The sequence below is a fragment of the Mixophyes fleayi genome, chromosome 6, assembly GCF_038048845.1.
Source record: "Mixophyes fleayi isolate aMixFle1 chromosome 6, aMixFle1.hap1, whole genome shotgun sequence".
NCBI classification, from domain to species: domain Eukaryota; kingdom Metazoa; phylum Chordata; class Amphibia; order Anura; family Limnodynastidae; genus Mixophyes; species Mixophyes fleayi.
Genome location: NC_134407.1, coordinates 156,236,510 through 156,380,688, shown reverse-complemented (window position 1 = coordinate 156,380,688; position 144,179 = coordinate 156,236,510). Strand labels below are relative to the sequence as shown.

At 41.3% G+C, this 144,179-nt stretch overlaps 1 long non-coding RNA gene across 1 annotated transcript; it reads right to left on the bottom strand.

Moving 5' to 3' along the window:
* Window positions 1-24,340: 24,340 nt before the first annotated feature.
* Window positions 24,341-68,729, bottom strand: LOC142160434 (uncharacterized). The gene is made up of 4 exons (XR_012693221.1): window positions 68,626-68,729; window positions 68,333-68,512; window positions 57,529-57,645; window positions 24,341-25,342 (listed from the first exon to the last, which is right to left on the bottom strand). It is a non-coding gene; the product is annotated as an uncharacterized LOC142160434 (long non-coding RNA).
* Window positions 68,730-144,179: the final 75,450 nt, after the last annotated feature.

Genomic DNA, 144,179 nt, shown 5'->3' with positions numbered 1-144,179 from the left:
ATTGATATATATTGGCGCTAGTAACCACAACGTAATAACAATGATATTAATATCAATTGAAGATGCAGTATCCAAATAAAAAGTTCCAGATATGTAGTTAGCTCAAGTATGAGCGGCAGCCACGATGACCTGTAGCCAGATGGTTAGTCCGTAAAGGGAAACACTACAACAGAAGACAGGCGGGGCGCCTCAATGTGTATTATCAATCGTATAATATAAATAGATGTAATATGTTGCGTACCGTGAGGTAATAATAGGTCGTCTAATCAGAGATGGGAGATCCTCCTCATGGGCTGTTCCTCCTAGTTGTTCGAAATATCGGACAATGCAGAAAAAAAGGCAACATAGAGTAGTGTTGTCAAGTAGAAACCATACCACTCGTGGATATATATACCACCTACTAATACTGGACTTCCTTAGCGTGAAGGAACACATAAGCCAGAGTGAAAATGAGTATAATATATGGGACACCAATGTGAAACAACCATCTATAAGATTATAAACTGCGTACCAGACGGTCTCAGGTAGCGGCATATAGTTGCTTCTTTATAGGTCAAATGTATAATGTTTCCATCCCAGCCTCGTTCATTGGCGGTGAAAATTACAAGAAAGGTATGGTATAAGAATACAATAGCACTTTATTAAAAAAAGGAGTAAACGATGCACTTACATCAATGATTGCAGATAAGCACTGACAAGGTAGGCTCGACGCGTTTCGTCCCGGTAAAAACGGGACTTCCTCAGGAGCAAAATGATCATAGATATGTATAGCGTGTGTTTCCAGCCTTATATAAAGCAAAGGTGCCATCTTGGCACATGCGCAGATGCCGCCCATCTTGGCGCATGCGTCAAAACAACTTTATTGATATTGACAAAGACATATATCAAAAAAACATGTACCCAGTTAGTACAAACAAGGAATCTACATGTACAGTATAACGGCGCCCAATCGGAGCTGGATAGATATCTAAGGTGATGGCAGACATTCATTACTTATGTAAGGTGGTGGCATCACCTTGGACTATTACCGCTAATCACAGCGAATGCGTTCAATTAACTTTAACCTTGACAGGTACATACATCTCAAAATGTGTACTATTTAGACACAATATACATAACCATTGCATTATATTTGCTACTAGATAGATATCACAAATTATGACACATGTATAAAAGTGACACAAAAACATAAACATTTTGAAAAATATATTTGTAAACCCAACTAGATCACATGGGTTTCACCAACATTAAAGTAAATACGATTTTAATAATTCGAAAACAAGGCTATAAAACTTATGTAATTACAAATGTAACCATGGTAAAATATACCCATATTCACTCACTAGTACATAGGAGTGAATTCCATGACCATTAAATATAGAAAAAACTACATGATAGACAATGTGCAAAAGTGCAAGTTGAAAATGTTGAAAGGATTGCAAACAGTCATGTAAGGCTTGGGAGAAAATACTGGGGCTGTCAATGAACCCCTGGGGGAGTCTGGTCCATGTGTATTGCACTCCCCGGTAGGAGAATGCAAAAAGGTATTGGCAGTCAGGGTGAAGAGGGACTGAGAAGAAGGCAGAACATAGATCAATGACAGTAAAATGACTAGCAGACGGTGGAATCTGCATGAGGATGACAGCTGGATTCGGCACTACGGGGAATTGGCTCTCAACAACTTTATTAATTCCCCTTAAGTCCTGGACTAATCTATAGCCCCTCCCCCCACTCTTCTTCACAGGGAAAATGGGACTATTTGCTGTACTGGCCGTAAGAATTAAAATCCCTTGTTGCAACAGCCTCTCAATAACAGGATATACCCCTAGTTCCACCTCCGGTTTTAATGGATACTGTGGGATTTTTGGAGCTATCCTACCACTTTTTAGATTGACCATGACAGAGGCTACGTTTGCCATCAGTCCAGTGTCCTGTCCATCTCTGGTCCATAGTGAACCTGGTATTTCCAGCAACATCCCCTTTACTTGAGATGGACTGTGTTCTATAACAGTAGAGTGTAACATTAACCTTTGAGGGGTGTCCAATATGTCCTGTACCTCATGAGCGACCTTCTCGGGTATATCTAGGAACACACCATCTGAAGTACAGTATATGACACATCCCATTTTACATAGCAAGTCTCTCCCTAGCAAGTTAGTAGGAGCCGCTGCAGCCAAGAGAAACGAATGCTTAGTATGCAGAGGCCCGATAGTAACTTCAGCAGGTTTAGTTAGAGGATAATGTAACACTTTTCCCGTTACCCCTGTAGCTGGAATAGTTTTACTGGTCACCTGTAGATTGAAAGGAGAGGTTATTACAGATTGGGCCACCCCTGTATCTACAAGAAAAGTTTGTTTCCTACCAGCTATGTCAACTATCATTGTTGGTTCTTCTCTCTGACTCTCAGTTAACCTCACTGGCTGTAGACTACAGGTATGACCTGACCCCTAGCACTGACTATTGCTTTCCCGCGCAGCATTTGCTGCTGTAATATGCGCGGGTAGATGTGAGTCTTCTAATCCATGTGAATTCCTCCTTGGAGGATATCTACGCGACCCACCCCTCTGTGCATTGAATCTTTCCTTTTTACAATCTCTCATGTAATGTCCTTCCTCATTACAGTTGAAACACCTGATCACTTTAGGTTTCTTGTTATATGGGTTGTATGCTGGTGGTCGTGTATGCATCCCCTCTAGAGCCTGTATACTAACCGTCATTAACCTATCACTTTTCTCTTCCTTTTTTCTAAAAAGGTTTTTGTCATGCTCCACAGCAGACTCCCTAAGAGAATCAACTGTGATGCCTCTCCAGTTAGGTAATGTGGTTTGTACTCTCGTCTTTAAATTTTCTCTAAGGCCATCCATTAATACTCCTACAGCTACCTCTCTGTGATGTGGGTCCTCACCTATGTTGGATATCCCAGTAAACCGTGTTATCGCTGCTATAGCTCTAGCAAAGTAATCTGAGGCTGTTTCACTATCCTTTTGTTTTATGATGAAAATCTTACTCCAATTTACTACTACTGGAAAATAGATGGCTAAGTGTTTTTCACAATTTGTTCTATATTTTCTTGGTTAATCTCATCAGTCAAGGTGTCATCTTCGTCCAACAAACAATCTCTAATTAATTTTTGTATGTCAGTATGGGGAGGAAGACACGCCCTCAACACTACATGCCAATCCTTATTGGTTGGTTCATGGGCATTTCCTAAGTCTTTAACAAATTTCTGACATTTAGCCAACTCCTTTCTAAGATCTGGGAATTCAGTCATAATGGAACGTAATTCTGATCTAGTCCAGGGACAATGCATTGTAACATTCTTTAAAGGGACTACACCATCCTTGAAAAAGAGGGATAGGCTGCGCTTCCTCCAAATATATGAAGCAGCCAAATGCGAACCTGAGAGTGTATGGGGGACCCCTAAACTCCCAACAATGTTAGATACTTTTAAAAATAGTCAGGTTCTGGGCGCTTGTAAAGGAAAGATATATCAATTTAATATGGATAGGTCCACAATACGCTCCGGCCGGAGTCCAGTACTTACCCCTCCCGCCACATAAGGTGGTGGGGGCGCGCTTGCGCTGAGTTCGCCACGCTTCTCAACGGCTACTTCCGCCCTGCGTGCACTTTTCGCCACGCCTACTTCCGCTGTGCATTCGCTGCTCTGCCACGTGTTACCTTCCATTTGCCACAATTTTAAACAATCATTATGTCTATTTCTCTTTTTCGTTGACTTAATCAACCATACTTTATATTTTACAGTATTTAGTACCTCTGCATTAAAACTCCCTATTGTTGGGAAAGGCCTATCACAATCTTTGGTCATCTTGACCCACGTGTCACAATACACAGTTGCGTATGCACCATATTTCTTACACATGAGAAATCTCGCTGAACCAATAGGCCCTTCCTTAGGCAGTACACTGGCCATCTCTAGCGTATGCTTAGCACCCATGTTGAACAACACCAATCTACACGGAACACAGACACACCGCAATGCTCTATTCCTTTAGTCCAACAATACTCTTTTATGTAGAACATAGACACACCACAATGCTCTGTTCTTTCCACCCAACAATTTCAACCCTGTTGCTACAATCACCGCTAGAGATCTCTAATGCCTGGTGGACGTATTTCCATTAGCCGCGTCCACTCGCTTTTGCTCGCACCCGGCGAGGACCCCTAACACAGAAATATCACTGTGGGCCCCAAGGGCTATCAGCTCCTCGATACCCTGGCTCACCACAAAATCTGCTGAGTTTATTATCGCTGGGAGCGCAAGTTGATACAATCAACCTACCTTTCCAGTATAATTTCTCCTAGCTGCTTCACCAATTCGCACTAACGGTGCGGTTAGATCGCACTGCCTACCTTTATTAATTATTAGCAAACCTTGCGATCAATTGGTAGCGCTTTGCGAAAACCCAGTTTTCGCATTCGGTATACCTGCCCTGTATACCGTCCTTCAGTTGGGCAACCCGCCTCGTCAGACAGCAACTGAGCACAATGAATAATAAACAGTGTATCTACGTTACAAAATCACACACTATACACCTTTTTTGCGCAGAAAATTAAAAGTTCCCAACAATAGTAATAATGTCTCAGAGGCTTTCACAAGTAATTATACTATACACATATAATAAAAATCAAAATGATTGTTTAACCACGTGGCAAATCTACCGGAAGTTTGCGTATGCACAGCAGGAAATACACATACGCTAAGCAATGCAATACAGTTAAAACGCACAATGACAGTAAAAAGAAACAGTTTTCTCTTTTGTCCCTAGGTTCTAGTTAGCGTGCCCTAGACAATGCAAAACGGACATTCGGTTTCACAGCACAGAGTAAAATTCAGGTTTTGAACACATTGCGTTCTTATCCGTTTATGACGCGTCTCCACCCTTTGTTGAGGAACCGAAATCCGTTGGTCTTGCGTATCATCGGCAATGAAACCTCCAAAGCTCACGAGCCCCCAAATTGTTATGTGCGTATTGTCGCTAACCAATAACGATTGTCGAACCTCGATTTGTGTTTCCAACACACAAAGATTTATTCGCAAAAAGTAGTATAATATATTCAAGCGAAGTGATAATAAGTACAGCCGTTACTTATCGCAGGTGCTCTGGATCCAGTGTGCAGTCATTCAATTCTGAAGTCTGGGGACAAGATGTCTGAACACTAGATGAGAAGCTGCTGCTTACATGCACACAGGAATACAGTAAAACAATGAAGTTGGTATAGCTTGCTTTTATTGGTCCAGGTTTCAGGAAGGTCCAAGGGGTTGTCAATCATTGGCTAGTTCATCCTAAAGAATCCAAAGCAGGGGGTCATCTCTCCAGGGGGTATGCTCTGCTCTTCCCACCAAGATTCCTTAGTCTTAAGTAGTTCATAATTCTCTATCATTCATAACTTGCGTATGCACTCTGCGATTCCTTCGTAGAGTGAACCAAACTGTAGCAAATGTTAAGAGGTTTATTATGATACCACACATGATATGATTCCTTCAACCTGTTCCATATATTTCACTAATATGCATATAACTTATAATATAAAACATATAAATACTACTATATTTCGACATAAATGACTATGTGTTGCAACTACCATTAATGTGTACTATTTTACAAGTGAGCGTGTTTGTGCGAATGTATGTAAAAGACTAAATACTGTTGTTGTCACGTGTTGTGGCTGCGTACGCCCTTTTACGCTGTAACGTGCCCTTTTACGCCGTAGCGTACCGTACGCATCTTTTCAGACAAAGACAACCAAGTTTGCTCGATTTTAATTGAAATGACTTTATCCAATTTGCTGACTTCGACACCACCCTGTCTGTTGTTGCTGGGAACCGCCTGGGCTTACTTTGCCACCGTTCCCTTTCGTTATCCCAAATGCGCCCTCTTGCCGCAGTAGGAGGGGCTTATAATGCTGCCATCACTGAGCTCCTTTATGGCGCTCAGAACCACGTTCCTTCTGGGTAACTGTCACTTATGGTGTACTCCTGTGCTGGTACACTTGTGCTGGTAACTCCGGACCTCTTACTATGGATCAGGGTTGCTGTGGATAGATGCTCCCTGGCCTATCACACTGAACAGAGCTGCAGGTAGCAGGCAGAGCAGAGGTACTGGATAGCTTGGGTCCAAACCTCAGACAGCCGGACACACAGATTAGGTTTTAGGGTCTAATCTGCAGGTCAGCAATATTGAAAAAGTTGTCAAGCAGGTCTTTGAAGCAGAGTGATGTTTATTTCTCAAGTGTCCTGACAAGGACAGTTCCACTGATTTAAGGTATCAGTGGTCAGGTCAGATGGAACATCAGAATGATACATTACATGCTCACACAGCTCATCTTTTATACAGTTCCGATATAGTCTATTTTTAGAATCAGGATGTACTCTATTTACACAAACATGGATTTACATGCATTGCAAAGCCACTAATATTTATACTTAGCTATGAAATTCTTAAAAACCTTGCTGTGATTTCCTGGATTTTATTTCAGAGGCAAGAGACTCACTAGCAAGTCAAAAGGTCTGACTGGCATGAATACTTCTGACAGTCGTCGAATACACATTTCCACAGAACAACAAAAATACCCAAAACAAGCCACTTCCCCACACGACAATACACCAAAGGCTTGGTAAACACAGGCTCATTGTATCAGATATATACATCAGAAATAGGCATATCCTACAGCAAGGTTAAACAGAAAAAAACAACTTTTCTACCATGGTCTCAGAGATGACGATTTCCAATATATATTCCTAATAAGTGCACGTGCAATTACATAAATAGGTGCCCTGCGCTATGTGCTTTAAATAATTTTTTACCAAAAGTTATTTAATAGTGATGCAGTCACAGCATGTTTTAGCAATAATAAACTAAATCCTAAAGGCTGGGAGTGCAGAGATATTACCCTCATACAGCAGTTGCATTAATGTGTATTTTTGTGTGAAAATATGTAATATATTTGTATATAAAACAGCTACAATAGCTATATTCTCAGCTAGTTGCCATAAATGTATCTATTTTGTGGGATTAAGCAAAATTCATGAGAGCTTAGCCATTCATTAGTAAGCACTGACATCAGTGCAAGCATAAAGTGCTTAAGTGGCAAAACATTTCAGTTCAGCACTTTAAAATGGTTGCATAGAGGGAGGCATGCACCTGTGGGACCCAGGGAAGAGAAAGAGACATAGTAGTAATAGCTGGTAATGTAGCTTTTTACCATTGAATTTTATTATTAAATCATTTGTTATGCATCACCAATAATGCTGTAGGACTTTGGAATACAGTATATACCATAGCTCACACAGCGAGTCATAAAGCATTCTCTGCACTGGGATATGGTTAGTTTCCGCTCTAGTTCAGAAGTGATTTTATGACTTATTTGTTAGCACTCTTCCTTCATGTCCTAAATATCTATTGTCTTGTTAATTCAATTTGTCAACTGAAAAACAAATATAACAGAATAAAGCATGAAATACAATAATGTCATGATGTAATTCGATGCATTTGAAGCAATGATGCATCATAAGCAAGACATAATACTCTTGCGCAACACACAATAATACTGTATAGAGTCTACCGCGATTGCTGTTTCTTGCCAGCACTTGTCTGTACAATAACACACACACACTTGTGATGTAGACCATCTGTAAAGTAGCACACTGCCCCTCTTACCCTTATCCCTCTGCTTACACTGCTGCCAATGTGCTGTCTGCATCCACGTATTTAATGTCCTCGCACACATGGAGGAAAGGGATGATAGGAACTCGCACTCTCTCTTCAGCTTGGACATTGACAAATGGCCCAGGTATCATCACCTTCTTCCCCACTCCCACCCATCTACAGCTTCCTTTTCCTTCTTCCTCACTATAGAGACATTATATGTAATAGGGGTAGCTATACTAAGGAGTTAACTGTCTGCAAGGGGTTAAATGGCTGCAGTGGGTGCTATTTGGCCGCATATGTGTTTATAAGTGAAGCAAAATGGAGGACAGTGTGTTTACACATGAGAATAATCTTGGAAACTGTGCAGTTTCTACATGGAGACTGTATATGCATCATATGGAGACAATTGTTTATATGAAATCTGCACTAGCTTATAATATTAAGATATCTCTATGCTATATGCGAGTGCTGAGCTAATGCTGCTAACATGGGAATGGTAATGGAATCTGTGATACACACACATACACGAGGAAGGTACTTATACATATTTATGAGACACAATAAGCAATCAGTCATTGAAGTTAATGTACATATACATAGAAATTGTGTAATCTATATTGAACGGTTATGTATTATGTGTAAGATTATTAATGAAGATATATTGTAACATTGTTGTAAAAGTAAAAGCTACTCTTTTATACATATATATCTGCATGTTGATCGTGGGCTTTATAACAGCCACGTTTACATGAACTATTGTACAGAGAATGCTGTGAAGCCTGTGTGTTATTTAATGTGGAGAAAGGACTAGAGAAGATGTGGCTTATAAGGAAAAGTATGTGGTTAATTAACAAGATTTTCTAGGATCTGTGAACGGAAATAGTGAACGTATAACATAGTTAAGATGCCCTATTCTCCTTTTACATCATCTAATTGTTATGGCTACCAGCTATTATCATAAGCTTACAGATCTATCGGCAGAGGTCTTCACCTATAGCAGCTGCCTTTACTGTAGAGCTGGATATGCTCACAGGTATTCAGATGCCCCAGGTCTTAAACTCAACGTAGTGCAAGGTTATGAGTAATACCGCGGCATGTGAATAGAAGGTGACGACAGCAGGCAGCGTGGTCAGGTTCAGGCAAAGTTCAAGGCCGGCAGCAAACGAAGGTATCCAAGTCACAAGCAAAAGGTCAGGGCCACAAGCAAACAATCAGAAGTGCAGAGAAGCAAGCCAAAGGTCAAACACAAAGGAATCCAGGTAGCAGCACAACAGGACAGGAGCAGGTCAGCAGCCAGGAGCCTGAACACTAAAACCGGATGGGAGCCTCAGTCCTCCCTGCCTTAAATACATAGAGCAGCCAATCACCAGTTAGGGGGCACAGCATAAGGTAATTAGCCCCAGGTGGCTGATAATTAATCTCCCCCTCACTACGCACATGCCCAGCTAATCCACCCGCTGGCACACGGCGATCTGACAGCTCGTGTCCCGGCCGTTGTCAGGGCAACAGCCGGGCCGGAAACCGCAAGTGGCGCCAGGGTTGTCAAGGTGATTGTCAGGACGCAGACATTCAGGGAGAGCAAGTCGTGGCGTGTAGGGGAACCGCTGCGGCTTAAAAACAGTACTCCCCCCCCCCTTAGGGAAAGGTCGAGGCACCCCGACATCCTGGTAAACTTTCTAAAGAATCATTTTAAAAGTTTGTCAGCGTGGAGGCGCCTCCATGGAACCCAAGATGGTTGAAACCATTTCAGTGTACTAAGAAATGAATCTGCACTTGAACTTTCTTGGAATCAAGAATCTTTTCCACAATGGCCTTCATTCACATTGACTGGCCGTGGTCTATAAGGTCTATGCCATTTTAACTTACTGGAGGCAACAACAGCTTTCAAGAGAGAACAATGGAATGTGTTTGGGATATTTAAAAATGAAGGAGTTTGAATCTGAAAGCCATGGGGTTGTTTTTTTTGATAACCGTAAATGGTCCAATGAATTTGGGTCCTAATTTCTTACAGGGCTGCTTGAGTTTGATGTTCTGGGTGGACAGCCAGACTTTATCACCAACCATTTAACGCAGAGTGCATTTTTTTCCAGATAGATCTAAGCCGTAAAGCAGTAGAAGGAATTACGGAACACTCAGGAGTAACAACAGAGGAGAGAGAGTTTGCTCTGGGATGGAAACCAAGATTGCAGAAAAATTGAGATATGCGGGGTGAGTAATGACAGGAATTATTATAGGCCTATTCTTTCTGTCTGACCGTTGGACTGCGGATGGTAAGCGGATGACAGGCTAACCTTAATTCCCAGTAAGCTGCAGAAGGCTCACCAGAAATGAACGACAAACAGGTCACAGAATAATTCCTCTGGGAGACCATGCAATCGGAAGATATGTTGAATGAACAACGCGGTCAAGGTTCGGGCATCAGGTAGTTTAGGTAATGGTACAAAATGGGCCATCTTGGTGAAGCGATCTACCAGCACCAAGATGATATTGTAGCCAGAGGACGATGGAAGATCCACAATGAAGTCCATTGAGAGGTGTGTCCATGGTTTAGCTGGAGTAGGCAAAGGAATTACCTGACCCGAATGGCGACTTGTGGACGATTTGTTCCTGGCACATTTTTGGCAACAGAGAATATAACTTCTAACATCTGAAGACAAGGTGGGCCACCACACCTAACATGACAGAGCTTCGATGGTCTTAGACATACTTAGATATACCTGGGTGCCCAGCAAGTCTGTTGTCATGACATTCAGCAAGTACCGCTTTCATGAGAAGGACAGGAACAAATAGCTTGCCTGTAGTAGTTTGGGAAGGTGCAGCATAACTCCAAGGTCTTAAGTCAAAGCGGCATGGACAGAGGTGGACAGAATGATGGGTTAAGGATGAGGAGGCAAGGCATGGCAAGATATGAAACTCCGAAACGATGCATCAGCTTTGATGTTTAGAACCTGGCCGAAAAGTGATTACAAACTTGAAAAGTAAAAAAAGAGAGCCCATCGGCATTGTCTAGGATTCAAGGTCTTGGCGGCCTGAATGTATTGAAGATTTTTACAATCCATGTAGATGGTAGCCAAATGATTTGCTCCTTTAAACCAGTGTATCCACTCTTCGAAGGCCCATTTGATGGCCAATAATTTACGGTTGCCTACATCATAATTGATCTCAGCAGGTGAACATTTCCCAGAGAGATACGCACACGGGTGCAGTCTTTGACTCCGCGGGTCCTTTTGAGAGAGAATCGCACCAGCCCCAACATCTGAGGTGTCCACTTCAACAGAAAATGGTAAATCCAGGTTTGGATGCCTGAGGAGTGGAGCAGAGGTAAAGGCGTTTTTGAGGACTGAAAAGCTTGCCAATGCTGCCGGAGACCAATTAGCAGTATCAGCTCCTTTACGGGTGGGAGCAGTAATAATTGCCGCTAACGTTGAAAATGACCGAGTAAATCTTCTATAATAATTGGAAAAACCTAGTGTCAGGCGCCGTCCTGTGTCTGCCTCTAAACGGACACCTGTCTCCTTGTTGAATCGGCGTCCCCTTGCTTAGAGATGCTTGCCGTTCTATTCGCATCTATACGCCGAGCTTGGCAACTGTTACTTAGCAACATGACGCTGTTTACGTTTGCCATCGGTATGCATGCGCAAAATTCCACGCTCCATCGCCCTGCGACTAGCCAGCAATTGGTTGCGATTTTCCCGCCGATTTCATGCACCTATCAGGGATCCCTCTCCTCTATTTAAGAAACTCACTGAGGCAATTTGCTTGCCAGAGTATTTGGTCTTCAGCCTTGCTCCAGCGTTTGTTCCTGTGTTACTGTTTATTGGATTCTGACCCCGGCTTGTTCCTGACTTCTCCTTTGGTTCCTGATTCTGGTTTAGAGTGATTATTTGGTATTCACCCGGCTTCCTGACCATTCTCCTGCTTCTGATTTGGCTATATCCGTTTCTCTGGTTCTGACCCAGCTTGCTGAATACTCTTCCATCCTGCATCCTGGTGGGCCGTCACCGCTGCCTCAATTGTTAACTCGCCAGCTGACTGATACTGAGGGCCGCGACCTGCACGTCCTTTGCAGCAAAATCCATACCTCCTTGCGGGGGTTCCTGGTAAAAACCAGGGGCATGTTAGACTCCGCGCCTCAGTACTCAGTAGCGCCAACTACTGGCAGGCATCACCAACTCCACCTAGTGATTCTGACACCTAGAAATCTTTGTATGGCCTTTAAGTTGGTGGGAAGTCTTGGACCGCCTTGACTTTGTCAGGATCCATATAGAACCCACTAGGAGAGATGACATAACCCAGGAAGGTCACATGGGTAACTTCAAACTCGCACTTTTAAAGCTTTGCGTATAGTTGATGCTGGTGAAGTTTCTGGAGAACCTCCCGGACATTCTGACGGTGCTGAGCCAAACATTGTGAATAAATCAAGATGTCATCTAAATAAATCAAGACAAATCTGAATTAAAATTTCCACAGTACATCATTGATAAGATCTTGAAAAACTGCAGTTTCATTGCAGAGTCCGAATAGCATGAACAGGTATTCATTATACCCTGAATGAGAATTAAAGGCTGTCTTCCACTCATCTCCCTCTCTTATCCGTATTGAATTATAGGCAACCCCGCAGATCAATTTGAGAAAACAGTGGCTGCTCTATGCTGATCAAACAGTACAGTGATAAGGGGGAACAGAAACGTGTTCTTGACCGTAATTTTGTTCAAATCGCGAAAGTCAAAGCAAGGTCTCAAACTGCCATCTTTCTTGGCCACAAAGAAGCATCCTCCCCTACCGGAGATTTAGAAGATCGAATGAACCCCTTCAGGAGATTTTCTTTCACATACTGCTCCATGGCTGGAGTTTCAGGAATAGAATGGGCATAAAGACGTCCTTGAGCCAGTTTAGCTCAAGGAATAAAGTCAATTGTGCAGTCATAGAAAATACATTATGAAGGTCCTGATATGGAGCAGGAAGATGTTCTGGAGTTGTTCGTAGAGCTCGGAGAGGCAAGGTCAAGCAGCAGGAGGAACACTCAGAACTCCAGTGAATGATCTCCCCTTTCTTCCAATCGATGAGAGGTTTATGACTTTGAAGCCATGGATGTTACAAAATCAAAGAAGAAGGGCACGGGATAAGATAGAATGAGAAGGCCTCATGATGGAGGATACCCACGAATAATGGTAGAGGTGGAGTCTTATCCAAAATCCTACCCCCCTCAAGGGATTGCCATCCAAACCATAAACTGTAACGCTGGATTCCAACTTAATGGATGGTATTCCAAATGTTTTAGCCAGATCAAGGTCAAGGAAATTCCCGGCTGCACCACTATCAAGTAAAATTAAAACATCAAAGGACTGAGAACCGTAAGTGAGCCAAGCTGGAATCAAAACAGAATTGTTTGAAGAGATAATCTGAAGACCTAGGCACACCTCTTATGCTTGGAGCAAGAGGCCCTTGTTGCCACAATGCATACAAAGACCCAGGGAGTGTCATCTGGAACATTCTTCTAAGGAGAGACAGTAGGCACCTAATTTCATGAGCTCTGGAACATCTAGCAGTGCAGAGTAAGAGGTCGGCGGAGAGCCAGAAGAGATGGACGTATATATGTCCATTTTTCTTTTCTTGATCCTACAATCAATCTTGATTAACAACTGCATCAGGTTTTCCAGGGAAGTTGTTATAAGGTTGTTATAAGGAAGTTGCACTAAAGAATCTTTGATTTGCTCAGAGAAACCTTGGCAAAATTGACTCCGGAGTGCCGGGTCATTCCACTCACTGTCAGTGGACCATCACCTAAACTCTGCGCAATATTCTTCAGTGATGCTTCGCCCTTGTTTCAAGGCCCTGAGATGAGCCTCTGCCAAGGCCACCCTGTCCGGATCATCATAGAGCAGACCCAAGTCCTTAAAGAAAGTGTCAACTGAGTGCAGAGAGAGGCTCGTAGGAGGAAGACTGAACGACCAGGATTGAGGGTCACCTTAGAGTACAGAGTTTATGATGCCAACACTTTGCTGTTCAGAACCTGAAGATCGTAGTCTTAGTCGAAAATAACTTTTATTAAAGTTGCGGAATAAGGCTCTATCACCAGAGAAATGATTGGGTAATTTTAATTTGGGCTCCACTATAGGGCCTGAAGAAGCTTGCTGGGCTTGCAAAGTTCCAGAGGTTTCTTCGATGCAGGCAACCTGTGTGAAACTCTTTGGACCATCCGTGAAAGAGTTTGGATCCTGCCAAGACTTGGGCTGGAGAAGGATTTGTTATGCTGTCATCCATGGATAATTCCCTTCAACTAACTTCACTGGCTGGTTATAATGTTATGGCTACCAGCTATTATCATAAGCTAACAGACCTATCGGCAGAGGCAGAGCCGGATTTAGACCTCATGGTGCCCTAGGCAAGTTATTGGTTTGGGCCCCCCCCCACAGCATGGGAATAGGAGGTGATGACAGCAGGCAGCGTGGTCAGGTTCAGCAAAGTTTAGGTGGGGGGGGGTGGACAGCTGGGAAGCAGGCAGCCAAGGAGAGCAAGTCGTGGCGGCTAGGGAAACTGCCGCGCCTCGTAACACTAATCAGTTTCTTAGACCAATTGAAAGGTGTTGTAAGAAGCATGATGGTGACCAACTTTAGTAAGACGCTCTCCTGATTTTGCCAAATACTTTGACAAATATGTAGCCTTGTAATTCAAATGTATCTACTACATTGAGAGGGGGGTGGGGGCTACAGAGTTACTACAAAAAAAATACAACAAAAATTAAATCTAATAGTGAAGATAAGTTCATGTATGAAAATGCCCTAAATATAGCTGTAACATACATACTCATTACATATATTAGATATGTCTCATTTATGATTATATTGCAATGCCAACTGATCCCTGGTTATGTTTTAATGTATTTATTAGTGTTTTCACACCATGAAAACTCCAGTTTTAAAATTTAATTTCATATAGCAATCCCACAATCTTAAATGCTTAGACAAAGTTGTTGGTACCCTTGCAGCTCATAGAAACAATGCTTAATTGGTAAATTATTGCTTATTCTATAAAGATATTCTAAAATGGACTGGCCATATTTGTTGGTACCCCTTAGTAAAGATTATAAATTATTAGATTATTGTGATATTTCAGACTAATTGCTTTCTTGAATTAGCATCACACATGTTTTTAATCTTCTAATCAGTCTTTCAGCCTATTTAAATGGATAAAAGTAGTCACTCTGCTGTTTGATATGCACCACAGTGAACACTGACCTGAGAAAGCAAAGGAAAAAGTTGTCTAACTTGATTAGAAAGAAAATTACAGAAAAGCATATTAAAGGTAATGGATATAAGACCATCTCCAAGCAGATTGATGGTCCTGTGACTCCAGTTTAAACTCCATTGGACTGTAGCTAACCTACCTGGATGCAGCCACAAGAGGAAAATTGACCCCAGGTTAAAAAAGATAATGAGAATGGTAGAAAAAAAGCCAAGGAAAACTTCCAAAGAGATACAAGCTGAAATCCAAGTCAAGGTACATCAGTGTCTGATCGCACATGTCGACACTTTATGAGCGACAGTGAGCTCTATGGAAGAAAACCCAGGAAGACTTCACTTTTGAAAGCCCAATATAAAAAATCAGACTGGAATTTGCTAAAATGCATATTGACAAGCTACAATGCTTCTGGGAGAATCTCCTTTGGAAAGATAAGTCCAAACTGGAGCTTTTTGGCGAGTCACATCAGCTCTATATCCACAGATGGAAAAATTAAGCTTTCAAAGAAAAACACCACCACACCTACAGTCATGGCCAAAAGTTTTGAGAATGACACAAATATTGGTTTTCACAAAGTTTGCTTCTTCAGTGGTTTTAGACCTTTTTGTCAGATGTTGCTATGGTATACTGAAGTAAAATTACAAGCATTTCATGAGTCTCAAAGGCTTTTATTGACAATTACATTAAGTTTATGCAAAGAGTCCATATTTGCAGGTGTTGACCCTTCTTTTTGAAGACCTCTGCAATTCGCCCTAGCATGCAGTCACTTAACTTCTGGGCCACAAACTGACTGATGGGCGCCCATGCTTGACTAATCAATGCTTAAAGTTAGTTAGAATTTGTGGGTTTTTGTTTGTCCACCCGCCTTTTGAGGATTAACCACAAGTTCTCCATGGGATTAAGGTCTGGGGAGTTTCCTGACCCAAAATTTCAATGCTTTGATCCCGGAGTCACTTAGTTATCACTTTTGGCTTATGGCAAGTTGCTCCATCGTGCTGGAAAAGGCAATTGTTCATCATAAAACTGTTCTTGGATGGTTGGAAGAAGTTGTTCTTGGATGATGTTTTGATACCATTCTTTATTCATGGCTGTGTTCAACAAAACATTAAGTTAAGAGTCACATCATTTTTGTCCATGCCATTTTCATTTGTTTTATTATTTCAAATATGCTGTTGAATCAAAATTCAAATGCAAAGTCTGATTTCTTTTAAATATGGACCAGTGTCAATTTTATTTTCAGTGTGTTTCCGTTTTGTTTGACACAGAGGCTAGGAAAGATTTTTCACTTTTGGCAACCAGATCTACACTCTCAGAATATATTGCATTGACAGGTTCTGATACAAACTCAGTCTCCACGTTTTTGACTGTTTGTGACTGCCTTTCCCTCAGTGTTTCACGTGGCGTGCTAGTTGTCATTGTGTATTTGGATCATTTATTATAGGTGCTACAGCGTTTATTAAAGGCTTGGCATTTTTTCCGCTCAGCTGGGTTGTGTCCACCACAACTTTAGCATTGCAAGTTTTGGGGTGTTCTGTACTGTATACTACATCGTTTTGCCTTCTTCCTTAATCAATTGTGTTTGTAATTGTACTCAGACTGTTCATTAAGCATGCAGATGTAAATGGCAAAAAGAAAAACACACACAGCGCTGATAATGGCAAACACTCCAAGGAAGAATTTGTGGAAAGATAATACTTGGATAAAAAATATTTTATTATATCATAATAAACATATATAAACCATACTCAAATGGTATTATGTATAATCAGTGCACTGATATAACAAATCACTCAATAAACATACATAATATTGCATAGATGATGATAATTACACAAATGGCATGACTAAAAAGCTCTAAAACATCAACATATGTTCATTTCTGAACCAGCTCGTAATCAGCCTATCGCCCCGCATCTTATGGGCGTTGCCGTATTTCCTCCGTGTGTCAATGTAATGGTACCAAATAGAAAACCTTAATGAGCAGATTCTAGTATACTCAATACAGGTAAGTATGGACACGTATCCTCTATAATAAAGGAGGAAAAGACATATACATAACATTGAAAAGTCTGCACATGAGACCCATAAATAATTCTGATGGTGAAATGAACACTTCTTAAGCGAATCCCGTAATGATATTTCAGGTTTCAAACCACATCACGTGGTCATATAATGGATCTCCAAAACTCATAGTATCATGTCATAGTCAAAATATAAACCTGTGAATAATATTGATGCCGACTGGGTTAAGCCTCCATTCCTTGTGGTAATGAACCTGTTCCTATTACGTCGGCTGAATATGACCATGAAACAATACAAAAGAGTTCAGTACAACAGGGTTCATAAGAATATTATCCTGTGGCGCTCATCATACAGGGCTGATTACGAATCCGTATGGAGTTGTCTCTGTGAGAAAAACGCTGTCTTAAGGGTAAGGGACCCACTTCTGTTTATGACGGCCGAATACCATGCAATCACTGTTTGCGTACCCAATATATAAATGTTGCCACATAAATGTCCCGAGTGAGTACTCACTGTAAGATCCAGATGAAAACGATGATAAGCAATGCTGGAGCATTGTGTGTGTTCCTTATGAGGAAGGAGCATTGCTTATCATCGTTTTCATCCGGATCTTACAATGAGTAGTACTGTGTATGTACAGTATCATTATGAACACTGCAAACAATTCTGTCTCTGATTAGCAGGGGCAGGATGGACAGGGGGGTAGGGGGGCATATGCCTCCCAGGCCTGTCCCATAGTGGGCTACTTTGTGCTGGATCACTGGGCCACCTGAATTTTTTGTTCTTCAAACTAGGCTGTTGAGTCAAGTCTTGCCCTCTGGGCTAAAATTTGCCAGCACTACCCTGCTGATTAGTTCATTGGTAATGGCGCCAAAATCAAATTATTTTGCTAGTAGCTTTAATGTTTACACATATGATTGCACATTTTCACCACGCTTTTGGTTTGTGGTATTAAATAAATGTCTGTCCTTTATTACGTGTTTTACGGGTAAACATATCTCCTCAAACTTTTTAGAAGCACTTTGAGGTCCTCATTAATCTCCCCTTCGCCATAGACAAATGTGCCTGCTTTATCTACTGCCTCTGCACCAGGCAGAGTTAGTAAAGAATATGCTTGTACGTTTTTTGACTTCTCAGATCGTCTTTGCATTCCTTCCTGAAACGGAGCCAGCTGTCAGCGGAGTTTTCATAAAATATGAGAGGGTTAATGCGGCAGAGACCTTGAGCCATGTCTGCCAACTTCTGACACCATGTATCTATTCTCCAGTTCAAAAACCAACAACCAAAATGTTCACATTTTTGGAGGCCCAAACAAAGCAAGCACTTCGGCCACAAACGTGGCAGTCCCTATAGCTGAAGTACTTGGTTTGTTACTATACATGTCTTTTTTAACATATGGGTGGGTGGGAGGACCCAAGGACAATAACATATTCCACCATTTTACATTATGGCCTTGGTCTCATCTCATGAAGAATATCTACTGATGCTGCTGTTGTCTGTCTAATAAGCTCTGACTACTGTCTCTTCAGTTTCCATAATGCATGCTGTTTATCATTAAAAATATTAGATCTGTGGTCTATCTTTCTTCTGGGTGCAGCCCACCTTCATCTATCAACTTGTCTAAATGTCTACTGATGCAACAGTTTAATTATTGCCTCTCCACTTTTCATAATCCATGCTGTTTAATGTTAAAAATGTACTGTGTGTGATCTTTCTCTCACCTTTTTTACTTTTGGGTGTAGCCCATCTTCATTGATCTAAATGTCTACTGATGCCACTGTCTTATGACATTTTATTACTGCCTCTTCACTTTCCATAATGCATGCTGTCTAATGTTAAAAATGTACTGTGTGTGATCTTTCTTTTACCATTTTTCTTTTGGGTGCAGCCCACCTTCATCTATCTACTGTCTAAAATGGCCATCCAGCCAGTGATCTGCCATTATGTTTCATAGGGATTGTAGCATGCTTTGCACAAAAAACTTGTTTGTTCAGAATTTCTTTAAAAAATATTAGAGATTGGCGTTGAAGCTGCTGTCTGTGTCACATAAATATTCAGGGCCTTTTCAGCATTCAGCGACCGCATGTTGATTATTGCAGCAGCATGAATACAATTACCATGCCACTAAAGTAAGAGATAGTAACATGGTGGAATTCCACACTTTATGTACACTGCTGTGCCACTATGTTTCAAAGGGATTGTATTGTTTATTAAAATACCATGTATTTGTGCAGCTGCTCCGTCACTAATTTTAGCCACCCAGCTTGCTGCAGCCTTTGGCCAAAATTGGGAAAATTTTGACAGTTGTGAATAGGTCATTAGAAAATAGACTGTAAATGAATGTTAATGTCATAAATAGAAATTTAGGAACGAAAAACAGCACAAAATCACGAGATTATACCTTTTTTAACAATTTTTAATTAAACCCACATTGACTACGTGAATACGCCCCATTCTGGATGTTTATAGCTTCCTAGTTATGTGGCTTATAGTGTCTAATATAGGTGGGTGGGTGTATGTAAAGTAATGCAGGCTGGATGCGGTGAGTGAGTTGGTTGGGAAGCGTGTGGTGACTAAAAGAGCGACTGTGCATTCCACCAAAAGAAGTTCAGCATTTGGAAAGGTGCATCCCAACACCGAAGAAGGAAGCCACTCGGGACATCGCTACACAGAAAACACTGCTGACCCTCACTGAAATGCAGGATAAGTATAACACACTAAAATGCTCTTGTCAGAGCAATTATGCAGATACATCTTTTTTTTTTTATCTCACCCACACCTACATTTAGTCATCACACGCTTCCCATCCAACTCACCCACTGCATTGAGCCTGCATTACTCTTCATATACCCACTCAATATTAGACACTCAGTCCACATATCCACAGAGCTATGAACATCCTATTATCCATTCTTATTTATTTATTTATTTGTTTTACATTTTATTTCGTTATATTTCCATTTTATTATCATTTATATTTTTGGAATATTTTATTTTATTTTACTCATATATACATCATTTAATTTAGTACATATTTTCTTTTTTATTTAGATTTTTATTATTATTTCTATTTTTAGATTGTTCATTTGTTTCTATTTATTGTTATTTTGATTTTAATATAATTGATAATTTATTTCTATTTTATTATTATTTAATATTCTGTTTTACTTATATTTTTCTGCTAAGTTACTATTTACTTATGAGCTTGTAACATTGAAGAGCTATATAAACATAAGCTTTTCTGTTTCACCGAAGTAGAAATATAGATTTCCCGAGCTCTATATATTAAAACCGTGTGCTATTAACATTCTGAGAGCTATTAACGCAAAAGATCTGATTTTTCCCAGGCATTGAGAGTTCCACATCTATACCTGCTCACTAAAGTTATTAACAGCAAAATGCCCAATACAAAAGCTCTGTAAACATTGTATTTTAAATAAAGAGCTAAAGACAGATCAACCGGTTATTTGCAAACCACCACAGTACCACGCAAGGTGAGCCTCCTTTCCGTCTCTCCCTTCTCCCTCCCCCCCCTCTTCACAGGTCTTTACTAACACCAGGATCTGAACCAAAGCAATAATTCTGAACTGAACCAACATCAGTCTCTACTCAAAAAACATTCCCAAGAAAAACAAGCCACGGAACTAACAAGAGCGACATTGAGGTAAGCAGGGCCGGTGCTAGGGTCCACGGCGCACTAGGCATTTTTAAAAAAGCGGCGCCCCCCCCCCCCATAAAAAAATCCAGTCTGTCCACTATGAGCCAGCAGCACTGCTGGTGAAAAAGAAAGAAAATTTTCTTTTTAAATTGAAAGCAGGGCTGGTGCTGGGTTTTTTGCTGCCCCACTGCAAACTACAAATTGGCGTCCTGCTCTTTTATAAATTAACGTTTGCTTACAGGGCAAAGTCCTGACTGAGCGACAGTTTCTCAAAATCAGGATTGACTCTCCAGAAAGGTACACATAGAGAATTGGAAACAGAGACAAAAACAAAGGAAATATAGCGGGATGAGAGACAAAGACAGACAGACACATGGGGGGAGAAGGGAGTAGCAGAGATGCAGACACAGAGGGCAAGACAGACAGACATGTAGGGAAGGAAGGAGTCGTCAGGGATGGGCTGGGAAGGAAAGGGTTCACTCAGATTGCAGCACTTGTGGGTGGACTGTGATTGCAGCAGGTGCGGACCATGGCCATTTTATCTGGCCAATAGAGAAAGTAGGCAGATGAGGAGTCACTTAAATCTGATGGCCAGTGCAAAAGACAGAAGATAGAGGTAAGGACCACACATGCGCACAACAAAAGAATGTACATATATAAACTAAATGGACACATGCTGCCTCTCCATGGCAACCAGCAGTGCAAAGCCCAAGGGACCCAGTTATTGAATTATTGGACTGGTGGACAAGCGGGCTAGCAGGGCACCTCTTGAGCTTGGCTCCCCCCCCTTCCCCCGTAGTGATAACCGCACTCCAGCAGGTCAGATTGGAAGGGAAAAAAAAATATCAGCAGGAAAAGTACCAGTGGGGTCTATGACCAGTCCGCCCCTTGTCTGAAGAAGCTATAAATAGAGTGCAATGTAAGAAATTTATGATGGATATTACCCAGAGTTGTCTACCTAAATTGTGGGAAGAAGTATGAAAATAAGGTGCTGCCTCTGCGGATTGAATGGTCTCCCTACCATTCAGATAAGCAGATAATGATAAAGTTTCCTGGCACTCCACCACTATAACAATGTAAGACAGAGTCTACTGTGATAAAGTGATCACAATACTTTATACAATGTAAAAAACATTAAATAAAGATGGCATCTGCTGCTCTGGCCAGAGTGTAACAACATAACAAATATGAGTTGTAAGCGGACAGAATAATAAAGATAGAATGCTGCACATAATAATAAAGTTATTAGGTAAAGAGTCTTTGCTCTCACTCTGTACACAGATAGGTGCAATCTAGTACAAACGGAAAATCGTGGTCACTTTGACAGGTATGCATACGTCCCTGATGATACATATATATAACGATTCCAGTAAGGTAAGTTTTAATATGTTGAAATTAATAACTTACAGTTTATAGTGGTCAAAAGTCCTAGGGCTAGATTTACTAAGCTGCGGGTTTGAAAAAGTGGGGATGTTGCCTATAGCAACCAATCAGATTCTAGCTTTCATTTATTTAGTACCTTCTACAAAATGACAGCTAGATATGTAAATACATGTGTATATAAGTATAAACATAATCCTGGGTTGTGAGGAGGAGGTTTAGTTTTAAAGCAAGCTCCCTAGGTCAAATTCTAAGTTTAGGCCATATGGTGCTAGGGACCCATCTTGCTTCTTCCCTTGAAATCTTAAACACAAACACTTGATCCAAATGGTGCACCGTATGGCACAAAAAAATTATTAAATGATAAGTAATACCAAATATTATATTTAAATACCCAATGAGTGACGCAGCTGTCAAGGGCTGTGCGGCCAAACCATGCAATGCATACAAACAATTGGAAAGACTAAGACAGCGCTGAAACAGATTGAGATCAAAACACAATGCTGAATGGATAATACAGATTTAATTCACATACTAATTATATACAATATACATTAAATTAAAAAAATAAAATAAAATAAAAACTCTGTCCTCTAGTAGGGTCTAAACTCCTAGTAGTTCTCCCTACATGATACTTATTGCAAGGGCATTGTAGGAGATAAATGACCCCAGTTGTTTCACACGTGATCTTCTCTTTAATGTCAAACTGTTTGCCATTGTGGTTCGATGTAAATTCCACAACGGGTTTCGTAGTGTGTGCAATGGTATTCCTGCAAGTGGTACATTTGTTGCAGAAGTAGAAACCCCTTATGTTATTGTTCATCCAGGCATTAAGGCTGGTGCGTGTTTCGGGTGGTATTGCACTCCTCACTATTATTCTGTTATTCTGGAGGTTATATGACCTTTTAAAGGTAATTTTGGGTCTGGTTGGAATGAGGCCCATCAATTCTTAGTCTTTCACAAGTATTTCGAGACAATATTGATAATTTTCTTGGCATGGACACTATATTGTGTGATGAATCTTATATCGGCCTGTCCCTATGTGCTATGGGGATTTTTCTCCTTCGTTATAAGTAGGAGGTTTCTGTCTGTTTCCCTTGCTGTTTTGATGGCTTTCTTAACTATAGTAGGATTATAGTTTTTTTCTTCAAAGAAAAACAGGCTTGTTGCCTGTGTTTCAAAATCCTGAATATTGGTACAATTTCTTTGTAGTCTTTTAAATTGCGCCCCCCGGTATGCTCTTTAACCACTAGGGGTTGTGATTGCTAGTTGCTAGGATGTGATCACTGCAATCAACTTCCTTCATAATTGTTTTTGTGTGGAGCATGCAATCTTGAATGGTTATTTTCAATTCTAAAAATTCAACTCTCTCTTTGCTAATAGAGGTAGTGAATTTGAGCTTAAGATCATTATCATTAATGTAATCTACATTATACATGATACATGATTTTAGGGTATCCATTTCTCCCTCCCATATCACGTTCACATAACTTCTGTAGCGGCGCTATAGTTTGATGCCGTCCACATAGGGGTTGTTGTTCCAGATTCTGAGGTTTTCCCTGTGTGCCACAAACAGGTTTGCGTAACTCTGAGCGAACTTCATTCCCATGGCAGTCCCGCAAAACTGCCTGTAGCACACCCCCTCGAACCAAACATAATTGTGGTCTAAGATGAACCTAATGGCTTCTACCAGGAAGTGGATTTGCTCGTGTTTGAGTGATAATGCAGTTTTTAATATGTTGGTAATATGGGAGCATCCCTGGTCATGCTGGATTGCCATGTATAGTGATGTGACATCACTCGTCATCATAATGTAACCTTCTTTCCATTCTATACTGTCTAATATATTCAATACTTGTGTGGTGTCCCTTAAGTAGCTCCTCTGGTTGACTACTAATGGTTGCAGGAATGTATTGATGTATTCGGACAAATTGGTTGTTAAGTATCCTATGCCTGACACTAATGGTCTCACCAATGGGTTAGTGTGGTGGTAATCGTTTTCACGATTACCACCATTCCGACACCGAGGACACCTACAAGGAAAATCCGAAAGTACCGATTTGAATTAAGACTGATTTAGGTCGCAATAACTTCAAAGTGTTGTACCGGACATTTGTGTATTCGGAATAGCTTGCGGGGAGCATGCTGCTGTGAGCGAAGATGTACAGCATCGCTTTGGAGGTAAGTCTGGTTATATTCAAATCGGTTTTTCATTCATTCGGATTTTCCTTGTAGGTGTCCTTGGTGTTGGAATTTTACGCACCGTTAAACTGTACCCCACCCGGTTAGTGAGCGACTTGTGGACTTTGGGGAGAAAGTAAAATTTTGAATGTGCAAAAATTCATGTTCTTTTTTGTAAATGATGCCTTCCTCCTTACCTTTGTTAAGAAGGTTGAGTAGTAATTTATTATACATATTAGTGGGGTCCTCCCTCAATGGTTCATACATATCATTCTCTCCAAGCAATCTACATGCTTCTTGTAAATATTTTCCTTTCTCCATGACCACTATACCGCCCCCTTTATCTGCGGGCTTATTGACGATTTGCTTATTGCCGCTTAATTCGAGGGGAGCTTCCCTTCCTCCTTACCAAGATTTGGTTTCACTCTATAAGGCCTCTTAAGTCAAGTTGATCTATTTTTTCCTCCACCATCCTTTGAATTGTCTCTATGCAGGGGCCCTTGAGTTGACTAGGGTAAAATGTAGATTTCGGTTTCAGGTTGGTGTATTGAAATCTATCTTCCTGGGCACTGGTGTCTTGAACATTAGGGAAATACTTCTTAAAGGTCAGTTTTCGAACAAAGTTGTGCAGGTCAATATAGGCATTGAATTTATTTGCCCCTGTGTTTGGGGCGAACTTCAGACCTTTATTAAGCACTTTAATCTGATTGGTGGTTATTGTGTGGGTACAAAGATTATACATTCCTTCCATACTTATTTCTTTATTTTTAGCTTTGTGCCTAAGTAGTTTTCCCCTCTTTCTGTCCCTCTTAGTTTTCTTTTTAGGTTTGAAGAAACTAGAAATAGAATACAATGTAAGAAATTAATTTGGATCTCTCTGATAAGTGATGAAAAGCAATGCTGAGAAGATTCTAGGATGCATGGATGCATGAGTCAACCTGAAAGACAGCAAGTGAAACAGGGTCTCCATACATATACCAATGGAATAATTTATTTGTGACTACATTTTTTTTATGAAGTAAATAATTTTCCCATCCATACTTTGTGACAGTTTGTCATTCTTTCTTTGTGATGTATTCCAGGTTTGCAATCTTTGCACAGATATATTACAGATATACTTTTGGAGTTTGAATTTTGTGACATCAGGTGAATGACCCAATTCTGCTGTGTGTCCATAAGGACTCTCTATCTGCAAGAGAAGAAGGATACTCTAAGAAACAAGAAAAAGCCATTGGGACATGAATTCAATGAAGTTGTATCTTAAAAATTAGGGCAAGTCGATAGGTATATGAAAAAAAGTGTTTTTAGGTACAATTTCAGGAGATGCAAATTAAAAGGAATCTGTCTCATATCTAATGATGGCCAGCATAATTTAATACATTAGATACTACACTGATTAAATTCTAAAAAAAATTATACCAATATGTGGCCACATACAGATATTTGCACAAACTAGTGCTACCCCATATTGGAACCAGCTTGGGCCCGGTGGTATTCAGTATCCCAATGCTTGGGATACCAACACCAAGTATACCGACAAAAAAATCACCACAAACACTTCAATAACGACATAATTAAAATGTACACTTACCTTTATAGCGATGGTGGAAGTTACTGAAAATACTGCTATGCGACCATTGCTAAATCCGAAGATGCTGGATGCCAGCGCTTTATTTTGATGTCACTGAAGACGGTGACATCTATATAAAGAGGTATGTTAAGGTTAGGGTTAGGGTACAGGTGCGCCGAACATTGGGAACTTACATGACGTCAATATCAGGCGCCAGCATCCAGCATCTTATGAATTATCAACAGTCGGATACCAGTACTTTTGGTAATCTCCGCCGTCGCTGTAAAGGTAAGTGTACATTTTAATTATATCGTTATTGAAGTGTTCGTGGTTTTTTTGCAGGTATACTGGGTGTCGGTATCCCAAGCATTGGGACACAGTACCCAACCCCAGGGCCGCCTTCAGAAAAAAATCGGGCCCAGTACGGGCCCCCGTGCCACCCGGCCCCCCCCCCATGAGCACCCACCCCATGAGAAACACATACTTACCTGGGGCCCGCCGCTGGTCTCCGCTATTCTGTCTTCAGCCTGGCTGTCACCGTGACAGCCAGGCACCAGGATCCGATCGCAGGGGTGGAGGAATCATTCCCCCTGCGATCATGTGATCTGTCACAGGCAGAGACCAGCTGCGGGCCCCAGGTAAGTCTGTGCTAAGCTGTTGTACCGGGCCCCCTGGTGAGCCCGGGCCCAGTACAACAGTACCCCCCGTACCCCCCTGATGGCGGCCCTGCCCAACCCCTTTGGCCACCTTTGTAGAATAAGGCACCAGCCTCTGGTCCCCCATAGTTCACAATACCAATCTGTCCCCGTAACACAATACTCCAGACTGTGATACCCTCAACATCATAATGCACCAGCTCAAATAATACATCAGCTTGTGATCTCTCAATAGCACAATGTCCTAGACTGTGACCCCCTCCCAATAGCAGAATGCACCAGCATATAGAGAGGGAATGTACAAGTATTTCTATAAATTTGCATAGTGCTGTTATGTGGTACACATGGCAGCTGCAAAATAATGTGCATACTGAAAGACAATGTTGTCTTCCACCTTGCAGAAATGTCCATCATGTGTGAACACAGGAAGTCTTGTACACACACAATGAAATTGGACAGATTTCAAGGTAGCACACACACGCTCTTGAACATGTGACAGCAGCCTTTAAAGTATTAGTTCATCTCACCTACACACGATGGATGCACATTTTTGGAATGCTAAATATTATTTTATTAGGAACCAGCGACATCATTTGGGGCACAAAAGGGCCAATGGGTTTAATAGGGGTCCAAAGTTTTATTTGGTATGGAGACAATTGTCACAGGCCAATCACACTGAAGACATCAATAAAATCAATGCCTCCATTGCCATTACAAGCCTCCAAGGAATTAAATGGCATTTAACAGCTTTTTGTAGTATTGCTGTGTAAACAAATGCCAGGAAACTGTGTGCAGAAAACAGAAACTCAATCATCTCATTGAATTATGTAAATACCAGAGCTGTGATTCATTGATTACCTCTTTTAATGTATATAACATTCCTTTCCCAAATGTCATTATTTAATACTTGACCTCCTAACACTGACTTTTTAATATTTTAAATTCTATAGTACATCATCATATATTACCTCTGTTTTACTGACTGGAAAAAAATAACATGTCTGAAATATTTCTTTCAAACTTTTTCAAATGGATTTATTTTAAGTTACCTTGAGCAAAAAAAAACATGGAAACTTATCATTCATAAAATTAGAGATGTTCACTGACCCCCGTGTTCTGGTTTTGGTTTTGGCTCTGGATTAACTTTGTGTTTTGGTAAAACCGCCCTTGCATGTTTTGGTCTTGGTTCTGGTTTTGGATCCCTATATTTTCTTAAAATCCCTATTTTTTTCTAAAATCACATAATTTTTAGGGATGTGCACCGGCGACTTTTGAGGTCTCGTGTTTTGTGTTTTGGATCCGGATTTTCGTTATTTTTGGGGTTCGGATTTGTCTCGCAAAACACTTGACGAAAGGTGTCGGTTCGGATTTAAGGTTTTGGATTCGGATTTTTTTTGAAAAAAACATAAAAAGTTTAAAAATCAAGTTTTTGGGCTTATTTTCACTCCTAGGCTATTATTAACCTCAATAACATTCAATAACAAGCATTTCCACTAATTTACAGTGTATTCTGAACACCTCACAATATAGTTATTAGTCCAAAACGTTGCAACAAGGTATCTTTCTGGACTGCGTAGAGGAGTGGGTCACCACAATATATATTAAAAACCCTGAACTTTTATGAATCGCACCAATAAATGTACCTGGACTGCGTAGAGGAGTGGGTCACCACAATATATATTAAAAACCCTGAACTTTTATGAATCGCACCAATAAATGTACCTGGACTGCCTAGAGGAGTGGGTCACCACAATATATATTAAAAACCCTGAACTTTTATGAATCGCACCAATAAATGTACCTGGACTGCGTAGAAGAGTGGGTCACCACAATATATATAATAAGAAAACCATCAACTTGTTTGATTCGCACCAATAAATGTACCTGGACTGCGTAGAGGAGTGGGTCACCACAATATATTAAAAACCCTGAACTTTTATGAATCGCACCAATAAATGTACCTGGACTGCGTAGAGGAGTGGGTCACCACAATATATATAATAAGAAAACCATCAACTTGTTTGATTCGCACCAATAAATGTACCTGGACTGCGTAGAGGAGTGGGTCACCACAATATATTAAAAACCCTGAACTTTTATGAATCGCACCAATAAATGTACCTGGACTGCGTAGAGGAGTGGGTCACCACAATATATTAAAAACCCTGAACTTTTATGAATCGCACCAATAAATGTACCTGGACTGCGTAGAGGAGTGGGTCACCACAATATATATAATAAGAAAACCATCAACTTGTTTGATTCGCACCAATAAATGTACCTGGACTGCGTAGAGGAGTGGGTCACCACAATATATTAAAAACCCTGAACTTTTATGAATCGCACCAATAAATGTACCTGGACTGCGTAGAGGAGTGGGTCACCACAATATATATAATAAGAAAACCATCAACCTGTTTGATTCGCACCAATAAATGTACCTGGACTGCGTAGAGGAGTGGGTCACCACAATATATTAAAAACCCTGAACTTTTATGAATCGCACCAATAAATGTACCTGGACTGCGTAGAGCAGTGGGTCACCACAATATATTAAAAACCCTGAACTTTTATGAATCGCACCAATAAATGTACCTGGACTGCGTAGAGGAGTGGGTCACCACAATATATTAAAAACCCTGAACTTTTATGAATCGCACCAATAAATGTACCTGGACTGCGTAGAGGAGTGGGTTACCACAATATATTAAAAACCCTAAACTTTTATGAATCGCACCAATAAATGTACCTGGACTGCCTAGAGGAGTGAGCACTGGGCACCACAATAAAATATATAAAAAACCTTTAACAGGTCTGCATTACACTACACATACGGCTGCTCCTCCATCCTCTCCATCATATACATGTTGGAGTTTTAGCGTGTGACAACCTCTTGTTTTTGATAATGTCAGTGCATTTTGAATATTTTTCAATTTGCCCCACACCACTGAATGTACTTTATCTATGATACGCATCTATCTATCTTGACTGCGTAGTGTGGTGGCCCCGGTACACAATTTGGTACCGAGGCCACAATATAATTAAAAAACCCTCCACGTGTCAGAATTCCACCAAACAAGTATCTGGACTGCATAGTGGGGTGGCCCCGGTACCCAATTTGATACCGGGGCCACAATACCTCCTCCAAACATGGTACAGACAATTCGTCATTGAGATCCCATCAAGTATGTTAAAGACAGACAGGGTCGAAGTGTTATTGGTTGACTTTGTAAACCAAAAAACTGTCCCTGTTGCACATAGTCGTGCAATGAAGACTGACTTTTTCATTTAAAGGCACCATCTTTCAAGTGTAGTGTTTGTAAGTCTAAGTCATATTATACTTTTGGTAAAATTGGTTTATTTTGTTCCTCTTTATGGTAACTACTAATAGAATTAAAGTATTAAATAGAAGCGGCAGTTCCTCTTTATGGTAATTAGTAATAGAATTAAAGTATTAAATAGAATTAAAGTATGAAATAGAATTAAAGTATTAAATAGAATTAAAGTATGAAATAGAATTAAAGTATTAAATAGAATTAAAGTATTAAATAGAGTGGTATAGAGTTGTAGTGTGGTATAGATAGACTGGTCCCCACAATATAATAATAAAACCCTCAACTGGTCTGAATTCCACCAAACAAGTATCTGGACTGCGTAGTGTGGTGGCCCCGGTACACAATTTGGTACCGAGGCAACAATATAATTAAAAAATTGGGCATCAACTGTCACCGTTGTTTAATATCTGATACACCTAAATATGGACTGCACAGTGGAGTGGCCCCGGTAGTAAATTTGGTGCAGGGGCCACAATACCTCCTCCAACTTCCAAGTGTAGTGTTTATAAAGACAGACAGCGTCGAAGTGTTATTAGTTGACTTTCTTAACCCTAAAATTGTCCCTGTTGCAAATATTCGTGCAATGGACAGTTACTTTTTTATTGAAAGACTCAAGCTTTCAAGTGTAGTGTTTATAAAATATAAACAACAATACAGTAGTTTTAGAGCACGTCAATACCTCTTGTTTTAAATTATGACACGGCATTTTACTTTTGGTTTAATTTATTGAATTTTTTTAAATTTGGTTTTACTTTTTGAACATGGCAAACGACTGTTGATTGGTCATATAATGCAAAAAAAAAGTTCCAAGATGGAATTGTCCTTGGGCCCTCACACCCACCCTTATGTTGTTGAAATAGGACATGCACACTTTAACAAACCAATCATTTCAGCGACAGGGCCTACCAAACAACTTTGGCTGAAATGATTGGTTTGTTTGGGCCCCCACACCAAAAAAGCTATTCATCTCTCCCTGTACAGACTAAACAGGCTCTACTGAGGCAAGATGTCGTCCTCATCCTCAACCTCTGATTCCTCTCCCCCTACAGTGTGTACTTCCTCCTCATCACACATTATCAATTCGTCCCCGCTGGACTCCACAACCATAGGTCCCTCTGTAGTAGAGATGGTCACTGACCCCCGTGTTTTGGTTTTGGATTCGGTTTTGGATCTGGATTACCGTCGTGTTTTGGTTTTGGTTTTGGTTTTGCAAAACCGCCATTGCGTGTTTTGGTTTTGGTTTTGGTTTTGTTTGGTTTTGTTTTGCTATTTTTTGGGAAAATCCATGTTTTTGGGCCTAAATTAACCCAATTTAGTGCTCCAACTGTTTTAGAGACAAGTAATCTAATTGTTGAGGTAATAAATCATCCAAAAAAACAGTTTAATTCTTCGTTGGTAGGCCTATTCTACACACAAAACAGATTGTCTTCCTCTCCATCTATGCATATTGGCAATGCAGCCATCGTCTTTGAATGTATATTACACCCTACACTTATAGTTAAATATGTAAAGAAATGGAAAAAGCCAGTTTGCTTTCTGTCTCTCAAGGCCCCCCTCCACTTGTATAAAATAGCAAAAAATTCAGCCATTATAGACTGTACAATATTAATTGACATGGAGAAAGCCAGTTTGGTTTCTGTCTCTCTAGGCCCCCCTCCACTTGTATAAAATACTAAAAAATTCAGCCATTATAGACTGTACAATATTAATTGACATGGAGAAAGACAGTTTGGGGTCACTCTGTCTCTCTAGGCCCCCCTCCACTTGTATAAAATACCAAAAAATTCAGCCATTATAGACTGTACAATATTAATTGACATGGAGAAAGCCAGTTTGGTTTCTGTCTCTCTAGCCCCCCCTCCACTTGTATAAAATACTAAAAAATTCAGCCATTATAGACTGTACAATATTAATTGACATGGAGAAAGACAGTTTGGGGTCACTCTGTCTCTCTAGGCCCCCCTCCACTTGTATAAAATACCAAAAAATTCAGCCATTATAGACTGTACAATATTAATTGACATGGAGAAAGCCAGTTTGGTTTCTGTCTCTCTAGGCCCCCCTCCACTTGTATAAAATACTAAAAAATTCAGCCATTATAGACTGTACAATATTAATTGACATGGAGAAAGACAGTTTGGGGTCACTCTGTCTCTCTAGGCCCCCCTCCACTTGTATAAAATACTAAAAAATTCAGCCATTATAGACTGTACAATATTAATTGACATGGAGAAAGACAGTTTGGGGTCACTCTGTCTCTCTAGGCCCCCCTCCACTTGTATAAAATACCAAAAAATTCAGCCATTATAGACTGTACAATATTAATTGACATGGAGAAAGCCAGTTTGGTTTCTGTCTCTCTAGGCCCCCCTCCACTTGTATAAAATACTAAAAAATTCAGCCATTATAGACTGTACAATATTAATTGACATGGAGAAAGACAGTTTGGGGTCACTCTGTCTCTCTAGGCCCCCCTCCACTTGTATAAAATACCAAAAAATTCAGCCATTATAGACTGTACAATATTAATTGACATGGAGAAAGCCAGTTTGGTTTCTGTCTCTCTAGGCCCCCCTCCACTTGTATAAAATACTAAAAAATTCAGCCATTATAGACTGTACAATATTATGAAAAATGGACAAAGCCAGTTTAGGGTCACTCTGTCTATGACACCCTACCCTTAAGGATAAATTGCCCTAACAGCAGCCTTTCAAGATGGTATGTGATATGGAAATGCCACAAGTCCCTTTCCTCTTTGGGGGTAGATTGCACCCTACACTTACATAGAAAGTTTTAAAAAGATGTTATCGGCATCATCTTCAGCTTCATCCTCACCCTCATCAGTGTGTACGTCATCATCACAGACTATCAATTCATCGCCGCTTGAATCCGCCATTAGAGAACAGTCAGTGCTTGGATGTCTTGGATGGTGAAGGCCTTCCTCGTGGAAGATGTAGTTCATTTTTATAAACATCATTTTCTCCACATTTTTGGGAAGTAACCTTCTACGGCGATCACTGACTAAGTTCCCTGCTGTGCTGAACACTCGTTCAGAGTACACACTGGAGGGTGGGCAGCTTAGGTATTGCAAAGCAAGTTTGTACATGGGTTTCCAAATGGCTTGCTTTTCTTCCCAGTAAGGAAAGGGACTGTCTGACATTTCCATATCAACTACCTCTTGAAAGTAATCCTCCACCATCCTTTGCATGTTTATACTCATATTGGATGGACTTATGGGCAAAGTGACACTTTTTTTTGAAAAATCCTTCAAACCAGCCCAGATGTTAAATTGTTCTCGTCTGCCCCCTGTGTCTTCCCTGCTTCTTTTTTGGAAATTTAATTTTTTACGAGCAACAGCTTGAGAAAGTGAAGGAGGACACGTCGTCAAGCCGAGGCCCAGTTCAGCGGCCAACTTGCTGAGCAATAGCTCCTTGCAAAAGTTCACATCTCGCTCATTTACAAGTAAAGACTCAATGTAGGTTTTAAACCTTGGATCAAGCACAGTGGCCAAAACGTACTGATCCGAGTTCAAGATCTTAATAACTCGAGGATCATTGTGAAGCGAATTAAGTACTTGATCGACAAGGCCAACATACTTTGCTGAATTGCTTGCTTTCAGCTCCTCCTTCATTTTCTCAAGCTGCTTTTCCAATAGTCTAATTAAAGGAATGACTTGGCTCAAACTAGCAGAGTCTGCACTGACCTCACATGTCACAACTTCAAATGGTTTCAGCACCTTGCACAGCACTGAAAGGATTCCCCACTGTGCAAGAGTGAAATACATCCCCCCTCCTTTCCCAATGTCATGACTTGTGCAATATGCTTGGATGGCTTTGCGCTGTTCCTCCATCCTCTGAAGCATGTACAGGGTGGAATTCCACCGAGTTACCACCTCTTGCTTAAGTTGGTGGCAGGGCAAGTTAAACTGCTCTTGGAGCTGCTGTAATCTCCTACATGCTGTGGCTGAATGCCTGAAATGGCCTGAAATTTTACGGGCCACCGAAAGCATCTCCTGCACCTCACGGTTATTTCGTAGGAAGCTCTGCACCACCAAGTTGATGGTGTGAGCAAAACAGGGAATATGTTGGAAATCACCCAGCTGTAATGCTCGCACTATATTGTTGGCGTTATCTGAAATGACATACCCTGGGGAGAGTCCGAGTGGTATAAGCCATGCATCAATCACATCTCTCAGTTTGCGTAACAAATTGTCAGCCGTATGCCTGTTAGTGAAGCCGGTGATACAAAGAGTGGCCTGCCTGTGACAAATGTTACGTAGTGGTGTACATGCTGCTGCTGTTCCTGCTGGTGAAGGTGAATGACCAACCCAGTGGGCTGTCACAGTCATATAGTCTTTGGTTTGGCCACTTCCACTTGTCCACATATCTGTGGTTAAGTGAACAGTGGGCAGAATGGCATTTTTCAGCGCAATCTCTACATTTTTACACACTTTTTGGTATAGTTGTGGAATAGCTTTACGGGAGAAATGGTGTCGCGATGGAATTCTGTAACGCGGACACAAAACCTCAATTAACTGTGAAAAACCAGCTGCGTTTATTGTGGAGATTGGACGCAGATCTAACACTAACATTGCAGCCATGGCGTCTGTGATTCGCTTGGCGACTGGGTGACTGCTGTCATATTTGCTTCCCCTCGCAAATGATTGTTTCACAGTTAATTGCTGAAATGTAGGACTGCTCATTTTATTCACCTGCCTCTGGGATGACGATTCACCCCCAGCAGCAGCAACAGCAGCAGCAGGACTAACGCTTTCTTCAGAGGAATCAATAATAGTGCCGGAGTCATCCAGCCTTAAGTGGGATGCCGGGCTAACTCCGAGCGCTACTGAGGATATTGATGAGGATGGTGTGGTGGGTGTATTTTGTAGCCGTCGGTATGTCGGTGAGCGGAGGGTCTTAGCTGATGAGGGAGTGCTTGTATTCTTTTGGGAAGAACTTTCAGCTTTTCCCAACACTTTGCCATGAACTCTCGTTAAATGGCGTAACATAGACGAGGTTCCAAGATGGTTAAGGTCCCTCCCTCGACTGACTGTGGCTTCACATACACTACAAATGGCTATACAATTGTTGTCTGGATTTGGGTAGAAATAATTCCACACATAAGAAGTGGATTTTTTTGTTTTATGCCCAGGCATGACAATGGCCTTTTTCTTGTCACGTGCCAGAACTGCTGCCACTGGTGCAGGACTTACACAAACAACCTCATCCTCATCAACATCCTCATTAGCGCCCTCGTCGCCTACACAAATCTCCCCCTCATCCTCTTCTAATTCCAAAGTGGCATCCTCAATTTGGGTATCACCGGCTACACTCGGGCTATTAAGGCACACATCAGCAGAATGCTCACGATTAGACATCCCACTGTTGGATGGACTCTCCACAGGGATTGTTGTCATTTGTGAATCAGAGCAAATATTCTCCTGTAATGCCTCACTGGTATCTTGCAGCTCAGCTTTGACGCGTAACAGTAGTTGTGCACCAATTGTAGCCTGGGTAACTTTTTGGGATCTGCCACTAATAGCCAAAGGTGAAGGCCTCATTCTCTCTTTGCCACTGCGTGTGTAGAATGGCATGCTTGCAATTTTTTTTTTATCGTCACTTAACTTTTGCTCAGTTACACTTCTTTTTCGCTTCAATACAGTAAATTTTTTTTTGGTTTTTGTTTTTTGCACTAATTTGAAAACACTCTGTTGTTTGACATCGCCTTGGCCAGATGACGTACTGGGAACACTAACATCAGGACTGGTGACAGAACCTGGTTGCTCATTTAGATCATATGTGGACTGCTTTGAATCCATTCTGAGCGCAAACCACTGAGGAGTGCTAAAAATTATTGAGTAGATACTGCTGACAGATATGACTTTTGACAGCCAGAAATATTAATGCACAATTAGGGAGGACACCCCAAAAACACTGAGGAGTGCTAAAAATTATTGAGTAGATACTGCTGACAGATATGACTTTTGACAGCCAGAAATATTAATGCACAATTAGGGAGGACACCCCAAAAACACTGAGGAGTGCTAAAAATTATTGAGTAGATACTGCTGACAGATATGACTTTTGACAGCCAGAAATATTAATGCACAATTAGGGAGGACACCCCAAAAACACTGAGGAGTGCTACAAATTATTGAGTAGATACTGCTGACAGATATGACTTTTGACAGCCAGAAATATTAATGCACAATTAGGGAGGACACCCCAAAAACACTGAGGAGTGCTACAAATTATTGAGTAGATACTGCTGACAGATATGACTTTTGACAGCCAGAAATATTAATGCACAATTAGGGAGGACACCCCAAAAACACTGAGGAGTGCTACAAATTATTGAGTAGATACTGCTGACAGATATGACTTTTGACAGCCAGAAATATTAATGCACAATTAGGGAGGACACCCCAAAAACACTGAGGAGTGCTACAAATTATTGAGTAGATACTGCTGACAGATATGACTTTTGACAGCCAGAAATATTAATGCACAATTAGGGAGGACACCCCAAAAACACTGAGGAGTGCTACAAATTATTGAGTAGATACTGCTGACAGATATGACTTTTGACAGCCAGAAATATTAATGCACAATTAGGGAGGACACCCCAAAAACACTGAGGAGTGCTAAAAATTATTGAGTAGATACTGCTGACAGATATGACTTTTGACAGCCAGAAATATTAATGCACAATTAGGGAGGACACCCCAAAAACACTGAGGAGTGCTACAAATTATTGAGTAGATACTGCTGACAGATATGACTTTTGACAGCCAGAAATATTAATGCACAATTAGGGAGGACACCCCAAAAACACTGAGGAGTGCTACAAATTATTGAGTAGATACTGCTGACAGATATGACTTTTGACAGCCAGAAATATTAATGCACAATTAGGGAGGACACCCCAAAAACACTGAGGAGTGCTACAAATTATTGAGTAGATACTGCTGACAGATATGACTTTTGACAGCCAGAAATATTAATGCACAATTAGGGAGGACACCCCAAAAACACTGAGGAGTGCTACAAATTATTGAGTAGATACTGCTGACAGATATGACTTTTGACAGCCAGAAATATTAATGCACAATTAGGGAGGACACCCCAAAAACACTGAGGAGTGCTACAAATTATTGAGTAGATACTGCTGACAGATATGACTTTTGACAGCCAGAAATATTAATGCACAATTAGGGAGGACACCCCAAAAACACTGAGGAGTGCTAAAAATTATTGAGTAGATACTGCTGACAGATATGACTTTTGACAGCCAGAAATATTAATGCACAATTAGGGAGGACACCCCAAAAACACTGAGGAGTGCTAAAAATTATTGAGTAGATACTGCTGACAGATATGACTTTTGACAGCCAGAAATATTAATGCACAATTAGGGAGGACACCCCAAAAACACTGAGGAGTGCTACAAATTATTGAGTAGATACTGCTGACAGATATGACTTTTGACAGCCAGAAATATTAATGCACAATTAGGGAGGACACCCCAAAAACACTGAGGAGTGCTAAAAATTATTGAGTAGATACTGCTGACAGATATGACTTTTGACAGCCAGAAATATTAATGCACAATTAGGGAGGACACCCCAAAAACACTGAGGAGTGCTACAAATTATTGAGTAGATACTGCTGACAGATATGACTTTTGACAGCCAGAAATATTAATGCACAATTAGGGAGGACACCCCAAAAACACTGAGGAGTGCTAAAAATTATTGAGTAGATACTGCTGACAGATATGACTTTTGACAGCCAGAAATATTAATGCACAATTAGGGAGGACACCCCTAAAAACACTGAGGAGTGCTAAAAATTATTGAGTAGATACTGCTGACAGATATGACTTTTGAGTTTGACAGCCAGAAATATTAATGCACAATTATGGGGGACACCCCAAAAACACTGAGGTGTGCTACAAATTATTGAGTAGATACTGCTGACAGATATGACTTTTGACAGCCAGAAATATTAATGCACAATTATGGGGGACACCCCAAAAGCGCTGGGGAGTGCCAAATATGAAGAAAAAATAATAAACCTCTATCCTCCTCTCTGCACTAGCGATTTTGGTTAGAGCAATTGCAAGAACAATATGGTATTCTCTGTCCCTGCTCTAATTAGCCTATGACTACACCCTGCTCTCTCCCTCTGTCAAATGGCGATGGATTGCTGTGGAGGCGTGTATTTATAAAGTTGAAGTATCGCGAGAACCGAGTCCCGAGATCCGACGACGTCACAATGACGTTCGGCCTCGATTTGGATTCGGAATGGGCGGGAGAGTACCGAGCTGCTCAGCTCGGTACTCGGATACCCAAAGTTCGGGTGGGTTCGGTTCTCGGAGAACCGGACCCGCCCATCTCTACTCTGTAGTATCTGGAGGGCAGTGCTGTACTTCATTGAGGAATTGATTATTCATTTTTATAAACATCATTTTTTCAACGTTGTGAGGAAGCAACCTCCTTCGCCGCTCACTGACCAGGTTCCCCGCTGCACTAAAAACTCTTTCCGAGTACACACTGGAGGGGGGACAACTCAGGTAAAATAGAGCCAGTTTGTACAGGGGCTTCCAAACTGCCTTTTTTTCCTGCCAGTAACAATATGGACTGTCTGACATGTCTACTTGGATGGTGTCAGCAAAGTAATCATCCACAATTTTTTCTATTGTGACAGCATCCAATGCAGCGAGAGTAGACATGTCTGCAATGGTTGGCAGGTCCTTCAGTCCGGACCAGATGTTATCAGCATCCCCGCCAGTGCCTCTTTTGGGAAAACTGAGCTTTTTCCTCGCAGCCATAGATGTGGAAGAAAATGAGGGTGGAGCTGTTGGGATGTCACGGTCCTCTTCAGAGGACAATCTCCTGACCAGCAGGTCTTTGCACCGCTGTAGACTTGTGTCCGCCGGAAACAGAGACACAACATACGCTTTAAACCGAGGATCGAGCACGGTGGCCAGAATGTATTCCTCTGACTTTAAAAGAGTGACCACCCTCGGATCCTGGCAAAGCGTACGAAGGGCTACATTCACAAGAGCTACATGCTTGGTGTAATCGCAATGGCTTACCAGCTCCTCCCTCACTTTCTCCAGCTGCTTCTGCAACAGCCTGATCAGGGGAATGACCTGACTCAAGCTGGCAGTGTCGGAACTGACTTCTCGTGTGGCAAGTTCAAATGGCTGCAGAACCTTGCACAACACGGAAATCGGTCTCCACTGCGCTTGACTGAGGCGCATCCCCACTCCTTTGCCTATGTCGTAGGTGGCTGTGTAGGCCTGAATGGCCTTTTGCTGCTCCTCCATCCTCTGCAGCATATAGAGGGTGGAGTTCCAGCGCGTCACAACCTCTTGTTTGAGGTGATGGCAGGGCAGGTTCATGCTTTTTTGATGTGCCTCTAGTCTGCGGTAGGCACTGGCTGAATGCCGAAAGTGTCCAGCAATTTTGCGCGCCACCGCAAGCATCTCCTGCACACCCCTGTCACTCTTGAGGTAATGCTGCACCACCAAATTAATGGTGTGGGCAAAACATGGGACGTGCTGGAAATTGCCCATATTTAATGCCCGCACAATGTTACTGGCATTGTCTGACACCACAAATCCCCATGAGAGTCTAAGTGGGGTAAGCCACTGGGAGATAATTTCCCTCATTTTCTCTAATATGTTGTCAGCGTTGTGCCTCTTATTAAAGCCTGTAATGCACAATGTTGCCTGCCTTTGCATGAGCAGCCATTTTGTAGATGCTGCTACTGATGCAGCTGTTGCTGTTGCTGCGGAAGGGGATGCATCTACCCAGTGGGCTGTCACAGTCATATAGTCCTTCGTTTGCCCAGAACCACTTGTCCACATGTCCGTGGTTAAGTGGACAGTGGGTACAACCGCATTTTTAAGAGCACTGAGGACACTTGATCGTACTTCTCTGTACATTTTTGGTATCGCCTGCCTAGTGAAGTGGAATCTCGAGGGGATTTGGTACCGGGGACACAATACCTCCATCAACCCTCTAAATCCCACTCCACTGATGGCGGACACCGGGCGCACGTCTAACACCAACATTGCAGTTACAGCCGCAGTTATACGCTTTGCAATAGGGTGACTACTATCGTATTTTGTGGTCATGGCAAACGACTGTTGGATGGTCAATTGTTTTGTGAAAGACTTAGCGGTCTTACGACTTCCCCTCTGGGAAGTTGACCGACTAACAGCAGCAACAGCAGCAGTGGCAGTAGTAGGCGTACCGCTGCAGGATTCCTCGGATGAATCCCGTATTGAGGAGGACTCAGTCTGGCTGCTGACTTGGGCTGCAGGACTGAATCTGATGGAGATTGTGGAGGAAGTTGACGAGGAGGGTGTTGCTGGTGTGTATCCAACTGGACCACGGGATTTAGGTGTCCCTGTACCGATGAGGGTCCTAGCCCCAGTTCCTGAACTAACCACTGAACTATGAAGGTTATTCAGGTGACGTATAAGGGAGGATGTTCCTAGGTGGGCAAGATCCTTACCCCTGCTTATTTGAGCTTTACATAAGCTACATATGGCCATACATTGGTTGTCTGGATTTGGATAAAAATAACTCCAGACCGAAGAGGTGCATTTTTTGGTCTTCTGACCAGGCATGACGATGGGCTTTTTCATCCCATGGACATCAGCTGTTTCCCCCCCTGGTGCCTCATTTACAATAACCACATCACCATCCTCATCATCAAGTTCCTCCACAGCGCCAGCTACATCATCAATAGCCTCCTCCCGAGCCACTTCTTCCCGTACAGTGATGGGAAGGTCAGGCTTGACAACCACCAACATCCTTGGACTCGCCTTGTGCATTTGTGATAATTTCTCTTTAGAAGGCAGAGTTGTTTGCTGTTTTGTTGCTGACAGCATAACTCTCTTCAATTTTTTGTAGGGGGGGGGAGGAGGAGGAGGGCTAAGATCCGTGGGTGAAGCTGAACCACTAGTCATGAACACGGGCCAGGGCCTAAGCCGTTCCTTGCCACTCCGTGTCGTAAATGGCATATTGGCAACTTTACGTTTCTCCTCAGATGATTTTAAGTTTCTCTTTTTGCTACTTTTTCTTAACTTGGGCTTTTTGGATTTTACATGCCCGGTACTACGAGATTGGGCATCGGGCTTGGAAGACGACGTTGATGGCATTTCATCGTCTATGTCATGACTAGTGGCAGCAGCTTCAGCATTAGGAGGAAGTGGGTCTTGATCTTTCCCTACTTTATCCTCCAAATTTTTGGTCTCCATTATATGTAGCACAAGATACTGCAGAATGTGTGAACTTGGTAATATTGCAGTACCAATGGACTTATACTGCTGTATTGGTTTTGCAAATTTGGTTATAATTATTATATATTTTTTTTTTTTTAAATTTTTTATTTTTTTTTATTTTTAAAAAACTTGGGAATAATGGGGAAATAACTATGCCCTTAGAAGCACAGAGCACAGGACACAGCACCACTGGACTGAACAGGACACGGCACAGGACCCAGCAGCACTACGGAACTCAGCAGGACAGAGCACAGGACACAGCACCACTGGACTGATACTGCAGAATGTGTGAACTTTGTAATATTGCAGTACCAATGGACTTATACTGCTGGATTGGTTTTGCAAATTTGGTTATAATTATTATATATTTTTTTTTTTTTTAAATTTTTTATTTTTTTTTACTTTTTTTTTATTTTTTAAAAACTTGGGAATAATGGGGAAATAACTATGTCCTTAGAAGCACAGAGCACAGGACACAGCACCACTGGACTGAACAGGACACGGCACAGGACCCAGCAGCACTACGGAACTCAGCAGGACAGAGCACAGGACACAGCACCACTGGACTGATACTGCAGAATGTGTGAACTTTGTAATATTGCAGTACCAATGGACTTATACTGCTGGATTGGTTTTGCAAATTTGGTTATAATTATTATATATTTTTTTTTTTTTTTTTTTTACTTTTTTTTTATTTTTTAAAAACTTGGGAATAATGGGGAAATAACTATGCCCTTAGAAGCACAGAGCACAGGACACAGCACCACTGGACTGAACAGGACACGGCACAGGACCCAGCAGCACTACGGAACTCAGCAGGACAGAGCACAGGACACAGCACCACTGGACTGATACTGCAGAATGTGTAAACTTTGTAATATTGCAGTACCACTGGACTTTTACTGCTGAATGTGTGAACTTGGTAATATTGCAGTACCAATGGGCTTATACTGCAGGATTGGTTGTGCAAATTTTGTGGTAATTAAAAAAAATTAAAGTAGTTTTTGGTATTTTTTTAAAAAACTTTTTTTTATTTTTTTAAACACAGGGGAATATTGGGGAAATAACTATGCCCTTAGAAGCACAGAGCACAGGACACAGCACCACTGGACTGAACAGGACACAGCACAGGACCCAGCAGCACCACTGACCTCAGAAGGACAGAGCACAGCACACAGCACCACTGGACTGATACTGCAGAACACAGCACAGCACAGCACAGCACAGCACAGCACAGCACAGCACAGAACTAAACAGCACAGCACAGAACTAAACAGCACAGCACGAGATCTACCAGGACAGAGGACCACCTAACACACCCTCCCTCTACCCTGATCAATGCCCGAGTGAAGATGGCGGCGACTAGCGGGGAATTTATAGGATCCGAGTATCGCGAGATCCGACAACGGGATTATGAGTCAGAGCCTCAGTTTCAGATTTGAATTTGGCGCCAATACCCGGATCTGTCTCGGATCCGACTCGGATCCGCAACGTTCGGGTTTGCTCGGATTTCATAAATCCGAGTGCGCTCATCCCTAATAATTTTGCTTTTTTTTTTTGCACCTACACTATTATTAACCTCAATAACACTAATTTCAATTCATTTGCAGTCAATTTTGACCACCTCACAGGTGACAATATTATCTTCACATACTTTCAAACAAAGACTGCAGCAGTTATTGCCAGTGATAAAAAGAAGGACCTTGTCATGCCTGGGCATAATACCAAAAAATCCACCTCTTGTGTGTGGAATTATTTTTACCCAAATCCTGACAACAGTTGTCTAGCCATTTGTAGCATTGTAAAGCCACAGTCAGTAGAGGTAGGGACCTTAACCATCTAGTAACCCAGGGGTAGGCAACCTGCGGCTCTCCAGGTGTTGTGAAACTACAAGTCCCAGCATGCTTTGCCAGTAGATAACCAGCAGATAGGTGGCAAGGCATGCTGGGATTTGTAGTTTCACAACACCTGGAGAGCCGCAGGTTGCCTACCCCTGTAGTAACCTCATCCATGTTACGCCATTTGAAGCGAGTTCATGGAAAGTTTTTGTGAGAATCAGAAACTTATGCTAAAAAATAACAACAAGCAGTCCAGCATCAGCTATCTCCCTTCTCTCAGCTAGATCCCAGCACCTGCAATCTACACCCCCAACACCTTCATCATCAATATCCTCACAAGTGATCAGAGTTAGTCCTGCATCCAAGTTTCTAAGGCGAGATGACTCCTCCCCTACCCAGAACTCCTCAGAAGAATCCTTGAGCGTTAGGCCCACTGCTGCTGCTTCTACTGCTGGGAGTGGATCTTCAACCCAGAAGCAGACCAAGAAGAAGTCTACTAGTAGTTTACAACAATTGACTATTAAACAATCCTTTGCAAGAGGAAGCAAGTATGAAAGCTGTCACCCAGTTGTAAAGCGGATCACAGACATCATGGCGACTATGCTAGTATTAGATCTGTGTCCAATATCCACTATTAATGCAGCTGGTTTTAGACAGTTACTTGAGGTCTTCTGTCCCCGTTACCAAATTCCATCACGACACCATTTTACTAGAAGAGCTATTCCCCCAATTCTACCAGAAGGTTCGTAAAAATGTAATTATTGAGCTACAAAATGCCATTCTATCCACTGTACACTTAACCACAGATATGTGGACAAGCGCAACTGGGCAAATTAAAGATTATGTGATTGTGACAGCCCACTGGATTGGTGATTCGCCTTCACCAGCAGGAACAGCAGCAGCATGTTTCCAAGAATGTCACATTTTTCAGAGGCAGGCTACTCTGTATCATCTGCTTCACTAAGAGACTAATTATTAATATTATTATTATTATTATATTTTATTAGTTTATGTTAAAAAACATTGAGTTAAAAATAGAGAAATATATAAGTGTTTTGTGATTTGTGAGTGAAAATACAGTGTGATAAAATCACTGGAAGCACACTAATAAACTCCTAAATAGCCTTATAGGACAGGGATTAGTTGCAGTTGAAGTTCATTGATGAGACAACATTCCGTTTTTCCATATTTAATAGTACATATTATGTTAATGATCTCTATATTCATTTAGTCAGTTTCTCCCTCCAGATTAATCACTAACTGTGGAGCTCTTTAACAGTAATGTATATTGTCTATTACTATATTTTATTACCCTTTCTCCTTTCTGATGTTGAATAAATAATTTAATCATTAAGGAAATAGGGAACTTAGTGCACCTACTTTTTGAAAAAAGAAAAAAACTTCTAACGCTTTCTTTTTTTTAATGTATATATACATAGGTTTTTGGTAGCACCCCTTATTCCACTTATTAAGAGGACTCTAGAAACGTATAGGAAAGAAGGAGTTCCCTTTAATCTGTGCGATAGAAAATCTCTTCTTTTAACGCCACCAATATTGTTAGAGCATTACAGTGGGGGGAAGTCCATCACATTCTCTGTTTTGCTCATACAATCCACTTGGTGGTACAGAACTTTTTAAAAAAAAATGACAATGACATGCAGGAGATGCTGTCTGTGTCCCGAAATATTAGAGGCATTTTCAGGATTCTGCAACAGCATGTAGGAGAATGCAGCAGCTGCCAGAAGTATAGAATTTAGGGGGAATGTACTTTAGTCCAGTGCAGTGGAGAATACTTTTCGTGTTGTGTAAGGTGCTGAAACCACTCAAAGTAGTCACCTGTTAAGAGAGTGCGGACACTGTAAGCTTGAGTCAAGTGATTCCCCTAATTAGACATTTTGAAAAGCAGCAAGATAAATTGTAGGAGGAAATGAAACAAAGCAATTCCGCTAATTATGTTGGACTTGTAGATTAAGTACTTTATTCGCTTCACCAGGATCCAAAAGTTATCAATATCTTGAAAACAGATCATTACATTTTGGCAACTGTGCTTGATCCTAGGTTTAAGAGCTATGTCTTCTCTTTCTTTCCAACTGACGCAGATCTCAAGAGATGCAATGAGCTCCTGGTCATCAAGCTGCCAGCTCAAGTGGTACATGACACAATGACATCTCCTCCTTCAGTTTCTGTGGAAGTTGCTGCTAGGAAAAAACTTAGCTTTCCGAAGACACCCAGTGGTGATGCAGATGAGTCTGCACAACATTTTGACATTTGGTCTGTCTAAGAGAATTGCCCAAAAATTGTGACAGCTCTGCAGTAAAATGAACTACAAATTAGACGGTGAAGGCCATTACCGGCAATTAAATCAAAGTACAGAGACTTCTGTGATGGTGGATTCCAGCAGGGATGAATTAGTATTGTTTGAGGATGCTATACACACGGATGAGGGTGAATATGCTGACAGATTGCAGGTGCTGAGATCTAGCTGAGAGAAGGGAGCTAGCTGATGCTGGTATGCTTGGTAATATTTGGGTAGAATGGCATGTTGGCAATATCATGTTTTTCTACAGTATATTTTCATCTTTATTAGAGAGGTATTTTTTTTATTTAAAAAGGTGCAAGCTTTTTATTTAAATTTTTGTTTCCCTGATTTAAAACCACTATGCACTTAAACATAGAATTTAGCATATGAGAAAGAGGGATTAGTATCATCATGACTGAGACTAGAGAGTGATAAGAACAATGCCAGCCCTCCTGTCTCTGTATGAGCTATGGCACAGTAAAATGTCACTGGAGACTTTTAAGAACACTGACAGCCCTATTATTACAATTTCTGTTTCAGCACTGAACCCTGCCACCTCTCTGTTTCTGAGTGAGCTATGGTCCTCTTTGTGTGTTATAGGGGCAGCACAGTGGCGTAGTGGTAGCACTTCTGCCTCACAGCACTGGGGTCATGAGTTCAATTCCCGACCATGGCCTTATCTGTGTGGAGTTTGTATGTTCTCCCTGTGTTTGCGTGGGTTTCCTCCGGGTGCTCCGGTTTCCTCCCACACTCTAAAAACATACTAGTAGGTTAATTGGCTACTATCAAAATTGACCCTAGTCTGTACCTGTCTGTCTGTCTCCCTCTCTGTCTGTGTGTGTGAGTGTGTGTCTATACCAGGGAATTTAGACTGTGAGCTCCAGTGGGGCAGGGACAGATGTGAATGAGTTCTCTGTACATCTGTACGGAATCAGTGGCGCTATATAAATAAATGGTGTTGATGATGATAACACAGTACAATGTGATTTAGAAGACCAAGCCTGCCAGCCCTATTATTTCTATTTCAGCAATGACAATTAGCAATGGAGAATGGAGCTCTCCTCTTTGTGTGTTACCTATATAACACAGTACAATGTGACTGCAGATTTAGAAGATCAAGCCTGCCAGACCTATTATTTCTATTTCAGCAATGACAATTAGCAATGGAGCAATAGAGCTCTCCTGAATGTCACTGGAGACTTTGAAGAACACTGCTACCCCTCCTCTTTCTTTTTACCTATGAGGCTGCCCAACTGCACTAGAGACTGCCATGAACTGTGCTATCCCTTCTGTGTGCCTCTGTGAAATGGCGTTGGAGGGCAGTACTTAAAGAATCTAAAACTCGCGAGATCCGACGACGTAACAATGACGTTTTGCCTCGTTTTCAATTCTGAGGGAGCGCAAAAGTACGTAGCCGGTAATCGCATCGGGAGTGTTCAGTTCTCGTGCAATTGAGCCTGAGCATCTCTACATAAAATGCATATATGAGGGAATATAAGGTTCCCACTCCAACTCAGCAATATCCAAGATTGTTTTAGTTTTGGGATTGAATCTTAACTTCCTGGATTTTTGTCAAGGTATCCTGGGAAGTTGTCTCCTATTGGAAAGCTAGAGATACAAATGAAATCCTGGTGTGTACTTGTGGTTTGTACAATGCTCCTCAATGCCAATGAGTTAATGTGATGGAGAGCAATAACTCACAGATCTTTCTTGTGTGCACCATATTGAAGTAGTGTGAGCGTCTCTGTGCTGAGCAGAGCTGGATTAAGGCTTCGGGGGGCCCGGGGCACTTAAGACAGGGGGGCCCCTAAGATCTAAAATTAAGGGCATAGTGACACATCCTGCATTACATCACCTACAGCCCACAGCATGACACTTACAGCTCTCCCAGAGGGCTCACCTAGGTTGTCTGCATAAGAAAAATCATTGTTTCCACAAATTAAATACTGTACATTAAAACAATCATCAAAACACCACATTAAAATGGGTATTGACACCACACATTAAAACTAGCAATGATATCACACATTAAAAATACCATTGATAACGTGCACTAAAACTTGCAATGATACCGCACTTTAAAAATAAAATTTATAATGCACATTAAAACTAGCAATGGTACCGCAAATTAAAAAATACCATTGAAAATGCACATTAAAACTAGCAATGATACCGCACATTTAAACTAACATAAAAATGTTAACGTAACACCAATTTTGACTATATATATCTATATTTATATATATGTGTGTGTAGCTATGTATATATGTGCATATCTATGTGTCTATATATATATATATATATATATATATATATATATATATATATATAATGTGTAATAATCATGCAGGACCCTCTATTTTATTAATCATTATTAAAGTTATTATCGAAGCCTGACACTTATATTAAAGCTTTAATTAGATGACATAAATATGTGTGTGTGTATATATATATATATATATATATATATATATATATATATATATATATATATATAATTATACATAATGTACTACAATTTTATTCAAACTTTAATATAACTATACGGCTTCAGTAATTACTTTACTAATGATTAATACAATATAATCTGCCACTCAATTTGCTCTATCAGCCTAATTGAAACACTACTGATAAAATAAGTAATCAGATTTAGGACGCCTCACAGCATGATTACTACTTGATTGCCTGAATAAATATGTTAAATGTAGCCAGAATATATATATATATATATATATATATATATATATATATATATATATATATTGTACTGTTACTGTTATAGGTGGCTACAATTTACATATTTACTCAAGAAATACCCATGTTATTAAGGGTTTTCTATATATATTTAGTTTTAGTATAATTTTTTGGTCACTCACCTACTGTCTCTCTCTCAAGTCTTCATGCAGAGGAGGAGCTGCTGCAGCTGCACATGCGCAGCAGCTACATTTCAGACATTTTAGATAGTAGTCGCGGTGCTGCTAAGAAAAGAGTGGGCGCACGTCGCGCATGCGTCAGCTGTCAGATCGCTGCAGTTGCTGTCAGACAGCAACTGACAGCTGTTTGATACAGCACAGGTAATGCGGGCAGCGGGGGGCCCCCCCGCCCGCGGAGACCGTGGAGAGAGGGATGTCTGGTGCAATTGCTGTCAGTCAGCAACTGACAGCGGGTTTGACACAGCAGAGGTAATGCGGGCGGCGGGGGGGCCCCCGCCCGCGGAGACCGCGGAGAGAGTGATGTCTGGTGCAATTGCTGTCAGTTGCTGTCAGACAGCAACTGACAGCAGATGAAGTGATACTAGCGGCGGGGGGCCCTCAGAGAGAGGGGGGCCCGGGGCACTTGCCCCCTGTGCCCCCCCCTTAATCCGGCTATGGTGCTGAGTAACATTCTAGCATTTTAATTAAATACAGTATTATGCTATTGAAAAAATGATATTACTAATTATACTATGAAAAGATATTACAACCCTGCAGTTAAATTCACACCTACATTTTACATCTATAACCTGTACAATACTGACATCCACATAATGCATTCATCTGCGCAGAAACTTTAAATCAGAATCACATTATGTTACAACATACACTACACTTTCGCCCCACACAACTCACAGACTATGTTATCACCAATAGCACATTCCCAGACTGAAACACTGACACACATACCAACACATCATTATTGTGTAATAATGACTTTTTTAAAAATAACTTTACAAATGTTATATATTTAAAGCAATAATCCTGTGAAAAAAACCTGTTTTTTTTAACATAAATCACTGTCGCAACCTATGAGAATGTTGGTAATTAACATATTTCCTTTTGTTTGTTTCTTCAGGTTCCTGTTAATGATTAATGATTAAGAACTCTGCACAGTGGCATTTGTCTACCAATGCAACAAAGTCACATGACACATGATATAGTGAACAGAGAGGCGTTGGAAAATTCCTCTGAGCTCTATCTGCTCCGTGCACCACATAATCACTCTCTTCTGAGAGAGGAGTATGTGTGTGTGTGTGTGTCTGTATATAATTTGGAAATGGACAGCTTACAAATCGGTTGCATGCGTGAACGCTACTTAACTTGCTATATAACTAAAAAGTAAAAATGAAATAAACCTTCTCTGTGGGATTGCTGCTTTAAACTTTCTACTGGGCAACAACCAGGACACTTTTGATAGTAATTAATAAAACAAAAAATATTTTTCTTAATATAATGTTACAGGTTCACTGGGACCCTGGTCCTGTAAATCAAACACTGTGTGACTAAAGATGAAAGATACAATCTGTCTGAATTTCTTAAACTTGGACACGTTGGGTAGATTCACAATCAGGCTAAATTGTACGAGACCTACAAATGAAAAAAATATCTCCTGTAGAATTAGAGCAATCACAATAACATTTAGTGTAAACAATCAACAACAGTCACCATCATTTAACTATGCAGCTATGTCACACTCATTCTTTGTGCTATTGTGAAAGTAGGAACATCCATCAGTGCCTGAATTAAATCTGGACTGCCCTCCACATTTAACACAACAAGGTGTTGGTATTTTGTCTGCACACAGATATCAGTGTCCTCATAGAAATTATTCCCTGACTTTTCTCCTATTGTAGTGAGGGGAGAGTATAAAATCCAGGGGAGTTAAGGCGATGAGGGTGTCGCCACCTTTTGAGACATCTACAATTATGTGAAACCAGTGCCATCAGCCAAACAGTTTCCAGTATGTTTTAATAAAAACAAAGCTGTAGAGCTCAGTCACCTCTCTGACTTTTCCCTCCTTGAACCCCTCCAATCCGGCTACCGTCCTCTCCACTCCAGCGAAACTGCCCTGGCCAAGGTTAGTAACGACCTCCCATCGGCCAAATCCATGGGTCACTTCTCCCTTCTTATCCTCCTCGACCTCTCCGCAGCCTTTGACACTGTGGACCACCCCCTCCTGCTGCAAACTCTTCTCTCTCTCGGCCTCTCCGGATCTGTTCATGCCTGGTTCACCTCTTACCTCACTAACCGCTCCTTCTCTGTATCCAAATCCGGCTCTTCCTCCCGCCCCTACCCTCTCCCTGTTGGTGTCCCGCAGAGCTCTTGGTCCTCTACTCTTTTCGCTCTACACTTCCTCCCTTGGTGCTCTCATCTCCTCCTTCGGTCTTCAGTATCACCTGTATGCTGACAACATTAAACTCTACATCTCTTCTCCTGACCTTTCTTCCGCCGTTCTCTCTCGCGTGTCTGACTGCCTCACCGCCATCTCCTCCTGGATGTCCGCGCGTTTTCTTAAAATCAATATCTCTAAAACGGAACTCATTGTCTTTCCTCCGTCCAGAATCCCTTCCCACCACGACCTCTCTATTGTCGTCAACAACACCACCATCTCCTCTGTCACCCAACTCCGCTGCCTAGGGGTCACCCTCGACTCCTCTCTCTCTTTCGCCCCCCACATTCAATCACTTGCCCAAGCCTGTCGCTTCCAACTACGCAACATTGCCCGCATCCGTCCCTTTCTCTCTCAGGATGCCACCAAGACCATCATACACGCACTCATCATCTCCCGCATGGATTACTGCAACCTCCTCCTCACCGGCCTCCCCCATTCCCATCTCTCCCCCCTCCCCTATGTACTTAACGCGGCCGCTAGACTCATCTTCCTCTCACGCCGCTCCTCATCTGCCTCCCCTCTCTGTCTTGCCCTACACTGGCTTCCCTTCCCCTACAGAATCCTTTTCAAACTCTTTACCACCACTAACAAGGCTCTCTTCCACTCTACTGCCCCCTATATCTCTAACCTCCTCTCCATTCACACTCCTGCTCGCTACCTGCGCTCAGCCAATGATCGCCGCCTCTCCTCCACTCTGATCACCTCTTCCCATTCCAGAATCCAAGACTTTTCCCGTGCAGCCCCCCTTCACTGGAATGACCTACCTCGTTCCATCCGCCTCTCTCCGACTCTGTGCTCCTTGAAATGTGCACTGAAAACCCACCTCTTCCTTAAATCCTACTAACCATCCGTATAACCCCTTCACCTCCTCCACTCGCTCACTCCCTTGCCTCATCTGGCTCTCCTTGTGTCTGTTCTGTTTTCCCTCCCTTAGGATGTAAGCTCAAATGAGCAGGGCCCTCTTCCCTCCTGTCTCCCTACCTGTTCTTCTGCTCCGTGTTTATTGCTTTAACCTGCCTGGAGTTTCTGAAGTACTAGTATTTTTGTTTCTTGTTTTGTACTGTTTCACCCTATATAGTGTACTGTTTGTATGGTGTACGCGCTGCGGAAATCTTGTGGTGCCTAACAAATAAAGGATAATAACAATAATAATAATAGAGCAGGAGATTGGTGGCTGGAGGGAGGCCAGGAGCATCCACATTTGCATGAGTACCCATGGAGATAGCCACCAAAATTATTGGCGAGGGTGGGGTGTTTGCTTGGGACGGGACAGGGCCACACAGCCAGAATAACATCTACCACCGGCCCAATAATCTGCAGGCTTAAATGTACTGTCACCCAAGGCCAGTTTTTAAATTTCGCCCGCCGGCCCGGTGAAGAACTTTTGGGGAATTAATAAAGAAGGGACAGGTAGTACTGGTCAGCTGGAAGCCCTGACATTACAAAAGCATGGCAGGGGTTAATTCCAGGAGGTACTGTGTGCTATTCTAGATCTGAAGGTAGGGAAGGCCAATTAGTTTCCATTGTCTTCCACAGGACTAGCCTAGACATTTTTGCAGGTGCTCAGCAGGGGAGCCACTGTGGAAGGACAGCCCATCTCCACTCCCATTCCAACCCTCTGGTCCAGCACCCACCAATGTTCAAGAAAGAGAGACCTAGGGGTTTGCCCGGGGAGGGGAAAACACTTTGGAAATTTGACCCTGGATATAAGGAGCCAGTCTAGAGGGAGAGGGGATATTTGTGCTGTGGATTGTTTTCCTGGAAGGTGCAAGGCTGATCGGTGTTGAGTTTCGATTCTCTACCAGCAAACCTGGTGATCAACCAGGTCTGCCCTGTATCCTGGAAAGCAGGCTACTGCTACACCTTGGGTTTTGTCATCATCTCACTCCATCGGGAGATACTCACTAAGTTCTGGGTAAATTGGTGCACTCATCAAGCTGGTGGACAGTTTGCCAAGACTCTGGAAACAGCAAGATATCAAGGTTCCATGAATCCCCCCTGATAACATATTATTTTTGCTGTGGAACTTTTATGGGGCTAACAAACTTTGCTGGAACTCATATTGACACTGTTGATCCACTGACCTTTTGTATAAAGTCGGCAGATATAGATTATGTTGTGTTACTGTGTAAATAATAAAGGATATTTTTGTATATTTCAGTCTCCTCCTTGCCTGTGTAATTCCTGAACCTAAGGGGGCTAGGTAACCTAGTGATCTTCTGTTTAAGCAACCCAGTATCCTTAGAGTGCTCAATACTAGCAACCCATTTGGGGGTCTACAAAACACTATCCACCAGCGAGAAGAGTCTGCTTAACTCCAACTTCTGATGGAAGTCCTGAAGGTGACACTCAGAGTAGCATGTCCAAGCGTTCAATATATGTCATTTCGCAAGGGAATTCAGTCCAAGATGACCAGGCTGGAACTTGTTTCACATTATGATAGGAGTTCTCCACAGTGCATGTCTCCCTGTTATCTACTAACAAGTAATAGCCTAGAAAGATGCATCTTTTGTTAGTGTGGATGAGGGTAGATGTAACATGTCTGTGTCTAGATTAGCTGGTGGCCAAGAGAAAGAATTCAATGTACCAGCTTTTCTTGTCCTTATTTTCTGCCACTGCGACAAAAAAACAATAGGAGCTACTACACCAATTTCAAAGATAATGAAATGGCCCAGACCTCTAATCCTCCTGGCCATGAGATGCTATACAGGTTAATGCCCCTTATTGGTAACTTGTGTGCACATTCATAGAAGTGTGTACCACTCACTACTCAAGACATTTCAGCAGACAAGTCACTTCTTCACAAAGGGCAGATTATATTTCACCAGTATATCCCAGTAAGTATACCAATCATGGATCAAGTTTTTGTTAGCAGGTTTATGGGTACACAATATATTTTAGAATATATGAAGGGAAGGAGAAACTGATAAATCCCCTTACTGTCCTCTACAATTGACTAATGGTTGATAAATAGCATGGAACTTAATTAACCATTTTGTGCTGAAGTGAAGTAGAGTCTGTGTTCTCAAATGACACATGGAAGGGAGGGCGAAAGGCAGATAGAAAAGATAGCCAGATCCATTGCCCAGGCTGTCCAACTAAAACTGGGCTGTCTTGAAGAGTACTTCAGAGATAATAATTTGCACTTGAATTGCTAAGTGCTGTCAAGGTATTATTATTATTATTATTAATTTTTATTTATAGGGCGCCACAAAGTATCCGTAGCGCCGTACAAGGACAAACAATGCCACAGTACACGGTGAAACAGCACAGTACAAGTAACAGTAAGCACTATAACTCTGGGGGCTCAGGGTCAGCATGAAAGAGAGGGAGGGAGGGGAAAAGGGAGTATAGGCAGGTAACTATGGCCTAAGAGGGTGGGCACGGATGACAGGTTGAGAGTCACTGAGGGGAGCGGAGAGAAGCGAGAGGAGACAGAGGGCAGAGGGACTGAGAGGAGGTGAGCTGAGTAGTTGAGAGCGCAGTTAAAAGTGATGGAAACAGGAGTTAGGAGAGCCCTGCTCAAAGGAGCGAACAATCTAAAGGGAGAGGAAGACAGATAGACACATGGATGAGACGGAGAGACGGGAGAAACGGAGACGGAGTTGAGGAAGGGGGAGGAGGGAAGAAGGGATGAGAAAGAAAGGTAGCCGACCGGTGGGAGTTTAGGCATGAGACTGGAAGGCTTTAAGGAAAAGGTGGGTTTTTAATGTTCATTTGAAAGAGGACAGATTAGGGGAAGTTCTGATGGAGCGGGGGAGCATGTTCCAATGGAGGGGAGCGACGCGGGAGAAGTCTTGGATACGTGCGTGAGAGGAGGTAATCAGAGGGGAAGAGAGGCGACGATCGTTGGACGATCGCAGTGAGCGGGAGGGAGTGTGAATAGAGATAAGGTTAGAGATGTAGGGAGCAGTGGAGTTGGCGAGGGCCTTGTAAGTCAGAGTGAGGAGCTTGAAAAGGATTCTGTAGGGGAAGAGGAGCCAGTGAAGGGCTTGGTAGAGTGGGGATACAGAGGTGGAACGGCAAGAGAGGAAAATAAGGTAAAAACAAAGTGGAGGGTCTTGTGTTAACCTTAGACTTTGTGGCTTGCACCGAATTATTTAGATTTTCTTTGTAGCATTGTGTGCATTGAGATGTACAAGCTACATTTAACTACCTTTCTCTTTCGACTGTTATTTAGGTCATGTAACACCACCTTTGGAGGTAAGAGTTAGAGAGGTTCTGTGAGTTAAGTTAGAGAGAGGTACAAAGAAAAATACAAACAAAAATAGAGAACCTCTGGGAGTCAATTTAAAGAGACAAATGGAGAGAGGTTCCAAGTAGGAGCAAGTTCATGGTGACAGGGTAGGAAGAGGAACAAGTCAAGTGTTATGCCTGAGCATGTGTCAACTTTGAAAGAGAGAGAGATGGAGTGTAACTGAACTTGACCTATGTTAGATTCGAAAACCAAGAGAGTGGGCAAGGGGTCAGAGAGGGGGGGTGACCTCCCTTGGGAGCCTGGTACTGGAAGCTTATGGTGGAGGCAGATTGGACTAAGACCCCATTTGCAACCACAGCAGAGATACATTAGGCTGGGCGAAGTGACTGCACAGACCAATAACTTTATATCATTGTTGTCTACTCTCCCTCATAAGATGATTGTTCAGTGGGGCAAGTGAGGGCCTAACAACCTAAGACACTGTGCACAATCTGGGGGTGGGGGGGGGGGGTGAAGTGACAACACCATGTCCTGAGATTATTCTAAGCAGCCCCTAATTTCGAGGCAGACTATGAGAGACTTGAGATATTTAAAAAAGTTAGGACAACTAAGTAAAAGGGAGTCAAGTTAGGAGGAGGAACTCGAGAGAGAGTGAGGAAGAAAAAGCAGAGTGTCATGATTTAGCATGTGTCAACTTTGAAAGAAAGACATAAGCTGAAGTGTAGCTGAACTTGACCTATGTAAAAATCGGAAGCTGGGAGTGTGGGGACACAGTATGACTTGTGTGAATTTTAAGAGAGACATTTTAATACACATACCAGTTTTGAATTCCACAGAATATTTCCTTTCAGAAATGGATATGGGGTGTATGAAGATTTTTTTTAAAAAAAATATTCAATTCAAATTTAAATGATATATGACAAAAATGTAGATAACACCCCAGCCAGTCTCACAAGATAGATAGAAAAGGGTGACGCTTGGAGAGAAAATCTAGCTTAACAGACACTTCCTGTATGAAATATAATTGATCTTTTTAATAACAAAGGGTTACAACATCTCCAGAGGAATGAAATGTTAATGCCACAACAAGAGCACCAGGACCTGCACTGCCCTTTTATAGGAAAACCATTTAGTAACACAGTTGATTCTAGCAACTACACTGATAGCTTGGAAAAAATACAAAACAACAAAACTGTTAATTGGTAAGAACTTAAAACCTTCCATTTATGTGTATGTATTCCACTTTAAATATAATTCAAGATGAGTTGTAATAAACTCATTTATAAGAAACCATCTGGCATACACAGAATAATTCATTCAAAAAAACAAGGCAACCAGTGAAAAAGACAGACTAGACAGACCATTGAGTTCATTTCCACATGATTTAAAATCAGAAACTCAACATGAAGAGAAATACGTATTTAATCTATTTTAAGAGATGTCTATGCTACATAAATATATTTGGGCTACTACATTTTATGAGTTTTATACTCAGGTGTCAGCAGCTATTGTAATTATATTTCAGGTCCTGTTGTTTATGTATTCTGACCTTTCAAGTGCACAAGCACAGGGAGGAAAAAACCTGAAAACCTTGTCAAAATGTATGAGAATTTTAATGCATAGTGAAGGGCTGAGGGTGCTGCTATACCGGTACCAGCCCTTGTATAGTAGCCACAGGTGTGTTCATAAATGGCACCACTGGAAGTCCTCCCTACACCCTAGTACGCTGAGGGATAGAGGCATGTATACAGTTTGAGTGGCAATAGAGACCTCCTGGCCAGTTTAAAATTCCCACAAAACAGAAGTTAAAATAAAAAGCTTACATTGTATAAAGAAAGGCAAAAAATGCAGCATTCAAGCTTACCCATACTTTCCACTGCGGCCTTATCAAAATGTAAATATGCATTTCCTCTACTATAACAACAAAAATGCATGACAGCTAACATTGCAGTGGGTTTTTGTTCCACGTGAGTCTTTGTTTTTTTACAAGTGTGATTTAATAGCCATTAAAAGAAGAGTAAAAGTTAAACTAGAGGTGAAAAGGACACTCAGCTGTGAGTTCTTTTAATTCTTTCACCTGAAATCTCCAGTGCCAAGTGCTCACTAATGTTCTCAACCCATACATTCTTCATCCTCCTCTTATTTTCCAAGACTCTGGGTAGAACCTACTTATTCTCTTGTTTTCTCTGCATTTTTGAAAATGTCTCAAACTCTATTTTTGCTTATTGCTGTCATCTCATTTTCTAACCACCGTACCTCCGCACAATAAAGACCTTCACTCAGGACTACACCTTTTTTTAGTTATTCACTGAGGTTCATGTAAAAGCTTTGATCCTTCTAACAAATATTTGTGCAAAATGCTAAAAACAAATCTGCCATCTATCCAGATGTGATATACATACCTCATCATCATTTATATAGCACCAGTAATTCTGCAGAGCTGTGCAGAGAACTTATTTACATCAGTCCCTGCCCCAATAGAGCTTACAGTCTAAATTCTCTAACACGCACTCAGACAGACTAGAGTCAATTTAATAGCAGCCAATTAATCTACTAGTATGTTTTTGCATTGTGGGAGGAAACTAGAGCGCTAGGAGGAAACCCACGCAAACACAGGGAGAACATACAAACTCCACACAGATAAGGCCATGACAATTGAACTCATGACCCCTGTGCTGTATGCAAGTAAGTGCTAACCACTAAGCCACCAGGCTGCCCAGAGATTTCTTTAAATTACTATTTAATCTATTGTTTTGGCTCTGACACATAATGCTGACGAAAGTCCTGGCCCTTCCCTTTCTCCAAATGCCAATATTGGTAAGTTGTGTCACTTTCACACTTCCTAAAAGGCTCTCTGTTTTTTATGTAAATATTCATGATTAAATACCTATACTGGGTGAATGCAGGGCCAGTGCAAGGTTTCTCAACTCCCTAGGCAAAGCTTCAGCCTAATGCCCCTCCGTCATTCAATTCCAACATCCTAGCCCCTCACACACTTGACATTTCTAAAATAAACATAGTAACTCTTACCTCATCTTGGATGGCTGGTAAAGCTCCAGTCCAGATGCACCGATGTCCAGATGTACTGATGTCTGATGCAGAATGCTGTCCAGGCTTCACTGCTGCTCAGGAGCAAACACAGGATATCTAGAGGGGAGGCTCCAAATGTTAGATTTCAGAATAAAACAAACAAATAAATATTTGAACAGGTAAGAATCAGAGAATGCAGGAAATGATACGAACTGAGTATTGCACACAATAAACAAAGATTTCTGGGTGATGCTGAGAACTGATAACAAGGAATAAAACTGGTGCAGATGGACTGGCTGAATGGAGAGAAATCAGATACAGAGATGGCGGCAGCAGTTTGTAGGAGTCCATTAGAACAGGAGAAACAGCAACATAAACAACAATGACCAGCACCGGTAACTGGGAGAGACAGGCATAAATAGGAGGCAATCAGGTTTGAATGATTAGCTTAGTGCAGCTTGTTAACCCCTGGCAGTGATTATAGAGGTGCGATAGCAGCACATCTGGTGGTTTACAGGTACTGCAGGGGTAAACACAATATTAAGGTCCAATATAGTCATTGAGGCAGGAGTTGCCGATGCAGATGCAGTGCAGCAATACAAGCGGAGGCAGATCGTGAAACTGGTCAGTCTGAGGCTGCTTTAAGTGCTTCCTTCATAAGATCACAATCACTTAGGTAAAGACAACCGGAAAGATGCAAAAGCATCTTAATTTTATATCAAAAATAGATATCTGTATTTACAAAGTCACAAAGTCATACAAGACAATTAACAAGAGTCTGGATGTTTACTGCACTACTTCGCTATCCTATTATAAAGGAACTATAGTCACCATTCCTCTAGAATACTGTACCAGTCACCAAGCTACACCGTTCACGTTCTGCAGCAGGGCAGGGACTATGCCTTCATGCTTTTTCAGGTCTGCAAAAGCCATCATCTTCACAATCCTGGAGCAATCTAACAGTGGCTACAAGCCCTAGTAGAACACCCCCTGACTGACTGGGCTCCCACTTTTAAATGCAGTCCCCTTCCTATGTTTGTGTAGCCTCAGTGGGGCTGGTACCAGATAACAATTGCCCATTGGATTGGGTGCCTGCATCATGGAGGATAGCCACTGTGATTCCCCCAAGTTCTCAGACTGCAGCATGCACACTGTGGAGAGAAGCTCTAGTTAGTATGGCTAAAGTTGGAGAAGAACAATGGGCACCCATTTGTTAAGTCATAAATACTAACCCATGGCTAAATCTCTGCCCTGATCTAAAACAAAGCTATCTTTTTGGGCAAAAAGTGGCTCTCTGACTAATAAGCACTTTTGGCTCAAAATGGCTGACCATTAATGGAGAAAGTCCAGAAAAGTCATTAGCCCTCAATGTGATTTGGTACTTTAATAGCCCAATTGCAAAAAAGCTATGTTACAGAATCTAGCAATACCTACATAACACACCTGGTGACATTTAAGAACAAGCAATACAATATACCTGAAAATATACCATGACTATGCACTGCAACTTACTATGAAGTATGAATGAAGCATTTTTTAAGCAATTAGACTTGTCAACAGGGAACAAGAATCTTATTGCCAGTGATAGTGGGGCTGTCCATATATTCATTCTGTTGCAGGCTACTTCCTCCCCGTTCCCTTAATGGCAGCTACTGTGCACTGACCATGGAAGGTTTGGGGTTAATGTTTGGGGAGGGGGTGGTTAATTATTTTTTATTATTAACTATTGGCAATGGGTCCAGTGGCTGCCACTGGCATTGCCTTTTGAATGTCGACATTGTGACTGTCGACATTACTACTGTAGACAGTCATAATATCACCATTTTAAACATGTCAACAGAACAAATGTGTTAATATTTCTACTGTCACCATTTTGGTGTCAACAATATAACTGTCGAAATATTCATTGTTGCCCTATCGTACCCAACCCCTGTTACCAGTCTATTGGCTGTACTGTTTATTAAATAAAAATCTTTAAACATACCATTTGAACTATAATAGGGGGACCATGAGCATGAGGTTCCCATACTATAATGAAAATCATTCCCAGGCTGATCAGTGCACAGTTGCTGCTTCTAAGGGTAGGGGTAAGGAAGGAGGCTGCAAAAATCCGCTTACCCTTTCCCTCCATGCTAATGAGCACTCATACTGACCCCTGAGCTGTGAGGACAAGGACAAAAAAAATAGAAAAATAAAACGCATATGCACAATTTCCAAATGAATTTAAATTGAACAAAAAAACTCCTCAAAGGCCTTGTTCACAACTTTATTAAATTCATTTCTCTGTATAGTTCAAATAGGAGAACAAAAACAAACCTAAAAAATCCACATTAAAAAATGACCCACTTGCACACTATGAATGACCAACGTAAGACCTCTGGGAAAGGGGAGGGGGGCAGGTAGTTTTTTGCAACTTCACTTTGTTCGTAGAGGCGCCAGCCCTGTGATGAACAGCCTAAAAATGTTTTTCACTATGGCAGGCACACCCCATGTTTGTTGTTTAACTGATGTAGAGGAAACCCATAGTGCCTATAATTACCAGCTGACTCAAGCAGGGAACTAGTGCTGTACCTGTAATCAACATTTCCCCAGTCATAAACTAGCACAGTGTCTGTATTCACCAACTGCCTGGAGCCAGGAACTAAGTGGCACAGAGCCTGTAATGGCCAACTACAAAGAATAGCACAATGCCGTTATCTACCTGGAGACAAGAACTTCAGTAACATAGTGCCTATAATCATCAACTACCTGGAGCCAGGAACAAACACAGTGTCTGCATCCATGGATATGTACCCAACCAACAGCTACAATTCTATTCCACTTTCATATGTATCAAGTCTCTTCCTCACATCTATTGTAAGCTTGTTATGACAGGCCTATCTTTAGCTTCTGTTTTTCATCATTGTATGCCATTTGTATGTATCATAATTCCCTCAATGAACAGTATAATATAATATTTAGATGTTATCGACATAAAAGAAGTGGGCATTTCTGTAAAGAAAAAAACCTGCTATTTGCAAATAGGATGGTAACAGCTTTGTGGCCTTGTCGCCACTGGTGGCATGCTGCCCGAGTACTTACTACGTATGGCCCAAATATATGGCTATAGGTATAGTAGTATGCTGGGGGATCTTTCTGTGTGTTTGTTCCTTTTAGGATAACCCCACCCTTTCAAGCACCTGCTACGAGCTTATGAATTGATTGAGCAACTTCCACTTCTGTATTTGTCTGAGTGGCAAGTTGGTGTCAGTAGCTGAGGGGGAGTGCTGGTATTGGATTGCTCTTTGGAGGCTTTTGGGGCTCCTTCTGGCAAGTTAGTTCTCAATTTAAAAACACATATATGTATGGCCCAAATATATGGGACTCTCATTGTTGAGAGTTAGAACCACCCTATTAGCAAAAGCACTGTGGAGTGGCGGGTGGCTTTAACATACATTTGCAAATGTGTGCAACTAAGACTTTTGCATTTTTATCTACAGTAAAAATGGCAGATCTTTTGCTGGCTATAGCAGTGTGCTGGGGGATCTTTCTCTGAGTACTTCTGCTGCCTGAGAACTTGTATTATGCCTTAAGTGGTGGGCGAGCTGTGGGACAGCAAGGTGCCTCTATACAATGGAAGCTTTCTGGGTAGGCCTGAAGGGCAAAACCTTTCTGCTTTAAGATGTAATACTGTGACTCAAAGGTAATTAAGCTGTCACCTAGAGTATATACATATTTCTCATCTATAACAAGCATTTTTGTTAAAAGTAGTAGTTTTTTCCCCCTTTAAAATACAGAGCCATGTGTTGCTACATAAGAAGTAATCAAGGATTTGTGTTTAAATACAATTTTACTGATGTATTTAGCTGATAAGCTGTACCACCCCATGCTTAGAGTTGTCTGTTCATCTTTGGGGCGGGGGGGAGAGATGACATTCCCCTTAACATTCAGCATCTCCTTCCTGCAGCTGCATCTGATTGTCTGCCAACGTTTCAAAGAAGCCAAGGAGGAGTAGCATTATGGATTAAAAAAAGCATGCTCATGCAAAAAAAAAAGTAATAATAGCAATTAGCGATGAGAGACTGAACGTGGCAATTAGAAAAGCCCAGATCAAAGGGAAACTTAAAAGGGTAATTTGCAACGGTGTCTTAGGAAAGAAAAGTGTGTCAACTCAGAACCTCCAAGACCATTGTGGTTGTTTCTGTTCTGGTGCACAGCATGTTCCCTTTAGATAAAGGTGTTCATATGGTAGCCAATTACTCAAAAAGGACAAACATAGTTATTCCAGGGGAGAAATAGTCACCAAAAAATCAAAACAAAGTGAGGTCCAGTGCAATTTGACAGTCCTATATTTGTAAGACCAATTATAAGGAATTATCTTTACACAAAAAATGTTATTCCTTTGCCCTTTGCATATACCCTGAAAGCTAAACAGTGACCTTATTTCCAATTCTGGAGCTGCTTGAAATTAATATTTGCAATTGTGTTTAATGCAATATAGGAAGCAATGCAATTTTAGAGTGTTTGCTATGAGGTCCCTACACTTATATTCAGAGCTGGATTAAGGTGGATAACCAACAGGAAACATACAGTGCCCTGCTGGAATGCCATGAGGCAGTACTGATAGGAGTTCCTGGTCTGAGCGGCCTGGTGCACGTGCTCCCTGTGCCTCTCCCTTAATTCAGCCCTGCTTATATTTGGATAGCCATGTTGGACACATTTGGATACATGTAAGTATAATATAGTGCATTTTCCCACAATATTTTATTTACTATTGCTTTACCTGTTTTTTTAACATTTGTCACTCTCAGTAGTGACTCGTTCTTCTTAGAATTCCTAAACGGAAAGTTGGGCCAAATTATATTTATTTTATTTTTACACCTATTAAGTCCCTTTAAAAATGCTGACAGTAGGACACATTTACTAACTCTGCAATTTGCAATGAATCCCAGCAACCAATAATCAATTCACTTTTTTTGTCTAGTGGAAATTACACAATGAAAATGGTATTGGAAAAATTTCTTTAGTTCAGTGCATTTCTTGACCTACTGCAATGTTAGTGTAACACTTAGACTCAGCGCTCACTTGTGTAGAAGAGCCAGGACCCACAAGTTGAGTGATGGGGAGGAGGAGCCATTGGCAGTAGGGGGCTGTCCAATGCTGTCTCAGGTACTGAAAACGACACTTCTCAGAATGCCAATGGAGCAAGGACCAAGGAAGTTACATCAGAGCCTGCTAAATAAGAGAAATTTGGCACCAAAGAGAGAACATTGTTAAATACAAGAGACTTATTGCTAATTTTCCTAGTTATTATGCTCTTTGTTATTGCAAAGGATATATTACAATCGCTTCCTAGTTCACTCTAAATTCAGGGTTGTAGTTATGGTACAGAATATGATCTTAGCAGAGTGTAACTTTTAACATGGTACTGGTACTCAGTCACATTTAAGATGCTTAGAAAATAGTGAAAACCATGCTTAAGAGTAATTTAAATAAATTGCCAACCGCAAATTAATAAAAATTCTCCTAAGCATTAAATGACCATCACTCACTATCAGGATTTCAATTAGTACACTGCCTCCACTATTACTGCAATTGCTTTTCCCCTACAGTTACCTTCTACCGTATGGCTGTGTAGATTTCAGAGGCAGACTGCTCGTCTTTATTTTCTGCATATGTCATTCTGCCCGCACCATGAAAGTACGAAATAGGAGTACTATTAATTTATTGTTGGGGCTGGTTGGGGAAAATAGTTCTATTATTAAATGTGAATACTATTAATTGAGTATTGGGAATGGTCGCAGGGAGGGGCGCCTTATCATTAAATGTGGATGCTATTGATTTAACACCAGCACTGGTTGGCGCCTTCTAAAGTTCATGTACCTGTCTTTTTTCCAAACAGGGTCCCAACATTCCAGGATCTCAGGATACAGACAAGCAGCAACTGTGCTTAAGACACCAGCAGCCACAGGTAGTGAAATCTGCAAGAACAGGTAGGAGAAAATAGAGCAGTCTTTCAACTGTTCTGAGTCTGGTGGTGTAGTCCTGAATTTGAGTGACTTGTCTACTAAGTCAGAATTTGGCTCGTCATCGAGGACTGTTGGGAGGTATATCTGCTCATGAAGGGAGAGCTGTGTGCAGCCAACAATAGTGCACATAGTATTGAATTTGTCTAGAGAGATAGCCATATTAGACCACAGTGGACCCCATGTTTTAAATAACCAGGGCTCCCCAGAGCCCTAATCAAGCTCTGGGCATGCATTTACCATAGTTACAATCTATGCTTTTTCTGCTATTTTCAAACTTTAATGACTACTTTCCTACAAAATGATAATGTCCTATTTGCAGCAGAACTGTCTTAATGATATGTTGTGTGTATTTAATAAGCATAGTTTAATAACCTTTGTCCTGACATGAAAGTGCTCGGTGGGCCTCTAAGTATAAATAGCAGCATCAGCGAGAATTGTAACTAGAGCCTGGTTAAATGTTCTGTCCGCCCTAGGCTAATACACCCGCAGCACCTCCGCCCCCAATAATAATTAAAGGAAACATTCAGGTGTATTATGCAGCAAACAAATTTAGACAGTTTCTCTTTGTTGCTATTTAGCTGTCATCTGGAAAGTTGAGATTCTGTTTTGAAAATGTGCAAACTTTACAAGCCCTCAATGATGATTAAGATCTTTCAAGAGCATCCTCGTGAATGCCACACAATACAGACACCAGCTATTTCCTCAACCACCAGCGGCCAATTCATGACCCCCCAGTCATTTCATTACTCCACAGTGGTCAAGTCATGACTCCCCTGGCAATTTCATGAACCACTACCCAAGTTATTTCATCCCCTATCGTCCTCTGTTGCCTACCAATATATTCACTTGCTGCAGCCTTTCCCTGCTTCTCCTCACCATCTAGTTGCTCACCTCCTACTCTCTGTCTTACCCCTACCCCTTTTACTTGTTACTTCTGCTTTCTACAAACACTCTCACCTTTACTTTATCACCACTTCACTCTTGCCCCTCTCTTCACTGCTCTCCTACTCCTAATTTACCCCCCACACACACACACACACACACACATAAACAAACACACACACACACACACACACACACACACACACACTGTTATTACATTAACTTTGTATTTACTGCTCTTAACTCTACCATTATTGTATTGCATTGCCTTTGCCATTTTACTGCACTACTATAACATTAAACAAACAATCCCACAAGGGGTTAGTGGCGCACACTATATATATGGAGAGATTGAGATAAATAATTGGGTGTATACAAAATTTATATACACTTCTCAGTGGTGTCAATATATAATTAAAATAGAAGGATAACCTGGTATTTAACTGCTGCACACCCGTGGTCTATTGCATATAATCCACCATCACATATTTGTCAAACAGAAAAAAAACACAAAACGGCTTGCGCTGTATAATACCTATACCACTAGTGTTCAAATCTATATAACTGGAGTATCTAATAAGAATCAGAAGAGAATATTTGGAAACATAAAAAATACAATATTTTATACATAATGAAAACAATTATAGGAATCTCCACCGATTAAAAAATATATAAAAAACATTGCCAGCCTGCGTTTAAATAATCAAATATGCCTTGTATAAAAGGAAACCTTCAGTACTGCGGTAACAAGTTAATTATTAATAATACTAATACTTCTTTGATCCAGTATGAAAAGGCTTAGTATCACAATTCAGAGAATGGATGGAATCATCTTTGAGAGTCTATATTTCCAACTTATACCGCCCCATGAGTGTTTGATTATAATTCAAAAATGTTTCCTTCTTCCAAATAGACTCCCTCTCGCGCAACCAGGCGCAACATCAAATGGAGTCCTTTGGTAACTGGAAGACACTGTCTAGCACTCCGGTGCAGCGGTATTGTCATCGAGCTCACAGGAGTGAGATGTGGTGTCCGCAGGTATGCGAGAGAAGTAGCAGACCTCACTCTGACGCGTTTTGGGCCTGCTCTCTGCACTTTCTCAAAGCTTTTTAGGGTCTGTGTGTAATCCTTAAATAGAGAGCTAAGATCACAGGTGGATTCACTAATTGCAGTTTTCTGTTTCCATTCATTTAATCAGCAATGCCGTTTCTTGTGTTACCAAGCTGTGTTTCTACTTAGCCTCACTTTAAAATCAACCTTTCAAATTCTTCCATACGACAACGGTGTTCCCAGCTCATTAAAGCATTTATTTCCCTCTTATATATCAGTTGTATATTGATTTCTGATATATAAACTTGAATTGTTGTCTTCAAAAGCATCTCTATATGCACTTACATTCATACTCAAGTGCCGAGGGCAGGCACGAAATGCGTCAGGGGCAAGGTCTGCTACTTCTCTTGCATACCTGGGGACAATACATCTTACTCCTGTGAGCTCGATGACAATACCGCTGCACCAGAATGGTAGACAGTGTCTTCCAGTTACCAAAGGACTCCATTTGAAGTTGCACCTGGTTGCGCGAGAGGGAGTCTATCTGGAAGAAGGACTGGTTTTCCCCGTGGGATAACGGGCTATATCCGGAGCCTTGCGATACGGTGCTACAACTTAAGGAGTAAATGAGAAGGTCCCTACGGAGCAGGGTTGTGCTTGACGTTTTTGTGCTGTACTTAATAATTCCCTCCGGAGGGGTGAAGATACCACTGATAAGAAGCACGTTATCTATTTATGTATTTGAACTATACCAGGATCAAACATCATTATACTTATTATAGAAAGCTAAATGACTGCTGGGGTGTATCTACCTGTATACATCGGATAGAAATCCAATTGAATCATTGAGAAACATTTTTGAATTATAATCAAACACTCATGGGGCGGTGTAAGTTGGAACTATAGCCTCTCAAAGATGATTCCATCCATTCTCTGAATTGTGATACTAAGCCTTTTCATACTGAATCAAAGAAGTATTATTATTGTTAATAATTAACTTGTTATCTCAGTACTGAAGGTTTCCTTTTATACAAGGCATATTTGAGGATTTAAGCGCTGGCTGGCAATGTTTTTTATATATTTTTTAACCTGTGGAGATTCCTATGATTGTATTCATTATGAATAAAATATTGTATTTTTTATGTTTTCAAATATTCTCTTCTGATTCTTATTAGATACTCCAGTTATATAGATTTGAACACCAGTGGTATAGGTATTATACAACGCAACCCGTTTTGTGTTTTTTTTCTACTATAACATTGTTGTGCTAAAATATTGCCTTGCTGTGGTTTCACCAATTTGATTACATTGCCACTGTCATACTTGCCTTGTCAATATCCGGACTTCTACACTACCTAGGCCCAGACACCAGGCCAAGATCATGTTCTCCTACACCATCCTGAGTATTGCCCAAATAGGCCCCTGCACCATCTGGACCATTCAGGACTCTGTACCACCTGGGTCCTGCACCATCATGGCCCAATCTAGGCCTCTCTACATCATGGCCTTAGTACCTTGAAGACTTCTGAACCATAGGGAACCCCACTGTGTATATTGTTCTTATTTGATCCTTTTTTCTTTACTTACCCCCTCCCCAGGGCCAGTGGAATGCAGTAGGAGGGGTAAGCAAGGCGGGGGACGCCATCCCTGAAAGGAGCTCCCCTCCACCTGCCATCCCTGCTTGTCCACTGGCACAAGCTCACCCCAAAAAATTAAAAACAAAAACAAACCTCTATGCGATGACTGTGCCCAGCCCCCTCCTCCTTGAAGGGGTACAGTGTAACGATGAAGGGGCACAGTGGGATCAAAAGGGGGGCACAGTGTGATATTGAAGGGGGGTACAGTGTGATGAAGGAGAGGGCACAGTGTGATGGAGAGGACACAATGTGATGAAGGAGGGAGCGCAGTGTGCTGAAGGAGGGGGCACGACCAAACAATGAATACATATTTTTCATTTATATTATTTATATATTATTCATATAGCAATTCATGTTTTCTGTTTATTTGTATTTGTTTTTATTATTCTCTTTACTAAAGTTTATTATAAGGTTTTTATTAAAAGAAAAAACATTATTTAATGGACAAATAATTTATAAAAGGGGAGTGCAAATTTATTTTTTGCAGGGGGGCGCCAGACATGGTCGCACCAGCCCTGTCCCTCGCCTTCAGAAAATAAGCTCTCAAGGTCAGGGTTTTGTCTTATGTTGAATTATTTTATATACCATGCAATTTGTCCTGTTACTTTTATCCATTCTTTTATTATTCTGCTTATATGTGCCCATTGTTCTTACCTGCATGTACTCATGCAATGTTGTTGTATGTTGCAATTACCTATGTACAGCGTTTAGTGGCGCCTTATAAATAAAAGAAAATATAATTTGTTTAAAAACACATTACATGAACTGAAAGACCAACTGTCATATGTTTTACCACGACTCTTACAAGTTTTTGGAATTCAGCTGTTCATGAGTATGTTTTCTCAGTATGAGGATGAAGTATTATGAGCTCACTTTAACTTATTTTCCTCTTTCTCCCTTTCCATCCCTTGCCACTTCCTTTTTTATTTTCTGTTTTCCTGTTTATTTCCATAAAAATAAAACAGTATCTTCAGAAATTGTGTATATGTAAAATTTACACGTTTCACATTTTCAAAAACTTGTACATATTTGTTATATTACATACACTGAAGTTTAAAATGCAAAACAAATAGCACATTACAGAATGTGAAGAATGGTGTAACTATTCTCTATTTCTCTTGTTATAGGAGATCTGGAGGTAAGGAAGAAAAATAAATGAGCAGGGCTTGATGATGCAGTTTGCAGCAAAAAATGGGTGGTGCATCCACATTATTAATTCCCACCTACCACATTACAACTGCAACTAGGTGTTTTGTGTGGTGGATGGGCCTTGACGATTCAGTTCACATCATGTCCCTGACCACCGTGTGGCAGGTAAGCCTCTCCAGGAGATTTGCTTGCTCTCTCAAATGTATGGAGTTCTCTACTAATTGAGGAGTCTCCCAGGCATTTTGGGAGAATAGGCAACTATGAGAAAGACAGAACATTGAAAAGTGGATCAAATACTGAAAGGATTTTGTACTTTAGATCTGTCACGTATATCACTAGGAATATCACTGACTGGTATTTGTGCTACTAACCTGAGAGGCGCGGAGTCTAACACACCACCGGTGTTCACCAGGGACCCCCGCAAGGAGGTTTGGGCTTTGCCGCGTGTGATGTGCAGGTCGCGGTTCTCCCAGGAAGTCACCACTGCAGCGAATGAAGGGTAGTCAGACAGGCCGAGTCGAAACCAGAGAAGCGAGGTACTACGAAGAGAAGACAAGAGTAGTCAGGGATGGTCCAAAGGTCAATACCAGTGCGGGCAGCGAAGTACAAGGGAGATCCGGGAGAGAGGTCAAAACAAGCCAAGGAGTCAATTCACAGGTGATCAGGAACAGTATAACAACAATAATGCTGGAGCTGGATAGAACCAATACTCTGGCACCCTAATGATCTGGTTTGCCTAGCAACCGAAGCAGCGCATTGCACATGCTCGAGCGCCGCAATCATGTGATCGCGTCCCATTTGCTTGTGACTTGTGGCCAGAGGGCATCCGTCTCCGGCACCCAGCGGAGGTGCGGAGACAGCCCCTGACAAGATCTGATCACTACTGATCACTGATAAGATCTACACAATAATACCAATTATACAGCCTTGCAACATATAGAACTCATCTGAACCTGTGTGACATGTGGATGTGGAAGGGTTAATCAAAAACAAAACATGTGGTTTGTCTAAAAATGACTAAAATCTTAATACTATTTTGAGCTCACTATTTAACTACCCCCTGCAATCAGCAAGATATATTTCAAGAGCTAACACTTGCAGAAATGTACAATTACTCCTTGACTATCTTAATATGCACTTAAAATATAAATTAATCAGAATTATTGTAAAACAATTCCCTACATCTATATCTGTAGCATTTAGAACTAACCAAACTTATCTAGCACATGAATTCTTTAGGGACACAAAGACAGAATGTTATTAAATGGAGATTAATATAAAAAAAAAGGTCACAATGCCTACAGTATAAAATGCGATTTGACATACAGTAATATATTGCGAAACAGTTTCTTAAATAAAAAGAAGTAACATTAGAAAACTAACTCTCACATATGTTCATGCAATTTGTTGGCCTGTTGGATGGCAAGAATACGAACAACTCCTCATTTAGATTGACTCCAAAATACACTGACAAACTTTTAGTTTTTCATGATTTTTAAACACACCTTTTCCCCATCCACCTTCCTTGTGAGGCCACCACAAATGGCTGTGTGTATGCTAATGACTCTTTTATATATATTGTGTGCACAAAGCACTTCTTAGTAATTCTTATAAATTAAAATATTTTTTCTTGGACATATTCTAAAGGTATTATATTACATTTGCCAGATGGGTCAGAACTTTGTACACATTTGCATACAAAAGAAGAAATTATCAGATACATGATTATACCTTCTCTATAGACCAGAATTAAAATTTCACATATTAGATGTGCCTCATTGCACTGATCATAAATACTTACAGAAGCCTTCTCAAACATGAATGATAAAATAAATGGTTTGATGTATTAAGTTCCCTGTATAGTAATATAATAAGACCTGAAATTGCCCTATTGTACTTTAGCATTTGTTTATTATTTTTTATTATTATTCTTTATTTATAAGGTGCCTACAATTTGTCCGCAGCGCCATTCAGATTATAAACAATAGACCATAAAAGGTATAACAGCACAGAACAATAAACAAGTACCACTAAAACTCCAAAAGCCCCAAGCATAGCTAGTAGTAGAGGATCTGGACTAATAGGTAGTGAGACAGGAGGGAAGAGGACCCTGCTTATGAGAGCTTACAAACTAAACAGAGGGCAAATAGATAGCAAACACAAAGGAGTTAGCAAAGGGGATTAGGGCAGAGGGCAGTGAGGGCACTGGCAAGGCTGGTGAGGAGAAGGTTGCAGTAGTCAAGACAGGAAATGGATAATAGTATTGGTGGCATGCTGGAATAGGAAGGGCCTGATGCAAGCAATGTTACGTAGTTGAAAGCGACAGATTTGGGCAATAGAGTGCATGTGAGGAGCAAAGAAAAGGAATCGAGAGTGATACCCAAGCATTGGAGTTGGGAAACAGATGAGATGGAAGTATTGTTGATTGTGATAGAGAGGTCGGGGGAAGCAGATCTAGAAGGAGGGAAGACAATGGGTTCAGTTTTGACTATATTAAATTTGAGGAAAAGTGAGGACATCCAGGAGGAGATGGCAGTCGGAAACACAAAAGAGGAGGGAAGTGGAAAGATCAGGAGAAGAGAGGTAGAGTTGAATGTCATTGGTGTATTGATGGTACTGGAGGCCGAAGGAAGTGATGAGTTCACCCAGGGAGGCGATGTATAGAGAAAAGAGCAGTGGGACAAGAAGAGAACCCAGTGGGGATCCTAGGGAAAGTGTGAAGGGGGGAGGAGGAACCATAATTGGAAACAGAGAAGGAGCAGTTGGCAAGGTATGAGGTGAACCATGCGAGGACTGAGACAGATAGGTCAAAAGAGAGAAGTATCTGCAGCAAGAGGGAGTGATCCATGTAGTTGAAGGGCGCAGAGAGGTCCAGAAGGATGAGCATGGAGAAGTGGCCCCTGGAATTGGCCGATAGAAGATAATTGGTGACCTTGGCCAGTGCGGTTTCGGTAAAGTCAAGGGAGTGGAAGCCAGATTGGAGAGGGTCAAGGAGGGAGTTGTCCGATAGCTAACCACGGTGAGGCGCTTGCAGAAAATCTGCTCAAGTAATTTAGAGGTGAAGGGGAGAAGAGCATGTTTAAAGAATGAGAGGAAGAGGAGAGTAACAGAATGAAGAGGTTTGTGAGGTAGGAGCAGGCAGTGGGGGACTTCCTATTTGTGCAATAAACATTATCTAACAGGTTGCCCATATCTGTAGTCTTATCAAACTTTCTCAAAGGAGAAGTAGAGGTGTTGCCCATAGCAACTAATCAGATTCTAGCATTCATTTTCTATAATGTTCTAGATAAATGCTAGCTAGAATCTGATTCTTTACTATGTTTAACACTTTCACTTTTTTAGCAGGTTCGGTAAATCTACCCTAAAGTCACTGTAAATGCATGATAGTGACACTTCCTGAAAGCAATCTCCTCCAAATATAAACATTTCCTTTGGTGTAGTTTTAACCTAGCTACCACCTTGGGGTACTGGCAAACAAGGAGTTCACATATTATTCTGAATTAGTAGGCCATATTTATATTTTTATTTTATTAATTTAGGCCACAATCACAACAAGCACATACCCTTTTTTTTTTTTTTAGAAATCTCACTGTACTGTATACCACGCAACTGGTGCTATTTTGAACAGAAACAAAGCAAATGCGCACAAGCATATTTATATGATTCAAGTTCAGTTTCAATGTTTCACTTATGATGTTCTTGGAAAATAACCTAAAAAGGTTTTTTATGCTTTGTTTTAGTGAGTAAGACAAAAGTATGCACAAATCTGAAAGGTACTTTGTTCATAAAGGATTGCTTGGTAATGTCATGCAAGCATTCTGTCATTTTTATGACATCCCAACTCTGTTATATGGACAACATTTAATTTACCTTAACAAAGTAAGCACTGTTACAGCTCCAACAATATTTCCAGTTAAATTAAACCTTTGTTAGTTTTAAGGAACACTGAACTGTCTATTTTAGGAGTTGTTTGCAGGGCAATTTGGGTTTGTCATTGGTCAGTGTAAGTTTCCATTTAACATTCAAAATATAAAGCAGGAGACTATGCCGGTTATAGCATATTTTTAAGGACAAGTTTTCGCGTGAGTACATATTATATGGGTACCTGTTGCCTACCACTGCAGGCAGTGTGAAAGTCAAATAATTGGATGAAGTAAACTAAATTAATTAATATTGTTTTACCATGTGATTGCAATTAGTACACCACATGTTATTACGCAATCCACAAATTAATAACACACACATTTACATTTGCACTTACACTTGTAAATAATTTACATTTATTAAGGTTCCAATCCACTTTAATTTATTAGTCAAATGTAGTAGAAATTATTTATACATAGATGAAACTATAGTAAAGGTATTTATGGTTCAGGTCCCCTAAAAGGTAAAGAGTTTGGTCTCATATTAAAGCTTATTTCACCAGCATTAACCCGGTTTCGACAGAGTAGTGATCGCAAGTTATGAACAATATGAGATTAATACTCAAAAATACTTTGTTTGTGGGTCAGTTTGAACTGGTTAATCAGCAGAAAGACATGTAGACAACAGTTGGGGTAAGTTTCCCCCCATCTTTTGTTGAAGATCAACTGAATTGACCTATGACCAGCAGACAAATGGAACATCGTTAACCCTGGACCAATAAAGCCCCCTCTAAGTGTTATCTGTGTACATAGTGATGTCATCAGTGTTTTTTTGCAAACTGAAACTGCATATAAGCAAACTTCTCTGGGCCATTTTTCTCTGCCTTCCTGACTGCAGATTACATGGACCTAGGCCCAGATGAAACGCTAGCAAAAATGTAATGTATTTGATTTTTATTCTTTCCTGCTTTATTATAATATCTCTTATTCGTTATAATGGCTTGCTATAAATCCTGCTATATTTTGCAATTAAATATCTTTGTGCTTTGGAACCACAATAATCGCATTGGACAATGTTTATTGGTAAGCGATAAAATTAACTTTACAGCAGCTATTTTGTGGATTAAACTTTCCCTGATCCTTGTTTTGAGTGGGGCTAAATGATGCCATATGCAGCATTAAGCCTCACAATACCAAGTATCGTGACCGGGAGGTGGGGCTACAGTGATGCAACTTTGTCACCACGTCCCCACCCACAGTTGCAAGCTAACAGCCAAGACAGCAAATGTTGGCAAGTATGCCTAATGAATATTATTGCCTCTGTCTCATAAAGTGCCTCAGTTATGGCACAGGCTAATAGCCAATGGATTGGCAGCATTCTCATGCATAATGGTTTAACTCACAAAATGGATGTATCCACTGTGATTAGGTAACCTCACTGCTTTCTGATCTGTCATTAACAAATAAATCTATTCCGGTGTCTTTTAGACATCAAAGAATTTTCTTTAAATTAATTTATGTTAAAACTAGAATCCACTCTTGTAATTATTTACCTTACCACTTCCATTCTCCCGAGGTACAGAGGTTCTCTTTTTAAGGTATTGAAATGCCAACTAAAGGTTCTGTTCATTAAAGTGGGAAAACTCTATCTTGGCCCAGCAAAGCCTGAAGGAGCATATTTAATAAGGAGGTATAAATGTTGCTGCAATCCTTAGTCTGTCATTGCGTTCTCAGGATGGTGATAGCAAGGTAACATGAGTGAAAAAATGCTGTATTCTTAGAATAACCCTTTTTCAGTAGCCATTATATTTATCTTTTAAAATATTTTTTTTTACATTTTAGTTTATATTATTATTATTTTTAACAGTTTCTAGTGTAACTGAAAGCCCAAGTCTGAGTTTTCAGTTCCACTTGCAATGGCTTGTGGCTATTGATATAAGCTTACAGAACAGGAGACAGAGGTATTTGCCTATAGCAGCCGCCTTTCCTGTAGAGCTTTATGTGCTCACAGATACTCGGATGCCCCCACGTCTTAAGCTTTTGCGTAGTGAAAGCTTATATGCAATACCGCAGCTGGTGAATAGAAAGCAGTATCAAAAACAGGAGTGAGTGGTCAGCAACAGTCCGGGGTCAGGGTTCCGAAGCAGGTAGAATAGTTAGGGACAGGCCAAAAGGTCAGGGCTGGCAGCGAACAAGGGTAATCCAGAAAACAGGCAGAGGTCAGGGGCAATCAGAGTTCAAGCAGGGTCACAAACAAAGCCAAGGGTCACAACAGGTATCAGGTCCAATGCAGAGTATCCAAATGATGGTACAGAGCAGGTCAGCAATAGTGCAGGACACAGATGCTATAACTGGCAGTGAGACTAAGCCCTCCGTGCCTCAAATACTAAATGCAACCAATCAGAGACCAACGTTTATGCATCACATGAATAACCCCAGGGGCTGCCTAATTAATATATATGAAATGCGCAGGCGTCAAACTGCACACCTGTCGTGACACTCCGCAAACTAATAAAAACCTGATGTGGGCGCTACCACCTGTGTACACCTGCTGGGACGCACCGCAAGAATGAATGAATGAGCATCCCGGCCATTGCCTAGAGTACAACCTTGACGGAGGAACAGGAAGTGGCGTCCCGGCTGTTGTCATGACAGCCGGGAAGCAAAGCAACGAAAGAGACAGCATGGCTGCTGCTCCTAACACCACTATGCATGTGTGAACCAGCTATATACATGTCTCCTGAGACTGCCCTGGCAAAGCGGTAAATTAAAAATGTAAGAAATTATGAAGACAGGTGATTTTCTATTGCCATGTTATGCTCCCTTCCTGGCATCAGGAACAAAACACTGACAGGAAAGAAAGCAAGGATTAAAAATAATGTATATAAAGTTAAAGAAGGAATAATATTTATGCAGCATACACAGTAAGACAAGTTTTTTTTAATACAATGAAAATGTTCATGGATTCATATGTGTAAGAATTGCTGGAACTTTTATTTTTAACTATAAATTTTACATCTGTCTCGCTTTCCAGCTTAAGTTTGGTTACTGCAAAACTTTAAAATGTTGAAGGCAAAGAACACGCAACGTGATTTAGTGCAGACAGTCAATATGAACACTGTTGTCAGCTGCGATTGGATCTAGAATTACTTACTTTAAGCACAGAAATAAATTTATATAGCTAAAGCATGGCTGTGTAATGTGACATTTTTTATATTCCAAACACTCCAAGCTTAACCCATGGATACACTAATTCTTATCTGTCCTAAGCTGACTTCAAGAATGATTTCTGTGCTTATGTACAGGACAGTTATGTGCTTAATATGGCAATTAAATGATTTCCTTTAATCAGTCTCACTTTTACACTAATGGATACATTCAGACATTTTGGAGCACTCTGTAAAACGGACTTCCATCTCTGTTGCATAGGGTTTAAATAACTGATTTGACCCCTATTTAACAAAAAGCTCCAATAGATGCTTGTTAACTGCCAAAGAATGCTGAGGTCAACAAAAAATCAATCACAAATCTGCCATCTTCATATTCAGTGAGATAGTTTTCAGCCCAACAGGACTGCCCCCACTTATAGGTGCATCCGTAATGAAATTGCAACAGCCTGCATTCCTACATTAAACATTGATTTTTTGGGGAATATATGAGAAGCTGGATCGATGTGTTCTCCTCCTCTTTTCCCCAGTGGTAAGCAAGGAACAGGCGTTGCTCAGTAAAAACTGGAATCAGAATCCAGATATAGACCAACTCCACTGACCTCTGGAATGCATTGTGTGCAGAACGTCAGCACAGCATCGACTTGCAGCTCTGTCCGATCAAATCTAAAATGTAATTTATTCATTCTATTTTGGTGCCAGCATTGTTTATTTTTAGACTTATGGAGCGAGCTAAGATTTCCAAAGAGTCTTTGAATTGGTGCTCAGATATCAGACACAGAAATCAATTATAATACTGTTCATCCCTTAGGGACAATACTCAATGTCACTGTTATAGAACAGGCTCTCTATGAATACTGCAGTCATAACTTGACAGTAAAAAAAGCATTAACTTCTATTTATAGTATTGTCTGTGTTTTGTATATATTCTGTTTATTTTCACACATCTAATTTTGATTGTTAATTTGCATTATCCTTTGGATTCTTTGGTATGTCACAAGCCTAACTAGGCCTCCGCCTTGGCGGGTTTAATACAAGAAAGGAACAATTGACTTTGATATAAGAAAATCATTGAGTAATAAATTCATATTGTAGATGTGCTAATGGTGTGATTATAGTAGGTCGTGAAGAATAGCATTACTACTCGCTGCTAACAAACAAAATGTGACTCCAAATGACCACACCCTCATTTCACCAAACAATGCCCATATTTCCTTGAGTGTCCCCCACTTCTACTGAGTAATCCCCAATTTCAGAATCAAAAATTGTCACTATCCCATAAAAATAGGGACTGTGGGGTATGTTTCCACATTTTAAATTTACCCCTCCAATGCAACATGGTTTTGCCCAGGTGAAAAGTTACTCTTTTTTTTTGCTTTCCTTTCCTTAATGAATCAGGACCTTTGGGCCTCAGTCATTAAGAGCAAAGCAAAAAGCCTGATTCATTAAGGAAAGGGAAGCAAAAAAACATGAGTAACTTTTCACCTGGGCAAAACCATGTTGCATTGGAAGGGGAGATAAATATAAAATAATGTGGGGACATATTTATAGTTGGGGTAGAACATGCCCTAGCTAAACTTTCAATTTCAGTGTAAAAATAAACTTATCAAGTATTTTTGTGCAACATGACAAAAAATACAGAATTTTCTTTATGTGTAAAATAATAAACTAATTTACACCCCTTGCATTGGAACATGGTTTGTCCAGGATCAAATTTACTCCCTTTTTTGCCTTGCTCTCCTTAATGGCTCAGGCTCAGGCTTATGATTTAATGCACAAAGAATCGAAAAGCTCTTCAATCGTAAAGCTGCTCAAAGCTGAAAAGAACACTGTCACTCACCGGACCGTGAGTGCCTCTGCGCTGGTGCAAGGTTCTCTATCCTTCCAACCGGCGCCTGTCCTGAGACGCGGCAGTCCGCCATCTTGATGGACTGCGCATGCGCAGCATCCATGAACTCTTATGACCTTGCTTTTAACCTAATTGGTGGATCAATCACCTCTCCCTATTTAAGGCACCTGTGGCCATGGTATCGTTGCCTGATCTTGAGTCTCATTCCCTGTGAGTCTCTGAAGGTGTCTCCTGTGTCCTGCTCGTATCTTCAGTTTCCTGCTGGATTACCTGCTCTGCTCATCGGCGGTTCCCATACCCGCTACTGACTCCTGTGTCCTGCTCGTGTCTTCAGCTGTCTGCTGGATTACCTGCTCTGCTCACCTGCGGTTCCCATACCCGCTACAGTCTCTCAGCTCTCCTGCTGTGCCTGCATATCCTCGTTGGACAAGCTTCTCTACTCAGCAACGGTATGCATACTTGTTATTGACTATCAGCTGTTATCCTGCATATCCGCTTTGGACAAGCTTCTCTACTCAGCAACGGTATCCATACCCGCTATAGACTATTAGCCATTACACTGCATATCTGTTTGAACAAGCTTCTCTACTCAGCAGCGATATGCATACTTGTTATTGACTATCAGTTGTTATCCTGCATATCCACTTTGGACAAGCCTCTCTACTCAGCAGTGGTATACATACCCGCTATAGACTATTAGCTGTGACGCTGCATATCTGTTTGGGACTAGCTCCTCTGCTCTCCAATTGTATTTATACAGTTATAGACTCTTATCACTCCTCCACTTATCCGCACCTGGACAAGTCCTCACCTCATCACAGCAGTGGTACAACTTGCTATAAACAGACCACTGACTCTCCCGCTACCTACCTGCACCTGGACAAGTCTTCCCTTCACTGCAGTGGTACAACTTGCTATATGCAGACCACTGACTCTCCCGCTACCTACCTGCACTTGGACAAGTCTTCTCATCACAGCAGTGGTACAACTTGCTATACGCAGACTACTGACTCTCCCGCTACCTACCTGCACCTGGACAAGTCTTCCCATCACAGCAGTGGTACAACTTGCTATCCGCAAACCACTGACTCTCCCGTTACCTTCCTTCACCTGTTCACGTCCACTCTACTCTCCTACCAGTACAGCTGCAAGTCGCTGACTCTCCTACCAGTATAGCTGCAAGTCACTGACTCTCATCTATTCCATTGGCATTCTCTCTCCATCTGCTGTTATGTACGTTCCTACTATTCACCCTACTGCCCAGAGGTCCGCTGTGTAAACCCCGCCCCTCTGGTAAGCATTGTCAACTGGTGAATCCTGGGCAGAACTCCTAGTGCCCGTGACAAACACATGCAATCCTCCACTTATTCCCAGGTTGCCTGGTTGTTATGGACAACTCCGAGCAGGGCAGGCTATACATTGCAATCATGTGATCTCACTGTAGCAAATCAGTAATAAGGTGGGCTTGGGAGCTATAATGATGCTGGTAGCTCTGAGAAAAGCACAACTTAAATGGGGTAACTATCAGAGATAAAGCTTATCTGGCCAAGCTGCGTAGTCCCAAGAGGACTGGTCATGAGATTTAGTCCAAGAATTGTAGAAAGTGAAATAGTGGGATTGGAGAAGGTAGAGATGCGATGTACAGTGAAACAAAACAAGTCTTCAAAATACAAGCAGATAAATTCAAAACAAAACTTTGACCCTGCAAAGGTTTAGTAGAACTGAGGGATTTTATAAAGGATACAAATAGGTGAGATAAATTGTTCTGATTGATATGACCTTTGAGCTTAAGGGCTGATTACAGAATAAAGAACGCTGGGTATTAGTCCAGGTGAGGTGAAGAGCTAGACTGCTGTTCTTAGCAGATTGCTTATTATAGGAATTGAGAGGAGTTTGTAGCTGACATTGTGAACTGTTTTCTGAGGGCTGTCATTTAGAGCTAGTTTTGTGAATCCTCACAAAAGCCTCCTGATTGGCTTCCTGCTCTTTATAGTTCAGGGAGATTAGTACTCCTGAGCCAATTATAGGTACAGTCATGCTGAGACACCTTCCTGTCAGTGTATTAATTCATGCTTTTGGTTTAGATGCTGCTTTGGATCCAAACTCTCTAGATTGCTGGCTGACTTGACCACACCTTTGAACTTTGATTGCTCTAACCTACTCTAACCTACCTACCCTAACCTGTGCTCTGGACCTCTAGTACTCTTTAGACTGCCAACTGCCCTGACTATTGTTGTTGGCCTTGACTACTGTTTGGATCTGTTACTGTTGGCCTTGACTACTGTTTGCCAAGCCTGACCTTTCCTTGGATTCAGACTAATTGCCTGTTCGGATCTCTGAGTGAAACCTAAAGATTTCTTGGAGTCTGCTTAACTTCCACACAGACTCAGGTACCAATGAACCATTTTTGCTTTAAGATGAATGGGGCTGCTAATGGCAAAGACCACATCTAGTCTGGTTCTAGGGTTTTATTCTTCATGTGACTGTAAATTATTCAGAAACTTTCTGTTAAAATATTGAAACTGCCTGTTTAACTCTGGTTGAACATGAGTCACTGACTGTGTATATTGACATTACCTCTTCAGCTGTGGTAAACATGAGTCATTGCACACTTGTCCCATTAAATTAGGGTGTGCTTCTCTTCTGATCTTATTGGACCTGTGGAGTTTAAAACCTCCTCCTGATCTATGCTTCTTGCCAGTGATAGAGTTTACTCTTGTCACGATCTGCCTGCAGCTCGCTGCTTTGTATTGGCAGCTCTTGCCTCCAGGACTATTAGACTTTATTATTGTGTGTTTGCAGCAGTACTTCTGATCACCAGAGGTGCTGCTACTGTGCCTGCTTCATGTCTTTTAGGAGTTAACCTTGCTGCACTAATTATTCCTTGCACCTGGGTGTTTTCCCTACTTATACCTGTAGCTCCCAGCATACATTGCTGGTTATTGTTGTTACACTCTTTTGTCACTTCCTGTTGTTACATGCTGCTGTGCTTCCTTTCTGCTGTACTTGTCGTTTACCTGCTACCTGGGATCTCTCCATATCACTGCTTACCTGTATCAGCCATCTACCCGGTATTTATTTCTGCATTTACCTGTATGCTCATTATTACACCATCTGGTTGTACTTCCAGCAATAAACATTGTGTGTTATCACCTCATTCCTGGCTCCTGAGCTGTATTTTGCATTGAACCATGACAACTCTCTACTCACATTCTGTCCACTGAGATTCTTCAGTGAAACCAGTTTCTGCTTCAACTCTGATTCTACCACCTCAGCAAACAGCATACAAAGACTGCAGAAACAAAAGCACTGGCAAATAGCATACAAAGAAGTCTGACTCTACAGCCTTCGCAAACAGCATACAAAAATGTCAGACTCTACAACCTTGACAAAGAACATATAAACACTTCAGACTTTGTACCTTGGCAAAACAGCATTACAACTCCAACTCTGAATTTTGATATCCAGTTTACTTTGAATTCTATTTGTCAGCACCACAGTTTGAGCACATGATTGCAAATATAGAATAATTGTCTGCTAACTGGGATGAATATCTTTCTATATAATTCTGCCTGATGATACCACACTGGGGGGCTCTGGGCTGATCTCAGTTGTGCTTGGCAATTTACTTAGAAAAGCAGTTCCCGGCTGTTCCTATTAACTACCCAGGGGCGAACGCAGGATTTAGAAGGGGGGGTTTCCGCCCCCCCCGCAGACGCTTCTTTGACAGCGCCGTGGCTTCTGTACAGTACCGTTGGTTCGCGGAGGGGAGGGGTTTCTGGAGACCCAGAAACCCCCCCTGCGTGCGCCTCTGCTACCAGAACCCATGAAAATAGGAGCCATTAGGTTGCCTACCAAGTAAAGACAAAGGCAACAAACCTGTGGATTATATTTATACTGTGGAGAAAAGGGGCATGTTGCCCATTTTTGCCCAAAAAAATATTATCTTTTGATAGCAGTTAATGTGTATTAGTTAGTATTTTGACTTTTACTAATAGTGGGGTTGCAGTATTACTTTTTTTGATGCTACTATTGCTCAGTTTTTGAAAATTGCAGTTATAAATCTGGATTACAGAACCGGTATTTGTGGACTAGATGGTAGCTCTTCATCTTGTTGTGTTATCCATTACAAGACTACATGAGGAAGAGATTTAATTTTTTTCTAAAACACAACCCTACTTATCCATTAATCCTGAGTTACCCACAGTTGGTTACTCACATCCCTAGTGTTGACTGGAAACTGAGTGAGATTGTCAGGTTGTGGTGTATTACAAGTTTATTAAGAACCACCCTATCGCACCAGGATAATCCTACATACTCCAGAAGTGAACAACCATTTATTTCTTAATATCAAATTCTATATATAGTGATTTCACATCTGGAAATAGGTGCACCCACACAAATTCAATAATCTGAAAAAAGAACTAAAGAGCACCTTATGTGTCTAAGGGGCACTCAAAGGATAATGAGGTTATTTAAAACTTATTTAAATTTTATTGATGTAAATTAAAATATAACTACTTGAATATGGTTAGGAGTAGTGAAATATTAAAAACAAGTACATGACACATGAACCCAAAAATAGTAACTGTTAAGATCGATAGGTAAACTATCGAAACGCACTGTTTCTCCAATAGTCTTTATCAATCCTAGACGGGTGCTGAGTATAATAGAGAGTTATCATAGACTCTCTGCTGAGCGATATTTGATAAAGAGTTAAATTACAGGTCCCATGAGTATCGATCAGACGTATGATCATTACACCTATCAGGAATTACTGAAAACAAAGTATTGCCTGTGTGACTTGTACTGGTGGCCAGGAATGGATGCACAAGTTGAAGCACCTATCAAGTCATTGATTGCTTGCCAATCTCACAACAAGACAGCTGTAACACATACACCATCACTGCAACTGGTTCTTTTCCCTAACACTGCATGTTAAAAGGTTACTATTATCATGGTAGGATTGTTTGAAACTGCTCCTCTTTATTGTCAATTTGTATTCACATTAATTGATTACTACATTAAATGGCCAGAGAATGCTTTTACTGCACAAATAACTTCTGCTAAAGTAATTACTTTCCACTCCACAGCTTTCAGCATAGATGGTAAGCCAAAGGAGTTAATCTCGGATAATGGATCCCAATTTAATTTGTTGGAATTTCAGTCCTTCTTGAGGGAGAGAAATATTAGGCATTGGAAGTCTTCTGTTTACTAGGCCAAGTGGCAAAACATTTCAATAGCAGTTTGAAAGAGAGTCTTCATATAGCTAACCTGGAAGGACAAGCATAAAAAACCTTCATTGCAAACTTTCTGCATACATACAGAGCTATTCGCCATGCCGCTACCCTATCTCACCTGTTAAATTGCTGCATGGGAGAGTAAAACATACAAAACTGCATGCCACGGGTCACATGGTCAGCGTAAAACAAAATAAATACAAGGCATACACTGAGAACTGGCACAGATCAAATGGGAACTTTGAATGTAGTTTATTTGTCAGAGTATGAACATCTGGAATTCTGTGTAAAGGACAATCCAAGTTTTCATTGCCACTGCAGGTCCTGGAGTACAAAGATCCATACAACTACAAATTGTCAGTTAGCCATATTTAGAACTTGTCACCTGCTATTCATGGGATAAATGAAGAGGCTATGGATTACCCAACAGCTTTGGATGATTGTATCAAACTGGTAAGGGATTTTACACCCAACACTGTGCTTGTCAGACATACTACCAGACAGCCACTGGCATGGACAAGAGATTACATAATGTAATGGAGAAGGTTAAATTGAAATTAATTTGCAAGTTACAAGGACAATATTTTAACTTTTTTTTGTTTACATGTACAGTTTTGCATTTCTAATGCTTGCTAGATGTGTGTCTAAAATTCTTTTGGTCAAAATTTGATTTAGTAGTGCTGTTTTTATGAAATGAGGGACTATGTGGTATATTACCAATGTATGACACTAGATAGTGATATGAAAAACACCATTCAGCACTTATGAAGAGAAAGTTACGTCTTGCCTGTTTCTGTTGTAAGGAGATCTTCACTCTGAATAAAACCTGTGCTGGATTTTACTGCTGGCATTCCTATCTGCATCCTGATCACTACACAACACAGGTGAAGTGAGACTTGTAAAAAAAAATGTTTATACATATACCTGTCTGTCTTGCTGCTACCTGTCTTAAAATATAGGGAGCTTCTAATGTTTTTGGTAAAAAGGCAGTAGACAGATTGCCCCATCATAGGAAGTGTCTTGCCAGTAAGCTAACTCCCAGTTCAAAATTTCCTAAAGGGAATGTTTACAAACATTTAGTCCCTGATTCTAAAGCACTGGAAGAGTATATAAAGGAATTTTGGAAAATGGATTTATTAGATACATCATGAAATATGTGGGTTATGCCACAGCATTGTCTATTGTCTATAAAGGTCTAAATAAAATCACAAATAAGGACCAATACTCTCTTCCTCTGATTGTTTGATTGGTTAAGGGGACTACTGTGTTTTCTAAAATTGAAATAAAGGGTGCATACAATTTGTCTCAGAGAGGAAGATGAATGTAAAGCTGTATTTAATACTCATGAGAGGCATTATGAATATGTATTTATGCCCTTCAGACTATGTAATGATCCTGCAGTTTTTCAAGATTTTATTAAGATTTTTTTTTTTATGGAATTGCTTGGGAGATTCTTAGTCTTATATATTGATGACATGCACATTTTCTCCCCTTTTTCTGAGCATCATAGACATATGGGGCATGATTCATTAAGGAGCGCAACTGGCGGTTCCTAGTTTATAATGTGCCCAATTACTTTGCATGCCAAGAACTGGACCATACGCCTGCAGTAGCGTCTGATTCACCTTCGAGCGGAACAGTGAATTAGCTAGAGGGGCAAAGAAAATCAAACTGCTACGTGCGCCAGTTTTTACGTAATGTATGTGACTTTACTACCGTATTCATCAAGTAACGTTTCTTTAGATCTGCTTCTTGCTGAATTTGTACGTGCATATGCCAGATTTATGTGCGTGTTTAAAACAAATGCACTTTATGTTTGCTTTATGTTCCTTAATGAATCAGTCCCATGATGCTCAGCAAGAGAAGGATGTTTTGCAAAAGTGAAGAGAAAATCAATTGTTTTCTAATTTGGAGAACAGTGAATTATCTTTCAGTGTTGAGGTTGATTAATGGAAAGTCAAGACTGGAGCCCGGAAACTAAGAAGACCAAAACTGCTTTATCCCATAGGTTTTTACAGGAACATGTGGAAGTCCTTGAAAATCTACATATTATTCCCCGTTCACAGATTTGGGCAGCTCTGACCAAGGATATTTTCAGTCAGATTCTGCAAACTCAAGAACATGCACCTAAGAAGATAAGAACATACCTTATCACCTTCTTTATGTCCCCAAGGAATATAATCAGGCAGTGTTTTCCAAAGCTCATGAGAGTACACTCTCAGATCATCCTAGAATCTTCAAGACGTTTTAAACTATTATACCAAGTAGTATGGTGACCTTAGTTTAGAAAGGATGTCAGGGATTTTGTCCTTGCTTGTGGGGGGTATGCATGGAATAAAAACCCTCTCTAATTAGATAAATTGATGCCTCTACAAGTACCCAAGTGGCCATGGATACATTTAAGTCCTAGTCACCCTGGAGATTCTGGGGATCCATCTGTACCAATTTGACTTTTATGTCGTCTTGCAGACTGTAACAAAACTAGTGACACTGAGCAGCTGCATTTCATTTGCTGTTGTCTACCTACCGATAAAAACTGGAAATGGAACATTTAATTTTTCTGCAGGTGTAGCAAAGTAGACACACAATGTGAATCATCAAATGCCTCAAAAATTGCCTGTAGAATACAGGACAGAGAGTTCAAGACTGGATCTACATGTTCAAAGTAAGGGGTGGCCCAACAGAGTGTGTCTTCTATTAACACAGTCAAAATCATCCCCAATTTGGAGGGGTCTTTGAGTATGTGTATGATCATAATAGAAACTCCTGTCTGCATTGATCAATGAATTGGGGGTATTGGTTGCAGCATTCCTGTCAAATTATTCTGGCATCACCACCAATGGTTCTAGCCCCGGAATAGAACATGGTACAGACACAGTGGGTGGAGATAGCATCCGGACAGTGGGCATGGTATGACATCTTGCAGCCTGATGATAGTAGATAGGGCAATTTGTTACTGGGACCGTGCATGCCGAACAGTGTGTTGTCTCCCGGGTGCTCAGGCTCGGCACATTGCGGATAGGGTGGACAGATTGTAGGGAGGGGCTGGGAATTACCGGACGGTTTTGGTGCATGTTGGCACCAATGACCGAGTTAGAGGAAGAAGGCATGTCCTAAAGATTGATTTCAAGGACATAGGTCACAAACTTAAGGCTAGGACACCCAAGATAGTATTTTCGGGAATACTACCTGTGCCACGCACTAGTCCAGGGAGGCAGCGGGAGATTAGGGAGGGTAATGCGTGGCTAAAAGTTTGGTGTAGGAAAGGAGGGTTTTGGATTCTTAGAGCACTGGGCTGATTTCTTGGTCAAGTGATAACTTTTTTGTTGAGATGGATTGCACGGGAATGTGGAGGGGACTGCTGCGCAAGGGGAGAGGATGGTTAGAAGGTTGGAGAAGATTTTAAACTAGGCTTCGGGGGGGGGGGCAAGCAAGTATTTATGGTATAGACATTGAGAGTAGTAAGGAGGATTTTAACAAGAGTCAAGGGGGTGGAGAGGGGGAAAGGGAAGCATAGCTGATAAGGAGAGGCTCTTTTTAAAGCAAAAATAAATACCTAAGGGAGGCAATAGACTTAAGTGTATGCTTGCAAATGCAAGAAGCCAGACATGTAAGAAGCCAGACATGTAAAATGGGGAAGTTAGAACTAGTAGCAATGAATGAGCAGTATGATATTATAGGTATTAATGAGACCTGGTGGGATGAGACACATGACTGGGCAGTCAACTTGGAAGGCTATACTCTCTTCAAGAGGGATAGGGTTAATAAAAGGGTAGGAGGAGTATGTCTTTATATTAAGCCAGAGTTAAAACCAAATATTCAGGAAGTTATTTGCGAGAATATTGGTGATAATATAGAGGCATTGTGGGGGAAATATCCAGCGGAAGTAAAGGTTCAGGGAAGTTGTTGATAGGGATATGTTATAAACCGCCATATATTAGTATGAGTGAGGAAGATCAACTTCTACAGCAAATTGAAAAGACTACACAACTAGATCAAGTTTTAATTATAGGGGATTTTAATTATCCGGACATTGATTGAAGTACTGAGACCTGCGGTACAGCTAGGAGAAATAGTTTTCTGAGCACGCTAAAATACCGTTACATGCCCCAATTAGTAGAGGAAACAACTAGGAACCAGGCTATACTGGACCTAGTAATAACAAATAATGTAGATGTAATATCAAATGTTCAAATAAGGCAACACTTGGGAAATGGTGATCATAATATGGTCTCATTTGAAATTAATTTTCAGAAGCGACAGTATAACGGATCAACTAGGAATTTAAACTTTAGAAAAGCAAAGTTTAATATGCTAAAGGAGTCTATAAGTGCACAGACTGGGACAAAGTTTTTGAAGGAGAAAATATGGAAGAAAAGTGGGCTGTCTTTAAAATGTTGTTGGAAATATACACGTATAAGTTCATTCCTATGGGAAATAAATGTAAAAGAATTAAGTCTTAACCAATGTAGCTAAATAAATAAAAAGGTAAGGGAAAAAATGCAAAGTAAAAAGCGTGTATTTAAATTGTTTAAGTCTGAAGGGTCTGAGGAGTCCTTCCGTAAGTACAAGGAATCTAATAAAACATGCAAAAAGGAAACTTAATTAGAAAATGAAAAACAAAGTTGCAAAAGAAAGTAAGACAAACCCCAAATAGTTATTTTAAGTATATAAATGGCAAAAGAATTAAAAAAGATAATATAGAACCCCTAAGAAGTAAGATCGGTGAATTTATAAATGATATTAAGGAAAAAGCAGAGATATTAAATACTTTCTTTTCTTCAGTATTACTAGAGAGGAACAAATGGTAGGAATAATACATAAAAATGGAAATAAAACCGTACCATTAATTCATACTTGGTTGACAGAGGAAGAAGTCCAAAGGCGACTAAAGTATATAAAGATAAATAAATCTGCAGGTCCAGATAGCATACACCGAAGGGTTTTTATGGAGCTAAACTCAGAAATAGCTAGACCGCTATTCTTAATTTTCATAGATTCAATCTTATCAGGCTCAGTACCAAGGGATTGGCAAATAGCAGATGTGGTGCCGTTGGTTAAAAGTAGGGATGTGCACCGGCGACTTTTGAGGTCTCGTGTTTTGTGTTTTGGATCCGGATTTTCGTTATTTTTGGGGTTCGGATTTGTCTCGCAAAACACTTGACGAAAGGTCTCGGTTCGGATTTAAGGTTTTGGATTTGGATTTTTTTGAAAAAAACATAAAAAGTTTAAAAATCAAGTTTTTGGGCTTATTTTCACTCCTAGGCTATTATTAACCTCAATAACATTCAATAACAAGCATTTCCACTAATTTACAGTGTATTCTGAACACCTCACAATATAGTTATTAGTCCAAAACGTTGCAACAAGGTATCTTTCTGGACTGCGTAGAGGAGTGGATCACCACAATATATATTAAAAACCCTGAACTTTTATGATTCGCACCAATAAATGTACCTGGACTGCGTAGAGGAGTGGGTCACCACAATATATATTAAAAACCCTGAACTTTTATGAATCGCACCAATAAATGTACCTGGATTGCGTAGAGGAGTGGGTCACCACAATATATATTAAAAACCCTGAACTTTTATGAATCGCACCAATAAATGTACCTGGACTGCGTAGAGGAGTGGGTCACCACAATATATTAAAAACCCTGAACTTTTATGAATCGCACCAATAAATGTACCTGGACTGCGTAGAGGAGTGGGTCACCACAATATATTAAAAACCCTGAACTTTTATGAATCGCACCAATAAATGTACCTGGACTGCGTAGAGGAGTGGGTCACCACAATATATATAATAAGAAAACCATCAACTTGTATGATTCGCACCAATAAATGTACCTGGACTGCCTAGAGGAGTGGGTCACCACAATATATATTAAAAACCCTGAACTTTTATGAATCGCACCAATAAATGTACCTGGACTGCGTAGAGGAGTGGGTCACCACAATATATATAATAAGAAAACCATCAACTTGTATGATTCGCACCAATAAATGTACCTGGACTGCGTAGAGGATTGGGTCACCACAATATATTAAAAACCCTGAACTTTTATGAATCGCACCAATAAATGTACCTGGACTGCGTAGAGGAGTGGGTCACCACAATATATTAAAAACCCTGAACTTTTATGAATCGCACCAATAAATGTACCTGGACTGCGTAGAGGAGTGGGTCACCACAATATATTAAAAACCCGGAACTTTTATGAATCGCACCAATAAATGTACCTGGACTGCGTAGAGGAGTGGGTCACCACAATATATATTAAAAACCCTGAACTTTTATGATTCGCACCAATAAATGTATCTGGACTGCGTAGAGAAGTGGGTCACCACAATATATTAAAAACCCGGAACTTTTATGAATCGCACCAATAAATGTACCTGGACTGCGTAGAGGAGTGGGTCACCACAATATATATTAAAAACCCTGAACTTTTATGATTCGCACCAATAAATGTACCTGGACTGCGTAGAGGAGTGGGTCACCACAATATATATAATAAGAAAACCATCAACTTGTATGATTCGCACCAATAAATGTACCTGGACTGCCTAGAGGAGTGGGCACTGGGCACCACAATAAAATATATAAAAAACCTTCAACAGGTCTGCATTACACTACACATACGGCTGCTCCTCCATCCTCTCCATCATATACATGTTGGAGTTTTAGCGTGTGACAACCTCTTGTTTTTGATAATGTCAGTGCATTTTGAATATTTTTCAATTTGCCCCACACCACTGAATGTACTTTATCTATGATACGCATCTATCTATCTTGACTGCGTAGTGTGGTGGCCCTGGTACACAATTTGGTACCGAGGCCACAATATAATTAAAAAACCCTCCACGTGTCAGAATTCCACCAAAAAAGGGTATGGACTGCGTAGTGTGGTGGCCCCGGTACACAATTTGGTACCGAGGCCACAATCTAATTAAAAAATTGGGCATCAACTGTCACCGTTGTTTAATATCTGATACACCTAAATATGGACTGCACAGTGGAGTGGCCCCGGTAGTAAATTTGGTGCCGGGGCCACAATACCTCCTCCAACTTCAAAGTGTAGTGTTTATAAAGACAGACAGCGTCGAAGTGTTATTAGTTGACTTTCTTAACCCTAAAATTGTCCCTGTTGCAAATATTCGTGCAATGGACAGTTACTTTTTTATTGAAAGACTCAAGCTTTCAAGTGTAGTGTTTATAAAATATAAACAACAATACAGTAGTTTTAGAGCACGTCAATACCTCTTGTTTTAAATTATGACACGGCATTTTACTTTTGGTTTAATTTCCTGAATTTTTTTAAATTTGGTTTTACTTTTTGAACATGGCAAACGACTGTTGATTGGTCATATAATGCAAAAAAAAAAGTTCCAAGATGGAATTGTCCTTGGGCCCTCACACCCACCCTTATGTTGTTGAAATAGGACATGCACACTTTAACAAACCAATCATTTCAGCGACAGGGCCTACCAAACAACTTTGGCTGAAATGATTGGTTTGTTTGGGCCCCCACACCAAAAAAGCTATTCATCTCTCCCTGTACAGACTAAACAGGCTCTACTGAGGCAAGATGTCGTCCTCATCCTCAACCTCTGATTCCTCTCCCCCTACAGTGTGTACTTCCTCCTCATCACACATTATCAATTCGTCCCCGCTGGACTCCACAACCACAGGTCCCTCTGTAGTATCTGGAGGGCAGTGCTGTACTTCATTGAGGAATTGATTATTCATTTTTATAAACATCATTTTTTCAACGTTGTGAGGAAGCAACCTCCTTCGCCGCTCACTGACCAGGTTCCCCGCTGCACTAAAAACTCTTTCCGAGTACACACTGGAGGGGGGACAACTCAGGTAAAATAGAGCCAGTTTGTACAGGGGCTTCCAAACTGCCTTTTTTTCCTGCCAGTAACAATATGGACTGTCTGACATGTCTACTTGGATGGTGTCAGCAAAGTAATCATCCACAATTTTTTCTATTGTGACAGCATCCAATGCAGCGAGAGTAGACATGTCTGCAATGGTTGGCAGGTCCTTCAGTCCGGACCAGATGTTATCAGCATCCCCGCCAGTGCCTCTTTTGGGAAAACTGAGCTTTTTCCTCGCAGCCATAGATGTGGAAGAAAATGAGGGTGGAGCTGTTGGCATGTCACGGTCCTCTTCAGAGGACAATCTCCTGACCAGCAGGTCTTTGCACCGCTGTAGACTTGTGTCCGCCGGAAACAGAGACACAACATACGCTTTAAACCGAGGATCGAGCACGGTGGCCAGAATGTATTCCTCTGACTTTAAAAGAGTGACCACCCTCGGATCCTGGCAAAGCGTACGAAGGGCTACATCCACAAGAGCTACATGCTTGGTGTAATCGCAATGGCTTACCAGCTCCTCCCTCACTTTCTCCAGCTGCTTCTGCAACAGCCTGATCAGGGGAATGACCTGACTCAAGCTGGCAGTGTCGGAACTGACTTCTCGTGTGGCAAGTTCAAATGCCTGCAGAACCTTGCACAACACGGAAATCAGTCTCCACTGCGCTTGACTGAGGCGCATCCCCACTCCTTTGCCTATGTCGTAGGTGGCTGTGTAGGCCTGAATGGCCTTTTGCTGCTCCTCCATCCTCTGCAGCATATAGAGGGTGGAGTTCCAGCGCGTCACAACCTCTTGTTTGAGGTGATGGCAGGGCAGGTTCATGCTTTTTTGATGTGCCTCTAGTCTGCGGTAGGCACTGGCTGAATGCCGAAAGTGTCCAGCAATTTTGCGCGCCACCGCAAGCATCTCCTGCACACCCCTGTCACTCTTGAGGTAATGCTGCACCACCAAATTAATGGTGTGGGCAAAACATGGGACGTGCTGGAAATTGCCCATATTTAATGCCCGCACAATGTTACTGGCATTGTCTGACACCACAAATCCCCATGAGAGTCTAAGTGGGGTAAGCCACTGGGAGATAATTTCCCTCATTTTCTCTAATATGTTGTCAGCGTTGTGCCTCTTATTAAAGCCTGTAATACACAATGTTGCCTGCCTTTGCACGAGCCGCCATTTTGTAGTTGCTGCTACTGATGCAGCTGTTGCTGCGGAAGGGGATGCATCTACCCAGTGGGCTGTCACAGTCATATAGTCCTTCGTTTGCCCAGAACCACTTGTCCACATGTCCGTGGTTAAGTGGACAGTGGGTACAACCGCATTTTTAAGAGCACTGAGGACACTTGATCGTACTTCTCTGTACATTTTTGGTATCGCCTGCCTAGTGAAGTGGAATCTCGACGGGATTTGGTACCGGGGACACAATACCTCCATCAACCCTCTAAATCCCACTCCACTGATGGCGGACACCGGGCGCACGTCTAACACCAACATTGCAGTTACAGCCGCAGTTATACGCTTTGCAATAGGGTGACTACTATCGTATTTTGTGGTCATGGCAAACGACTGTTGGACGGTCAATTGTTTTGTGAAAGACTTAGCGGTCTTACGACTTCCCCTCTGGGAAGATGACCGACTAACAGCAGCAACAGCAGCAGTGGCAGTAGTAGGCGTACCGCTGCAGGATTCCTCGGATGAATCCCGTATTGAGGAGGACTCAGTCTGGCTGCTGACTTGGGCTGCAGGACTGAATCTGATGGAGATTGTGGAGGAAGTTGACGAGGAGGGTGTTGCTGGTGTGTATCCAACTGGACCACGGGATTTAGGTGTCCCTGTACCGATGAGGGTCCTAGCCCCAGTTCCTGAACTAACCACTGAACTATGAAGGTTATTCAGGTGACGTATAAGGGAGGATGTTCCTAGGTGGGCAAGATCCTTACCCCTGCTTATTTGAGCTTTACATAAGCTACATATGGCCATACATTGGTTGTCTGGATTTGGATAAAAATAACTCCAGACCGAAGAGGTGCATTTTTTGGTCTTCTGACCAGGTATGACGATGGGCTTTTTCATCCCATGGACATCAGCTGTTTCCCCCCCTGGTGCCTCATTTACAATAACCACATCACCATCCTCATCATCAAGTTCCTCCACAGCGCCAGCTACATCATCAATAGCCTCCTCCCGAGCCACCTCTTCCCGTACAGTGATGGGAAGGTCAGGCTTGACAACCACCAACATCCTTGGACTCGCCTTGTGGATTTGTAATAATTTCTCTTTAGAAGGCAGAGTTGTTTGCTGTTTTGTTGCTGACAGCATAACTCTCTTCAATTTTTTGTAGGGGTAGGGAGGAGGAGGAGGGCTAAGATCCGTGGGTGAAGCTGAACCACTAGTCATGAACACGGGCCAGGGCCTAAGCCGTTCCTTGCCACTCCGTGTCGTAAATGGCATATTGGCAACTTTACGTTTCTCCTCAGATGATTTTAAGTTTCTCTTTTTGCTACTTTTTCTTAACTTGGGCTTTTTGGATTTTACATGCCCGGTACTACGAGATTGGGCATCGGGCTTGGAAGACGACGTTGATGGCATTTCATCGTCTATGTCATGACTAGTGGCAGCAGCTTCAGCATTAGGAGGAAGTGGGTCTTGATCTTTCCCTACTTTATCCTCCAAATTTTTGGTCTCCATTATATGTAGCACAAGATACTGCAGAATGTGTGAACTTGGTAATATTGCAGTACCAATGGACTTATACTGCTGTATTGGTTTTGCAAATTTGGTTATAATTATTATATATTTTTTTTTTTTTTAATTTTTTATTTTTTTTTACTTTTTTTTTATTTTTTAAAAACTTGGGAATAATGGGGAAATAACTATGCCCTTAGAAGCACAGAGCACAGGACACAGCACCACTGGACTGAACAGGACACGGCACAGGACCCAGCAGCACTACGGAACTCAGCAGGACAGAGCACAGGACACAGCACCACTGGACTGATACTGCAGAATGTGTGAACTTTGTAATATTGCAGTACCAATGGACTTATACTGCTGGATTGGTTTTGCAAATTTGGTTATAATTATTATATATATATTTTTTTTTTTTTATTTTTTTTTTTTTTTACTTTTTTTTTATTTTTTAAAACCTTGGGAATAATGGGGAAATAACTATGCCCTTAGAAGCACAGAGCACAGGACACAGCACCACTGGACTGAACAGGACACGGCACAGGACCCAGCAGCACTACGGAACTCAGCAGGACAGAGCACAGGACACAGCACCACTGGACTGATACTGCAGAATGTGTGAACTTTGTAATATTGCAGTACCAATGGACTTATACTGCTGGATTGGTTTTGCAAATTTGGTTATAATTATATATATATTTTTTTTAATTTTTAATTGTAATTTTTTTTTTACTTTTTTTTTATTTTTTAAAAACTTGGGAATAATGGGGAAATAACTATGCCCTTAGAAGCACAGAGCACAGGACACAGCACCACTGGACTGAACAGGACACGGCACAGGACCCAGCAGCACTACGGAACTCAGCAGGACAGAGCACAGGACACAGCACCACTGGACTGATACTGCAGAATGTGTAAACTTTGTAATATTGCAGTACCACTGGACTTTTACTGCTGAATGTGTGAACTTGGTAATATTGCAGTACCAATGGGCTTATACTGCAGGATTGGTTGTGCAAATTTTGTGGTAATTAAAAAAAATTAAAGTAGTTTTTGGTATTTTTTTAAATAACTTTTTTTTATTTTTTTAAACACAGGGGAATATTGGGGAAATAACTATGCCCTTAGAAGCACAGAGCACAGGACACAGCACCACTGGACTGAACAGGACACAGCACAGGACCCAGCAGCACCACTGACCTCAGAAGGACAGAGCACAGCACACAGCACCACTGGACTGATACTGCAGAACACAGCACAGCACAGCACAGCACAGAACTAAACAGCACAGCACAGAACTAAACAGCACAGCACGAGATCTACCAGGACAGAGGACCACCTAACACACCCTCCCTCTACCCTGATCAATGCCCGAGTGAAGATGGCGGCGACTAGCGGGGAATTTATAGGATCCGAGTATCGCGAGATCCGACAACGGGATTATGAGTCAGAGCCTCAGTTTCAGATTTGAATTTGGCGCCAATACCCGGATCTGTCTCGGATCCGACTCGGATCGGCAACGTTCGGGTGGGCTCGGATTTCATAAATCCGAGTGCGCTCATCCCTAGTTAAAAGGGGACAAGATCACAACCAGGGATTTATAGACCTGTAAACCTGACATCAATAGTGGGGAAACTACTGGATGGTATATTAAGGGATAGTATTCAGGATTACTTGGTGCGCAATAAGATTATTAGTGGGAATCAACATGGATTTGTGAGGGATAGGTCATGTCAAAATAATCAAATTAGTTTCTACGAGAAAGTTAGTGGGAACTTAGACCAGGGCAGCACAATAGTTGTGGTCTACTTAGATGTAGCAAAGGCCTTTGATACAGTGCCACACAAGAGGCTGGTTTACAAAATAAGGGAACTGGGTCTAGGAAACAACATTTGTACTTGGATCGAAAACTGGTTAGAGAATAGGGAAGTTTTAAGTAGAGTACCTAAAACTTCTTTTTAATATATTTATTAATGACCATGGTAATGGTTTAGAGGGTAAAGTTTCTATTTTTGCAGATGACACTAAACTATGTAAGGTAATAAAATCAGAGCAAGATGTAGCTTCTCTACAGATGGACTTAAATAAACTGGAGGATTGGGTGGCCAAATGGAATATGAGGTTTAACGTAGATAAATGTAAGGTGATCAAAAACAAGAATGCAATCTATAAATTCAATGGAATTAATTTAGGAGAATCTATAATGGAAAAGGATTTTGGGAGTGCTCGTAGTCAGTAGACTTAGCAATAGTGCTCAATGTCAAGCAGCAGCTGCACGGGCAAATAAAGTATTGCCATGCATAAAAAAGGGGTATAGATTGAAGGGAAAACAGTGTCATTTTGCCACTGTATAAAATTGTTGGTAAGACCTTATCTTGAATATGCAGTACAGTTCTGGGCACCACTCTATAAAAAAGATAATTTGGAACTAGAAAGGGTTCAGAGAAGGGCGACAAAATTTTTAAAGTGTATGAAGTCATTAAGTTATGAGGAAAGGTTAGCCAGTTTAGGCATGTTTACTTTTAGAAAAGAGGCGCTTAAGAGGATATATGATTACTATGTCCAAATACATTAAGGGTCAATACAGGGAACTTTCAAGGGATCTTTTTACCCCGAGGACTATACACAGGACACGCGGTCACCCTCTAAGGTTAGAAGAGAGGAAATTTCACAACCAGCAAAGGAAGGGGTTCTTTACAGTAAGGGCAGTCAAGATATGGAATTCACTGCCAGGGAAGGTTGTGATGGCAGATTCAATAGATATATTTAAGAAAGGGTTAGACAAATATTTTGCGGAAAAGTTTATCCAGGGATACGACCGTTAATTAAAATGAAGGATAGTAGTGGATATAGGGTAAAAATAGGACTTCAATAGTGGGTCTGGTGGGATTTTCACAATTGAAACAGATTGGCAGTTGCTTACTCTGGATCAATTTCAAATATAAGTAAGGGATCACAGGAGTTCCAAAATAGGTTGAACTTGATGGACTGGTATCTTTTTTCAACCTCATGAACTATGATTATTAAGTTGGAGCTGCATGTTGGACACCTTAAGGAATCCAATGGTGAGAAGCAGTGTAATGATCAGTGAACAGGGTCACATATGTAGCCAGTAATGTCTTAGCCAGAGTGGAAGATAGAGAAGTTCATGGACAGTATGAGGGTCAGATTGCTAGAAAGATAGTCAGGGTTAGTTGAGGTCATACACAAGGATCAGAATTCAGAGAAATACTGGATCAGGCTGAGAAGCACAATAATCTACTAGTAAAAAACTGTAAAAATGTATTTTATATTCAGTAGACATTAAGTGCATCCTAATAAATGTATTTCATTGGGGGTGGGATTTAAAAATGTTATCATTAATGCTTTTATTATTAACAGGTGACATTAATTAAATAGGATATTGGTTTTATTCTGTGTGCTCTTTTGCGACTTTATATTCTACACAGGTATTGGAAGTATCCTGCTGAATATATCAGCGCATGTATCTTCAGATCTGCACCGTGTTGAATTCGGACATGTGTATGGCCGAATTCTGTGCATTTTAAAACAAACACAGGTAGCATACAGTATGCATGAATTGATTAATCAGGCCCATAGTGTCTCTAGTGGCATTGCAAGTGCCAGTATGCACTTGCCCACCAGTGCATGCTAGTACTTGTAGTGCTATCAGAGCAAACACCATATTTTAACATTAGTAGCCTGGTAGCCATCACCCAGAACTACCAGAAGGGGCCCAGTGCTATTCAGCATTGGACTGAATCTCTCTACGTACAGGGGTTCTATTGATTTTTCGCACCCAACCCTTAGAAGACCAGATCTGATGCTGAATAGCTCTGGCCTGTTACTAAATTGAATGGGTAAAAGCACATGGTATAATACAATATAATATGGTACTACAAAGAAGTGATAGCAAACATGGGCATATATAATAGCTAAAATACATTTAGATTCTAAAAGGCCTCATCGATGATCACCATATCAGTTTCAATGATCCATAAAGGAGACATTTAGCAGACAAATATTGATACGTTTGCAATACAGCTGGGTAACTAAGCAACCATTTGCCTTTAACATTTACAGGATATAACTAATTTTGCTGTATATAAAGATACCATATAGGTAGGACTCTTATTTTCAAATGGAAAACTACAATACCCTTGTGACATAGAGTTGGCTCAATCTTTAGCCATGTCACGCTCTAGGGTTTGGAAGAACCCGTATGGTCTGCTTGGGTTCATGCTACCCTCCAAAAGGCGTGGAGTCAAATGGAGAGGGAGGTATTCACCTGGGACTCCTGCAAGTGAGGGTCACAAGAGAGACGGAGAGGAGAACCAAGTCGCAGGAGTAAGATAGTTACTGATAGGAGTAATAATGAGGAATATATTCTGCAGGTAGATGAGACACAGAGGACCTGTGGAGCTAGGAGGCCCCTAGGGTCAGGATCATGTGGAAGTGCGATGGTCTGCAGGTAGATAGCGAACAGAGGCACCAATGTACAGAAGATGGTAGAAACCCCCTCCAGCAGGATGATGCTGTAACACCGGAGAGCTGCGAACACACATTGGTGGTAATGCTCTGCAGCAAGATAGTGCTGGGGCGGTACACCTGTCAACCATAACGCAGGTGTCCTAAGGCGAGCTCAGGGAGGACAGAAACCTCCCGTGCAGAAGGGCAGAAGAGCGCCTGTGGAAGACTGAAACAAGTACATGGATGGTAAGATTATCCTGTCTAAAGAAGTTCTACTAATCTGACTCTGGCCAGGAAGAATTTAAACAACATTAACAGCTGATTTAATGAGTCATTCGCAGTTTCACTGTACCAGAGAGCTGGGAGCAGGTGTAGGTGGTAAAACTCTGCAGTCGGTTGCCACTGTAACACCAGAGAGCTGAGAACAGGTATTGGTGGTAATACTCTGCAGCAGGAGAATGCTGTAACACTGGAGACCTGGAACCAGGTAAAGGTGGTAATACTCTGCAGCAGGATAATGCTGAAACACAGGATAGCGGAAAGCAGGTATTAGTGATAGTACTCTGCAGCAGCAGGAGAACAGGAGCCAGACTGAAACACGTCTAGACAGGAGAGGATACCTGAAGATCTGACCCTCAGGTAAGGAGACACGAGGTGCAAAAATAGGCAGGGCGGACAGGCAATCAATCAATCAGGTGAATGGAAGGATTTTTTAAAAGGGCTGGTTTTGCATCCACTAGACCAAACCATGGGGACCCGCTGAGAGAGGAGAGTGGCGGTCAGAGGTAGGTGGGAGCGCCAGACCCCAAACAGATGGTCAGTGGGTCCTGTGCCTGACAAGCCATCATACTTCCTTTTGTGTACAAAATTAAGCAACACAATTTCCATATATATACTCTCAATTACTACTAATTTTGTTAATGTGCATCAAGAGTCATAAGAGTGGTAAAATGGACTTTTCAATGGGCAAATGTGCTGCCGCACATTCTTGGTTTTAAAAGGAGGATGTTTTGCACCTTAACTCATCAGACTTATCAAACCCCTAAATTCATTAAAAAAAAAATTGACAGAGAAAGCTACCTAGTTTCTAAAGAAAAGAAAAGAGTGAGAAAAAATAAAACTATATTTTCAATTTCATCTATATACTATCATAAAGTTTTTGCCATTCATTATAGATTATTTAATCGAGCATGTGCCGGAACTGTGAGTTTGGGAGGAGCAAGAAAGAATGTACCTGTTAACAATTCTGCTACATGATGAAGACAATGGAGGGCTAGGACTGCAAGACCTGGAAGGCAAGCTGTTGTAAGACTCCCAAATTTCTAGTTGTTATCCGGACACCTGTGAACAGAGCCGTAACTTAAAATTTTAGAATTTCAGCATCTGGGGCAAGAAAGAAAACTGCCGCTTCCCTAGCCCTCAATTTTAATCACATTAACCTAAAATATTGATAAACTATGCCCCACTCCTTCAGCATTGCACCCTAGGCAATTACCCCTCTCACACAGGCCTAGTTACAACCCTGCCAGTGAATGCAGTATGGCTTCCCACATCCCACTTGCTTCCCTAGTGAAGTGGGTGGGTACAGGACTTGATGATTCAATAACAGTGAATCTCATCATGCTGGCCTCTCCCCTACTGCGTTGGCCCTGGCCATGATGACACAATTCGCACAGTCACGCAACCCGGACTCAGCACCAGGATCTCCCAGCCAGGAGTTGGAAAGTACGGTCTAATGGGAAAATCTGCTACGTAGTTGCTGTAAAGGGTCAATGAGATCATGTATGTGAGAATAGCAACATAGGTGTTAATTGCAGTCATGTTTATACTAATTGTAGCAAATAATAAGACCTATCCTTCTCTCTGTATCAGTCAGAAACAGAGAAAATGAGAGCGTCCAAGGGACATTTATCTTCCTGCTGCATTTGCCATGTGGACCTTAAATGTAGAAAATGTCTATCATCATGTAATGTTATTATTTTGAGACTTCAATTTTTTAACCAGCACAGCACGAAACCAGTAACAATAGACTCTTTACGTTGCCTCTTGTATCTTTACTCTCCTAATTAAAAAATGAATTCCCCTTTCTTTTTCAACAGTCTATAACAATGTTTCCCAAAGCTCTCATAAGGAAGCCAATCATATGTGTTCCCTGCCTGAGAACAAGTGGTATAATTACAGACTCGGTCAATTGTATCAATCTACTCCATATATCAAGTCCTGTGAGGGGTACTTGAGTGGAGGGTCAGGAAATATTGATCTATAATATAATAAGTAATCATGACATGTAGTATCTATCTCTGTCCCTTTGTCACAATCAAGTTGAACTGTTTTTACCATACAGGACATGACCATTTCACCCACAAAAAAAGCATGTTTTCTATGGTTGGAAAAGGAATGCATAGAGCTCACTGCCCAGAGATACTGCAGCAGGCTCTGCAGCAGAGAGCGGATTCAGCTACACATTATTGCCGTTAAAAGTAGGGGGGAAAAAAAGAAAAATCAATGCCAATATGTGCTGGAGACACCCTGGGGACATCAATTTAACTGGGCTGGTATTACAAGAGTGGAAAATTAGTTTGTAGGCAGTAGGCTGGTTACTGTTGATTGGTTAGCTGGAAACTTATCTAGTGTAAAACACTGCAAAAACAGGGATCATTAACTTGTGGTAGCCCTGCTTTAAGATATGCAGGAAATTAGCATAGGTAATTAACAATTACCAGTTGTCGTAGCAACCAAGCTAAGCACCAATTTACTTTGGATTCAACTGGTTATTTATTAACAATATTGTAAATAGCAGTAATGGTATTTTTATTCAATGGTTATCCACTGTCAATTGCACTGTCTCCCAAGTGGATAGAAAATAGGTTAACATTCTAGCTCATAGGTGCAATTTGTGTTTTTCTTTTTATGGTAGCAGATATTGGGCAATGGGCATTCAAAGTACTACTTGCTGCCTCCCATTGAGAGACAAGGTGAAAATTAATATTTTTTTTCTGATATAACAACCTAAATGCTGAATCTGATGGATTTAAATCTGACAGATGACAATTTACACGCAGATGTAATCACTATTGAAGTGTCATCCATAGTTTATTGGAATGCATAACCCCTAAGTTTTATATAATGTGAAAATAATTTCTGCATGTACCATACCATTTGCACTACAAATGTACATGTGATGCATTGTTTACAGTGCTTGTTCATGTAATTCCAAGAAGAAGATATACCAAACAAATGTTTATTTTATGCAGAGGTCCACTATCATTGCTGCATGGTCAGATGGTCTTTGGGTGATAGGCGTAAAAGGTAAGGAACGGACGTTGATTATGCATAGCTATCAGAATTATTACACACATGCCTGTGCACCTAAAACACTTATTGATTTTAGCATCACTTCAGAGTTGATGTTATTTGCCACCTTTAAATGGATTTCTAATTGCTCAGTCAGACACTCAGACACACTCACTTCAATAAGTTTTATATAAAATGTGTGATTCCACACGGAATTTCACGATATCATATACCAATATAAATAAAGTTGATCCATACATCAATTTTTGATTAGCATCAAGCCGTTTATTATAAAAACATGTTTTAATGGTTTCTCTAAATCCTGTGTCAGGTATCCATTCGACTTAAGTAAAGCGAGGCTTATGTAATTAGAAGTAATTTACACTAAAAGTATAGATGTAAATTTCGTCCGCGAAAATTACATAAATTACATACGCATCTTAAGACATGTGTGAGTCTGAATAGTATGCAAATTGTGTATATTTAAGTAAGATACACCTAAAGAGTATCATATGCTTTAAGCGCATCTTACAGTAGAAAAATTAAAAGAAATAAACAATTATTCCCCTCAAGGGAAGTTCAGCCCCATGCTGGCCAGTCTAGGGCTGGCAGGTACTATGGCAGGGTGACACCACTCTGCAAGGTTTCCCTGCTATAGTGCCACTTGTGTTGGCACTGGTTTTGGCAATTTTGTGGAGAAACTTCCATCTCCTTATTTTGTCAATTACAGCCTAGGCTTGCAGCACTAGAGCTGGCTTTGCTTTTTTGTTTGGATGGGGGGGGGGGGGGGGAGTGCTTTCTCTTTGCTTTTTTTCTTTTTTTTTGCAGACAGGGTAAGATTCATGTTGACGATCATCATCATCAGAAGCATGGGCCTTGGACCAGGAGGGAAACAGGCACGACAGATACGTCGTCTAAGAGGCATATCTGTGCCTGCTTCCACCTTTACATAGGCAGTAAGGTGTGTTAACATGCCCTTACTGTAGCGCAAGAGGCAGATACATCTCAGTCTGCACGAAGACTCTGATGTGCGCCATTTCACTATGCATGCGCAGTACAGAAAAGTGCATTTTGTGCTTCCATTTTGGACTTATGTCCAACTCAGAATCAGGCCCAAAATTGGCTCTGTAAAAGGACCTGTGGTAGCGCCTCACATGCGCACGCTATCCTCTTATTCTGTTGTCAGATACACTCGTTATAACACTCGCACTTTTATGCACTTTTCCTTACACAATGTTGCCTTACTCAGTCTTTTGACCACACTAAATAACACAAGCTTTACAGAATTATTTATCCAATAACCACTGTATCTCAGCAGTACTTCACAGCATATATTTGTTATAAATAACCAATTCTCACAACATATGTATGTATTTAAATCAAAGTATTTTACTGTTAACACAGAAAAGCTCGTATTCACAGTTCACATATATCATAACTTTGTTCAGCATAACATATTATATCAATATAAAATCAACCCTAGGTTCACCACCTTTTTCCTTACGCTATCCTTGCTTTACATATGTATCCTTGATAAACATCAGTATTTATAATATTGATTTAACTATTACAGATATCAGACAATAGCTACACAGTCATATGTGTATAAATAGTTAAATCCACATTACAAACACACATATAGCTTTTTTTATATATATATATATATATATATATATATATATACATATATATATTAATGGTACTTATCAAGTTCTTGCATCCTGGATCTGATTCTTTATCTGCAGTGTAGGGAACATTCCTGTAGTATAGAATTTTTTTCCTGTAGCTTAGTGTAGGTTTTCTGTAGTATAATGTATCTTCTGTAGTGTAGTGGGTTCTATATAATAGATATTTTCTGTAGTGTAGTGTGTCCCATATAATATATATTTTCTGTAGGGTAGTGTGCCTAGTGTAGTGTGTAGTCTAATACTCGTTGTTCCAGGGGGCAGGCAGGCAGCAGGAGAGGGAGGGTTGAGTCCCGGGTCTGGCTTTTATAGTCCAGACCCGGACACACACAGTAGGGGTTCTACTATGCAACTGTGCATGCGCAAGTCACGCATGCGCAGTTGTACTCTGTACGTGAGTGCGCACGCGACGACGCGTACTCTGTAAGTGTGCGCGCGTACACCGTCTCCCCCTTCACAGGCTCTTAGCCTGTAGTAAACTATTAACATGTCATTGTATTAAGTATTACAACTCGCTCAATTTCAATATTTGAAAGATAGACCCAATGTCCACTTACTACCATGATTTATCTTGAACCGAAACAAGCATAAAAGCAGCACTCTGGAAGAAATATTTAATTTAATAAGAGATGCCCAAATGTACAACCTTATGTACAAATGTACTGTTTAATAGGGTTTCAAGAGGGAAAAAACAAAATCTATGAAGGAGCGTTACAAGATACTGGGCCATTCACTATATTTGGTCATAAGTGACCTCCACATGGCAGCCATCTGCTGGGATAACCTGAGTTGGAGGACAGGAGTTCAGAGAAAGAAAGGGCAGCCCTCTATACCACTAAGCCCTAATCAGACACTTGCTCATCACTACAGGGAAGCGTTGACATCTAGCAGAAAACTCACAGCGCTGTCTTTAATTGTGTCCCCCTCATCTTAGTTTTTGGGTTCCCAGCATGAAAACCAAAAAGAATATAAATGCAAACAGAGTGTCTTTATTTTTAACACCAGTCACACAGGTTACAACCAAATGCAGTCAATGGTAATACAGCTATCCATAAGAACAACAGGTAAATCTGGTAAGATATATTTGCAGACAGGACCAAAAGTACTTGATAATGGTGGTATGATTTATTGCAGACAGGAACAAAAGTACTTGATAATGCTAGTTACCAGATTAACAGATGTGCTGGAGACCAGGAACAAGAGCGGAAGTGCAGATTCAGGTGTAAGTAGCAATACTTACTCTGTCAGAAGCTATCTAATTATGCTTGCACCGCTGTCAATCAGTGCTAACGGCTTCCAATGTCAATGTGGTCATGTTACCGCAGTAGATCAGTGTCAGAGCAATAGGTTTATCTTATAGACATCTGGCTTCTCTGATTCCTTGTCCCTGCAAGCTCTTACTGAAACTCCTAGTGTATGACCTGGCTTGTTGACTACGTTTTCGGATATCCCTTTTGTACTACTTACTGCCCATGTGTGTACCAGAACCCGGCTTTCTGACTAAGAACATTGCATCTAGCTGCCCATTAAATCTATCACGTTAGTGGACAGTTCTGGGGGCCTGCAAAACTTCAGCAGTGAAGCCCAAAGCACTTTGCAGTGGTTCCTCATGAAGACCAGAGTGTTTGTTAGATTCTGCCCCCTGGTTCCGCCTGCATCAGCACTATCTGATAGTTAACTCCAACATGCGGGATGGGTTATCAGGTTTAGCAGATGAAGTGTAGGCAAAAACAGACTGAATTTCCATGTTAGTCAGGAGGCATGAGGCACAGGTTAGCCAGGAGGCATAAGGCACTGGATGATCCACGGGAGAATCAGGCAAAAAGGAGGTTCAGGCAAGCCAGGGGTCAGAAGTCGGAAGATCCACAATATACCAGGGAGTAAGCAGTAGCAAGGTCAAACGAAGCCGGTGTCTGGGTCATAAGAGGAGGCACAGGACAATGGAATAAATGGCAGGGAGAAATCAGGATCCAAACAGAAGTATCACAGAAACCAACAGCAGAGACAAACGATCTGACACTAGTCTGTAGGAAAAGGCAGTCTTAAAAAGGCTAGATGCAGATGATCACAATCCATATCAGATAATGAGGGCTTATCCCTTTGCAGGCAAGGAGAAACTATCCAGATATAACTGCAGCACCTGTGGGAACACAGTGGCACTGCAGGCCAAATTCAGAATACCTAGATTGTGCGCAGAGCCTTGGGAAAAAACAGTGCTGCATACACAAGCTATCAGTTTACATGCTGACAATCCAATTTAAATGGGTCATGAATGGGCAGACAGGGCTGGAGCCCAATCCACCACCATCACCATGTCCTAAGGGAATATTTCTTAAAATGGGAATTGTATTGTAATGTGCATTTATCATTTCTATATAGCAAAATATATATTTTGTAAATAGGATTTTAAACCCTCGACTATTGAGGTGTTGGAGAACTGCTAGTATATGCACATAATTCAAACTGCATACAAGCAAGTCCTGGGCCAGTGTTAAATCTCTCTTCCTAAATGCTGACTACAAGGATGAATATAGAGCCCAGGATGTTCTTGCGTAATGTAATGTATTCGGTTTATACTTTCCTGTTTACTGTTATACCTTTTATGATTCATCATAGCTTGCTGTAAATCCTGCAATTTTTTGCTATTAAATCTCTTTGTGCATTGGAACCACGATAATTGCATTGGACAATGTTTTTTGGTAGAGACAAAACGTACATTACAATGCATATATAATATACTGGTCCTTTGAGTTATAAAATATACTATTAAAAGTGCCATTTGTGAAATGCCACAAACTTAAATAGGTTTTTCTTCTTTTGACTGTATGAAGAAAAAACCTAGGGAGATTTGGACCTTCGTGGAATTTGGAAGTCTCAGACATTTACAGGTAAAAATGTTCTCAAATACACACTAGATGTGAGAAAAAAATTGTTGGTGATGTTTGCCAGGAAGAACTTGACAAAGGCCCAACAGTCTCAAGAGATATACCCTTGAGGGATAATACAGGAAGCAAGTGAATATTCAGGAACAGGAGTTGGGCTTTAGCTGAGTAATAAAGAATGAGTTTACATGAAGTAGTCTCAGAGTTTAAAGATGTGTTTCTAAAGGCACTATATAGAACCACTATAGTAAAACATATGAATGACATGGTTGTAACAACCATAGCTGATGGGGGTGCAGCTGGTATGGGGCCTGCTTTTGCTGTCAAAGCCACATATGCATATGTGAGTTTATCACAATTGGGAGGTACATTGAAGCCCTTACAAAACTTGACCCACAAATGTCTCCTAACAAACCCTGATATGCACTAAACCATATAGACTACCTGAGTGTAGAAGAAAACCTGTTAAAAATAAATTGAAGGCTGTGCTCCAGGAGATACCCCATGGTTTTCTATTCCAACCATGCCTCTAAACGCCACTGAGTCACTATTAGGGTTCGCAATTCGGCTCCTCTCACTGTTTCTAAGACAGTCAATGATACGGAAAGCTGATACCTTGTGGCATCTTCATAAAGATAAAATGAAACACTCCTCAAAATCCCCCACTTCTGGAGTATGCAGGGCCACCTTAACTACCTTATTGGCCCCTGGGCAATGCAGTGCACCGGGCCCCTAAAAATAAATAAATATATATATATATATAGTGTGTGTAAAAAAAAAAATATATATGTATGTAAAAATAGAGTGATTATATATAATCACTTTTTTTTACATATATATATATATATATATATATATATATATATAGGCCCCCTTAACTTACCTTAAGTCCGATCCCCTTCTCCTTTTTTCCTTGCCGCTGAGTTTCTTCTGTGCTCTTCCGTGCTGTGCTCACAGTGACTGTGCTCGCTGCTGACGTGACCGCAAGGTAAGTATTTTCATTTTTATTTCTTTTTCAGGATTTTTTTTTTACAGCGCTGCCTCGGATGGGCCCCCTTGCCCGCAGGGCCCCTGGGCACCTTCACATTGTGCCCAATGGAAGAGGCGGCCCTGGGAGTATGGAGTATGCTGAATGATAAACTGGAGGAATACTTTGAATTTATCACCACTTACAATGTTCGCTTCCCTACCATGCGAGAAGCTCACAAGGTGGTGCTTTGTGGGGAGATCATTAAATAAGCCTCTATCCGCTAGAAGCAGTGGATAGAGCAGATTAATTCACTTTCCTCTTAAATCCTCATCCTGGAAACGCAGCATAAACGGACCCATTCACTCTCCACCCTCTCCCAACTTACCCAAATACAGGATGCCCCAGGTGCGGGCTGGCAGATGTCAGCCCGGGGAGCGCATAGGCAGCCGCATCATGTGACACACGGTAAAAACAGAAGATAATTTATCTGGGGGGCGGCCGGCCGGCCTACCACCCGGCCCTAACAGCGGTAAGACTGAGCGGCCCAGGGGGCCGCTGCCCCCCAGGCCAGCCCACCCCTGGGATGACCTTAGCCATATTTTAGCTGAAAACACAGAAAAGAGCCTTCAGTGGTTGGGACAAAGGATTTACAAGAAAGGCAATAAGGCTTATTCTCTCCTGGCAAGTAGCCTTAAAGCTAAACGTCAAAAAACTGCATTTGTGATCTCTATATACTTCAAAAGCTAAAAATATAATGATAGAAGAATTCCCTTTTATATATAAAACAATTTTTATTCAAAACATATAAAATTATTAAAACACACTATATCACAAAAGCTAAATATCATACATCACTGGATTAATCTGCAATCTGTATGTAACTTTTCAATGTTAGTAAAAAGGTAGTTCATCTCCTAGTAGATTCACTTTTAATCAATGCTCATATAGTACGCTATGTGAACTTAAATCTGGTCCTGAAACCCAGACAGGCTAATGTAAATTCATATATATATATATATATATATATATATATATATATATATATATATATAAATAGTTCACTGTGTATGCTCTTCGTTCCACACAATACCCTAAATAGTATAAACAGCTTATATAAAATAAAGACACGGAGGCTTGAGTAAGTGGCACTAAAAATATTTTTATTATAACCTAATTAAACCTGGTGGCGGAGAAAGGGCACTGAAGATCAGCTCCAGCGATACATAACCAAGCGTGGACATGGCAATGTAGCCTTAAGTCCACCCACTTCTCTCATAACCCCACTGCTTGGCCGGCCCTAACCTGGCGTCAGAGTAAACTGCACAACACCTCACTACTCACTCCCCTTCCCTCACTGAGCCGGGCGAGGCCCCTCCCCACGGAAGGGACAAGAGTAACCGATTGCCTTGTAAGGGGACAGATACCTGCGACCAATCATGATAGAGCCGTCTATATCAGCCGCTGATTGCAGTGCCTTCCTCCCCACCAAACTGTAAACTACTCACCAGCATTATACTAAACCACCATAATACACTAATACTTCTTTAAAAATGGCGTGGGTGGGCGGGATTTTGCCAGCCGAGTGACTCACCCAGGAAATTGCATCACCTACAAAGCCACAAGGACCTCCCCACAGCATCACTGACCAGACCCACACCCCACGTTAACTCTTTCAGGTAAGTGCAAACACGAATGCAAAACTGTCCCTATTTAATTTCGTTCGTCTAAAAGAGGACTCTCTTGTACGAGATCACGAGTGCAGTCACATTTGTTTGTATTTTAGTATTACTACAGTTGAGATAAATCCACTATTCTCAGTGACAGCAGCTGTTATCTCGTTTTTCTTATTAAATTATTTTTTATTATTATTATTATAATATTATCGCTTATAGGGGTGTTTTCTGCGTTGCTTGTGTGTTATATGGTCAGCTAATTTTGTTCTCATTTTATGCACATAAGCACCTTGGTTTACAAATTTTCATTTTTTTAAAGCTAAACGCACGTCACAGTCAATCAGTTTAATTCGGGATCCCACGGGTTCCCTGTCCTATGATTCCTGAGTGATTAATAAAACCTTTAGTTCCTTTATGAATCTCTTTGCATTCTCCCACCCCCAGGGAACAACGCCTCACCAGACCCCGATACTAACACTTATCTACAATTTTGCATCCTACCACATCTAAGTTTGATGAGGGCAGCGACGTTGCGTGAGGGCATCTCCGAGGAAGAGGTGAAATGTTCTCTCAGCTCCCAGAAGCTTCCAAAGCTCCGGGCCTGATGGATTCCCTATGTCTTACTATTAAACATTTGCCCCCAAACTACTCCCTAAACTGACTCACCTCTTCAATTCTGTACTGAAGGGGGACACCTTCCACCCAGACTTCACCTCCTCCATGATTATTGTTATACCAAAACCAGACAAGGACCACACCTTGTGTGCCAACTTACACCCTATCTCACTCCTTAACACTGATATCAAACTTTCGGTTGAAATTTTGCCAAACAGAATGACACAGAGAATGCATTTGACAGGGTCTGCTGGCTCTTCATGTTTTCCACACTGAAAGCGTTTGGTTTTCAGGGACAATTTTTACAGGCTATCAAGACCCTATACACGAACCCCACCTCACAAGTCATAACCAATGGCCAAGTCTCCAGACATATTCATCAGAGTAACAGCACCCGACAGGGCTGTCCGTTATCTCCCATTCTTTTCGCCCTATGTATCGATTCCCTGGAGGCCAAAATCCGCCTTTATCTTGACATTACTGGTGTTCATTTGGGTAGCAAACAATATAAAATATCCCGCTTCGATGACAATGTGCTTTTAATATTAACTAATCTGGTAGTCTCCCTCCCAAACCCCATGTTGAAGCTGTCACGCTTTGGGGCTTTGTCATGGTACAACAATAAATCCGAAGCTATATCACTTCACATACCCCACTCGATCCAGGAAAATCTACAACTCTCCTTTAAAATCCAATGGCTTCCTCACTCCATTCGATACTTAGGGGTGGCCATCACCAAACAGTATTCGGGGTTTTAGCAATCAAACTACTTACCACTGCTGGCCTGTATCCAACAAGACCTTTCCAAATGGCATCCAATGTACATCTCCTGGATTGGGAGAATTCAGGCTATAAAAATGCCTCTTATATTTATTTCAAACACTCCCGGTACTGATACTACACCATCTAATTGCATCCTGACAATCCTCATGTAATCGTTTCATATTGGTAGGCCGGATATTTAGACTAAGTGAAACTTTACTCTCTCAGCCCAAGGAATCTGGGGACCTCAGTCTCCCACTAATACAAAACTACTGTTTAGCCACTCAGCTCAGTCACATTATCTCGTGGCACATCAACCCAGGTCACGAAAAAATGGGTAGACATAGAAAATTCCTTCTCCACAGACATGCCCTGGCACCATCTACCATGCCTCACTAGGACCCATGGACCTGCCTCGGTCTACACGTGCCCCGCCATTTTGTTTGCTCTATCTACATGTGACTTGGAAAACCGCCGCCACTACCTAGTGCCTTATCCTTCTCCCATGACATCTCTATGGAACCTGTTGTTCCCCTCGGGACACTAAGATACAGTTTCCAATCGGTGGAAATCACATAAAGTTGACTGGTATTATATTATGAGGGACACAGGTCCTGCATCCTATGAAGATATACGCGAAAAATGCCATCCACCTCCCACAACACAGTTTCAGTACCTCCAAATTTGCGGATTCATTCAATCCCAAGCACAATCTAAAAAAACTCTGTGCTTTCTCCCCGTTTGAACGACTCTGTATTTACCAAGTTGACTGCTGAGGGAATATCTCACTTATGTATCGTTTCATCACTGATTACCCTGACCAACCCCTTGCACCCCACAAGGAGGCATGGGAATGCGACCTCAGGATCTCTCTGGACAGCGAGGAGTGGTCAGTCATCCTCACCCGAACAGCCAAGGATTTTTGCTCACTGGTATATGGTCCCAGGTAGATTCCCTCGCATTGGTGACTGGCCAATGCTAGAGACTTTGTGGAGCCAAGTATACTTTTCTTCACATTTGGTGGGATTTCTCCATGATGCGCGACTTCTGGGATCTTACTCTGAAAGCCGTTCAGCGGGCCACTGGAGTGCGGATCCCTAGAGAACCGTTACCACTCCTTCTCAACAAACCCACTGATCGCATACTCGCCCACATATGTCAGGCCTCTAAATTGCTTATTGGTCGAGCTTGTAAACAGCCTACCCCCCTACGAGGGCAGAACTAATCAACCACATATGGTATATTTTCTCCATGGAGTACATTACTGTCCTTCTAAATAATACTGTACCCAAATACCAAGCATCATCATCATCATTTATTTATATAGCGCCACTAATACCGCAGCGCTGTACAGAGAACCCATTCACATCAGTACCTGCCCCACTGGAGCTCACAGTCTAAATTCCCTAATATAGACACACACTCACACAAAGACAGACAGACAGACAGACAGACAGACAGAGAGGGAGAGACTAGTGTCAATTTTGATAGAAACCAATTAACCTACCTGTATGTTTTTGGAGTGTGGGAGGAAACCGGAGCATCGGGAGGAAACCCACGCAAACACAGGGAGAACATACAAACTCCACACAGATAAGGCCATGGTCGGGAATCGAACTCATGACCCCAGTGCTGTGAGGCAGAAGTGCTAACCACTAGACCACTGTGCTGCCCCCCAAGCAGTATGGACAACGTGGTTCCACACTGACCACTGCCCAGTCCAGGTATGATTTGATCAATACACTATTCCAACCCCCCCCCCCCCCCACCACCACCACCACCACCACATTCCTCTCCTCTACTCCCTGCCCAAGCATCCCTTCACATAAAACCAAAAAATTCCAGCTCAATTTGACCTCTCTTTCTAAGTTTGCACTTGCTTGTCCATTTCGGGACCTTTCGATATATCTGATGTAAAAGAATTACTCTGATATGTTTATCTGCCTTGTCTATGATCTTGTAATATTTCAATGGACTTTTTCTATCTTTATACAATGTTTACATAACGGTTTTGAAAATAAATAGTAAAAAAAAAAGTTGAAGAAACGCTTTGCTTGTGGGTTATTGAGAGGTCCCGAATTGAACTGTGTGCAACCAAATCATATGCTTTGCCAAGCAAGACGTGAGTATGACATTCTGCATTGAATTTCAAACGTATTTCTCCTTTTAACTCCTATCCCATGTCAAGTGTGGATGAACTTTTAGATGAGATTGGTTTGGCCAAATTTATTACCATCCTTGACCTTATAGGTAGAATTGGAGTCTTAAAAATCTAAGACTAACTTTACGACTCCTTTATTGTCAATTTACAATTGTACCATTAAACTTTCACAGAGCAATGGATACATTTCACACATTGATGGACAACATTTTATGGCCTCACCAAAATTATGATGCAGCCTTTTTGGAAGACTGGAAATGTCACTTACGTCGATCCACAAGTCAGGCAGAGTTGACTGGCAAATTAAACAAGAGCTTTGTGGGAAAGGTGAAGGCATTGACCAAGGACCTCATTCCTAAGACAAAAATACCTATTTAGGAATAACTGGATATTTGCCACTTTATCCCTCAGTTGTTAACAAGATTAGAGCTACTGCCTTTTAAAAAAGAAATCTAGTTTTTAATTTATTAAATACTTTTTGTCCCAGGGTCTCACCTCAGAGAGACCTTTATTTTTTGCAGCTTTTTAATGACCAAACAGATGCTTCTGATCAGGGGCAGAACTCTAAATTGTTAGGCCAAATAAAAAAATTGGGTGGGAGGGCTTAACAATGCCATCCTTCCTCCCACAGCCCACTCTACTGAGCATTTGCAATGAAGCCCTGTTTTGGCTTCCCTGTGCTTGCGCATCGATTTTAAGGATAGTGAGGTTAACCAGGTGTTACAGCCTTTTTCTTTTAATAAAATGCAGTCTGGCTGGGAGGGCTGTTCTTTCCCACAGGTGCACAGGATCTTCTAGTAGTCTAGATTGATGGCTGGAGTGTGTGTCAGCATTGTGTATGGTAGAAATGCATTGGTGTGGATGCCAAATGGTATGGGTCTCCTGTGCATTTTAGGTTGTAGCATAGTGTAGTGTAGTGTAATGAAGTTTAAAATATAGTGTAGGAGTATTGTATAGGGCACAGTGTAGTGTAGTTGGAGGCATAGTGCACGTATCTGTATGTGTGGAGGTGTCAGGGTAATGAAGGTAGCAGAAAAGTGTGAACATCTGTCTTGTGCACTGGTTGACAGTGAAGTGTTGGTGTTAAATAATGTAGGTGACAGTACTGTGTAGTTGTAGTGTAGCATAGTTTAGCTGGATACATAGAGTACATCAGTACTGTGTGGTATGGCAAATCATTGCAGAGTGTTATGTGGGGCGTATATATATATATATATATATATATATATATATACAGCGTCGGACTGGCCCACAGGACTACCGGTAAAATTACCGGTAGGCCCGGGTACCTTACGGCCACACCCCCTTTTAGATGTGGGTGGAGCTTACCTGTAGGCCCGTTGTTCACACCAGGGTGCTCGCATTCCTCTCCGGCATCCCCGCTGCTGCGGATGACTGGCTGTCACTGACAGCCAGTCATCTTTCACCTTTCACATGCGATCGCAGCTGCGATCATGTGACCCGCCCACTCACCCTGTCAGCTGATGTTCCCGCGCCGCTGAAGGGAGAAGATCAGAGAGGCTGCATCAATCAACTTTTGGGTAAGTATACTTTAACCAGTTTATATTGTTTGTGCTAAAAAATCATTTATGTATTACAGTTTTTTATCTTGATAACACTGGATTACAATGTTATTAGTATTGGTTTTGATATTAATTTAGCTTATATATAAAATGTGTGTGAATTGACAGGACTATTGCAGGCATAATATGAATCGGGGACACTTGCGTGGCATAACATTGTGGGCACTACCGTGTGGCATAGCATTGTTTTGGGGGCACTACTATGTGGCATAGGGGGCTGCCTATCTATACTAAACTATAGGGGGGCTGACTATACTAAACTCTAGTGAGGGGGGGCTGCACAGAGAACACTATAGGGAGGGGGTGATGGGACCTTTAGTGCTGAGGTGGTTTGGGTGCTGTTGATTTAATGGCAGGGATGGTTGGCATTTCTAAATGTACCCATTATTTTTTCCAAATAGGGCCCTCAACATTCCTGGATCCAGACAAGCCACAACTAAAGAAACCAGTAGCCACAGGTGGTAAAAGTGACAACAACAGGTAGGACAGTCTGTCAAATGTTCTGAGTCTAGTGCAGGCTTGGCTAACTTGTGGTACTCCAGGTGTTGTGAAACTACAAGTCCCAGCATATCCTTACAGCAATAAGCTGCTATATATTGGCAAAGCATGCTGGGGCTTGTAGTTTCACTACACTAAGGTGCTAGCTGTCTTTCGTGGACTGACCACTCCCCCTCTAGTGTCTGGTTCCGCCTCTATGATGGCTGACCACACCCCCTTTGATGGGCCCCTAGTGTTGCATTCCCCGGTGGGCCCTTCATGCCCCAGTCCGACACTGTATATATATATATATATATATATATATATATATATACACAGGACTCTAAGACATTGGCTAAACATATGGATTCAAGAGTACACCCCACTGATGTACTAGTGTAGTGTATATAGGGTGTGTAGAGTAGCCCATCACATATTTGGGAACCTCTAGCAAAGCAAGCTATTGGTGCAAGCACAGTACTCAAGATGAACTATATTATGGTATATTGTTCATTTGGTACATTTTACAGATAGTTTTAAAACGTCTGCAGTTAATCTCTACTTTTAGCTTTGCAAAAACTTTGTCATTTAGTTATCCTGTGACCCTGAGGAGACTGGCAATTTGAGATTAAATCAATACGCTAGTTTGACAGCGTACCTTAAAATTAAAAAAAAAATCACTCGTTTTCCTGTGTAGAGACAATGATCACTCATCTGTCACACACAGGAACAGTGCAGAGTGACAGCCCATAGGTCATTCTTTAAATCAATAATTAAAAAGACAGGGCAGGATTAGTTTATGGAGTGTGCTATTGCTGTTGTGTGAGGAAGCAGTTATGGGTGACAGATATGTGAGCGTTTCATGGGATTGTATGAGACAGATGTGTCATTTTGGTTGTGGTGAAGAGTAGAACTGGAAAATTGAGGTTTTGCTTAATCTACAATTGAAACTGGGCAGCATAGAAACCTGTGACACTATTATACAGGAGCAAGAAATCTTAATGTTGCATGAAGCTGCTCTATATGAGAAGCTTTGAAAATAATAATAACATTAGCAATAAATTAATACTGCTATGGCTATTTCATAGTTGCCTACTCTCCCGGAATGTCCAGGGAGACTCCCGAATTTCTGGAAGTCCTCCCGGACTCCCAGAACAGCAGGGCAACTTCCTGGATTCTGAACACACTTAATTAATTAAATGGATGGGGTGGGGCATATGACGGGAATCATGCTTCATCGTGGCCCCATCCCAACCATAGTAGGCTAGAACTGATGATGAGTGTTTAGGGGTGGAGCCAAATGGCATGATTCATTGAGCTCCGTCCCACATGCCCACCTGCCCCCCACATCTCCCGGAGGCAAACTTGCCAAAGTCGGAAAATATGGGCTATTTACTCCCATAGTGCTCAAAGCACTGTACTGAACGTAATGGAAAAATGTTGCTATACTGCTGTACAACTTCCTAAGGACTAATAAGTGTTCATGCTTTCATTTTACATGGGGTAGATACATTTATAAATCACCTAGCGGCTGATCTTACATTACTCTTAGCAAATGTTATCTTACCTAAAAAAAAAAAAAGACACATAACACTTGTTTGGTGAAGTGAAGGTCACAAAAATGTATTGAATATAAATTAATAAAAGTGGTGGCAAATAAAAGCACAACCAATCAGTTACCAGCTATTACTCCACCAAGTTGTAGCAACCAAACAAAACATTCTCTGACACTTATAAGCAGCGGTGCCCCACTCTCCCTCATTTGGCTCAGTAGCTGGGACCCACCCACAAAAAGTGGTGCCCCATAGCTCCCCAAGGAAGAGTGTTACTAACAATTAACCTTTTGAGAAAGAGTGCTCTACCACCACCCTAATGCATCATTTATGGCTGCTGATTGACATACTTTTACGTCATACCAAGATCCATCTGAAATAAAAATACAGATTAAACAAGTATTCTAATGCAACAAGGGAGCGCACTAACTTAAACTTCTCAATAAAACACTGTTACTTAGATCTATTATTATATGATCTGAAACATATTCGTATATTGTATAAAAAGGTTTTAATTGATAAATGGAATCACTTTCACTGGCCTAATACATACAAATGAGATGTTAATTGTACCAGTTGCACTAATTTGGGTAACTTCAGCGTTGTTAAAATAAAGTATATTGCTATAGACTAATAAATGAACCTTCCAAACTGCCATGTGCGGTTCAGCACGATGGCTAAGTGGTTAGCACTTCTGCCTCACAGCACTGGGGTCATGAGTTCAATTCCCGACCATGGCCTTATCTGTGAGGAGTTTGTATGTTCTCCACGTGTTTGCGTGGGTTTCCTCCAGGTGCTCCGGTTTCCTCCCACACTCCAAAAATATACTGGTAAGTTAATTAACTGCTAACAAATTGACCCTAGTCTGTGTGTCTGTCTGTGTGTGTGTGTGTGTGTGTGTGTGTTAGAGAATTTAGACTGTAAGCCTCAATGGGACAGGGACTAATGTGAGTGAGTTCTCTGTACAGCGCTGCGGAATTAGTGGCACTATAAAAATAAATAGTAATAATAATAATTTGAAGCCAACACCGGAAGAGACCACTTGAAAGCAGTTCAGCCTAGTAGAAGAAACTAAGAAGACTTGCTAGCGAAGACTTGCTAGCAAGCATCACCGCTAGGTTGTGACAAGGTAAGAATAGCAATAGGCATTCCACATTCTTAGGTCACGGCTACGATTCAAGCTTTGGGCATCTCTAAGGTACCTGTTTTTCAGTTGTGTCACTTGCACCAGCTACAGGGCTGGTGTAAGTGCTGATTACTAGTAATGACGATCACATATGCAGCTAGAATACGTGTCTGCAATCGGGAGCAACTGTAAAAATGCATAGAACAGGAGGGGTGAAAAGAAACTTTTTTTTACTTTTTAATGTTTTGTCATTAATGACTATAGGCCTGATTCATTAAGGAAAGTTAAGCAAAAGTAAAGTAAAAGTAAGTAAGTAAGGCAAAACCATGTTGCATTGGAGGGGAGGTAAATTTAAAATGTGATGACAGATTTACATTTGGGGTAGGGCATGTCCTAGATCAACTTCAAATTTCAGTGTACAAATAAGCTATCAAGTGTTTGTGTGCTACATGAAAAAACTGACAGTATTTTCCTTATGCGCAAAATAATAAACTAATTTGCTCCCCTTGTATTGCAACACGGTTTTGTCCAGAAAACTTGACTAAGAAAACTTACTCAATTTTTTTATTAACTGTCCTTAATGAATCAGGCCCTATATTATTAATAGGTGACAATATTTGTATATTTTTTTTCATCTGTGCATTTTTAGTGCATTGTTATTCCACATATGTACTGGACGTATCCTGCAGTGTATTGTCAGAGCGGACCTAGACTCATATTCCACATCAGATGTATCTTAGCTTGTTGTACAGTTGTGCATATTCTCTACTTATATGCAAAATGCACAATACATTAGTTTTGGGTTCCTTGATGAATCAGGCCCTATATGTTTTTATAACTAAAATAGGAGATATCACTTTAAATAGTAATTAATACTTATTACATTAATGATTGTGACTGTATAGGGGATATACATTTATGGGGGTAAATGTATTAACATGCGGGTTCTTCAACACCCGCGAGTTTGGCGTCTTCGGCGATTAAATTTAAAGCGGCGCTGCCTTGTAAAGGGAAACTTCCCTTTACAATGCAGCGCCGAAGACACTGAACTCGCGGGTGTTGAAGAACCCGCATGTTAATACATTTACCCCATGGTGTAGCAAGAAGGCAATATGGAGTGTTCTCAATTTACCCAGAGAAAGGAATGTTTCCAAATCGCCTAGTGGAGTATACCAGGTTTAACACATTTATGCCTATATGTTTCATGGTCATTGTAAGTGTAATTTTTTTATTTTAATTAAAAACTACACTTGACCTATTGGAGTTATATTTTCCTTTCTCCAGCACTCTGCCTTTACCTATTTTATTGCTGAAGACTACTCTGGCATTGGAGGGATTATTCCCAGTGGCCGAAGCAGCAGAAGGAAATGTTCATTCTGTATGAGATTACTGGAAAGTGCTTACCTTTCTAACCATTAATTGGCTGCTTGTAAAATTGCATTATTGACAGAACATGCTGGAACATGTAGTTCCAAAACAGCTTGACAGGCTCAGGTTGATTAGCTCTGTCTTGGAAGTTCATTTATACGAGACAGAAATACTGTGAACGGTGCTACATACATTTTTAGTGCAACATAATACAAAGAAGTATGAAAAAGTTCTACAACCAATTATGACTGAGGGGATAACTAAAATATAACTAAATCTGAAAACTGCGTGTACAGTTCCTGGCCTCCTGTGGAAAGCCAATTTCCATTTCCATCCTTTAATTCAGCAAAGCCTAAATACAGACCTGCAAAGAAAGTACTTGGCATAAGTATAAAAACTGCTTCACTCAGACTTATATAGCTAAAAATATTTTATAGTGTACCCTAGGGATGAGCGCACTCGGATTTATGAAATCCGAGCCCACCCGAACGTTGCGGATCCGAGTCGGATCCGAGACAGATCCGGGTATTGGCGCCAAATTCAAATCTGAAACTGAGGCTCTGACTCATAATCCCGTTGTCGGATCTCGCGATACTCGGATCCTATAAATTCCCCGCTAGTCGCCGCCATCTTCACTCGGGCATTGATCAGGGTAGAGGGAGGGTGTGTTAGGTGGTCCTCTGTCCTGGTAGATCTCGTGCTGTGCTGTTTAGTTCTGTGCTGTGCTGTTTAGTTCTGTGCTGTGCTGTGCTGTGCTGTGCTGTGCTGTGTTCTGCAGTATCAGTCCAGTGGTGCTGTGTGCTGTGCTCTGTCCTTCTGAGGTCAGTGGTGCTGCTGGGTCCTGTGCTGTGTCCTGTTCAGTCCAGTGGTGCTGTGTCCTGTGCTCTGTGCTTCTAAGGGCATAGTTATTTCCCCAATATTCCCCTGTGTTTAAAAAAATAAAAAAAAGTTATTTAAAAAAATACCAAAAACTACTTTAATTTTTTTTAATTACCACAAAATTTGCACAACCAATCCTGCAGTATAAGCCCATTGGTACTGCAATATTACCAAGTTCACACATTCAGCAGTAAAAGTCCAGTGGTACTGCAATATTACAAAGTTTACACATTCTGCAGTATCAGTCCAGTGGTGCTGTGTCCTGTGCTCGGTCCTGCTGAGTTCCGTAGTGCTGCTGGGTCCTGTGCCGTGTCCTGTTCAGTCCAGTGGTGCTGTGTCCTGTGCTCTGTGCTTCTAAGGGCATAGTTATTTCCCCATTATTCCCAAGTTTTTAAAAAATAAAAAAAAAGTAAAAAAAAATAAAAAATTAAAAAAAAAAAAAATATATATAATAATTATAACCAAATTTGCAAAACCAATCCAGCAGTATAAGTCCATTGGTACTGCAATATTACAAAGTTCACACATTCTGCAGTATCAGTCCAGTGGTGCTGTGTCCTGTGCTCTGTCCTGCTGAGTTCCGTAGTGCTGCTGGGTCCTGTGCCGTGTCCTGTTCAGTCCAGTGGTGCTGTGTCCTGTGCTCTGTGCTTCTAAGGGCATAGTTATTTCCCCATTATTCCCAAGTTTTTAAAAAATAAAAAAAAAGTAAAAAAAAATAAAAAAATTAAAAAAAAAAAAATATATATAATAATTATAACCAAATTTGCAAAACCAATCCAGCAGTATAAGTCCATTGGTACTGCAATATTACAAAGTTCACACATTCTGCAGTATCAGTCCAGTGGTGCTGTGTCCTGTGCTCTGTCCTGCTGAGTTCCGTAGTGCTGCTGGGTCCTGTGCCGTGTCCTGTTCAGTCCAGTGGTGCTGTGTCCTGTGCTCTGTGCTTCTAAGGGCATAGTTATTTCCCCATTATTCCCAAGTTTTTTAAAAATAAAAAAAAAGTAAAAAAAAATAAAAAATTTAAAAAAAAATAAAAATATAATAATTATAACCAAATTTGCAAAACCAATCCAGCAGTATAAGTCCATTGGTACTGCAATATTACCAAGTTCACACATTCTGCAGTATCTTGTGCTACATATAATGGAGACCAAAAATTTGGAGGATAAAGTAGGGAAAGATCAAGACCCACTTCCTCCTAATGCTGAAGCTGCTGCCACTAGTCATGACATAGACGATGAAATGCCATCAACGTCGTCTTCCAAGCCCGATGCCCAATCTCGTAGTACCGGGCATGTAAAATCCAAAAAGCCCAAGTTAAGAAAAAGTAGCAAAAAGAGAAACTTAAAATCATCTGAGGAGAAACGTAAAGTTGCCAATATGCCATTTACGACACGGAGTGGCAAGGAACGGCTTAGGCCCTGGCCCGTGTTCATGACTAGTGGTTCAGCTTCACCCACGGATCTTAGCCCTCCTCCTCCTCCCCCCCCCTACAAAAAATTGAAGAGAGTTATGCTGTCAGCAACAAAACAGCAAACAACTCTGCCTTCTAAAGAGAAATTATTACAAATCCACAAGGCGAGTCCAAGGATGTTGGTGGTTGTCAAGCCTGACCTTCCCATCACTGTACGGGAAGAGGTGGCTCGGGAGGAGGCTATTGATGATGTAGCTGGCGCTGTGGAGGAACTTGATGATGAGGATGGTGATGTGGTTATTGTAAATGAGGCACCAGGGGGGAAACAGCTGATGTCCATGGGATGAAAAAGCCCATCGTCATGCCTGGTCAGAAGACCAAAAAATGCACCTCTTCGGTCTGGAGTTATTTTTATCCAAATCCAGACAACCAATGTATGGCCATATGTAGCTTATGTAAAGCTCAAATAAGCAGGGGTAAGGATCTTGCCCACCTAGGAACATCCTCCCTTATACGTCACCTGAATAACCTTCATAGTTCAGTGGTTAGTTCAGGAACTGGGGCTAGGACCCTCATCGGTACAGGGACACCTACATCCCGTGGTCCAGTTGGATACACACCAGCAACACCCTCCTCGTCAACTTCCTCCACAATCTCCATCAGATTCAGTCCTGCAGCCCAAGTCAGCAGCCAGACTGAGTCCTCCTCAATACGGGATTCATCCGAGGAATCCTGCAGCGGTACGCCTACTACTGCCACTGCTGCTGTTGCTGCTGTTAGTCGGTCATCTTCCCAGAGGGGAAGTCGTAAGACCGCTAAGTCTTTCACAAAACAATTGACCGTCCAACAGTCGTTTGCCATGACCACAAAATACGATAGTAGTCACCCTATTGCAAAGCATATAACTGCGGCTGTAACTGCAATGTTGGCTTAGACGTGCGCCCGGTGTCCGCCATCAGTGGAGTGGGATTTAGAGGGTTGATGGAGGTATTGTGTCCCCGGTACCAAATCCCGTCGAGATTCCACTTCACTAGGCAGGCGATACCAAAAATGTACAGAGAAGTACGATCAAGTGTCCTCAGTGCTCTTAAAAATGCGGTTGTACCCACTGTCCACTTAACCACGGACATGTGGACAAGTGGTTCTGGGCAAACGAAGGACTATATGACTGTGACAGCCCACTGGGTAGATGCATCCCCTTCCGCAGCAACAGCTGCATCAGTAGCAGCAACTACAAAATGGCGGCTCGTGCAAAGGCAGGCAACATTGTGTATTACAGGCTTTAATAAGAGGCACAACGCTGACAACATATTAGAGAAAATGAGGGAAATTATCTCCCAGTGGCTTACCCCACTTAGACTCTCATGGGGATTTGTGGTGTCAGACAATGCCAGTAACATTGTGCGGGCATTAAATATGGGCAATTTCCAGCACGTCCCATGTTTTGCCCACACCATTAATTTGGTGGTGCAGCATTACCTCAAGAGTGACAGGTGTGTGCAGGAGATGCTTGCGGTGGCGCGCAAAATTGCTGGACACTTTCGGCATTCAGCCAGTGCCTACCGCAGACTAGAGGCACATCAAAAAAGCATGAACCTGCCCTGCCATCACCTCAAACAAGAGGTTGTGACGCGCTGGAACTCCACCCTCTATATGCTGCAGAGGATGGAGGAGCAGCAAAAGGCCATTCAGGCCTACACAGCCACCTACGACATAGGCAAAGGAGTGGGGATGCGCCTCAGTCAAGCGCAGTGGAGACTGATTTCCGTGTTGTGCAAGGTTCTGCAGCCATTTGAACTTGCCACACGAGAAGTCAGTTCCGACACTGCCAGCTTGAGTCAGGTCATTCCCCTGATCAGGCTGTTGCAGAAGCAGCTGGAGAAAGTGAGGGAGGAGCTGGTAAGCCATTGCGATTACACCAAGCATGTAGCTCTTGTGGATGTAGCCCTTCGTACGCTTTGCCAGGATCCGAGGGTGGTCACTCTTTTAAAGTCAGAGGAATACATTCTGGCCACCGTGCTCGATCCTCGGTTTAAAGCGTATGTTGTGTCTCTGTTTCCGGCGGACACAAGTCTACAGCGGTGCAAAGACCTGCTGGTCAGGAGATTGTCCTCTGAAGAGGACCGTGACATGCCAACAGCTCCACCCTCATTTTCTTCCACATCTATGGCTGCGAGGAAAAAGCTCAGTTTTCCCAAAAGAGGCACTGGCGGGGATGCTGATAACATCTGGTCCGGACTGAAGGACCTGCCAACCATTGCAGACATGTCTACTCTCGCTGCATTGGATGCTGTCACAATAGAAAAAATTGTGGATGATTACTTTGCTGACACCATCCAAGTAGACATGTCAGACAGTCCATATTGTTACTGGCAGGAAAAAAAGGCAGTTTGGAAGCCCCTGTACAAACTGGCTCTATTTTACCTGAGTTGTCCCCCCTCCAGTGTGTACTCGGAAAAAGTTTTTAGTGCAGCGGGGAACCTGGTCAGTGAGCGGCGAAGGAGGTTGCTTCCTCACAACGTTGAAAAAATGATGTTTATAAAAATGAATAATCAATTCCTCAATGAAGTACAGCACTGCCCTCCAGATACTACAGAGGGACCTGTGGTTGTGGAGTCCAGCGGGGACGAATTGATAATGTGTGATGAGGAGGAAGTACACACTGTAGGGGGACAGGAATCAGAGGTTGAGGATGAGGACGACATCTTGCCTCAGTAGAGCCTGTTTAGTCTGTACAGGGAGAGATGAATAGCTTTTTTGGTGTGGGGGCCCAAACAAACCAATCATTTCAGCCAAAGTTGTTTGGTAGGCCCTGTCGCTGAAATGATTGGTTTGTTAAAGTGTGCATGTCCTATTTCAACAACATAAGGGTGGGTGTGAGGGCCCAAGGACAATTCCATCTTGGAACTTTTTTTTTTGCATTATATGACCAATCAACAGTCGTTTGCCATGTTCAAAAAGTAAAACCAAATTTAAAAAAATTCAAGAAATTAAACCAAAAGTAAAATGCCGTGTCATAATTTAAAACAAGAGGTATTGACGTGCTCTAAAACTACTGTATTGTTGTTTATATTTTATAAACACTACACTTGAAAGCTTGAGTCTTTCAATAAAAAAGTAACTGTCCATTGCACGAATATTTGCAACAGGGACAATTTTAGGGTTAAGAAAGTCAACTAATAACACTTCGACGCTGTCTGTCTTTATAAACACTACACTTGGAAGTTGGAGGAGGTATTGTGGCCCCGGCACCAAATTTACTACCGGGGCCACTCCATTGTGCAGTCCATATTTAGGTGTATCAGATATTAAACAACGGTGACAGTTGATGCCCAATTTTTTAATTATATTGTGGCCTCGGTACCAAATTGTGTACCGGGGCCACCACACTACGCAGTCCAGATACTTGTTTGGTGGAATTCAGACCAGTTGAGGGTTTTATTATTATATTGTGGGGACCACTCTATCTATACCACACTACAACTCTATACCACTCTATTTAATACTTTAATTCTATTTAATACTTTAATTCTATTTCATACTTTAATTCTATTTAATACTTCAATTCTATTTCATACTTTAATTCTATTTAATACTTTAATTCTATTACTAATTACCATAAAGAGGAACTGCCGCTTCTATTTAATACTTTAATTCTATTAGTAGTTACCATAAAGAGGAACAAAATAAACCAATTTTACCAAAAGTATAATATGACTTAGACTTACAAACACTACACTTGAAAGATGGTGCCTTTAAATGAAAAAGTCAGTCTTCATTGCACGACTATGTGCAACAGGGACAGTTTTTTGGTTTATAAAGTCAACCAATAACACTTCGACCCTGTCTGTCTTTAACATACTTGATGGGATCTCAATGACGAATTGTCTGTACCATGTTTGGAGGAGGTATTGTGGCCCCGGTATCAAATTGGGTACCGGGGCCACCCCACTACGCAGTCCAGATACTTGTTTGGTGGAATTCTGACACGTGGAGGGTGTATTTATTTTATTGTGGCCCCGGTATCAAATTGGGTACCGGGGCCACCCCACTACGCAGTCCAGATACTTGTTTGGTGGAATTCTGACACGTGGAGGGTGTATTTATTTTATTGTGGCCCCGGTATCAAATTGGGTACCGGGGCCACCCCACTACGCAGTCCAGATACTTGTTTGGTGGAATTCTGACACGTGGAGGGTGTATTTATTTTATTGTGGCCCCGATATCAAATTGGGTACCGGGGCCACCCCACTACGCAGTCCAGATACTTGTTTGGTGGAATTCTGACACGTGGAGGGTTTTTTAATTATATTGTGGCCTCGGTACCAAATTGTGTACCGGGGCCACCACACTACGCAGTCAAGATAGATAGATAGATGCGTATCATAGATAAAGTACATTCAGTGGTGTGGGGAAAATTGAAAAATATTCAAAATGCACTGACATTATCAAAAACAAGAGGTTGTCACACGCTAAAACTCCAACATGTATATGATGGAGAGGATGGAGGAGCAGCCGTATGTGTAGTGTAATGCAGACCTGTTGAAGGTTTTTTATATATTTTATTGTGGTGCCCAGTGCCCACTCCTCTAGGCAGTCCAGGTACATTTATTGGTGCGATTCATAAAAGTTCAGGGTTTTTAATATATTGTGGTGACCCACTCCTCTACGCAGTCCAGGTACATTTATTGGTGCGATTCATAAAAGTTCAGGGTTTAATATATTGTGGTGACCCACTCCTCTACGCAGTCCAGGTACATTTATTGGTGCGAATCAAACAAGTTGATGGTTTTCTTATTATATATATTGTGGTGACCCACTCCTCTACGCAGTCCAGGTACATTTATTGGTGCGATTCATAAAAGTTCAGGGTTTTTAATATATTGTGGTGACCCACTCCTCTACGCAGTCCAGGTACATTTATTGGTGCGAATCAAACAAGTTGATGGTTTTCTTATTATATATATTGTGGTGACCCACTCCTCTACGCAGTCCAGGTACATTTATTGGTGCGATTCATAAAAGTTCAGGGTTTTTAATATATTGTGGTGACCCACTCCTCTACGCAGTCCAGGTACATTTATTGGTGCGATTCATAAAAGTTCAGGGTTTTTAATATATTGTGGTGACCCACTCCTCTACGCAGTCCAGGTACATTTATTGGTGCGAATCAAACAAGTTGATGGTTTTCTTATTATATATATTGTGGTGACCCACTCCTCTACGCAGTCCAGGTACATTTATTGGTGCGATTCATAAAAGTTCAGGGTTTTTAATATATTGTGGTGACCCACTCCTCTACGCAGTCCAGGTACATTTATTGGTGCGATTCATAAAAGTTCAGGGTTTTTAATATATTGTGGTGACCCACTCCTCTACGCAGTCCAGGTACATTTATTGGTGCGAATCAAACAAGTTGATGGTTTTCTTATTATATATATTGTGGTGACCCACTCCTCTACGCAGTCCAGGTACATTTATTGCTGCGATTCATAAAAGTTCAGGGTTTTTAATATATTTTGGTGACCCACTCCTCTACGCAGTCCAGGTACATTTATTGGTGCGAATCAAACAAGTTGATGGTTTTCTTATTATATATATTGTGGTGACCCCCTCCTCTACGCAGTCCAGGTACATTTATTGGTGCGATTCATAAAAGTTCAGGGTTTTTAATATATTGTGGTGACCCACTCCTCTACGCAGTCCAGGTACATTTATTGGTGCGAATCAAACAAGTTGATGGTTTTCTTATTATATATATTGTGGTGACCCACTCCTCTACGCAGTCCAGGTACATTTATTGGTGCGATTCATAAAAGTTCAGGGTTTTTAATATATTGTGGTGACCCACTCCTCTACGCAGTCCAGGTACATTTATTGGTGCGATTCATAAAAGTTCAGGGTTTTTAATATATTGTGGTGACCCACTCCTCTATGCAGTCCAGGTACATTTATTGGTGCGAATCAAACAAGTTGATGGTTTTCTTATTATATATATTGTGGTGACCCACTCCTCTACGCAGTCCAGGTACATTTATTGGTGCGATTCATAAAAGTTCAGGGTTTTTAATATATTGTGGTGACCCACTCCTCTACGCAGTCCAGGTACATTTATTGGTGCGAATCAAACAAGTTGATGGTTTTCTTATTATATATATTGTGGTGACCCACTCCTCTACGCAGTCCAGGTACATTTATTGGTGCGATTCATAAAAGTTCAGGGTTTTTAATATATTGTGGTGACCCACTCCTCTACGCAGTCCAGGTACATTTATTGGTGCGATTCATAAAAGTTCAGGGTTTTTAATATATTGTGGTGACCCACTCCTCTACGCAGTCCAGGTACATTTATTGGTGCGAATCAAACAAGTTGATGGTTTTCTTATTATATATATTGTGGTGACCCACTCCTCTACGCAGTCCAGGTACATTTATTGGTGCGAATCAAACAAGTTGATGGTTTTCTTATTATATATATTGTGGTGACCCACTCCTCTACGCAGTCCAGGTACATTTATTGGTGCGATTCATAAAAGTTCAGGGTTTTTAATATATTGTGGTGACCCACTCCTCTACGCAGTCCAGGTACATTTATTGGTGCGATTCATAAAAGTTCAGGGTTTTTAATATATTGTGGTGACCCACTCCTCTACGCAGTCCAGGTACATTTATTGGTGCGAATCAAACAAGTTGATGGTTTTCTTATTATATATATTGTGGTGACCCACTCCTCTACGCAGTCCAGGTACATTTATTGGTGCGATTCATAAAAGTTCAGGGTTTTTAATATATATTGTGGTGACCCACTCCTCTAGGCAGTCCAGGTACATTTATTGGTGCGAATCATAAAAGTTCAGAGTTTTTAATATATATTGTGGTGACCCACTCCTCTACGCAGTCCAGGTACATTTATTGGTGCGAATCATAAAAGTTCAGGGTTTTTAATATATATTGTGGTGACCCACTCCTCTACGCAGTCCAGAAAGATACCTTGTTGCAACGTTTTGGACTAATAACTATATTGTGAGGTGTTCAGAATACACTGTAAATTAGTGGAAATGCTTGTTATTGAATGTTATTGAGGTTAATAATAGCCTAGGAGTGAAAATAAGCCCAAAAACTTGATTTTTAAACTTTTTATGTTTTTTTCAAAAAAAATCCGAATCCAAAACCTTAAATCCGAACCGAGACCTTTCGTCAAGTGTTTTGCGAGACAAATCCGAACCCCAAAAATAACGAAAATCCGGATCCAAAACACAAAACACGAGACCTCAAAAGTCGCCGGTGCACATCCCTAGTGTACCCCAGTATGGAGACTTTAGAATAAACAAGTGTATTACAAGAATTTGGTGCACGCTTTATCTAAAGCATTACTTTGAATAAACGCATGATTTGAAAATAAAATGAAAGCATTATTTTGAATACAGTAATGCATAAACTGCCCTGTTAGCAGCAATGCGTGCTACAGCATAATTTTCTTACCTGCTATCATATATCAGATTTAAAGAGTATCTCCACTCAAATTGCATAATTTAACATACAGGGGGCAGATTGGTAAAAAGAAAAAATATGATACGTACATTTCCTGATTCTGCCAACTGCAGCATGTAAGCTCCTCTTCCCCGCTGCAAGCCTGTCAATGCTTTAAGACACCATGGTTACCCAACGATAATTTAACTGATCTGCAACAGCATTTTACCTGACCTGGCATTTTATATACAGTGGACCTGATTGATCAAGGCCGCAAACTGTGTTTAGTAGTGTGCTTTAAAAGCACGTATTTCGGTTTTGCGCACACCCAAATTCATCAAGGCGCAGATCTCAAGATACGTATGCTGCCGATTTTGGGTGCAGGTCTGCTGTGCTGTACTATTCAAGACACTGCTATGTGGATTATAAATTAGCCAAAGAGCGTATAGAAAAAATATTATTAACAGGTAACATTAATTATACATATAAAGGCATGATGATGAAGTTACCTAGTGTACTGAAACGCCTTCAGTGAACCCTGGTACAACTACAGCTACTATCTTTGATTCACTGGATTGGATTGGATTCATTATGCAGGATTGTTATTTATCCATTCTTTGATATGAAACTGCATGCGCTCACTCAACACACTATCACAGGACACAGGCTGTTATCCTCTTACAAGCCGCCTACACCGCTTTATTACGGATTGCCAATCTTCACATTTGGCCCCTCCAGAGCCACCAGCAGTACAGCTATCTGCGGCTGTCAGTCGAGCCAGAGGAGTCCAGGCATACTTTACAGCTCATTTCTTCCCTCAGTCATGTGAGTGCACCTGGATCTGTTTGTCCGTGGGGTCACAGCTGCGGGCAGTCATTCCTGGGTACCTCCGTTTTTCTGAGAGAGCGGACTGCAACTTTTCCATCTTACCAGCCTGCGATAGCCTATGAGCCTATGCACCCTATAGCCACCTATCACTTACAGAGTGTTTTTTCTAAGTACCAATAATTGCTTTTTAAGATTTTTCATTAATCATGATCCATGGTTATCTGTAAAAGCTCCATACTAACAAATTAATGTTTACCTAATATGGAATATTCATTTACCTGCATATACATCTGGATTTGACACACACGGTGTCAACTTATGATAAGACTGTACCAATCTTATCACTAGATTTGATTTTCATAGCTAATGGTTGTTGCCTGCAGGGTTTTATTCTGTATACATTTATTATATTCATATGTATGTTTTTTTATGCTTTATATATTAAATTTGATTTTTTATATTGATGATCCATGATTATATATTCTTATATGTTTTTTAGACATAATTATTATTCCATTCATTATTAATAATTTTTTAAATTTTTTATTTATATTTTTATGCAGTTCTATTGCGCGGTTTTCCCCTTTTTTGTTGTTGTTGTCTATTTGTGAGAATTGCACCCTCCCTTATCAGCTGCTGGACTATTGCATTTGTATCAACTTTTATATTTTTGGGCGCCTTCATCAAAAGGATTTTTTCTTTCTTATTAATGATCAAACAGTACAAACAAAAAAAAAAAGTTGTTAAAATACATTTTTAAAGATTCTTAAGATTGCAAAAACATGTTATAGCAATGCATACGAGCCTGTCATCACTGCTGATCAGGACTAAGGCAGAAAAGTAAGTAACTGTGAGACACTCAAAGCTTAATTCGGACATAATTGTGTAACTGTACATTGACTATGGCAAAACGAGTCTTAGCTATCCCCAAAATTGTAGGCTGTAGTAAATGTCCTTTGCGTTTAAAGACAGAGTGGACAGGGCTGCGCTAACGAACATATCTCCTGATTCTGGGCATGCACAGAGTGATTTTGTGTACAATACCCTCAAAATCAGCAGATATGTGCCTTGATGAATCAGTCCCAGTGGCTAAAGCTGAAATCATGGTGCTACATTACACAGGAATATAAAAGGCAAGTTCATCTTTTTTAAAGTTTTTTAAAGTTTTGTTAAATTTTTATTTGGATACCACTATATACTTAATGATTTGGCATCATGCTCGCTGCAAGACACAGAGCTAGGACATTTGTTTCCCATGTTCGCAGATGTTGTGGTAAACTGCTGCCACCAAGGAGACCAGGTAGATCACCAAAGGAGGAACACAGATGGCATCAGCATTGACACTTGAACTCACTAGGTCCAACAACTGAACTGAGATTGTATTCCAGTAGATCTGTAAAACACACCTGTCCTAGGTGTAATGACACTCATCTGCACTTCTTCACTTACTTATAAATGTTTTATATTTGTGAAAAGTTGATTAAGTGACACAGAGCTGATCTAAACTGCAGCCCACATGCATAGTACCGATTACTAAACCAGCTAGCCGAACAACGAGGGTGGATGGACTGAAAGCAATGTAGTCGCATGCTGTTCAACACCATGCATCATTTGTTGTTCCATGGCTTCTCAGAGTGCCAACTCCAGTCACCTCTGCAGGACTGGTCACTGGATACTCACATAATAAACAGCAGCAGTGAAAGTTTCTGAGTGAGTGACTTCTTGTTGCGGATTTGTGTGTGGTAGCAAAGGGCTCATACAGAACATAAATCATTTGGCTAACATACGTATAATCATTTGGACACTACAGGTATAATAATATGGGAACTTCCTTTGGCATATATATTTATGTGTGCACTGCAGACATAACAATATAGACATTTCGGAGTATATTTACTAAGCTGCGGGTTTGAAAAAGTGGGGATGTTGCCTATAGCAACCAATCAGATTCTAGCTTTCATTTATTTTGTACATTCTACAAAATGACAGCTAGAATCTGATTGGTTGCTATAGGCAACATCCTCACTTTTTCAAACCCGCAGCTTAGTAAATCTAGCCCCACATCAGGGATATATATTTGTATAAGCATTATTAGTGATATATTTATAACTCATCTGCCAAATGGTCATATGGGTACTGCTGGTATAATATGGGCACCGTTGTCCTGATAATATATGAGGGGCACTGCTTCAATTTGTGCTGCAAGTGTAACAGAAATTGGAGATCGCAAAAGGGAGCTCTTTGGTTGCTACATTGGCTGTGGCATTTTATAGTCCTAATCAAGCATTTTTCTCATGGGATAATTGGTGCTCCAATTACCAATTTATTAATTTTATATGCTTGAACAGATACCTCCTACACATAGACTTTTAAAATAAGGATTGTCATTTTCTGGTTTTAGAGTTTATTGTAGTTAACTGGTTGCCATGGCACAGAAAGGTGCTTTTTAACAATTAACATGAATACCACTAGTGATTTTAAACTAAATAAATCAGATATCTTTCACAAAACAGTATGAATTATCCACTTAATCTGTTGTGATGCACTGCAATGAACTCTACTCCACCTATAACAAAGACTGTAATAAAATCTTTAACTGAGCAGGAAATAGTATAAATGTATTACGGTTACAAATGAGTGTACACTGTTTTAATTAAATGGTTCAGTGACGCAGGATGGTATGTGAAAAAATGTTTGATTTCTGGTGAATTTCAACTAGAAATGCTCAGGCTCAGTTCCCCGAGAACCGAAAATACCCGAACTTAGGAGATCCGAGTACCGAGCACACCCTCGGAATTGAAAACAAGGCAAAACATCATCGTTTCGTCGTGGGATCTCGTGAGTTTTGGATTCTGTATGTACCGCCCTCCACGGCGATCCAGCGGCATTTCACAGAGAGACACAGAAGGGGTAGCACAGTTCTTGGCAGTCTCTAGTGCAGTTGGGCAGCGTCATAGGTAGAATAGAAAGAGGAGGGGTAGCAGTGTTCAAAGTCTCCAGTGACATTTAGGAGAGCTCCAATACTACATTGCTAATTGTCATTGCTGAAATAGAAATAATAGGGCTGGCAGTCTTGGTGTTCTAAATCTGCAGTAACATTGTAACGTGTTATATAGGTAACATACAAACAGGAGAGCTCCATTGCTAATTGTCATTGCTGAAATGCAAATAATATGTCTGGCAGGCTTGGTCTTCTAAATCTGCAGTCACTTTGTACTGTGTTATATAGGTAACACACAAAGAGGAGAGCTCCATTGCTAATTGCACCACTTTTCTTTACTGACACTGCTGTGTGGCAATGTTTCCTAGATGTGCTAGGAACTGCCATGTGTTTGAGTCATTGCTCTGTCGCTTACCATCCAGCCAGGTCGCTGCAGTCTTTGTTTGAAAGTGTATGCAAATAATATTGTGACCTGTGAGGTAATCAAAATTGACTGCAAATGACTTGAAATTAGTGTTATTGAGGTTAATAATAATGTAGGAGGAAAAAAAGCAAAAATATGTGTTTTTAGCAAAAAGAAAATAAATCGGGATTATAGAAATAAAAAAAATCGGGATCCAAAACCAAAACCAAAACACGCAAGGGCGATTTTGCCAAAACCAAAACACGAAGTTAATCAAGATCCAAAACCAAAACCAGAACATGGGGTCAGTGAACATCTCTAATTTCAACTACTGTCCATCCTGCTGAGGCACTGGATCACCTCTAGGTGGTGCATCAATTACAGTGTCATTAGAATGGCCCAGTGGTTGCAGAAAGTGACACGCTACACAAGCTAACAACAAATTTAAACTTACTGTTAAAAGACAAAATCCACATCAATTAATTTCTGTCACATAAAAAACTGTAAAATATCATAAAATAAATTACAGCTACTGCTAGAATACAATCCAATCTTCTTTTCTGGCAGTAGGACTGAATTATTGTTGGATTATACAGATCTTAAGAGAAACAGAAAACCTATTTATAAAAATGCTTAAAGAACTGGAGATTTCCTATACAATACACCCAGACATTGGAGGTCTGCTATTTACCTGTTTTGTACAATTGTCACCACAATTAATTCTGCTTTGCATAATAGTCAACAAATTTCTGAGTTTGCATAATTGCTACCAGAATTTGGCTCTGTCTGGTTTATTAGTCACCCAGGCACACATGTAGCTGGGGCAGGGGGTTCCATTTGCTTTGGAACCTTCCCTTATTTGTCCAGGTGAGATTCACAGGCTCGGAACCAGACTTTTGATGTTGTGGATGTACAGATATGTTCCACCCCCCTCTCTTGCACTGACAATCTAACACACGTGGGACGTGCATCACATATCATAGTACAGTCCAATGTGTGCAGGAAACAAGAGGCAGACAGTAGAGTCTGCCTATGAAATCTACATAGAGAGAAAAAGAAAGTGTGTGGGGGAGGTGACCCCTACTGTAATGGGGGTGGAGGATGGGTATTAATTTAATGGTGAGGGTGGGTGGTAATCATTTAATAGTGTGTGAGACATTTTAATACATTAGAGGGGATAATGTATGGTGGGGAATGTTTAATTTAATATTGGGTTCATGGTAGACACTTTTAATTTAAAGTAAGTGATGGTATTATTCAATTAGTGTTGGGATGTTTGGGAGATTTTATTGTGCATGGTAGAGAGTTTGGGAAGATAAAGGGTTATGTCACAATTTTCAAGGATGATCTAGGGATCCCCTGAATCTACCTGATTTGACACGACTCACTCAAGGGCACGGAATCTAATGGGTAGGTGGTTTTCACCAGGAACCCCAGCAAAGAGGTATGGTCTTAGCAGCTCCCATCCTGCAGTTCGCAGTCCCTTGAGAGAGTACAAGGCAGAGTGGTTTGGAGGAGCCAGGAACAGAGGAAGCAGGCGAGAGCTGGACACAAGGAGGTAACACAGGATAGTAGCAATGGAGTCACTGGAACAGCGGGAGTTCAATATAGCCAGCAAACTGGAGATGTAGAACTGTAGCTGACACACTGGTGGTAACTCAGCATAGTATCAATGGAGACATTGGAACAGCGGTACTTCAATTTAGGCAGCGGAGTAGAAACGTAGAACTATAGCTGACACAATGGTGTGAACTCAGGATAGTAGCAGTGGAGTCAATGGAACAGCAGTAGTTCAATATAGGCAGCGGAGTGGATATGTAGAACTGTAGCTAACATAATGGTGGTAACTCAGGATAGTAGCAATGGAGTCACTGGAACAGCGGTAGTTCAATATAGGCACAGAGAGAGCAAGAGCCAGGTCCTTACTGCTGCAGGGAGTGAACACAAAGAACAGGCATCTGACAGGAGAAATCAGGTGCTTTAAATACCCCTCCATGATTCTGTGGCCAATGAGGAGCGAGTAGGAGGTTTGAAGGATTAAGAGGAGATCTGCGTATGCGCAGACCCGACGGCAAGATCTAATCCAATGTTTGCCCCTGTCACCAGAGAGGACTGTACTGTTGTCAATGGAATAAGGGATGGAGCAGGTGGGGGCTCTGTTTATCATTTTGTGTAAAATCAATGCAACAAAGCACACAATTGCTAAATGACATAAGAAACTAAACCTAACAAGTAGTGGGACTGACCTTTATATTTGGCTATTATAGAGTAATGTACTGATCAGTCAGAACATAAGAACACATTAAAAACAAAGATGTGTAAAATAATTATTTATCAAAAATCTATTCACATGTAAAGTTATTAAATTACATTTGGAATAGATAGGGTACTTAAATCAGGGGCAAACGCAGGATTTGAGTAGGGGGGTTTCCACAGCACACCACCAGTGGGCGTGACCAGCATGCATGGGGGTGTGGCTATAATTTTAGACAGTGCTAGGTAGCTCTCCAACTCTTCCAATTCCCTTTTAAATACACGAGCAATGCTGCGTGCACTACTGTTAGGTGTATGCAGCTCCCCCTTCATGAGTAGAGCAGTGTGAAGTGGGACCTAGCTCCCAACTGTCCCTGTAGTCTGGACAAAGTCCTGACTGAGTGGGTCAGTCCCCAAACTCAGGACTGCCCCACCAGAATCAGGACAGTTGGCAGAATGTCCTGCTCTCTCCTACCTGTTCTTCCTGCTTTCAATACTTGTTGCTGCTGCTTGGGTCCTAAGCTCAGTTGTGCTTGTCTGGATCCTGGAATGTTGGTTCCCTGTTTGGAAATAGAATAGGTACATGACATTAAAATCAAAACAATTCATGTTTTATTATTAGTGTAACCAGCCCGACTGTAAAATAATTTTATTCACCTTTAATAAAAATACCCATTTCCCCCAAACAACCCCAACATTAAATTAATAGTAATCACATTTTCTAAATAAACCTATTTCCTACCATACATTACATAACTTGCATTCACTTTTAAGAAATAGCAATCCTTTTTCCAAAACTCCGCCACACATTTAATTAATAGTGCCCAAAACCACCACAATATTAAATTAATCATCCCACCCTACATTGATAAGTCTTCCCCTCCCCCACCCCTTCCCCGCTCGTGGCACCGTGGGGAGGGGTGGGGGTGGGTAAGAAAGTTAATAAAAACATAAGGCACAACAGGCAGGGCAGGGGTTTCCAGAGACTAGGAACCCCTCTTTGTGTGCGCCCCTGTAAATAAAGCAATGGTATTACAATTAGAGTATACTTGCCAACTTTTTAAATGTCCCAGTGGACAGATCATGTGACAGGGGGTAGGAGAGGGCGTGGCCCCAACCCACACTATAGAATGCCGAAAATAGCGGCACTGCATAGAGGGGACAGGACTTAATGATGCCATCTTGTCACTCAGAGGGTAGGTCTGTCACTGTCACCTTCAAAACAGCCAAATCAGTGCCTGAAAATAGCACTGAGGCTAAAGAACAACTTCGTCCATGAGTGCTATATACAAGGCAGGTTTCAGATTCTGACACTGTCATTAAAGAGCAGCCTCCTAACGAAATTCCTGAACCAAATGTGAGAATGAATAGTTCTGGCAGTCCAAAATCAGCTACCAGCCGCATGGATAGACAGTTGCAATCTTCACCAGCGTCAACACCTTCATCATCAACCTCCTCATTATTAGTACATGGTCCAGCATCCATTTTAAAAAATTCCAAATGACTCCCCTAATGCAATCCATGATTCCCAAGAGCAATCCTTGCCCGCTACAGCTGCAGCTGCTGCTGGGGGATTCATCTATACAGAAGTGGAGCAAGAAGACTAAGCATATTTTGACACAATTGTCTGTGAAGCAAGCATTTGCAAGAGAAAACAAGTATGTATTATGTTACAGGCAAGTCTTTCGGATCCTTTGCGGTCAGAGTGGATTAGCTCTACCTACCAGGGAGGCGTGGAATTTAACAGGGTGAAGATATTTACTGGGGACCAACACAAGGAGGTTTGGTCTTAGCCGCTTGAAACCCGCAGGTCTCAGTTCTCCGAGCGGGCCACAAACGAGACCGGTTGGAGATGATATAGATGTAAAAGTAGAGCAAGTACAGGTGTCTGGATGACCAAGTTTAGCTGGGAAGCTGAAAAGACTGGGATCCAGGCAGGACAGGTACTGCTGGTACAGGTTGATTGGATAATCAGGTTTAAATGGGAAGCTGGAGATGCTGGGTATCAGGTATTAAAGGTGACTGCAGGTACAGGGTGTTTGGATAGCCAAGTTAAGCTTGAAAGTTGGAGATTCTAGTTTTTCTAGTATGACTGGGGACAGCAGGTACAGAGTGTCTGGGTGACTGTCAGGCGCCGTCTCCGCACTGACACTTGGGGCAGGAAATGGACGCCTCCATCTTCTCAGCAACCACATCCCGTTGCCTAGCAGCGGGACACTATCTCTGCTCACCTATCTGCAGCCAGCATGTGTTACCGCCAAAATCTCCCTAACCCTATCAGGAGGCACCTTAGGGTATATAAAGCAGCCTCTGACACATGTCTAGTGCCAGAGTTTTTGGTCTTCAGCCATGCTCCAGCGTTTGTTCCTGTGTTGCTGTTACTTGGATTCTGACCCGGCTTGTTCCTGACTTCTCCTTCGGTTTTTGATTCTGGCTTAGACTGATATTTGGTATTGATCCGGCTTCCTGAACATTCTCCTGCTTCTGAATTGGCTATATCCGTTTCTCTGGTTGTGACCCGGCTTGTTGACTACTCTTCCATCCTGCATCCTGGTGGCCTGTCACCGCTGCCTCAATTGTTACCTCGCCAGCTGACTGATACTGAGGGCCGCGACCTGCGCGTCCCTTGCAGCAAAGTCCATACCTCATTGCGGGGGTTCCTGGTGAAAACCAGGGGCGTGTTAGACTCTGTGCCTCAGTACTCAGTAGTGCCAACTGCTGGCAGGTATCATCAATTCCACAGAGTAATTCTGACAGTGACCAGGTTAAGCTGGGAAGCTGGAGATACTGGTTTTCCTAGTATGACAAGTGGCTGCAGGGGGACAAATAATCCTGAACTGAGCATGCTGAAGGACAACAAGATCTATCAATTTGGGAGAGGCACAGGTGCCTTAGATAACTGTGAGAGGTAAAAGGGAGGAAAAACTAGGATGCCTATGGCTGAATGACAGTACAGATAAAAGACTCCAAGATAGTGCCCGTCACTGGCCAGATGTATTTCCTCAACGCCAGGAGAAGCAGTGGTGACCACCAGGTAAGTATGTTGGACCCTAGTAGGTGGTCTGTCGGTTTGGTACGTGACAATAGAACAGTCAGTATCCTATTGCACAGCAGATCACTAAAGCCATGACAGCTGTAAGCATTGGATGTGAAACCAATTTCCATCATGAATGCATCAGGTTTAGGACGATTAGTTGAGGTCATGTGTCCATACTAGCAAATTCCATCTCAATTCCATTTCTCCAGAACATGGTTTTCTCGGCTTTACCATGAGGTTAAGCAAAAAGTCATTCTGTCCCTAGAAAATGCCACTGTACATCGTGCGTATCAGTATACTTACCAAACTCATCCCCAACCAGGGTCTCCTCACCTCCCACCCTTTGTGCATCTCGAGGCACATATGGAAGGTATGTAGCTGGATTTAAAGTGCTACACCATTTGATGGTGATGTTTGCGGGTGCCATCAGAGCTAGTTCCCATTTTGTGAACCTAGTTGAAGAGACATGTCTGGTTTGAGCTGAATTCAACAGAGCTGATACCGCATGAGGTGTATAGACAGTTGAATCATGTCCTAATACTATGTCCTCGCTCTTACTTACCAGAAGAGCAGTTGCTGCTACACTTCTTAGACATGTTGGGAGTGATCTTGCCACAGTGTCCAATTGTGCACTGCAGTATGCTACCGGACTGTTAGCGTCACCATGTTTCTGTGTGAGGACACCTGCTGCACAACCATAAGCTTCTGTACAGTATAGCTCAAAAGGCTTTTCATAATCAGGTATTCCCAATGCAGGTGATCTAGTCAGACTATCTTTAAGATTAAAGAATGCTTGCTCTGACTCCTCTGTGTGTATGACACGTTCTGGTTTTGAGGAAGAGACTAACTCCTGCAATGGTAACGCCAGAAAAGAAAAACTGGGATCCAGGATCGATAGTATCGACACATCCCCAAGAAGGTACAGATTTGTTTCTGGTTTTGCGACAGAGTCATGTGTTGTATTGCCTCGATTTTGTCCGTTGTCAAGTGTCTTAGCCCCTGGGTGAGACAGTTTCCTAAGTATTTAACCTTAGTCTGACATGGCTGTAACTTGTCCTTTGCAACCTTGTGTCCTGTTTGCGAGAGATGAAGTAACAACAATTTAGTATGATGTAAACATGACATAAAAGAATCAGAGCACAACAAAAAATTGTCCACATATTGAATCAGAACAGACCCATTGCTTGGTTGGAAGGATTGTAAACAGTCATGTAAGGCTTGGGAGAAAATACTAGGGCTGTAAATGAACCCCTGGGAAAGTCTGGTCCATGTGTATTGCACCTCCCTATAGGAGAATCCAAAAATGTATTGTCAGTCAGGGTGAAGAAGGACTGAGAAGAAGGCAGAACAGAGGTCAATGACAGTAAAGTGAATAGCAGACGGTGGAATCTGCATGTGGATGACAGCTGGATTGGGCACTATGGGTAATTGGCTCTCAACAACTTTATTAATTCCCCTTAAGTTCTGGACTAATCTATAGCCCCTCCCCCCACTCTTCTTCACAGGGAAAATGGGACTATTGGCTGTGCTGGATGTACGAATTAAAATCCCTTGTTGCAACAGCCTCTCAATAACAGGATACACCCCTAATTCCACCTCCGGTTTCAATGGATACTGTGGGATTTTTGGAGCTATCCTACCACTTTTTAGATTTACCATCACAGGAGCTACATTTGCCATCAATCCAGTGTGCTGTCCATCTTTGGTCCATATGGAACCTGGTATTTCCAGCAATATTCCCTCTACCTGAGATGGACTTTGTTCTATAACGTTAGAGTGTAACATTAACCTTTGTGGGGTGTTCAATATATCCTGTACCTCATGTGCAACCTTCTCTGTTTTGTCTATGAATACACCATCAGTGGTACAGTATATGACACATCCCATTTGGCACAAGAAATCCCTTTCCAGTAAGTCAGTAGGAGCTGCTGCAGCCAAGAGAAATGAATGCTTGGTATGCAGAGGCCCGATAGTAACTTCTGCAGGTTTAGTCAAAGGGTAATGTAACACTCTACCCATTACCCCCCCCCCCCCCCATAGCTGGAACAGTTTTGCTAGTTACCTGTAGATTTAAAGGAGAGGTTATTAGGGATCTGGCCGCCCCTGTATCTACAAGAAAAGTTTGTTTCCTACCAGCTATGTCAACTATCACTGTAGGTTCTTCCCTCAGACTCTCAGTTAACCTTACTAGCTGTAGAATACAGGTATGACCTGACCCCTAGCGCTGACTGTTACTTTCCCACGCAGCATTTACTGCTATAACATGCGCGGGTAGCTGTGTGTCTTCTAACCTATGTGTGTTTCTCCTTTGTGGGTATCTATGTGATCCCTCTCTAGGTGTCCGGTCTGTCTTCTTTCTACAATTTTTCATGAGATGTCCCTCTTCATTACAGTTGTAACACCTAATTGCCATTTGTCCCCTTTTATGTGTGTTGTAAGCTTGTGGTTGTGTGTGCAGTCCCTCTAAAGCTTTTCTACTTACCATCATCAACCTATCACTCTTCTCTTCTCTCTTTCCAAGAATGTTCTTATCATGCTCCATAGCAATCTCTCTAAGAGTATCTACCATGATGCCTCTTAAACTAGGTATTGAGGTTTGTACCCTTGTCTTTAGATTTTCTCTGAGACCATCCATTAGTACCATTACAGCCACTTCCCTATGATGTGGATCCTCTCTTATATCTGATATCCCAGTAAACTGTGTCATCACTGACAGAGCTCTAGAAAAATAATTAGCTGCTGTTTCACTCTCTTTTTGCTTAATGGTGAAAATATTGCTCTAATTTACTACTACTGGAAAATAGATGGCCAAATGTGAGACAATTTTCTTAATATTCTCTTGATTATCCTTGTCTGTTAAGGTTTTGTCTTCCTCCAACAAACAATCTTTAATACATTTTTGTATGTCAGTATTGGGAGGAAGACAAGCCCTCAACACCACTCACCATTGGTTGGTTCGTGCACATTTCCTAAGTGTTTGACAAACTTCTGACATCTCGCCAACTTCTTTCTAGGATCTAGGAAATCAGCTATAATTGAACATAGTTCCGATCTAGTCCATGGACAAATGCATTGTAACATTTTTTTACAGGAACTATACCATCCTTGTCCGCTTTCCCATTGGAAACTGCTATAGTGCTGACAGGGTAAGCACCAATTGGATTACTACATTCAGGATTAATCACAGGAATTGTCTTTCCATACTTGCGTTGTAGCTCTAACATTTTAATAGCATGGGCAATGGCTGAAATCACAGTGGGTTCATCCTCTTCCTCAGAAACACTTGCTTTAAATTGACTTTAAGCTATAACTTGCTCATTTCACTTATATCACGTTTGGTAACGGCTGCACTTACGTCCCCAACCGCATATGGTGGCGGGGGCATGCTTGTGCTCAGTTCTCCATGCTTCTTCCGCTGTGCGCATGCTTTCACCACGCCTACTTCTGCTCGCGCTGCCTTGCCACGTGTACCCTTCCATTTGCCACAATTTTAAACAATCATCATGTTCAATTCTCACTTTTGTTGATTTAATCACCCGTATCTTATCTAACATCTCTGAATCGAAACTACCGATGTTTGGAAAAGGCCTCACACAATCCTTGCTCATCTTGACTCATTTGTCGCAAAACGCAGTTGCGTTTGCACCATATTTCTTAAAGATAAGAAACCTCGCCAAACCAATCCGCCCTTCCTTGGGCAGAACATCGACCATCTCTAGCGCATGCTTAGCTCCCATGTTAAAATCGAATATTTCTCCAGCGCTACGCAACACAACTACTGCTAGAGATCTTAACGGCCGTGGACGAATTTGCTCAAGCTCCGTCCACTCACTTCTTCTCGTACTAAATAAGGGAACACCTAACACAGAAATATCAACGTGGACCACAGGAATATCAGCTCCTCGATACCCTGTTTATCCAACAAATCTGCTGAGTAGATTACCAACTGGTAGAATTTGAGTTTCCAACCCCGCCAGCGTAATTGTCTCAGGCTGCTCTCCCAAGTCACAATCACGGTCTCTGTACCATGCGGTCCGATCGCACCGCTCAAAGATACTAATTATCATTGAACACTGCGATTACTATTAGGCGTGCTTGCGAAAACTTCACTTGTATTCGCCACCAATATACCTGCCCCGTATATCGATCACCAGTTGTTCAACCTGCCTCGTCAGACAGCAACCGATACTCTCTCTTTCTCTAAGACAATAAAGCAATTATTCTAATCTCACAATCACATAATCACTTTTGTTTTCTGCGCAGAAAATAAATTTCCCAAACGATAGTAATAACGTTTCAGAGGCTTTAACAAGTCATTATACTATACATATATAACAGACTATAAACACGAATGTTTAAATACGTGGCAACAACACCGGAAGTACACATAAACAATGCAGGAAATACACATACGCTATGCAATGCAATACATTTAAAATGCAAAAACGACAATAAAAAGAAACAGTTTTCTTTCTTGTCCCTAGATTCAAGTTAGCGCTCCTTAGATTATGCAAAAACGGACATTCGGTTTCACAATATAGAATGAACAACAGGTTTTGAACATATTGCATTCTTACCCATATATGACGCGTCTCTCTCCACCGTTTGTTGAGGAACCAAAACAGTAGGCATTGCGAATTGTCCGGTAGCATAACTTCTGCAGCGAGCCCCCAAATTGTTATGCACGTCTAGTTGCTATCTAATAACGATTGTCGATTGCCGTAATGTGGTTCCAAAGCACAATGTGATTTAATAGCCAAAAGTAGCAGAATAACAATCAGAATAGAATAAGTACAGCCGTTACTTTTCGCAGGCACCCTGGATCCAGTGTACAGTCATTCAGGTCTGAAGGCTGTGGTCAAGTAGACTGTCCACTGGGTCCAGAGCCTCTGCTTATATACAGTCAGTGAATACAGTAAACAATGCAGATGATGTGGCTTTCTTATATAGGTCCAGGCTTTGGGAGGGTCCAGTGTAATGCAGGTCATAGGCCAGTTCAAATGAAAATATAAGGTGGGGGTTAGCTCTCCAGGAGATGCACTCCGATTTTCCCGCCAAGAATTTAGTTTAAACTAGTCTATTTACACTACACAGACAATATCATTTAAAAAATGTATTCCCTATCATCGATAACTAGAGTATGCAATGTGCAATCCCTTCGGCGAATGAACCGGACAACTGCGGATAACTAGGGGATTAAATGATACTAAACATGACATGTCTCCAGTAACCTGAACCTTTGATTTCACTAACATGTATATAACTTATAATATTAACCGTAAACATTGCTACATTTCGACATAAATAACTATGTGTTGCCACTACCTTTAATATGAGCTACTTACAAATTTGTATGTTTGTGTAAATGTGTGTAAATGTGTAAAACCTGTTGCTGCCACATGTTGCGGCTGAATACCCTTCTCCATGCCGTAGCGTGCTATACACATCATTTTCAGACAAAGACAATCAAGTTGTTAGATATTAATTGAAATGACTTTATCCAATTAGCTGACTTCGACATACATTATACAGGCGGCTTGTCGTAGCATTGCTGCCTTAAAACTGGCAATCTCACCCTGACCATTGTAAATGACGAGATTACCAGTCGCCGCCCTTTCCTCCACTCACAATTTATACCTGGCAGCTATAAGAAGTGTCGGACATACTGTGTATCTTAATTATGATATGTCTTTATTTAATCAATGACACATTTACACTAATCGCCCTTTTGTATTGTCGGGAATGCGTACCCCACTACTGCACATTATGGAGGAGATGCGGGTACCTAACAGTAGTGCATGCCCGTGTATTTGAAGGGGAGGAGAAGGGGTTGGAAAGCAGCCCAGCACTGTCTATAGTGACAGCCATTCCCCTTTCATGTCGGTCATGCCCACTCTGGTGGCGTGGAATCCCTCCTCTAGAATCCTGCATTAGCCCCAGAGGAGTAAAGTGTTTTGGGGGTATATTTACTAAACTGCAGGTTTGAACAAGTGGAGATGTTGCTTATAGCAACCAATCAGATTCTAGCTTTCATTTATTTAGTGATTCTACAAAATGACAGCTAGAATCTGGTTGCTATAGGCAACATCTCCACATGTTCAAATCTGCAGTTTAGTAAATATAACCCTTTATCCTTATTTTATTTGTACTATATAAATCAATCTGTGTAATGTTGAATGACAGTAGTAGATGCTGATTGAGATAACAATGAAGACTTCTTAAGTATTTAATTGTACCATGATCTTAAATGATCACAGTTACTTTATCTAGCTATGCAGACACATATACACACACAGCGTTTTCTGTGTAGGTGTTTGAGTAGGAGGAATTTGCCATGTAAGTTTTGTTGAGTCAGAAAGTGATTTTAAAATCAGAATAATTTTGTGGTTACACAATGTCTTTCTATATGAAACTTTACTTTTAGATGAAAATGTACTGCTGCGAGTTGTTTATTAAAACATTTGTAAGCCTCATTTTCTCCATTAAAGACATCTGTAATTGTGCCAGCTTAAATCAAAGAAAGTCTCATCTTCATATAAAATAAAAAGTACAGGAAAAATGGGCAAGTATAGGGATCTGAGTGACTTTTACAAGTGCTAAATTGTGATGACTAGATGACTGGGTCAGAGCATCTCCAAAATGACAGGTCTTGTGAGGTGTTCATGGTATGCAGTGGTTAGTACCTACCAAAAGTGGTCCAAGTAAGGACAACTGGTGAACCGGCAAGAGGGTCATGGGCACCGAAGTCTCATTGAAGCACGTGGGGAGCAAAGGGTAGCACGTCCGTTCAATCCCACAAAAGAGCTTCAAATGTATTAAAAAGTTAATGCTGACCCCCTAACCACCACCGATGGCACCTACAATGGGCACGTTAGCGCCAGAACTGGACCATGGAGTAATGGAACTTGGTGGACTGGTCTGATGAATAACAATTTCTATACATCATGTGGATGGCACGGTACATATGTGTTATTTAACTGGGGAAGAGATGGCACTAGGATGCACTATGCAAAAAAGGCAGTCTAGCGGAGGCAGAAATTCCGGGCAATGTTCTGCTGGAAAATCTTGGGTCCTGGCATTCATGTGGATGTTACTTTGACCCATGCCACCTACCCAAACATTGTTGCAGACCAAGTACACCCATTCATGACAACGGCAATGACCTCTTTCGTAGGCTAATGCGCACTGCCACACTGCAGCAATGGAATGGCTTGAGAAACATGACATAGATTTCAAGGTGTTGGCTTTACTCCAAATTCCCCAGATGTCAATCCAATCGAGCATCTGTGGGATGTGCTGGAAAAACAAGTCAGAGTCATGGAGGTCCCCCACACAGGGCTTAAAGGATTTGCTGCTAACGTCTTGGTGCCAGATACCACAGAACACCTTC